Source organism: Rhinolophus ferrumequinum, chromosome 8 (assembly GCF_004115265.2).
Source record: "Rhinolophus ferrumequinum isolate MPI-CBG mRhiFer1 chromosome 8, mRhiFer1_v1.p, whole genome shotgun sequence".
Taxonomy (NCBI): domain Eukaryota; kingdom Metazoa; phylum Chordata; class Mammalia; order Chiroptera; family Rhinolophidae; genus Rhinolophus; species Rhinolophus ferrumequinum.
The window spans coordinates 38647650-38791828 of NC_046291.1; the positions used below are offsets into that span (position 1 = coordinate 38647650).

At 37.7% G+C, this 144179-nt stretch overlaps 2 protein-coding genes and 2 pseudogenes across 3 annotated transcripts; 3 read left to right on the plus strand and 1 right to left on the minus strand.

Moving 5' to 3' along the window:
• The first annotated feature begins 1061 nt into the window (after nt 1–1061).
• LOC117025537 (josephin-1-like) lies at nt 1062–4440 on the plus strand (annotated as a pseudogene).
• Nucleotides 4321–80682, plus strand: HIBCH (3-hydroxyisobutyryl-CoA hydrolase). The gene is made up of 14 exons (XM_033111793.1): nt 4321–4549; nt 10980–11022; nt 20336–20476; nt 22182–22266; nt 25613–25693; nt 29520–29572; nt 46596–46674; nt 53672–53817; nt 55864–55950; nt 60147–60205; nt 60904–60985; nt 73048–73167; nt 77208–77241; nt 80058–80682. Exons 1-14 carry the CDS (start codon nt 4524–4526, stop codon nt 80171–80173), a joined length of 1152 nt encoding a protein of 383 aa, XP_032967684.1. The 5' UTR covers nt 4321–4523; the 3' UTR covers nt 80174–80682.
• Nucleotides 80683–83677: 2995 nt separating this feature from the next.
• Nucleotides 83678–105851, minus strand: C8H2orf88 (chromosome 8 C2orf88 homolog). Of its 2 annotated transcripts, XM_033111795.1 has the most exons (3): nt 105654–105851; nt 91076–91151; nt 83678–85583 (listed from the first exon to the last, which is right to left on the minus strand). In XM_033111795.1, exon 3 carries the CDS (start codon nt 85409–85411, stop codon nt 85130–85132), a length of 282 nt encoding a protein of 93 aa, XP_032967686.1. In that variant the 5' UTR covers nt 85412–85583; nt 91076–91151; nt 105654–105851; the 3' UTR covers nt 83678–85129. The 2 variants fall into 2 exon arrangements, with proteins under 2 accessions (XP_032967686.1, XP_032967685.1); XM_033111794.1 differs by lacking the exon at nt 91076–91151.
• A 7171-nt stretch (nt 105852–113022) lies between these two features.
• LOC117026251 (proteasome subunit alpha type-1-like) lies at nt 113023–113823 on the plus strand (annotated as a pseudogene).
• Nucleotides 113824–144179: the final 30356 nt, after the last annotated feature.

The following is a 144179-nucleotide window of genomic DNA, read 5'->3' on the forward strand; positions in this document are numbered from 1 at the left end:
TTAATAGTGGGTCCTAGTGGATGAGTTAAATCTTGTTTTCATTTCAAAGTAAGCTGCTCTCTGAATAATTATACTTTCATTGATAACAGTAGCTTTTAGTTTAGTTGGTGAAGGCATATACTCTATCACCTTTTAATGAGACAATTCTTGTCTGTCATTGAGGAAGAGTTGGGGATCTACAACTTCTCCCCCAAACTGGAAATATCCCCGTCCTCGCGTGAAAGGATTAGGAATAAACTGTATGTTGGATTAGGAATAAATGATAGCAATGTCCTTCTGTTATCAAGTGCATTTCACCTGTTTGAGTACTCAAGGGAAAGAATACTAAATTTACATTTTTAATTTATTAAAGGTTAAAATTCCATAGGTGCCCATCTGTTAGCTCACTGTGCGTGGCCCAGGGGATGGGCCACAACCCCAGGTGGCAGAAAAGGTGAGCGTTCAGCTTTCCGAAGGAGTCATCCCTCTTGGCCCATCCCCTGAGGGGACCGAACCTCACCTAGGCTGATGGAGAGCATTGCCCCACGCCCAGCAAAGCCTGTGATCCTGCTGGCACTGGCGGGACCTGGCGAGCTGCATTCTCTCCACCACCTAAGCCTTGTCTCCTGAATCAGTGGTGTTGTGGTTGTAAAGAAATGGAAGAAGAGGAGTAATGTGATCGATTCCATTCTGTCCTCCTGCATTGAAGCCTGGTTGGCTTTAGCAGAGAGGAAAATACAGCAAGAAAATCATGGGGTTTTTTTGGGTGGGGGGAGGTGGGAGTGGAAAGGCAGGGCAGGAGAACAAGCTCTTAGATTTTATATGACTTTTTAAAATTCGGTACTTTGACAGTGGCAATGAAATACACTAATCCAAAAATTGTTTTTCTGTTGGGAAGAGAGAGGAAAAAGAGGAGGATTGTTTTTCCTTTTGATTCCAACATTTTCTCTTCATGACAAACCGTTAAGTCATGGACACTAAAAAAATAAGGTGTACCTCAGGAATCCTGAAAAGACTGAGAAGCTTACATTCTTCTTCAGGAGGGAAGGGTGAGGTGTTTTCAGCCCCCTCTGGAACCTAAAATGAAACACACAAGTTGTGAGCCATGGAAAGGAGACAAGGTCAAATCTGAATCACTGGAGCTGCCGCAGGCAGCACCCTCACAAATCTGCCATGAGAAACAGTGCTGGGCGCTTTGTGCCCTGTGTGCCCTCAATAATGTCTCCCAGGACAACAGTGCATTCAGCTGGGAAACGCTGCAGGAGATTTTCCAGAGGTTGTCTCCAAACAACATGATGACCCCCACAAGAAGAGAACGCTGGGAAATGGGAACTACGATGTGAACATCATTATGGCAGCACTTCAAACCAAAGGCTATGGAACTGTTTGGTGGGCCGAGCGCAGGGATGTCAGTGCCATTGCTCTCAGTAATGTCATGGCTTCGTCATGAATCTACCCTCCAGTCTGTGCTGAGGGCCACTGAAGTTGCCTCTCAAAAGGCAGCACAAGGATCTGTGTTCAAGAGACAGGCGGTGCCTACTCCAACCTTGATCCAAATGGAAGATGCCTGCCCAAGTAGATTGGAGGCGAGAGTGAGCTCAGGAAATTCCTAAAACATCATTTGTGAGAAAGAACTGTGAGCAACCCCCTACATTCTCCATGATGTGCTGTGGCCGATACAGTATGTCTATCCTTGCCACTTCCCCAAACATCTCATTGGGTTTCCCCCCTCAGATTTGACAGTGCAATAGGCCAGATGTGTGGACTGTTACAAGAACCAATCAGCGTTGCTTGTTCCTGGGAAAGGAAGGTAGGAGCTCTGTGCTTAGAGCAAGGGATGGAAGACCTTTGTTTTATTTAAGAGAGGAGGAAAGAAGATGGGTCCTAGTGTACGCCCCCCTTTCCCATGAAAACGTGACAGAGGCTCTGCTACAGTTCACTGCTGCTCTGACTCACCTGGGGATGCTGCCTCCATTTCCTCTTTCTGGCAACTAGTGGGTCTGAAGATACAGTGCATGCAAAGCCCAGGTGACTGACTCAAAGGGCGCAGAGCAAAAGGGCCTCTTAGGAAACCATCTCCAAAAATGCCAGCAGCAGTACAGCATGTCCTCTCCAACCCTTAATGCCACCCTTACACCATTTTTAAGGTTGGTTTATGGCCATTCTTGGAGTTTTATAATGCAAAGTTCTCCGATATTCCACAGTAGTTGAATCCTGCAACGTTCTATCTAGCGTAACAGGGTGCGCTCGATACCTGCATGGCCAAAGCCAGTCTGGGGAAGGTCTGGTGACCCGTGTGCCTCATTCCAGCATTGTCCTTATCGCTTCATTACATTGATTTAAGAGGCTCCGGGGCATAAGATACGCAAAAGGGCAGTTTTCCCAGTTGACCCACTCTGGCAAAATCAGCAAAAAATGTCTGCCTTCAACATCAAATTCCATTGATTTAAGACAGAGTTGGGTGAGGAAAGTGTTGTGAAGATATGCTTCTCAGAGATTAAGAACAGCTACAATCAGAAGTCATAGGCTCGGGATCACTATAGTGACAGGAAGCAGAGCCCTCAAGGTGGATGGTTTATGTGCGTTGTTATAGGACCTGGGTTTGTCACCTTTCTGTAGTTTCCTTTACAAATCAACTGAGAATTGACCTGTCTCCTACCTCTTTAAATAGTTGTGGGACACTTTTCTCCTGTAATTTTGGTAAACTAGAGAAGGAGGGGCAATAACATACTACATGTGGAGTCATCAAAGTGGTTGTGGTGGCCTCAAGACATGTGGGCAGGAAGGGATGGCCTGTGTAGCCCTTACAGATCAATAGTCTTGGCAGATCTGAGAGCTGCCCACTGGCCAGACTTCTCTCCAGCAGCAAAGCCAGCCTGGGGCTTGCACATCAAACCTGAGGAAGCTTAACAGAACAAAGCTGAGGCTTTCTCCTCCCCAATGATTGGACTGCATGTTTACCCCAGTGCTTTTTCTGCCCATGTATCTTCAATCCGACAAGGCCGTTTTTTGTTTTGTTCTTTTTTTTTAGGCGGAGGCCACCAAGCGGCTACTGCATTACACCTTCTGAGCAACTGGTTGCAGTTTCTTCTGCACCATTTTCTACACCAGACTTGCTTGAAGCACAGGGAGCTCTTTACCCCTGCACATTGACATTCCAACCACCACCAGTCAGAAGTTGCAGCCAACCTTGCTGTGGGGACAGAGTCCCAGAGAGCAGTTTCCAGGCTCTCGGCCTCACGTGGAAAGGTGCTGGCTCGGGTAGTAGATGGCCATCAGCTGTTACCAGTTAGCCATTAGCCACTGATACAACTGCCGTGGCTGAGCTAGCAAGCACGGATTGCAGTTAGCAAGGGGTTGGTTGGTTGGCAGAGACGCAGATGGCAGATTATGGCTAGCAAGTGCGGTTAGCACGGGGGATTGCAGTTAGCAAGTGAGGTTGGCAAGCAGAGAAGCAGACGGCAGGTTGCGGACCGTGTGGCTCCTGATTCCTGTGTCTCTAACCCAGCCGCCAGCGAGAATATAGTGGTATGACTCCCCTATCTATGGCTCCATAGGTGTTCCTTTTCGGCCTCACCATATCCTGCGTTCTTATGTGGGGAGCAGGACCAGAGACTCCACGTGACACTCTGCACGACACTTGCTGATTGTCACAAGCAGGAACTTGGGTCCATTGGTACTGTCAGTGATGGTAAGCCATTTCTGTGAAGAGGAGGAAACTCCTCTCTGCCAATCTGTTTGGGCCTGTGCAAATGGCACTTCAGTGGGACTCCATGCACTTGGGAGTCCATGAGCCAATGGGATATGTAAAGACACTTAAACATTTCAGGGGTAGTTTCTCCCTTCATATCCAATTCTGGTGCTTAAGAACAGGAACCCATGCTGATGCCCAAGGGCAAAAAGCCCCATTTCCTTTAAGGAAGGGGGCAGGCCGGACCTAGGCTTTTTTTTTTTTTCTCCTTTAATTCCACCCCCCTTTTTTTGTTGGTTTTGTGCTGGGTTTGTTTACAAAACATATATTCTGTTTAGGCAAACATTAAAAAAGGAGAACTTCGTACATAAAAAATAATAATTTAAAAAAAGGTTAAAGTTCCAGAAGAATTTTCCATGACAACTCCTGCTAATCAAATTAAGCAGGCCAAGCTTAGGCCACTTAGGCTTTTCCCCACAGGGCCTCTAGAAAACAACGTGCTTCCTCCCAACCAGCCAACGTCTGCTCTGTGCCGACAACCTCAGCCCACCTCTGGCCCCGCCTCCCCGGCCCCGCCTCCCCGACCCCGCCTCCCGGCCCCGCCTCCCGGCCCCGCCTCCGTCTCAGGCCCCGCCCATCCCCCTTCTCCCGTCAACCCTTTCTGTCAAGCAGTTCTCGCCCCGCCCCTCTGCGACGCGTTGCGTCAAGTCCTGTCGTGGGCCGCTCTGGCCGCCTGGAGGACTTGTCATCTGTGTCCGGCGGCGCTCTGAGGCGGTGGGCGGGACTGACGCGAGGAGTGAAGAGCCATCTGGGAGCAGCGCCCCGGCTGCTTTGGCTTGCAAGTGTTTTCGCGATGAGGTTGTGGGAACTCATGGCGAGGTGAGTGAGTGAACGAGCGGGCGGCCTAGCGCAGGCTCATCTGCTGTGCTCGCTCGCAGAGGTGAAAAAGGATCAGGGGTGGGGGCTTCCTGGCCTGGAAGTTTCGAATCTCCTTGCAGGAGGTGCAAACCTCAGATTTGACACCCGTCAGGCCTGGAGCACCCCCAGCCCTCCTGCGTGACTCACCCTTACTCCTTCTAGCACCTTCTTTGAAGCATCCTCTTCGTGTTCTGCCGCTCTGGGTCTTGGTCAGCCTTGACCCCGCACGCCCTTCCTTTTGACCCCAGTTTCTTTCCTAACAGTTGAGTATAGTTTGGGGGACACACAGGGTTTCAACTTGGAGGAATTTCGTGGCATATTTCGTGCTCATGCTTTGCCAGTAGTTGCACCTGTGCTCGTGGTGTGACTTTAGTGTTCAGCTCTGTTGGATGGGATGGTCCCAGTCTTAATACAGCTGTTTGGAAATTCCAGGCTAGTTGCGGACACATAACGTGGCTTGGTGGAGTATGTCTGCAACATTGTGTTTAACTTTTGAAAGTGCTACTGAATGCATCTTGGGCTCAGCTGAGGAAATCTGGGAGCAATCATTTTAGGAAGTTAGGCTACATCAGTCTTGAAGCCTACTGCTTGTCCCCACACATCACCAGGTAGCAGCTGTGACCACATGAAGGGAGAACCATCTTATTTCCTCCACGACTTAAATTCCTGGGTTCTTCAGTCTTTGAGGTTGCCTGGTGGGGAAGAAAGGAGAGGGTTTCTTTCATTTAAGAATAGTTACTACTTTAGGGGAGGGTGTCTAGTTGCTTAACATTGTATCCACAGACCTGGTTCTCAATAAATATTTGAACAGAAATGGAAGAATTGCTTTCCTTTAAAAAAAAAAAAATACCTTGAAATTAGTTGTCCCTTTCCCTGTAACCAGCTCACAGAGACTTGGTAAATACTAAGAAAATCAGTACATGTAATCATTGCTGCAGATTTTTTGAAATTATGAGCAAATTCCAAATTATTTGAGAAACAAATTGGGAAACACTTTTATTAACAAAGTTAACTAACTAGGGAACGAATGTCATTCCCAGAGTTCAGATTGACTTTTTTCCACCCCCACGTTTCAAGGTGCAGACTAGGTCAGTCCTGGAGTAGTTTGGGGGCTTTGATCAGAGATGCCTTTTCCAGGGCCAGCCCTGGAGTGGGTATTACCCTAGGAAAACACAGCCCTGAGGCCAAGGTTATCCAGTCTACAACGTCCTAACCCACAGATGTATTAATAAATAGTATGCCACAGAGAGTGTTTCTGAAAGGAAATAAAACCTCTACTGTGCTTAACATTGTTGGGCAATCCCTCTTGAACTCCAGCCTCCTTGGCTTCCCTGGCCTTTCCTTGATTTCCTGTTACCACCCTCCACCACGCATCTTGCCCTAGTGCCATTTCAGCCCTTGGAAATTTCCTTTGTTCCCAAATAAAGCACCGCTCCAAAGATAACTCTCAAATTTGTATTTCTAACCTTGATGTATCCTGAGCTAGTGCTGGTCAGAACCATCTGAGTGTCTCATTTGCTCCTCAACTATAAATGTGCACATAAGTGCAACCTTCACTCAGCATCTGCACGTGCAACTTCATGACCCTGTCATTCTTCTAGATACCTACAGTTATCTGAGTTCTCCCACACTCCCCATCTTTCTCTTCCTGTTGATTCAAATATGAGCAATCTCCTCAAATGTATCATTTTGTTCATATCACTTGTTCATTTTGCAGAAAGTTGATTGGTGGACTTAACTCTTCCCATTTTGAATCTGCACATGACTGCCGGATTAATCCTGCTAAAGTTTCCTTCGTTACCTGCCATTCCTCTGTTCAGAAGCTCTCAGAGATGTTTCTGAAATTAAGTAAAATAAAAGTTCCCATCCTGGGTTTCAAAGATTTGGCCCCAATTTACTTCATGAGTTCAACAATACATAATGTTTTGTTCTTGTTTCTGGGATATTATCCTGTAGCCAACCTGGACTACTTGATGTTCTTAATTGTCTGAAAGGAAAACAGGTAATGAAACATATTAAAACAAAAGTAAGACTTAGTTACCAACTCTGATAAGTGTCTTAAAGGAAAAGTAGTTATGAGAGAGCCAGGTTTAGAAAGGAAGATGGGACCTTTTTTAAAGGGGTTGATCTTTAAGTTGTTAATAGTACTCGTACCCTTCTCTCTCTGCTCTGTACTGTTTCACTACATTGTTTTGGTTCTTACTTCTTAAGCTGCCTCTTTTCTCTCTATTTTACTTCTACGTAGTTGTTTCTGAAGGCTCAGTATTTGATTCTCTGTTATGTTTGTTTTTCCTGTGCTAGTAGTCACAAACCAAAATGCAGAGAGAGGCTAAGAAGGAAGCAGCGAGTGATGCTGGTGGGATGGCAGCAGTGCTCTGTCTAAAGGAGGTGGCCTGGCAATTCTAGGCATTGTTGCTGTTATAAAGTGTAGATCCAGGGTTTCCATGGCTACCAAATTTTCTGGCAAAGCTGGAAAACTGCACTTTAGGTGAAATCTCTTGGTTTTTAAATGTTTGTAGTTTTAAAATATTGCTGACCAAACCGAACACATTTGTAGACGCAGGCCGACTTCAGGCCACTAGTTTTTCACTGCAGGTTATTTCTCAGTTATTCTTCATAGAGAGCTGGCTGCCTCAGTAATTGTGCAAGTGCCTTCCTAGAATGTCTTTAGTCCTAACTTTTCTTTCAAGTTCGTCTTTTTTCTCCAGTTGATGCTGAATATGTCTATTTATTGTCAGTAAAATCTCAAGAAATTAAAAATGAAATTCATATTTTATCCTATAAACCAGCTAGTTTCCTTCTCAACCTTTTCAGTACCTGTATTCTCATAGCTATCCTGGCTTGAAATCTGGGAGGTTTTTTTTGGCATAATTGTTTTCTTTATCCATTGAGTTTTTACTTCATAGTAACTTTTAATAAAATCATTCCTTTCTGTTTCCATAGCTGCTATTCTTAATTAATTCATGACTGAATTACGTGGCCTTGTACTTGATTTTCTGCTCTATTCACATCCTACCTTGCCTGTTTCTGCTGCAATAAGTTCATTAAGTGCTGTTTTCATTATATCATCATCTTAAACAGTTCCATGAAAAGTTGTTTAATTATGTGAGCCCATGTGTGTTCTGTTGGATAATTTTAAAAATCCCCTATGCCAATGTTCTTATCCTTTTGAGACAGTTGTTTTTTTAATAATAGCATGTATCAGAATCACCTAGAGGGTTTGTTAAACACAGATTTCTGGGCCTCCCCCCCATAGTTTCTGATTCAGTAAGTCTCAGATGGGGTCAAGAATTTGCATTTCTAGCTGCTCGCTCCCAGGGGATGCTGATGTGCTGGTCAAGGAACCAGACTCTGAGAACTGCCCCAAGCGGCCAGTTTGACCATAACCTGAAGGAAATAAGCCTGATAAAGTGAATTAGTAAACTAGCAGTAGCAGAGATGTGCATGCCCTTTTCCCCTGCACCAGGTGACAGTTTTGGAGCCGATAGGAAGGAAAAAAAGACTGTAAGTCCAGAATTACTTGGGGATTCTGAATATTCAAATACGTTTTTGAGGTACAAAAGTTAATATCAGATTTTAAATAACAGCTGAGTATGAATCAGAACAAATAGAAGCAATGTGATTATATAGAATCTGGCAAGGAACTTAGTTGTTCTTAGGTGTGTTTTCTGTTTTGTTTTGTAGTGGTTGGTACAGAGATTTTTGTGACTTATAAATGCTATGCTCAGTGCTTTGCACCTGCCTTTAGTAGGTTTTTGTTAACTTTCTTTGAGTGAAATAAAATCCTGTCTCACAAATAAATCTGGGACTTGAACCTAGGCCTGTGTTGCTTAGTGTACTCGCTATGTTGCAGGCGGTACTTAAACTGTTACATAAAACTTGCCTGCCAGTCTGGCAGCATTGTCTTTAACCTTGAACTGGCACTTGGGTACGGGCCTCATTAAGGAATTCAGGTTATTCTTATCTAAAGAAATTAGTGCTTACATTTTTTGATACTTAGAAAAACTTCTATAGAGATAAAATTGAAAAATTTAGAAATGGTGCTGCAGGGTGCTGTAGTTCGGATTTTAAAAGTCTACATGACAACTCTGTTTAGAAAACATCCCTAAATAAGCCAGGATCTGTCGCTTCAGTCTAATTTTTATAAAATATTGATTGTAAGGATAACTTGTCTACACACTGGAATCATTTGAGGGAGGGTCACACAGAATACCTATGCTTGTGTCCCACCTCCAGAGATTGATGTAATTAGTCTTGGATGTGACCTGGGCCTTGGATTGTTTACAAGAGTCTCCAGGTGATTGTAATGTGCAGACAAGTTGCGGAACCGCTGGGCTAGAATAAGAATATTTTACTTGTGGCAAGGCACATTCAAAATACTCTAGTCCAGGAAGGTGAAGTGTGACTGATTTAAACAGATAGTGATTTTCCCGCCCCCTTTTTTGTAGTGTTGATCCATATGGGAAAGGAAAGTGAGGTAAATTCTGAAAAGTAAGTTGGATTACAAATATTTTTATAATTTCGGTCATCTAAGATGTGATTAAAAGTGGTAACAATGATCGTACTGCTTTTTTTTTTTTAAATGCCTCAGCTAAACTAATGCCCCTCAGACAATCTCAAAGTATCCTCGAAAACTTAATCAGCATATTCGCAGTTCCATCAGGTAGGATATGTATCTACACGTGTACAGTCCTTATCAAGCTGCTGCCGCTGCTGATTTGTCCTGTCTCCATACACCTTACATTTCACTTCTTGTTTAGCGTGCATCCCAGTGTCTTCTAACTACAGTATTTTTATATGCAGCTCTCTCACTCTACGAGTTCATCAAAGGCAAGAGTGATATGTTTTGGGGAACTTCTTAAAAAGGCCCAAAGCATACAGATACACAATTTAATGAGTTTTCACAGTCTGAACATACCCATTTCACTGGCACATGGATCAAAAAACAAGAGAGGACCAGCATCCCAGAAGTCCTCCTCATGCCCTAGGTTACTTTTACTTTCTTACTTAATTTTTAAGTTCTTAAATGTTCTATTCTGAAGTCTGTCGCTCAGTGAACTCTTACATACTTGTACAGTCCAGTAACCATCATCTGGGTAGAGACAATATCCAACACTCACGGTTGCCTTGGCCCCCACTCTCCACCATTCTGACTTCTGTAATTACTGAGCACTTTTGTCAAACTGTGTCATAAGCTTTGTATTCTTAGCCTAACAAACACTTTTAAAATAAATTTCGAAGTATTGTACTTACTGTTTTGTAGTCTGCTTTCTTTTTGTTAACTTCTGTCATGACTATTTTCCATATGATATGTATTATTTAAATGTTTCTAAATATTTTTATTGACTGTGTGATGTTTCTGTATAGATGGCAGTTTTAAATACATTCCTATGTTGTTAAATATTTACTTTGTTTCCAGTTTTTCCCTTATATAAGTAATTATTGTGAACATCTTTATAAACAAACCTTGACCATTTCTCTGAGATTTCCTTAATACAAATGGTTGTGGAATTACTAGGTCTAAGGTTATGATCCTTTTAAAGGTTGTGGATCTGTATTTCCAGATTGCCTCCTGGAAGGGCAATGCCAATTTATATATCTTACAACATTTGGAAATGCCTATTGCATCCTTACCAAATTAAAAAAAAAATTAATAGAGTTTACTTTTTAGAGCAGTTTTAGGTTTACAGGAAAACTGAGCAGAAAATTTTGACAAATGTATAATGATGTGTCTCTGCCATTACAGTTACCCAGACTAGTTTCATTGCCCTAAACATCCCATGTGTTCCATCTATTTTTCCCTCTCTCTGACAACCACTGGTTTTTTCACAGTCTCTATAGTTTTTCACTTTTCAAGAATGTCACATAGTTGAATCATACAGCATATAGCCTTTTGAGATTGGCTTCTTTGCTTAGTCGTGTTCATTTAAATTTCCTCTGTCTTTTTGTGAACTGATAGCTGATTTCTTTTTATTGCCAAGTAGTATTCCATTATATAGATATAACACAGCTTGTTTATCCATTCTTCTATTGAAGGACGACCTCTTGTTTATATCTGTGCCTTGGTTATATGAATAAAGCTCCCATAAACATTCATGTGCAGGTTTTATTGTGGATGTTAGTTTTCAACTCATTTGGGTAAGTATCAAGGAGTGCAATTGCTGAATCATGTCATGAAGTGTGTTTAGTTTTGTAAGACACTGCCAAACTGTCTTACAAAGTGGCCATACCATTTGTTTTTACCAGCAATGAATGAGAATGAAACCTTTTTAAAACCTTTTTTGTTCCAATACATCATAGAGGAGGCTAAAGCAAAAGGGAGTGTAGTATTTATACATTGAAACATGACTACTGACATTACTGTGTTCATTGAATTCTACATTTGTTTCAGGTTTAATTCATTCAAAAGGACTAATGTCATACTACAACATTTGGTAAGTTTGGACTTTGTTTTTCTGGCATTATTAAAGATGTGCAACTTAAAATGTCATTGTTAGGGAAATAGAGTAATACTGGCAAATGTTGTTGACCTTGGTACACCATGGTTCCTAATTTTATAGTGTCAAGACTTGAAAAATATAACTTGTAGGAGGTGACATAAGGTTATGCGTAAGAGTTTGGATCTTCATATTGGAATGCCTGGGTTTAAGTAATGGGTCTACTACTTGGCAAATTACTTGGTTCTGTCGCCTCCTTTTAGACATACAAGTATATAAAATGTGGAGATGGTGTCCACCTTAGAGTGCTTATGAGTAATAAGTAATCTAGCATAATTTTTGGCATATAATAATAATTTTATACACGTTAGCTACTATTGTACTAATAGTTCCAGTTCAGAGCTTAGATGTCCTAGTTTATCAGATAGCAAGGAAGAAATAATTTTTATTCATTTTTTAGCTCTCTGCTATAGACTGAATGTTTGTGTCACCCCCAAATTCATGTTCAAATCTATCCCGAAGTGATGGTCGTTGGAGGAGGGGCCTTTGGGAGGTGGTTAGGGCAGGAGGGTGGAGCCCTCCTGAGCGGTATCAGTGCCCTTATGAAACAGACGGGAGAGCGCTTCCTCACCTTCTCCGCCTGGTGAAGGAGGACACAGTGTGAGGACAGCCATCTATGAACCGGGAAAGGGGACCTCACCAGACACCCAATCTACAGGAGCCTTTATTTTAGATTTTCCAACCTCTAGAACTCTGAGAAGTAAATGTTTTGTTGTGTAAACTACCCAGTCTGTGGTATTTTTGTTATAGCAGCCCTTATGTATCCTCATACAGCCCGACAAGTATCTTGCATATAAAAATGACAAGTTGCTCTGATATTGTACTTAACTGCATTCCAGGTGCTATTCTAAGGACTTGATATGTATTAGCTCAGTTGATTCTCTTTATAGTCCTATGGAGGAGTTTCTACAAATCTGTTATCTGCAGTTTTGAAACTTCAAAACCAAAAGTTTGTAGTTAGTTTTTAGTAAATGCTTTTGGTGGCAAAACATGACTTGAATGTACTTGAAGCTTTTCTTGTCTTTATCCTAACTAGTTGCAAATATTCGTGGTTTGGTGGGGACGTGTTAAAGCATTTGGCTGACCCAGACTCCACAAATGAAGATTGGCCTATCCCTCCTTACCCGTATTAGTGTTAGTCAGCTGATATACGTGGGAGTGGAGGAGTTTCCTGGAAAAAGAACTCAGAACAATGTCAGTGATTCATATTTAGACATGCACACAGGTGGAATGGACATGACAGAATCCGTGTCCCTGGGGCATAGGCCGCAGTGAGAGAAGAAGGTAACCAGACTTCGCAGGGTCTGTAAGCTGAATGGTTCTAGGCCACGAGGTTGGCTTTTCCACGTGCGTCAGAGACAGAGAGGCTGCACCCCACGCAGTCCTGTGACTCTTCTAAGAGAGCCCGTAGAGAGAGGGAGAAGCCTTTTTATTTCATGCCGGCTGGGAAAATGCCACTGACAGCCGCGCTATATATAGGCAGTTATGAGAAGTGAATAGGGCAGGGAGACATTTGTTGGAGAGATTTATTGGGGAAAAAAAATTTTTTTAAACAAGTTGAGTTAGGGGTGCCATGTGGTTGACTCCTGTGATAAGAAAATCCTGTGTAGCAGGCATTTACTTAGAATACGTCATGGGCCTCTGGAGCGTACAGAGAGAGATGAGACGGAGGCTTTTGTTTTGTAGGCCTCCACTGCCTTCCTCCACTGGAGCGTGGGACTCAGCCAGAGCCCTGCGCTGCCAGCTTTGAAGCCCTTCCTTACTTCCCTGCAGATTTAACCTTTCGTTCTGTATGGAAAATGAGGGAAAAGGATTTAGCTATGTCTGCAGTTTCCCTCTCCCAGCCAGCACCACGCAGGGAGCTTTTGCCACTGTTTCCTGGGAGAGCCTGATTAGATTTCAGGAGGAAAAGGCAGCCAGGGTGGGAGCTTTCCGTGACTGAGACTCCCAGGAGCTTCATACTGTCACATTTGCCCAAACTTCTTCTCTAGCGAGTCATCACAAATTTAGTTAATCTTCCTGAAGGCTTCCGCCTGGGTATGTGAATACTCTGGTCCTTGTCTCCCTGAAGGCACCTGTCTCTCTGCAGATTTTATGAGAGCTGTTTGCCCTGTGACAGTTTTCTGATTGAGTTCACCAAAAGTCATTAATTTACCGTCTTTTCAGCCTTTTTTCTTTTTCTTTCTTCCTTTCTTTCTTTCTTTCCTTTTTTTGTATAAAGTCAGAAGGAGCATCTTTTCAGCTTTCAACATCTCTGAGCTGAGACTAAATAATAGAGTTTTAAATAGAGCCTCTAGTATTAGGTGATAATTTATGTAAAGTTGTTCAGTGAAAACAGTCATGAAACTTTTTTGGTTTTGGCTGACAAATCTGACGTGGTTCAAGTAAAAAAGAAATGTGTGGAGAGAGATCAAAGTTTATTAACACAGACATACCTCGTTTTATTGAGCTTCGCTTTACTGTGCTTCACAGATATTACATTTTTTACAAAGTTAAGGTTTATAGCAATCCTGCGTTGAGCAAGTCCATCAGCGCCATTTTTTCCCAGCAGCATTTGTTCACTTCGTGTCTCTGTGTCATGTTTGGGTAATTCTCGCACTATTTCCAACTTTTTGTTATTATATTTGTTAATGGTGATCTGTGATCAGTGGTCTTTGATGTTACCATTGTAATTGTTTGGGGGCACCACGAAGTGCACCAAGGTAAGGTGGAGAACTTGATAAATGTTGTGTGTTCTGACTGCTCCACCAACTGGCCGTTCCTATTCTCTTCCCCTTTTCCTCGGCCTCCTTATTCCCTGAGGCACAACAATATTGAAATTAGGCAGGTTAATGACCCTACAGTGGCCTCTAAATGTTCAAAGGGAAGGAAGAGTCGCACATCTCTCACTTTGAATTAAAAGCTAAAAGTGATTAAGCTCAGTGAGGAAGGCCTGGTGAAAGTCGAGACAGGCCAAAAGCTAGGCCTCTTGTGCCAAACAGCCCAAGGGCTGAATGTGAAGGAAAAGTTCTTAAAAGCAATTCAAAGTGCTACTCCAGTGATAAGAAAGTTACACAGCCTTATCACTGATATGGAAAAAGTTTTAATGGTCTGGATAGAAGATCAAACAGCCACAATATCCCCTTAACCCAAAGCCTAAGCAATGCAAGGCTCTAATTGTCTTCAATTCTGTGAAGGCCTAGAAAGGTGAAGAAGCTGCAGAAGAAAAGTTTGAAGCTAGCAGAAGTTGGTTCGTGAGGTTTAAGGAAAGAAGCCATCTCCATAACATAAAAGTGCAAGGTGAAGCAGCAAGTTATCTGGAAGATCTAGCTAAGATAATTAATGAAGTTGGTTACACTAAAACAAGAGATTTTCAATGTGGATGAAATAGCCTTATACTGTATTGGAAGATATTATCTAAGAGTTTCATAGCTAGAGGGGAGAAGTCAATGTCTGGCTTCAAAGCCTCAGAGGACAGGCTGACTCTCTTGTTACGGACTAATGTAGCTGGTGACTTTATGTTGAAGCCAGTACTATTTACCATTCCAAAAATCCTAGGGCCCTAGGAATTATGCTAAATCTACTCTGCCTGTGTTCTATAAATGGAACAACAGAGCCTGGATGACAGCACATCTGTTTACAACACGGTTTACTGAATATTTTAAGCCCACTGTTGAGACCTACTTCTCAGAAGAAAGGATTCCTTCTAAAATATTACTGCTCATTGACAATGCACCTGGTCACCCAAGAGCTCTGATAGAGATTAATGTTGTTTTCCTGCCTGCTAACACAACATCCATTCTGCATTTCATAGATCAAGGAGTAATTTCAATTTTGAAGTCTTATTGTTTAAGAAATACATTTCATAAAGCTATAGTTGCCATAGATAGTGATTCATCGGATGGATCTGGGCAAAGTACATTGAAAACCTTTTGGAAAAGATTCACCATTCTAGATGCCATTAACATTTGTGATTCATGGGAATAGGTCAAATATCAACATTAGCAGGAGTTTGGAAGAAGTTGATTCCAACCCACGTGACTTTGAGTGGTTCAAGACTTCAGTGGAGGAAGTAATTGCAGATGTGGTGGAAATAGCAAGAGAACTAGAAGTGGAGCCTGAAAATGTGACTGAATTGCTGTAACCTGATAAAATTTTAATGGGTGAAGTTTGCTTCTTATGGATGAGCAAAGAAAGTGGCTTCTTGAGATGGAATCTACTTCGGATGGGGATGCTGCGAAGATTCTTGAAATGACAACAAAGGATTTAGGGTATTATATAAACTTAATTGGTAAAGTGGCAGCAGGGTTTGAGAGGATTGACTCCAATTTTGAAAGAAGTACTGTAGATAAAATGCTGTCAAACAGCATCACATGCTACAGAGAGATCATTCATGAAAGGAAGAGTCATTCGATGTGGCAAACTTCATTGTTGTCCTATTTTAAGAAATCACCACAGCCACCCTAACCTTCAGCAGCCACCACCCTGATCAGTGGCCCATCAACACTGAGGCAAGACCCTCTACCAGCAAAAGGATAACTACTTGCTGAAGGCTGAGTTGATGGGTAGCATTTTTTAGCAATAAAGTCTTTTCAAATAAAGTATAAACTTTTTTTAGACATAATGCTATTGCACACTTAATGGACTACAATACAGTGTAAATATATGTAACTTTTATGTGCACTGGGAAATCAAGCAATTTGTCTGACTCGCTTTACTGTGATATTCCCTTTATTGTGGTGGTCTGGAACCGAACCTGCAGTATCTCCAAGGTGTGTGCGTGTACTTGTCTGTAACATGTTTGTATAACACGAAAACTTTTTTCTGTATCATTTTAAAATTTTAAATGATGTAGGTATCTGAAACATTTAGCTTTTTTAGTCTATCATCTGTCTTCCTATATGAGTTAGGGTTTAATCAGGGAAGTAGAACCACTATGAGTATTGAAGGGGAGCAGAATATGCCACCCAAAATGTGCCACGAGTATTGTTTTGAGCTGAAGGCAATCAAGACCTGTTTGATTCAGGAAAATCTTTTTACCTCCCCCTAACTAGCTAAAAGAAATTAGAAAGGGGGTCTATACCAGGAAGAGAGCTATTACCACAGATAACTGTTCCCATTAGAGAGACTTATCTGTGTGACAAGGCTTGCATTTGTTTACCAAACATTGCTCTTCTCACCTTCCGGTGAATTTCTTTCCTCCCCTTTGGAGTCCTAGAGCTCTATCCCTTTCTTTAGCTCAGGATGGTATATATAAGCTTCAATTGCCTGACTGCCTTTGGGTCTCATATCTTTGTGTGGCCACTGTACATACAAAATTAAATTTGTTTTTCTCCTGTTAATCTGATTAATCTTTTTAATACAAGGGATCTCACCCAAGAACCTAGAAGAGTAGAGGGAAAATTATTTTTCTTTAACAGTATTGTGGAATAAAAGATATATTGTGAGAATAAGATCTTCCACAGTACTGACAAAAGCTGGGTCTAGAGGAGTTGGAGGATCAGGAAAGTTACTCATCGTCCATCCTAGTCACCTACGGGCACTATTGGAAGCAACTCTGGGAAGCCCAGCAGCTGCTGGAGTAGGACTGTGAAGAACCGGGGATGGTGAAGTCTGCAGAAGGCTGTGTCTGCTGGTGGGCTGGCAAGAAGAAGAACTGGATCCAGGGCAGGAGAGCGGAACAACAAGCTGGAACTCGTCAGCACTTTCAGAGTAATGGCTGCGGTTCTACTTCTCTTTCCAAAGTTCAAAATTTCTCTTTTGACCAACTAACTCATAACCATTCAGAGAAGGGAGTTCCAGGAAATACAGTTGCAGCGTTCCCAGGTATTTACAGTACGAAATAACCACAGCTCACACTCTGGCCCTGGCTGGCTCTTTGCTGTACTTTTTTCTTGGCACACTACTTATTTGTAGGCTTCATTTTGGCTGTAATTTGTGGCACTACCTAGGCTGGCACTGCACCTATGGGACATGGGGAGCTTCAGATTTGGTCCTATAGACTTGGAAAGGATTTGAGTGATACTGCGATAGATAATACCATTTCTGCGTCTTTCAAATGTTTCCTGTATTTATGTAACTGAGAAAGTCATAACTGATACTACCCGTGTGTAGAGATGTCCATTGCTTGAGCTAGAATTGATCTGTTAAGTTCTATGAAATGAGAAATTTTCATAATATTTTAGCTGTCCATTTTAACAGGGACCAGAAACATTATCCAGAACTAATGAGAAAATTTAACCTAATTTTCTTAGCAATGTTAATCCTTTCCCTAAGTCATTTAAAGGTTATATTTTGCTACACTTACTTTAAACCTAATCAATATTCCAAAACTATATTTCTGAAAAATTGTATAATGACCAAGGTTGGTGGATTGTGTAATTTTAAAAACAACATTAAAATTATTTTAAAATTCTGTGAAAGATCACTGTAAAAACTTTAGAAATAACACATAGTACAATGGAGAAAATTAAAATAACCAATGATCCTACCCAAGTCTAATCACTTAATATTTTGGTATATTTCCTCCTGATTTTTATCTTTTGTATATTAGCTGTTTTTGACCCTTCTTTTTCAATTAGCATCATAGTATGAAACTTTATGTATACCATTAAATATTCAAATACGTTCACCAATAACTGTACATATGAGTATCATAAATTAAATCATGAGCATCGTAAATCAAGTGTTGTGTGTTTTTGATATTATAAATAATTGTGGCAAACATCCTTTTTTTCCTTTTCTTTGAGACACTCTTGAGTAAACCAAATATTCATTATGCTTAAGGTAGAAAATTTGAAAAGTATATATAAAAAGGTGATCCCAAATCATTGTTTATAATTAGATGTACATATAGCTATTTTTTCCTGTGTGTATATTTTAACACACAGTATACTGTAATGTAAATATTTCACTAGATTTCTGCTTATTTCTTGAGTATAAATTTCTAAAGTAGAATTATTTCTTCAATGTAAGAACATTTAAAAGACTCTTCATACATATTGCCAAGTTGCTTTCTATTTACACTTTCCTCTGTAAATGCCTTCATTTTTAAAGTTTGTTCATTATGTGGCTGCAGTTATATTTGTTGATATAAATTTTAGTTCCCTGTATCCTGGATTATATCTGTATTTAGATCTATTCTCCTTTAGCTGGTCAGTAAACTTGGTTCATGTATATATTCAACATTACAGAAAATGAAACAACAATTGGAAGCCTGGGTTCTTTTGTGATTTTTGTGTATAGTTTTCTTTTGCCACACATTTTTCTTTAGTATCAATAAATTAAGGAAATGAAAAATATCCTTTTCTGTCATGTATCTCAGTATCTTTTAAACCTAATATAGCACCTTAAAACAATTATTTAAAATATTGTTTTGAATAGGTAGTAAAAACATATGGTACAAAATTCAAAAAATTCAAAGGGCCATACAGTAAAAAGTCTTCCCTTTCCTGTCTCTCAGATGCTCAGTTCTCTTTCCTGGAAGCAACCATTTTAGTAACGTCTTGTGTATCCATCTAGAGACACACTCTTTATATAAATTTGTATACATCTACACGGTGGGTGGGTAGCATAGTAAACACACTCTCTGCACTTGAGATTGTTCCATAACAGTGTATTCTTTTAAAAAGGCGTCATAGCACGCATTTGTATGAGTGGCTATAATTTAACTAGTAGTCTTCCACTGATTATGTCCAGTCTCGCCATTACAAAGGACGCTGCAGTGACTGTCCTTCTGTGAGTTTCATTTTGACTGTATGTGAGTACATATGTAGGGTGAGTTTTGGGAACAAGAATTACTGTGTCAGCATGTGTTGTCAGATTTTTCCTAGGCTCTGTGGTAGCTTATGTTCCCACAGTATGTCTGTTTCCTCACACTTTAGACATGACAGGATATCAAACTTTTTGATATTTGTCAATTTGGTTAAAAAACTGTATCATAGTTATAGTGTTAAGTTTTAATTTGAATTGAAAAGATGCAACCTTTTCTGTTGTTTAACAGCCCTCTTCCTGTAACCTTTTTAAGTGAATATAAATTAAAATTTTTATCTGATAATGAATTTTAATAAAAATTAACTCCAACATTAAATATGCAACATGATTTTATAAAGGAGGATTTAAACATTTTGTAAAGATGTTGTTTAATGCTGTCAAAATAGGGACTTCTGGGTTTTATCAGCTTTTAGTTAATAAATGCGCATTCTCCAGGTAAAATTTTCTAGTTTAAGCCGACTTTCAATTTTGTATTGCACATTGTTCCCAGGTGCAGTTTAAGCATTGTCCTTAAAGGAATGTACTAAGCATGGTGGTGCCATGTGCCTTGTTAGCTGTGTATAGCAGAGACCTGAGAAATTGCTATGTAGTTTAAAACATGTTCCCTCCAGGTTTATGTTAGTACTGTATATTACATGAGCAGTGAGATCTGATGATTAAAATATGGCGTGGAGGCCATAAGAATATAGGCAAGTTGTTCACAACTGTATGACACGTAAGTCTGTTTTTTTTGTTTTTGTTTTAACTTCTTTTTTTTAAATTAAAGTTTATTGGGGTGACAATCATTAGTAAAGTTACATAGATTTCAGGTGTACAGTTCTGTAACACATTATCTATACTCACCTTGTGTGTTCACCACCCAGAGTCAGTTCTCTTTCCATCACCATATACTAGGAGGTCTGTCATTTTATAAGCTAGCCTCAAACTACTTATTCTTCCTACTTTCCCATCCCTCATTTCTTCAACCAGTTTTTATTCTGCTCATGTTTAATATCTTAATATTTTCAAATATTCATTGTTCTGTTCTAGCATGTATCACTCTGTAGGATTCTCACCCCCCTTTTTATTGGCATACATGAAGGCACAGCTCAAATACCACCTTTTTTTTATTTCTCAAGTTGTCAGTAGCTTCTATAGTGAATTATTTGCCCTCTCTATTCATCTTTGCTTTCTAAGCACCTTACATATTGCTTGGTATACAGTAATGCATTAAAAGATTTAAGAGTGTTTTATAATCAAGTAATTCTAGGGCTGCATTCTATTTTAAATCAGTTGACTTAGTTCACTTACAAATAAAAATTAAAAGTTTAAAGGTATGTATAGTTTGTTTTGGAATTGTTCATCTATGCAATCTAAATAGCTTTGTCAGTTGTATTTAGTTACTATTTAGTCACCATTAAAATTGCGTGACAGATTTGTATTTGATGTATATGTTTTGATGTTGGCTTGTGACAAAAACTTAATGAAGTTTATCCTAAAGTTTTATTTGTTTACACAGAGAATGTCCAACCACACGGATGCAGCAGGAGAAGTACTGTTGGAAAGGAAAGGTTGTGCAGGAGTGATAACACTAAACAGACCAAAGTTCCTAAATGCACTGAATCTTAGTATGGTTCGGCAGATTTATCCACAGCTAAAGGTTTGTAATTTTCTTAAAGCAATTATGTGGATTCTTTTAAAACTGTATCCAATAGTTCATTTCTGGCATTCCCTCCCATTGTCCTTGGGATCTCTTGGATCAGCGCTTGAGCCCCATTGATTCTTCAGTCTTCAGTGGTTTCCTTGTGAGGTTATCCTGAAGCACCACTAGTGACGCAGTCCATTGCCTCACAAGACAGCCCCTTCCATTTTTACATGGCTGAGTTCACCTTGTGCTCTGCCGTTCTCTCTCTGACCTTTTAACCAGTATTACTGGTTCTGCCTCTTGGGGTATGAGCGTACAAATCTAATCTGCTTCCACATGACAGCTTTTTGGTTTGAAGACAACTATTTTTTAACTGCTTGGCCAGCCTTTTCATAAGCTCTTCTATTCTAAGTAAAGTGCAATGGAAAAGCATAACTTAAAGTCAGATCACTTGTGTTTGAAACTTGGATTTCTATTTATTAACTGTGTAGATTGGGAATGTTAATCTCTTTGTGTCTCACTTTCCTCAGCTGTGAAATGGGGATAATATTTCATAGGATTGTTGTGAAGATGAAACAGTGTACCTAATGTGGCGGTCAGCCACATAGGTGTTAATCAAATATTAGTTTTTCCCTGGTCAAGTGTTCCTCACTTCTTCAGTGGATGAGTTTGTTTTCCATTGTACTTTGTTTGGAGCACCTTATAATATGTCCTTAAATGTGATACAGAAAAATAAGCCAAATGTTCCAGATTAGAGTTGGACCACAGTGAAAGAAAGTAGAAACTTCCATGTGAGAATGCCATATTTCTATTAATGTAGCTCAGTGTTGCATTAACCCTTTGGAGAACCATGTCTGTCCAGCTTCTGTGTTTCCCCTAAAATAAGACCTAGCCTAACCGTCAGCTGTAATGCGTCTTTTGGAGCAAAAATTAATATAAGACCCGGTCTTATTTTACTATAAGATCAGGTATAATATAATGTAATGTAATATAATATAATATAATATAACATAAGACCGGGTCTTATATTTAGTTTTGCTCCAAAAGACGCATTAGAGCTGATGGTCCAGCTAGGTCTTATTTTCAGGGAAACACGGCACATCTCTTCCTTGTGCATTTATATTTTTATTCTCAAGTATAGAATTTATAGAGCCTCTGTTAATTTTTCTGTCTCTCATTTTTTATTTGATCCATTGTTCTAGTATTTTGAATTTACATTCCCTCTTGATTCTTTCACCCTACTTATTAGCTCTCCTTATCAACCCCAAATCAACTCCAGATTTGATCTATGTAAGTGTTTTTACTCTGTTACTTACAAATTTGTCAGTAGGACAGAATGTCACTACAGTAGAAAGGTTATTGCTTTGTTTATCAACAATCTTTGGATTGATTTGTTCACCAAGTTTATAAGCTTATGTAACATGTAGTATTATTAAGCCCATATTTTTTGACCTTGGTCTAAAAGTTGTCATGGCAGAGATTTCAGATGCCAGGATGAAATTTGAATTACAAAATATGTTCATCTAACAACTTTGTTGAAATAGCTTCTAATTTATGTCAGAAAAAATGAAGTTGGGATCCATTCTTCTAGATATGCTTTATAAAGCTTATGCTTATACTAGATCTATACACGTACTCGTATATGTATGTACATATGTGCATTTGGATATATCTCTAATGAGTTTGTATTGATAATATACTTATACCATCTTCTTTTTAGAAGTGGGAACAAGATCCTGAAACTTTCCTGATCATTATAAAGGGAGTTGGTGGAAAGGCTTTTTGTGCTGGGGGTGATATCAGAGGTAAAAACTTATTTCGCTCTCACCTATATGCTTTTTTTCTATTACTGATAAAGTGTTAGCAAATTTTCATAGTACTTCATAATTTGCTATATTTTTTAGATTTCTGTTTGTTTTAAAGTTAATACATTCTTTTGTAGTTAATTTAGGAAAAGGAAAAATGTAAAGACTTACCTGTTGCAGTTAATATTACAAAAATGAGAAGGATAGCAATTTTTTTTTTTAAAACACACATGTGCCCTTCAGATATCTTGTCTTTCTCCCTGAATCATTCCAAACAAAATGTCCAGTTGGTATGTGAGTCCACTTTCTACTTTCTATTTTAGAATAGCTGATATTAAGAAGTTCCGTTTGTCACATAATCTGACAATCTGGCCATGTTGAGTGATTTGCCATTCTCCAAATATGACATGTTCTCCCATATTTCTATGAGTTTGCCTATGCTTTTCCATTGTTCATAATCCCAAAGTTGGGTGTACTTAATAGCATTCATCCTATTACATTGTCAATATGTTTTCATGTGTGTTTATAAATAACAAGATTAATTCTCATCTTTCTAGTGGTTTAGGTCAGTCTATCTTGCACATTTAACTATTACAGACAAAAGAGAAGAAATGTTTGTTTTCAAGATCAAAGTCATGTACTTACTGTTAATCACTTTTGGTTGTCAGTATTTTATATATACTGAGAACTTATTATGTTTTGTATTTTGTTTCTTAAGGAATTGGTAGGGTCCAGGGATGGGTTTTCCTTCTTTTCATTTTGTATATATTTTATTGTATATATTTTTTCATATGTATTTTTTTCATATGTATATTTTTTATTGTTTTAAGACAATGTTTGGGTTGATTTATTTACTAAATTTACAAGATTATGTATACCGTTATATTTAGAAAAGGAAGAAACAAGCTTGATTCAGGACATAATTTCAAATACCTATTTAATTTAAAGTAACTAAGTCTTAAAATTGCAGTTTACATTTTTCAATAGCTTAGACTGATTGGTTAACTAAATTGTTTTTGAATTTATTATTTTGCCCACAACATGAATATTTTAAAACTTGTTTTTCAACCTGGAATTAACCTTTCCTATGAGTTGGGCCTATGACCTTGTCAATTTACAGATGAATAAAGCCTTATGTATTGATTTTAGCTTTTGACTGTGAGCTGTTTTTGCATAGATGCCTAACTTTATATTCATGTTTGGAAATACAGTTACAAATTCTAGAATTATTCCAGTTTACATGTATAAAGTGATGGTTTTCAATTACAGAAAATTTAGTTTCTTTAAAGATCATAGTCCAAGACGATAAGTTGGCACTCCAAAATTTTTTTTAAATGATATTATGAGTGTTATTTAATTTTACTTTATATGGAACTAATTGATTAGAGTAAGACCAGAAGGAAATCTAAGAAGATTTTTGAGATGAAAGAGCTTTATTCAACAGGCAATACAATTTATAGTCTTTTCCTTTTAGAATTGGTAAGCAGTGATAAGGACTTAATAAAAGACAATAGATGAGGGTTTGAGGGGACATGTAGCAGTTAAAGCCGCAGAATGACAAAACTAGATATTAAATCTTTCTTTTAAAAACCAGGAAAAGAAGTCAACCTTTGGAACATTTTAAAGGAAGACATATCAGAGTGCTAGAGTTAGTCTAAATATCTATAAATAGTCAACAATTTTTATGTAACTCCCATAAAAGAAGAAACATTATATAATATACATTTAATTTGTATATTTTAGTAGATAATTCTCCTAAGACAGGAAAAGGCATAGGAGCTTGCAGTATGTGGAAGAGAAAGGTCTGATAGTAGTCTTGACATTGACTGGAGTAAGAATATAGTATATTGTGAACTTTGGATAATACGAAATTGCAGTAGAAATGAAACTGTTTGATAGTATTTATCATTCAGATATTTACTGAGCACCTGTTTATTAAGCCAGGCAGTAGTATGCTGTACCCACATCCTTGAGAAGTTACATTTCCATTTATAACCTCTCTAGCTTCACCTTTTACCCTTTTCCTTCAGTCTTTTACAACTACTTATTTATTTTATTCTTTCTTGCCTATGTGTCTCTGTAGTTACTCCTTTATCTACTCAAAAACTTTCCCCCTTTCACTTTTTAGGAAATCCCTATCTATTGTTCAAACTTGGCTCAGACTTATGTCTTCTTAGAGGACTTCTTTTAGTTACTGCTCCAATTCCCACAGCACCCCAGTCTTACAGTGAGCATAGTACAAGGACTGTATTTTAGTAGTCTTTTTCATTAGTCCAAACTTCAGGGCAGCCATCATGTATTTGCTGTCTTGTTATCTACAGCACCTAAAATAGTACATGATACCTACGTAGTAGATGCTCAGGTAATGTTCCTTAGTGAAATGAATGTGGCAGAAATATTAACTTGGTGGAATATATATATTTCTGTATGCGTATGTATAATATGAGGTCAGACAATTAAGTTCACGAAATCATCCTAGAAAAAGTGGTCCATACCTCATTGCTGAATATCACTTTAGTCACCTACGAAGTGCTCTCCTTGGGAAGCTATGCACTGATGTCAGCACCTAATGCACCCTTCAAAGCAATTTTGGAACTCTTTTTCTGGAATGGCCATCAAAGCTGTCATCGTATTACCCTAGATGTCCTGAATATCATCAAAATGTGTTCCTTTCAGTATTTCCTTTATCTTCGGGTAAAGAAAGAAGTCATTGGGGGCCAGATTAGGTGGGTAGGGAGAGTGTTCCAATACAATTATTTGTTTGCTGGCTAAAAACTCCCTCACAGATAGTGCTGTGTGAACTGGTGCATTGTCGTGATGCAAGAGCCATGAATTGTTGGCTTCAAGTTCAGGTCATCTTAAGTTTTTCACGCAGCCTTTTCAGCACTTCCAAATAGTAAACTTGGTTAACTGTTTGTCCAGTTGGTACAAATTCATAATGAATAATCCCTCTGATATCAAAAAAGATTAGCAACATCATTGCAATGAGTTTGCAAACTTAATTGACCGACCTTGTACACTTTGTGGTAAGATATATTGCTAAAGGAAGTGTTTATCCAGCAAATGTTTATTCAGGTGCTGCAGAAATGTATAACTTCTAATTTAAATGTAACACTTTGTAAGAAGTTCTTAAGAATTTTTGCCTTGAAGTTTTGACATTGGACTGTGGATCTGTGTATGATGCCTGTGGCATGGGCAGCTTCAACTAACAAACCATTCTAGAGTTTCCCCTCGTACTTACTGTCATAACATTTTAAATTTATTTTATTTGACTATGTTGATGGGAAAACACTTTTCTTAAAAAATAATTTGTAATCCTTCCTTCTTTTTTCTTTTTTTTGGGTAGCGGTTTCAGAAGCTGCAAAGGCAAACCAGAAGTTGTCTCAAGAGTTCTTCAGAGAAGAATATATGCTAAATAATGCCATTGGTATGTGTGCTCTGCTGAGAGTTTTGAAAATGGAATCAAGAAAAGCAGCACAGTACGAATGTATTAAAAATGGAATCAATAGAGTCTCAGTTAATTTTTGGATATACTGTATGCCAGGCATAAATAAATTTGACTAAACTGTTGTAACTGTTCATTCCCAAACAGTTCACACGTTTTTTTTTAAAGATTTTTTTTATTGGGGAAGGGGACAGGACTTCATTGGGGTACAGTGTGTACTTCCAGGACTTTTCTTTTTCCAAGTCAAGTTGTTGTCCTTTCAATCTTAGTTGTGGAGGGTGCTGTTCAGCCTCAAGTTGTTGTCCTTTCAGTCTTAGTTGTGGAGGGCGCAGCTCAGCTCCAGGTCCAGTGCCGTTTCTAGTTGCAGGGGGCGCAGCCCACCATCCCTTGCCGGAGTCGAACTGGCAACCTTGTGGTTGAGAGGATGCGCTCCAACCAACTGAGCCATCCGGGAGCTCAGCGGCAGCTCAGCTCAAGGTGCCATGTTCAATCTTAGTTTCAGGGGGCACTGCCCACCATCCCTTGTGGGACTGCAGGAATCGAACTGGCAACCTTGTGGTTGAGAGCCCGTGCTCCAACCAACTGAGCCATCCGGGACGCAGCTCAGCTCAAGGTGCTGTGTTCAATCTTAGTTGCACGGGGCCGAGCCCACCATCCCTTGCGGGATTCGAGGAGTTGAACCGGCATCCTTGTGGTTGAGAGCTCACTGACCCATGTGGGAATCAAATCGGGAGCCTTCAGAGTTAGGAGCACTGAGCTCCAACCGCCTGAGCCACCGGGCCCGGCCCCCAGTTCACACTTTTTATATTAGTAGGCTATACTTAACTACTATTTGTCATGCAATCAGTGTGAAAACGTGGATTCTGATTGTATGGATGGCTTTCTTGGAAAACAAGAAACTTGGGTCCCAGTTTTCTCTGTAAAATGAAGTATCATTTTGTAATTCTTCAGGAATTACAGTTGAAGTAGTACTTTTATCAAGCATGTGTTTCAAATGTTAAATTACAGAGAATACTGTAATAAATACTTGGGTATTCACCAGCCCAGAATGAACAGACATCAGAATTTTACTTTTGTGTGATGTTTTAAAATTTATAGAAGAGAAATATACTACAAGTTTTAAAATAACAGTTCAGCCTATTTTGTTGCTTTCCTCAGTGCCATTTCTCTCTCCAGAAACAACCAGTCATTAATTTGCCGTGTATCCCGCTAGACCATACTCTATATTTTTACTACATATTTATGAGCAAAAATAGTATTATTTTGTGCTTTTGAAATTTGCATAAATATTTTACTGTATATATTATTCTTTAAGTTGTTTTTAATAACATGGACTGTAACTGGTCTATAGTATTCAATATTATGAATATATCTCACATTATTCCACATTAATAGGTATTTTAGGTTATTTCAAATTTTTATTAATACAGATTGTTGCACTTTTACACAGAGGGTGCCAAAAACATGTATACACATTTTAAGAAAGGAAAAAACTGTATTACTATATACCAATAACAAAAGATGATGACAAGTCACATTCGACTTCTGCAATTACAAGAGGTGCTCAAAGTGGTTACCATCAGTGTCCAGACACTTCTGATTACGGCAAACTACTGCTTCAGCCATGTCGACCAAAGTGTTAACATCTCTTAAAATGTGTATATGTTTTTTTGGCACCCCTGGTAAATGTCCCCTTAATGCCCATGTGCAAGTTTCTCTAGAAATTTAGTGGTCGTGGTTGTCATCCAATGCTTGAGCATCTACTTTCTCTGACTTTCGTCTCCAGGGCAGGAACTTAATTGAGTTCTTGGATCAGTAAATAGAGTTTTTCTAGTCATGTTTTACAAATTGAATAGCTCTTCCTAGCATGAGGCTTTGAACACATATCTCATCGCATAAGGTATGTGGCCCAGAATTTATTCCCAACTGAAAACATATACACACTCATAATCTTTGACTGTAGCTTCCACTCACTCACTGACTTCTGAGTTTCTTATTTGTTTCTGGCACCTGGGGATTTCCCATGTTTGGCTTTGAACTTGGATTGCATTTAAATTTTATTTTTTTCTAGAATTTCTATGTCTTTGAAGTAGGAGTGGGGGAAAGAGGCTGTTTTCCACTCCAGCTCCGTGAGCCAAATTGAACGGACAGCTCTCACCTCTTTAAGTCTAAAATTCTACACATCAAATTTACTTAGAATGTTTCTTCTCTAAAAATTTATACCAGCACTGCCATTAGGACTTTGTACAATGAAGAAAATATTCTTTATCGGTGCTGTCCCTGTATGATAGCCACAACCACATGTGGCTAATGAGTACTTGAGATGAGGCTAGTGTGATCAAGAAATTGAATTTTAAATTTTATTTAATTGTAATTAAGTTTAATCTAAATAGCTACATTTGGATAGAGGGTACTATGTTAGACAGTGTAGTTCTTTATTAAATGAATGGATAAGAAAAACACTTCTCAGTAGTTTGAAGAGAGAGTTTGGTAAAATGTTAATCTACAGAGAGAAAGCCTTCAAGGTGTAACTTCTACACATTGTAATGATGTATTTTGGTCAATAAGGAATTTGACAGATTCTGGTTTTATGTCCTGCATTAATTAGTTTCTAATATTTTATATTTGAGATATATGTATCTATAGCTGAAATGGCGTGTGTCTGTGTGTATGTGTGTCCGTCTCCATTTCAATCAATAGGGAAATTTCTTTCCATAGTTTCTAGGGAATTATAGTTCATAATTGAGGGCTATGGAGGTCTTTATGAATGTGAAATTAGATTTGGGCTTTGGCGGCTCATTTGGCAAATGGGGAATATTTACCGAATTGTTCACTAGATTAAAACTATTGTTTGATATTAGTCTTTGGTAAGGAGATCATATTGGCAATAAGCTGTAACAGAAACTCAGTGATTTACATTTTTATTTTGCAGGCAACTCCCCCTCTCAGAGGAAAAACAAAAAAGGGAAAGGAACAGAGTAAAAGTATACAGAATTTTTGAGTGGGAAGGGACTTCTGAGGCCATATATTAAGTCTTGTCATGTAATAGATGAGCAAATTTAATCTGAGTGTCATATATATGATACACATATGTGACATGCATATGTGTGTGTGTGTATATATGTAAATATGTATATTTATGCCCAATGCTAGTATATATATTGAATTGCCTGTGTGTGTGTGTGTGTAGCAGGTGCCAAAAAAATGTATACACATTTTAAGAAAGGAAAATGTATTAAAATTGTAATACTCAATATATAACAATAACAAAAGAATATAAGTCATATGTATACACTTTTTTGGCACCCCCGGTATGTGTGTGTGTGGGTGTGTGTATAAAATGCCTGTATATATATTGAATATAATTGAATTGCCAGTTAATGACAAAGCTGAGACTACAATCTGGGTCTTTTAATTTCCAGTCCATGCTTTTTCCTTTATGCTGCACTGCTCTTTGTATCCAGATATTACTTTAGATGTATAAAAAACAAATTATGTTCTTTAAAACACAAGTATATACATGTCAGTTGCTTGTAAGGCAATTGTTAATTTTATTCGTCAACAGGTGAATTATATAAGGCTTTCATTTGTTTCAAATTGAAGAGTTGTTAAATGATAATGAACAGGTGATCAGGATTGTTTATGGATTAACATTTTTTAAAAAACATCTTTACAAGCCATACATTTAGTCTACCGTGATATTTCTTGTAAGAATTTCCTTGGGAAAATAGAGTTAATGTAACATGTTTTTGGAAAAAAATAAATGTATTTTAAACATTGCACCTAATTACAGTTCTATTTCTTTTAGATTCTTGCCAGAAACCATATGTTGCACTTATTCATGGAATTACAATGGGTGGGGTAAGTAGACTGTTTTACTCTCATCATTAATATATGAGTTGTAGTAAAAATAAGTTAATAATTGTTAAGCAGAAGTGAGGTGATGAGTATAATACAGTAGAACTCATTGAAACAAAATCATATTTGGATTTTGGAGCCTTGCAGGTTTGGGATATAATACTTATAGCACTTTCAGACTATCTCCACCCAAAAGAATATGTTTTTAATTATGTTATATGCTATTTCAGTTTCTTGAATTAGCAAGCTTTTCTAACCAATAGAATTAATTGAATCTTTTTCCTTTAATGTAGAACCCTTATTCTACTTAGAAGTAAACTGATTGCTTCTAACAGCTTCAGAAGAGAAACTGAAGTGTAGAGTTTTTTTGTAGACTCTGAATAGTGGGGATATGTTTGCTAAAATCATATCTATTGCACAAAATCTCACCTTAGTGATGTAAGTGAGTATTTTGTAAAGTTCTCTGATACTGCCTTTCTATCAGTTGACAAATATTTGAGTCTGTACTATTACAAAAGAGTCTTAAATGTCACTGGCCTTGAACAGCTTGATATGGAGATGGAGAAAACGTGAAATAATTACTGACAAGTGGTAAATTGTATGGCACTGATTATAACAAAGACAAACCTTTAAAGAAATGAGAGGTCAGAGTCTTCATGGCAAGAAAAGGTAGGATTTAGGTAGATAGTAGAAGGTCAAAGGGTAGAATTTTAAAAATTTCACCTGTTCCAGTGCTTCAGAGATTTAATCAGTGGGAATACAAGAAGTCGTCCTCTTTTTCTCATGGAATCACACTAGATGAAGCCTGTTGGTCACTGGGAATTGCTTAGATCTTGCACAGCATTTTGGGAAGGGATGTCACTAGCAGCGATGGTTAGACGGCAGGATCAATGGTAGACTGTACCTCCTTGCTTGTTGACAGGTACTGAGCATGAGTTGACTGTGTTCTCTTTATCAAGTAAGTATTAACATGGGGAAAATAAGAGCTCCCTGAAAAAATACGGCAGAACAAGGGGAAGGAAAATAATTTGAAGCTTTGAAGGAAGAGCTGCTCTGTGAATGTGAAAGGAACCAGGAAATAAAACAAAAACCATGGGGCATACTTAATAACATGTAAAAAACATGTGGCCCCAATAAAATAGGAAAAGCAGCCCATAAGGTAACAAGCTCAAATGAAAGGTTAACAGGTTGAAACGGGAAACCAGGTGACATAGGGAAGGATGACTGGAAACTAAAATGTGATAACAGAACTGACATTCCTCTTTGAAAGCAATAGATTAGAAGGAGTTAAATTTAATATTACAAATAATGAAGTTGTATCTGTGAAGACAAACTTGACAAGCTCTCACCAAAAAGGACACAGATAAAAATGATGACAGTGAACAGTTTGCGGTAATGAAATGGGAAAGATACTGAGAACCTAACAAAGGAATGGTAAATACTCCAAGGAAAAGAAATCAAACACTTGGAACAGAAATGCTGGTCAGATATAATTAAAGATGACTTCTTTCATTAAAACAAAAAACTCTCAAGCCTGAGGTATGTATAATTAAAGAACATACAGCATGCCAGATAAAATCAGTGAAAAGAGATCATCACCTAGATAAAAGCTCAGTTAACTATTTTTTTTAATTATAAGCTTTAAATTAAAAAACAAAACAACAACAACAAAAAAAACCAAGCAAACAAAAACTAATTGCAAGTGTTCAGGCCAAGGAGTGACGGTGAAAGGATGGTTAGTGAATAAAGCTATGTACAAAGGAACAGAAATCATTCTGGTTTCAGATTTTGTTATATTAAGTGCCAGAAGTCAGTGGATTGAGGAAGTTGTGAAATAAAGTAATTCAGATCCAAGAGTTTTCTACCTAATCAAGCTGCCATTTAGTGTAAGTGTAAAAGAAAAATATTCTCAGAAATCAAAAGGCGTGGAAAATATATTGCTGACATAACATTGTTGAAAATATTTCATAAAACATTTGGTCAAGTTGACCAAATGTAATAACACAGACTAGTTATGATATGACAGTATTGGTGAACTGCCCTGTGGTACTGTCAGTGGGCAGAACTGTCTTTTTGTAGGAGCCTGAGAAGAATTAATACTCTAGCATACCACATCTGAATGAGTTGGCTATGCATTTTGGCCTCCGTAACATGTATAGGTTGGTACAGTGTTTGTTTACATTCCTATATATGTTACAGCTAAGAATACTCCATTCGTTTCTAAAGAGAAGACTGCAGTAAAACAGATAAGATAATGTGATCTTAAATAGAGGGAGTAAGAGTGATGCTGCCTCTTCCTATTGTTCTCTGTTTTCTGCATTTGCTTTAAGTAGTATGAATGACTACTTATCAAAATGAAAATGAAAATATACTTTATAACAGCCTTTCTTAACCAGAATACCACCAGAGTATTAAACCTTGGTACCCTAAGGCAATGTTTTCAAGGTGTCATCCTTGCAGCAGTATTGGCTGCACTTGGCAATTTGTTAGAAATACACATTCTTGGGCCCTACCGCAGAGTCAGACTGTAGTGGTGGAGCCCAGCGGTCTCTTAACAAGCCTTCCTAGTGATTTTGAGTCATGTTAGTGTGAGAACCTGTGACCCACGGCATCCGTTGTATGTAAAGAATTAACTTCTCTCCTATTTCTGTCCTGTGCTTCGAGAGTGGTACCAAGTGTGTATTACCATCCTTGGGAAAATGGAGAAAATAGTCAATTCATTTGCATTGATGCGTGGTTCAGATGAGGAACTCTTCAATGAGAAAGGTTTTTTACATATTGTCAGCCCCCCTAATAAAACCTATGAGGTGTGATCAAACAATACGGTGAATGTTTAAATATAAAAAAATATATTACACTAAAAGACACATTGCTGTTAATCCCCTTCAGAATACTTACCCTTGGTTCAAACACACTTATCCCATCATTCTTGCCACTTTCTAAAGCAGTTCTGGAAGTCCTCTTTTGTGTCTTTAGTTGTGCTGTCGTGGCTGCCTCAATGTCCAGAATCATTTTGACTTTGTGGAAGAGCCTGGAGTCACACGGTGCCAGAGCCAGTGAATAAGGTGGATGAGGACACACTGTAATGTTTTTATTTGATAGAAATTGCCATATACCAGAAGCGATGTGTGACGCGGAACATTGTCATGATGAAGGATGATTTACGGCAGACTTTAAAACACACCTCCTCTCAACCGTAGCTCACACCTTACTGACTGCACCGAACAAGTTGAAACTTGTCACACACTGTTACTAAGGTTCAAGGCACCACTTCTCATATTGAAAATCCCTGCCTTTCCCTTGGATGGCACTCGGCAACAGCATTTACTGTATTTTGTGATCACAACGGAAAGGCTCTGTGTCACACATCGCTTCTGCTATGGCAATTTCTGTCAAATAAAAACATTACGGTGTGCCCTCATCCACCTTATTCACCGGATCTGGCACCGTGCCTACTTCTGGCTCTTCCGTAAAGTCAAAATGACTATGAAAGGTAAATGTTTCGAATCGAGTCAGACATTGAGGCAGCCACAACAGCGCAACTAAAGATACTCAAAAAAGAGGATTTTCAGAACTGCTTCAGAGAGTGGCAAGAATGGTGGGATAAGTGTGTTTGAAGCGAAGGGAAGTATTTTGAGGGGGACTAATGACAACTGTAATAAATTTTTTTGTTTAAACATTCACCGTATTGTTTGATCACACCTCGTATGTGTCTTTTCTCCCATCAGATCTGCCCACTACATGCTCCATGTGCACTCTATATCTAATTCATCCTTAAAGACTGGAGTTCTACCCTATTTTTGACAGTCTTAAATACCACTATGATTAAATGTGATTTATGTTTCTACTGACAATGCATTCAATCTGTACTTCAAATTTGGCATTTATACTTTATTCTTAGTTACTATGAAATATGCCCAAGTATATTCTATGGTCTATAAAGGCAAGTACTATCATGCCTTTTTTTTTTAACCTTCCCATAACTAGCAATTCACAGTACATATTTAATAAATTATTAAAACAGTTTTACTCTAAACAATAATAAACGTTTAGTGTAGCCTTGAAAGAGAAATATATTGGAAGAGAACGGGCTCTTTATTTTTATAGTGAGATTTTGTAAACTTTGCTTAATCTGAGATTCTTAGTGAGGGCCAGCTTTAATAGATCAGAGGCTCTCAACCTTTGCTGTATTTTAGAATCACTTGGGAGTCTTTTAAAAATTCTAGTGCCCAGGCTTTCCTCATCTCCACAAACCATTAAATCAGATATTGGAGTGGGAACCAGGCATTTTTAAAGCTCCCTGGTGATCCCAATGTGAAGTTAAGGTTATGAAGTGCTACTGATCCACTAGCGATTCTTAGCCATGTGTGTGTTTCAGTGTTACCTGTGGATCTTTTTCCGAGTTCTCCTAAGACAGTGGTTCTCACAGGTTAGCTTCTGTAAGAACCATTTCGCAGGCTTGTTCAAACAGATGCCTCCTCCTACTCCAATTTCCAGTTTAGTCAGTTTGAAGTGTGGCCTGAGAAGTAGCATTTCTAACACGTTCCCAGATGCTGCTGATGGTACTGGTGGCACCTCACTTTAGAAACCACTACCATAAGGTGTTGAGCACGGAGTTTGTTATCCTAAAAGCCTTTATTTTCAGAATTTTTTGTAGAATGTTAGTATTATGCATAATTATGTAATTATTTTAAATATTTTCATATTTAATATTTTAATATGTAATATATGTTAATGTTTTAATAATTGTTTTTTAATCCTAATATGAGAATAAGATAGGGCAAAGGCGGCTTAAGGTAAACAAATATTAATTGTGTCTGTCTTCATCATGATTCTGATCAGTAAATTGTTTCTTATAACAATTAAGAATTTTGTTAAGAAAACTTGAACAGTCCAAAAGATGGCACCATAGAGCTTGAATTTTTTTTCTTTTCTTTTTACTGTAGAAAATGTTGTTTTCCAGCAAGAACAATGACAGTTTTACTGTCTCTTGTTATCCACCCTGAAGAGCAGCATAACACTTTGTAAAGGGGATGGCTAATTCTGTTTCAGATTTCAGAAATTAGAACATTTCCTCAATGTTTAGGTATGCAATAAAATAAAAATGAATGTTTCTGAGTGCTTCTCCAATAAGTTAATTAAAATTTTGTAAGATTATATCATTCCAGTGTTTCTTAAAGAGACAAACTTTTTTTTTTTATAAATAGCAATTTGAAAGAATAGTTCATTCTGTTTCCTAGGAAGACAAATTTTAAATTTCCTTTACCCTTTACTTTAGATATCAGAAGTCCTATTTTCTCAAGTTAATAGCTAATAGAAAGGCAAATTTGCGTTAAAAATTAAAATTAATTTTAGGTATGTATTGAACAGAAAAATCCTTAAATTTTTATTCTGTACATGTAGTACCACCCACATTTCCCTCTCAACTGAATTGGATTTAAAGAACTTTTAAGTTTTTCTTTAAAGAATTCCCTTCTTCCTTTCTCCCTCCCTCACTCTCTCCCTCCCTTTCTTTTCTCTCCCTCCAGTGCATTTTACAATAGAAACAAAGTTAACTCCCCACAACCCAACTCAAAATATGGGTGCAGTATGGTATCATTTTTGTGTTTTTCAAAGTGTCCTTAAGATTCTGCTAATGAAAGGGTTTTGTGATTAATATAATGGAAAATTAAAAGTTTTAAGGGATATTTTAAAGGGGTATGTTCTAACGATTAGAGAAGTGCGATTTGGAATGGAAACAGTGAGCATATGCAATACCCGAATGACTTTGTTGAGACACAGACCAGCCGCATGGAAAATTGATTAGTGCTCAGTTAAATGGGAGGTACTGAAGCAGATTAAGATTAGTCGCTGATTAATTGAGACATGTACTTTTCTTATGAAAATAATTAAAGTCCTCAAAGATTGAATTATATTAATGTATTGCAAAGATCTATAAGACATAAGAAGTACATCATTGCTCAGTTTTTAAAGGTATGTTTGCTGTTGTTAGTGACAATTGAATAGATGACATTTTTAAAAAACCATTTTTTATTATGATAAAATGCTGGGGTTTTCGTAACATTTAGTTACTTATTAGAACCTGAGAGCTAATGAAAGAACAGATAAAATAATTTTATTAATTAAGATTTTTATAGACCCTTTTGAGTTCAGCTCATTTTGCTATGGATGATATGGTAGTTCTATTTTAATTTCTTGCGAAACCTCCATATTGTTTTCCAGTTTGCAGTCCTCCCAACAGTGTACAAGGGTTTCCTTTTCTCCCCATCCTTGCTAACATTTGTTATCTCTTGTCTTCTTGATAATAGACATCCTTACAGGTGTGAGATGATATCTCATTGTGGTATTGATTTGCGTTTCCCTGATAATTACTGATGTTGAATGTCTTTTCATGTATCTCTTGACCATTTTATATGTCCCCTTTGGAAAAATGTCTATTCAGGTCCTTTGTCCACTTTTTAATCGGATTGTTTGTTTGTTTTGTTATTGAGTTGTATGAGTACCTTGTATATTTTGGAAATGAATCCCTTATCAGATATATGGTTTGCAAATATTTTCTCCCATTCCAGATGTTGCCTTTTCATTTTGTTAATGGTTTCCTTTTCTGTGTAGAGGCTTTTAGTTGTATGTAATTCACTTGTTTGTTTTTGCTTTTCTTGGCTTTGTGTTTGTTGTCACATCCAGGAAATCATTGCCAACACCAACACATTTACCCCCTGTTTTCTAGTAGGGTTTTTATGGTTTCAGGGTGTACATTCAAGTTTTTAATCCATTTTGAATTGATTTTTGTATATGGAAAATAGGGATCTGGTTTTATTTTTTTTCCATGTGGTTATCCAGTTTTCCCAATACCATTTATTGAAGAGACTGTGTTTTCCCATTGAATATTCTTGGCTTCTTTGTTGAAAATTAATAGATCATATATGTGTGGCTTTATTTCTGGGCTGTGCATTCTGTTCCATTGATCTGTGTGTCTGTTTTCATGCCAGTGCTGTAGTGTTTTAATACTATAGCTTTGTAATATAGTTTGAAATCAGAAAGTCTGATGCCTCCAGCTTTGTTCATTTTCAAGATTGCTTTGGCTGTTTGGAGACTTCTGTAGTTCCATACAAATTTTAAGGTTGTTTGTTCTATTTCTGTGAAAAATGTCATTGGAATTTTGATAGGTATAGTATGGACATTTTAACAATATTCTTCCAGTCCATGAGCACAGGATATCTTCTATGTGTGTCTTCATCAGTTCTTTCATTAATGTCTTATTTTTTTTCAGTGTATAGCTCTTTCACCTCCTTCGTTAAATTTATTCCTAGGTATTTTATTCTTTTTGATGCAGTTGTAAAGAAAAATGTTTTCTTAATTTCTCTCTCTGAAAGTTCATATTAGTGTATGGAAGTGCAGCTGATTTTTTTGTACTAATTTTGTATCCTGCAACTTTACTGAATTTATTTGTTCTAACAGTCTAGTCTTTAAGGTTTTCTATATATAATATCATGTCATCTTTAAACAGAGACAGTTTACTTCTTCCCTTCAGATTTGGTTACTTTTTTTCTTTTTTCTTGTCTAATTGCCCTGGCTAGGTCTTCTAGTACTATGTTACATAAAAGTGGCAGGAGTCAGCATTCTTGTCTTGTTCCTGATCTAGTATGATGTTAGCTGTAGGCTTGTCATACGAGCCTTTATATGTTGAAGTACATTCAATCTACAGTCATATGCCACTTAACAACAGGGATACTTTCTGAGAAATACATTGTTAGGCAATTTCATCATTGTGCAAACATCATATTGTGCACTTCCACAAACCTACGTGGTGCAGCCTATTGCGCCTACGCTACACAGTCCTGTATAGCATGTTACTGTACAAAACAACACATGATTAAATCAGTCACAAGAGAAAATGATGGCAATATAAAGAGATGCAGTAAACACATGATGTATAAGTCTCCTGGTGGAACACAGCATAGTATTTTACATCAAACTATTTTTTTTAATATAAGTAGGAAGGGAACATTCTAAAATAATGATAAAAAGTGTAGTTTAGTAATATATAAACCAGTAACATAGTCATTTAATATCTTTTTCAAGTGTTATGTACTGTACATAATTGTATGTGCTATACTTTTATACAACTGGCAATGAAGTAGGTTTATTTGCACCATCCCCACAAACATGAGTGGTGTGTAGTGCTACGATATAGGTGACAGGAGTTTTTCGGCTCCATTATAATCTTATGGGACCACTGTGGTATATGCATTGAGTGAAACGTTATGTGACACATGACTATACCTAATTTATTTAGAGTTTTTATCATGAAAGGATATTGAATTTTATCAAATGCTTTTGTTGCATCTCTTAGATCATCATATGATTTTTATCCTTCATTTTGTTAATATGGTGTATCACATTGATTTGCATATGATGAAACATCCTTGCTTCAGGAATAAATTCCACTTGATCATGGTGTATGATTCTTTTAATGTATTGGTGAATTCAATTTGCTAATATTTTGAGGATTTTTGCATCTGTGTTCAGGAATATTGGCCTGTAATTTCCTTTTCTTGTAGTGTTCTTGTCTATCGATAGACATTCTTGTTGTTATCCACAAGATTTCAGATACATGAATATAAGTCATGTATGAGTTAAGCTCTGTGATTCTTATTTGTTCTTTGCGGGTTTAAAGTGGAAGCAGCCAGTTGCAAGTGTGATGAAACTAGACTTGAAATGGATGTGCAAAGATAAAGGGTGACCAGTCAAGAAACTAAAGAAAGGTCCTGCAGTGCGATTGCCCTGGGAAGTGAAAATAAAACAACTATATTGACAGGTAAACTTGTCTGACAGAGAAAGCAGCAAATATACTGAGGGTGTCGATGTAAAAATAAAAAGACCTTCCAAAGGGAGAGGCAACAAGCATTTATTTGAGATTAAAAAAAAAAAAAAAAGAATAGCTATTTGGGAAGAATTGATTCAGGTAGAATATTTCTACCTCAGTTATTTGTTTCTGTTTAATATAATTTTCATCTAAAAATAACATGAATTATATGCATCCAAAGCAGGATAAAAAATATCCGTGGCCTATCTCTGCATATTATACTCACATAATGAATATTTTATTACCATTAATATGCAGTATTTGCCTGTTAATATGATAAGCATAATAAAAAGCCTTTGTTTTTACTATGGAGCCTGCTGATCAGACTGCTGAGATCCCAGAGATACATTATGAAACTTATTTTATCGTTATGATATTAACTTCTATAACAAAGTGAAATAATGTATGGTGAAAAATCTATTTGAATTTTTAGCAAAAATATATACCTATTTCAAAGCACCATTTACAATCCTAAATGATGGTGAGGAAAGACTCTCACATACTGTCTGACACCTGGATGCCATGTTCGTTCAAGGCAGTTTACTCGTTCTCTCGGATTAGAATTTAAATCCCCGACTCTTTGTGTAAGCATTAGTCACATCACCCCGTTGTGTGCCTTTCTGAGTTTGTTGTTTTCTTAACTGTGGTTGTTGGCTCCATTGCCTTTGGAACATTTAATTTTAATTTTTTTAAAACTTTTTATTGTGAAATAATTTCAAACTTACTGAAAAGATGCAAGAGTAGTACAAAGAACTCCTATATATTCTCATCCACATCCCCCCCCATTACCATTTTCCACGTTTGTTTTTTTCTCTCTTTATCTCCCCCACAGATACCTATGAATAATTTTTTCTGAACCATTTGAGAGGAAGTTGAAGACATAATAAGCCTTTATTGCTAAATTTTTAAGTGTGTGTTGCCTAAGAATAAGGACACCAAAATCAGGAAATTTCATTCTGATGCACTACTATTATCTGTCATTTCTTTTTCAAGCACCAAATTAAATTCTTCCACACATGTTCTTGTTTGTGGGTTGGAGGATTTAATGTTGCCATTAATATAAATTATATGGAGTGGTTGACTGTATCTTACGTTACCTTTAGATATCCTTATAATTATCAATTTGAAAAAGTTAATGTTGCTTTCTGTCTAGAATAGTAATATTATCTGAAAATATAAAAGTGAATGAGTATTTCTAGCTACTGATTAACATATTTCCATTTTGAAGGATTTATTGTGCTTTTTAAGTAATTAGATCTTTCAAAGCCTTAAATAAAGCTATGCCAGCTTTCCCCCTCTATTGAATAGCCTGAAAACTCATCTACCTATGTCTTTTAATTTCTAAAAACAGTCTTAGATTGCCCAACTTTTGCCTTTAGGAGGTGCCAAAATTTAAGTAAGTACATTGTCATGCTTGTTACGGCGTCTGAGTTTGACTACATTTATATATTTGTTCTATTTTTTTTTCAGTAATTGTGTATGCTTGTCCATGTTAGCTTTTTATAGTAGATTATGAATATGGATCAGATTCATTTTACTGTATCTGCATAGTATCAGCCTTGTACTGCAATGATGATTGGTTAATAATAATAAAAGTAAAAAGCGAAGAATGTCAGAGTGCTCGGGACACCATAAATATAAGTCACAGAAAGGTTAAATGTAAAAGAATAGAAAAGATACCATATCAACACTAAAAGAAAGCTGATACAGCTATTTAAATATTAAATAAGATACATTTATGGCAAAAATTTTTTCTTGAAATAGGATATTCTCTAATTATAAAATGATTAACTACAACAAGTCTAAATTTGTATGTCCTATGAATCTGTTTCCATTGGTTTTAGTCATGTGGTCTTTTATGTGTCTGATTATTTCTGAGTGCTGTTTATTTATAATTGAGTTATTTCTACTTGAATATTATTTGAGCTCTAGGATGACATTATCTTCCTTTGAGGAAGATGTACTTTTGTTTCCATAGGTGTCTAGACTAAGGGCACTGTTAATCCCAGATAATCTCAGTCAAATTTTGGGAAGATTTGAAGCTGAGCTTCATTCCAAGTGAGGACTGGTCTGAATCCAGGTCACCCTCAGTCCTTGGGCACCCTAGGGCATTTGGGGCCCAACGTGGCTAGCCCAAAATTCTAAGGAGCAGGTAGGGTTTGGTTTAATCTGTTGAAAACTCTGTTTAGCACTTCATTGTTTTAACATCACCAAGGTGAGATTTTAGTCCAAAAAGTTATCAACTGTAGAAAGATATTTTATAAATACTTGTCTAAAACTCTAATCTGAAGCTGAACTGAAATTACTTAATGAGTTTCATAGCATACAATATGACACTAGCACTAAAACTGAGCAAGTATGGGAACAAATCTCTGTCTGTTTGAAATAATTCTACGGATGTGATATTTTCAAACATTTAAAAATGTTTGATCTTGCAAAAAAGTAGAAAGTTCTAAAATGGGCAATAGAGAAAACCATTTTAGGAGAAAATTTGAACATACTTTTTTCAATAACAAATGAAACAGACATACTTAGTATGTACATGTCTACACATACATTTTACGTGTATGGACGTGATGTGGACATTGTCTAATAAACTTGATCCAATTAACATGTACTCAGTAACAGCAGATTTCATGTTCATTCACTCATGGAATGGTTACCAAAATTGGCCATAGAATTAGTCTTAACATATTTCAAAGGATTAATCTTACTATGTCCTCTGGCCCCAGTGGAATTTCAGCTAGCAATCAATAATAGAAAGATAAGTAAAATAACCTGAATGTTTGGAACACATGCTTATGTTATGCCTTGAGGGTAGGAAGGATTATTTAGATAGTACACTAAATGTACTATAGACAAAAATAAATTGGACTGCATTAAAATTAAGAACTTCTGTCCAAGAAGACATCATTAAGACATCATTAAGAGAATGGAAAGGCAAGCAACAGACTGATGAAAGTTATTTGAAATACATATATCTAACAAAGGAATCATATTCAGAATATATAAAGAATTTCTACAATAAGAACAATTAATGGAAAAAGAAGCAATACATTAGATATTTCACAAAGAGGATATCCAGATAACCAATAAACATGAAAAAGCACTCAGCTGCATTAATCATCAAGGAAATGCAAATTGAAACCACAATAAAATACTAATACATTAGAATGGCTAAAATGTGAAAGACAATTTCAAGTATTGGTGAGGATGTGGAATACCAAACTCATATATTACTGGTGGAGTAGTACTGCTGCTTTGAAAAATTGTTTGATAGTATCTTTTAAAAGTGATTGAATTAATACTCTTTGACCCAGCAGTTTTACTTCCTGGTATATACCCAACCAAAATGTATGTACTTATGAGACAAAAAATATACATAAGAATGGTCTTTGAATGAATGGTCATTGAATTAGTATCTATAATAGCCCCAAACTGGAAAAACTTAACTAGTCATTTACAGTAGAAAGGATTAATAAATTGTTGTTTATTCATATAAAAGAATGCTATACAATGAAAAAAGTTACTGCTATTCACTGCTATGTGAATGAATCTCATAAACATAATGGTGACTGAAAGAAGTCAGATAAATAATATATACTCTATGATTCTATTTATATCAAGATCAAAACCAGAAAAACTTAATCTTATTTTGTTAGCAGTCAGATAGTAGTTAATGGTAGGGTGGAGGGAGTAGTCGGACTGACAAGGTGCATAAAGGTATTTCTTAATAATTTTCACCTGGGTTTTGGTTACATGGATATGTTCATTTTGGTATAATTCACTGGACTTGTATACTTATTGTTACTATTTGTGTACTTTTGAATGTATATTATATGTCAATTAAGAACATTTTAAATACAAAAAAGCCAGTGTGACTGACCAGAGTGAAAGTGAGTTAATTGGGAAATGGTAGACCGTAAGATCAGGGCGATAGAAAGGGACCAACCAGATCGTGTATCAGCTGTAATGAGGAGTTTTGGTAATACCTTAATGTGATGAGAAGTCACTGGAGAATTTTGGGCAGGAGCAGGACATGAACTGTCTACGTTAATAAGGTTGCATGGCTGCTGTGTAGAGGATGGATTGTTGCAAGAACAGAACCCAAAGAGAGTAACCCAGGCAAGAGATGATAGTGGCTTTAACTAGGGTTGTGATGGTGGAAATGGTGAAAAGAGGCCCAGTCCAGGATATAATTTGAAATTAGAGCTGTCAAGACAGATTCATAGATTAGATTGTGAGATCGGAAAGAAAGAGATGCTGCTGCGATTTTTGGCCTGCGCAGCTGGGTCAATGGTGGTGCTATTTACTGAAATGGAAAAGACTGAGGGAGGGGCATGCGTAAGGAGAAATCAAGAGATTTCCTGGTGATGTGTGAAGTTTGAGATATATATTAGACATTCAAGTGGAGATGCTGAATTATAGACAGCTAGGTATAAAGGCTAGAGAAATCAGAGATGTGGAAATAACTTGAGTTATTAGTGTTGTGGATAATCCTGAAACTCTTGGGGCTCTTGGAAGAGATCATCTAGGGAATGAATGTAGAAAGAACAGAGTGCAGATGAAGTGGGCAGGTATTGGGGCAGATCAACATTTTGATTTCAGGGAGAAAAGAAAAAGCAACGAATGAGATGGAAGGAAAACCAAGAGAGTATGGTGTCTCAAAGCCAAGTGGAGTGTTTCCTGAAGTGGGAGTGAGCAACCCCGTCAAATGCTATGGACATATCCAATTAAATGGAAAATGAAATTTGACTACTGGTTTTCATGGGATGCAGAGAAAGTATTTGAGGAGAGTTAGGAATTGGAACACTGTCTTCCATTTGGGGAATGAATCTCTATAACCATTAGTTAGTACAACAAAACTTGAAGACTTTGAAGTCTTTGTAGTATAGCAAAGGAGTACCAGCTAAGCCTACTGGTTAAATAGAATGTAACAGTAAATTTCAGAAGTTTCAAGGGGAACTTCTTATGAGTAACCATAAAGGATTCTTTTATATTAGATACAAAAATTAGATACAAATCTGCCCTTTCAACATGGACCAGCTTTTATATTCTTGGTCAGGTGGCTTGAATTTTCCCAGCCTTCATCTTAATTGAAAGCCTTTTTAAACTGGCTCTTAATGGTACTTGTGTCAGTGATCTCATATTCTGAAAGCTTTTCATTGGTAACTTCTTACTAATAATATCTTGTCTTTGATTTCATTCATTTTATCAGCCGTGATTGAAACAAAATGTATAGAATTGTAACAGCTATCTATGATCTCAGCGGGATAGTAGACTGGAATGGGGGGTATCACTTTGTGAGGGGTGTAAATGTCTAACTAGTACATTGTTTTGTACACCTGAAACTAATAAAAATAAATAAATGAAATAAAAATAGACACTCCTAAAAAAAAAGAAGAAACAAAATGTAATACAAAATAAAAGTGCAACACAAAAATAAATATAAAATAACTGAATCCATGAATACAGGATCTATGTTTTCTACATGAAAGAATGTGGGGCTTATAAATTTCTTTCTCCATTGAGTTCATGAGGTAGAGAGGGTCCTTTGTAGAGAAGATGAGCTGTTAGGTGGCTCTTTTGCAAAGGAGTGAGGGTTCCAGAAGGTAACATGGGAATGGAGTTAGTCACGGAGAGCAGTGTTAGGAATGAAAAACCTAGTCACGGAGAGCAGTGTTAGGAATGAAAAACACAGAGCGATACTGAGATGAACATATACTGCAGGTCAAAGGACTAAAGTGGCTTCTGTTGTATGATGCTGCAACATGACAGGATATAGGTCTGGCTGTAATTGAAAATGTGAAGAGACTTTTTTAATTGAAAAGAACAGAGACTCACTCAAACAGATGCAGAAAAGAGAATGGGGCAGTTATTAAACAAATGCAGTGGTCAAATGGAAATCCAGAGATGAAAACCTCAGCATAGCCTGTCTTCCTTAAAATTGGACTGCAAGTGTGGACTTAAGGCAAATTTAAGCAGTCTGTTTCTTTTTGTCTCCAGCTATCTCTGCTGCTTTTTGTGTGTTTGCTGTGTTCTCTGTTATACAGGCTGTATGTAGCCTTCTCTCTTTTTTGGTTGTTACCTCATATAATTGCAGCTTTCACTTAGCTGTCATATCTTCTTCAGCTCAAATTTCAAATGACCTTGAAGTTTCTTTGGCTGTCATCAACTCACAGCTGCCTACTGTGTCTTCGTTTTCTGCCTGAGGAGTGAGAATATTGTTTCATGCACTTTTCTTCCCCCTTTGCTCCCTGGTCCTGAGAATTCTGGTGAGCCTCGAGTGCCACTGTGTCTCTGGGGAGAGAGAGGAACTAGGCTTTAACATATAAATATTTATTACTTGTGGATGTAGTCATGTGCTGCTTTTGGAATTCAGAGTTAATTAAAAGAGGTAGGGGGCAATAACCAAAGGAGTGTGGCTGAGGCAGGTCAGTCAGAGAGGCGTGGAGATCTTTCCTGCTGTGCAGCCCAGACAGAGGCAGCTCTTCTGAGCCCTAGGACTCAAAAGAACGTAGTCTGAAAACTGCAAATCCAGTCCAACTCTCTCTTGTAGTTCTTAGCAAGACATTCCTGAACACCAGTAGCTTTCAATGGCAATCTGATCAGCTAAAAGTGGAGAGTGAAGTGTGAGGCAAGGGCTCTTAAAATAATACAAAAAGACTATTAATAAAACTAGTAATGTTTTATTTGTATTAAAATTTGTAAGATTTCATATAATCTTGAAGTATATGTAATCTAATTTGGGTTAATAGAACCTGTAGTATGATGATATTTGCCTTTACAGAGAGTATCAAACATTGTGGATTTAACTTATAAATGTTGACACCAAAGAATCTAGGTAGTGACTAAATGAATTTTATTCATTTCCGTGGTCTTTTAAAATTTAAGCTTGGCATACAGTACATAAAATTTTAAGAAATTGCATGTACTTTCGAGTATTTTCTTAAAAAGGTTTAAAAATGTCAAGAACTTTTAAATGGCTGAACTGAATGTGAAAACACGAAAGGCTCGAGGAAATTTAATGAAAAATTGGAATTATCAGATAGAAATGAGACTCTTTCCATTTAGCTCACACTAATAGAACTTTTAATAAATGCCTGACATTGTTTCAGATATTTTACATGTTTTAACTCATTTAACTTTGTGATGTCAAAAGTAGAGTACACTGATGAGAATGGATTAAGAAAGAGAACTAAAACAATCTGATAGAAGCTCTGAATAATGTGAAAAGAACATAACATAGGAAATGTGTGTTCCAATGTGACTTGGATACTTTGTAATCACATGTATACCTCGCATTTATTTTCTGCAAATATGTCTGTTTATTCACATATGTTTATTCAAAGATGACTGCCCTTTTCAGTACCCGCGAACAAGTCAGAAATCCTTTCAGCCTATCTTTTTATTTTCTAAAATTTGTGTTTAGTAACCAATTTTTAAGAGTTATACGATTAGCCTTATTAATGTTGTATCTAAGAAAAATGATGTTGCTAATTTTATTTGATGAAATATATGAATAAATTAAATGTGTTAATATTCTGTTTAAAGCTATTAAAATTTGCTAGAATACCGTGTTTCCCCGAAAATTAAGACCTATCCAGACAATCAGCTCTAATATGTCTTTTGGAGCAAAAAGTAATATGAGACCCGGTCTTATATTATAGTCTAATGCATTTTATAGGTCTAATGCATCTTATATTATATAAGACCAAGTCTTATAGTAAAATAAAATCAGGTCTTATATTACTTTTTGCTCCAAAAGACGCATTAGAGCTGATTGTTCGGCTAGGTCTTACTTTCAGGGAAACACGGTAGCTTCTTGGTTGTGCTTTTTAATGATTGGTTCTGGGAAGAGTCAGTATTCTATAATGCTGTATCTGTTTTGAAATGAGAGGAACTGGGGAAGAGGACATGAAACATAACTTGAAATACTAGATGAAAAACATCTTAGCTAAAACAAATCTATTCCAGATATCAGGGTTACCCATATATCTTTTGCCCATCTGAAATTGTGTGGTTTAGGTTTTCTCTCCAATCTATCTCCTGAAAGAAACTTTTGTGGAATATAATTTACTTGGTTTATAATGTTTGTGAGTGTGTGAATTTGTTCTTTATTACACTATGTTAAAACACTTTTTTGCCTCATTTCCCTAGGGAGTTGGTCTCTCAGTTCATGGGCATTTTCGAGTGGCCACAGAAAAGTCTCTTTTTGCAATGCCGGAAACTGCAATAGGTAAAAAAAAATAAAAATTTTTCATAATTACTTTTAGAAGCATCTTCTTTTGATACATGTCAGATTACACTATTGTTGAAGGAACTGATGGAATCTTGTGTGAGATATAACAATGAAAGAATTTTAAAAAATTAGAATATGAAGATACCTAAAAATTTGTATCAGCTCAGTAAGTATATCTGAAAACATAACAGCAAGAATATTTAACTAGAAACACTAATACACTGTAGTTAATTTTAGATAAAAGGCTTATTAGGGGGAAATAGTCTTACATTCAGATGTATGATCCATTTGGAATTATTTTTGCTTATGCTGTGAGGTATGGATCAAAGGTACAAATCTAGGTTTATTATATTGCATATGGAGATATAATTGTTCCCACGCCATTTTTTGAAAAAGCTATTGTTTCTCCACTGATTACCTTTGCACCTTCATCTGTATATATTGATCTTGGTGCCAACACCACACTGGTGTTGTTGCTTAATAGTAAGTCTTGAAATCAGGTAGTGATAATCCTCCAATTTTGTTTGGTATAGCCAAAAAAACTTGGGGAAAAAAGATGCTTTGTATTTCTACATGAATTTTAGAGTGTTTGTCAATTGAAACAAAAAAGCCTGGTAGGATTTTGATTTGGATTGTCTAGCATCAATCAATTTAGGGAGAATTGACATCTTACAATAGAGTTTTCAGATCTGTGAGCCGACTGTGTCTCTCCATTTATTTAGGTCTTGTTAATTTCTTTAAGCTAAGTTTTATAGTTTTCAGTGTATAGGTCTTACACATCCTTTTTCAGATTTATCCTTAAGTATTTCATATTGTTTGATGCTATTGTAAATGATATTTTTAAAAAATTCAATTCTGATAGTTACCAATATGGATTTCCTAAATTGTCATTTGCAAATAACGTCAATTTTATTTTTTCCTTTCCACTCTGTATTTTCTTTTTCTAGCCTTATTACATTGGGTTTCTACATTGGTCTCTAAAACAAAGTTGAATAGAAGTGTTGAGAGTGGACATTCTTACCTTGTTCTTGATCCTAGGGGAAAATTTTCAGTTCTTCACCAATTAAGTATGATGTTAGATGTAGGCTTTTCACAGGTGCCCTTTATCAGGATGAGGAAATTTCCTTCTGTTTCTAGATTGTTGAGGGTTTTATTAGGAATGGATTTTGAGTTTTGTCATTTTTTTCCCTTCATCTAATGAGATGGCCGCTGGTTTTTCTTTTATAGCTTGTTAATGGTGAATTACTTTGATTGGTTTTCCAACATTAAATTGACCCCGCATTGCTAGGATAAATCTCACTCTGGTATGATGTGTTATACTTTTTATATGTTGTTGGGTTTGATATACTAAAGTTTTATTTGGAATTTTTGCATCTGTTTTCATGAAGGATAATCATCTGTGGTTTTCTTACAATGTCCTTGCTTCGTTTTGGTATCAGGGTAATGCTGGCTTCATTTTCTGAAAGAGTTTGTGTAAACTTGGTATCATTTTTGTCTGTGTTTGGTAGAATTCACCAGTGAAGCCATCTAGGCTTGGAGTTGTCTTTGTGGGAAGGTTTTTAAGTACAAATTCAAAGTCTTTAATAGATGTAGGTCTAGTCAAGTTGTCTATTTCTTCTTGCACGAGCTTTGGTAGTTTGGGTCTTTTAAGGAATTTGTCCAATTTATTAGCATAAAGTTGTTCATAATATTCCCTTATCTTTTTAGTATCTGTAATGATATCTGGCCCTTTTATTTTTTATATTAATACAAATTAAAAATTGTCTTCTCTCTTTTTTCTGCTCAGTCTAATTTAGAAGCTTACAATTTTATTGATTTTAAAAACATCAGCTTTTTTGGTTTTTCTATTTTATTTCTGCTCCAGTCTTTATTACTTCCTTTCTTTTGCTTACTTTATGTTTTATCACTTCTTTTTCTAGTCTCCTAAGGTGAAAGCTGAGGTGAGTAATTTCAGATCTGGGTATAGAATTCTATTCTAATTTTTAAATTTCAGGATTTTAAAGATGTTTCTACATGGTCTTCTTGTTTATGTTGTTTCCTATGAGAAATCTGCTCTCATCCTTATCTTTGTTTCTCTCTAAGTGTCTTTTTATATTCTCTGGCTGCTGTTAAGATTTTCTACTGATCATATATTTTGGGCTATGTGATTATGGTGTGCCTTAGTGTAGTTTTCATGTTTCTAATGCTTGTGTTTATTAAGCTACTTAGGTTTATAGTTTTTGTTAACTTTGGAAAATTTGACCTTGTTTCTTCAAATATTTTTCTATCCTTTTTTTTCCAGAAACTCTATTTAAACTTAGGCTCACTCATGCATTTTTCATTAAATTTTTTTTTTTCTTTTAGTTTCTATTCTTTAAGTTCACTGATCTTTTCTTTTGCAAAGTCTGATCTGTCCTTAATTTCATTCAGATATTTTTCAGTTTATACATTCATCTTAGTTTTCATCTATGCAAGTATCATTGAGGTCTTTTTTAAAAAAAAATGTATGCATCTTCTGTGTTTCTACTTAACTTTCTGAACATACAGGATATATTTATTGTAAGTGTTAAGTCTTTGTTTGCTAATTCTTATGTTTATGTCAGTTCTGGGTCACTTTTGATTTTTTTATCAAGTCATTATGGCTAGTTTTTTCATACTTTTTTTAGATGCTTGGTAATTTTTGATTGGATTGTAGACATTGTAAACTTTACCTTGTTGGGTACTGGATATTTTTGTATTCTTATAAAATATTCTTGAGCTTCTGGGTTGAAGTTAAGTCACTTTGAAACAGTTTGACCCTTTCAAGTCTTCTAAGACGTTTTTAAAATGCAGAATTAGAGGAGTGCTCGGGCTAGTGCTAATTATTTCCCACTATTGAAGCAAAGACCCCTCTTTGTATTCTACTCAGTATCTGTGAATCATGAGGTTTTTGGTCTGACTGGTGGGAACAGGCACTATTCCCAGCTTTGTGGATTCCCAGTACTGTTCTTTGTAATCTTTTTTTATGGTTCTTGTCCTAGACTCAGATAGTTTCCTCATACATATGTATTGCTCAGTACCAAGCCGAATACTTAACAGGAGACCCTCTGCAGATCTCCAGAGTTTTCTTTCTGTGCAGCTGTCTCATCTCTAGTGTTCTGTTCTGGAAGTTATAGCTGCCTCAGTCTCCTTAAACTCTTAACATCATCTCCTCAAATCAAGGACTATGCTGGGCCTGGAAATTATCTCAGGGCATTAAGCTAGAGTTCTTGTAGGGTTCACCTCACTTGTTTTCAGATTTTCAGAGATCACTTTCCTTTATTGCCTGATGGTCCAGTGTATTGAAAACCATTATTTCATATACTGCATTTGGTTTTATATTTGTTTCAGGTAGAAGGGTAAATCTGGTCCCTGTTATTCCATCTTGTCCAAAGAGTTAGTCTTGAATGGGTTCTTTAGATTAGGTAATTAAAGGGATTCTCCAAAGAAATGCCCTTTACGATGAGATTTGAATGACGAGGAGCCAGCAGAATGCTGTGGCAGTAAGAAAATTTAGTACAGACTCTAAAGTAAGAATGAACTTCATCTGTGCAAGGAACCAAGTAGAGGCAACTGTCTGAATCAAGGGCAGGAGTGATACACGGTGTTCAAAGAGGTGCATGGACTCTTGAAGAGGTACACGGGGACCTCTTGTGATGAGTTTGGATTTAAACCTAAACATCAAGGGAAACTGGGGGAGTTCAAAGCAGGGAGTGGCATCATCTGGTTTACATTTTAATACCATTATTCTGGCTGCTGTGAGGATAATGGTAAGGGTGCAGAGTAGTAGGGGGGAGACTTGTCAAGAGGTTATTATAGTCATGTGTTGCTTAACAACAGGGATACATTCTAAGAAATGCGTCGTTAGGTGATTTCATCATTGTGTAAACATCATGGACTGCACTTAAACTACGTGTTATAGCCCACTACACACATAGGCTGAGTGGTATAGCCTATTGCTTTCAGGCTACAAGCCAGTACATCATGTTACTGGACTGAATACTGTAGGCAGTTGTAATACAGTGGTACTTGTGTACCTAAACATATTTAAACATAGAAATGGTACAGTAAAAATATGGTATAAAAGATAAAGTTTCTGTGTGCCTGCGCACATGTGCGTTTGGGGAGGGGGTGGAAGAGGGCTGTAGAGGGAGGTGGTGTCAGGAGGGGGGAAGGGAGAAAGGGAAGGAAGAAAAGGGGAGAGAAAGGGAGAGCTGAGATTGAAAGAGATCCAGAGAGATTAAAGCTTGAGAGGAGAAATAATAAGTGGGAGGGAGGGGGAAGGACACCAAGAGGAAAAAGAGATAAAGAGAAACAAAGCGAAGGGGAGTGGGTGAGTGTGTGTGTGTGTAGGGGTGGGAAGGGGCGAGCGGGTGGGTTGAGGGCCCCCCTGGGTTCCCTTCCTCCCCAGCTCCCCTGGTTCCCTCGACAGCTCTTGGCCCCAGACAAGGGCAGGGGCAGGGCAGATGGACAGTACGCTGAGCCTCCTTGTATTTAAACTACGCAGAGCTAGCAGTAAATCCAGCATCTTATGTAGCTGGGTCCAGCCTTTTCTTGGAACATTTCAGACTTCTTGCTTATAGTCCATTCTAATCTGATGGGATCGTCGTCATATATGTGGCTGTTCACGGAAACTCAGGCGGTGCATGACTGTGCGCTAATCTAGAGCTGTGCTGTCTAGTACAGTAGCCACTAACCACATACAGCTATTTAAAATAAATTCAAATAAATGTGGTTCCTTAGTCGCACCAGCCACATTTCAAGTGTTTAATAGCCACTTATGGCGAGCAGACAGCATAGATTATAGAAGATTTTCATCATCACAGAAAATTATTTTGGATAGCAGAGGCCTAGAGAGGGAGGATTTTGGCTTGGAGTAGTGTGGAGGTATAGAGTTGGAATAGAGAAGATAGATTTGGAAAATATTTTGGAGTTGACTGGCTTGCTGATGTGACGAATCAGGAATAACTCCAAGGTGTTTATCTTTTGCTGCTGAATGGATGAGGCCAATTAGGGAAGGAGCGGTGTAGTTGGAGGGATGGGAATCAAGAGTTGTGTTTTTGCCGTGTCGTATCTGAGATCCTTATTGTCCACGTGGTTATATCTACAAAGCAGATGTGAGAGTTTGGTATTGAAGGGAAATGGCATAACCACATATACAGATTTGGGAGTGTGTTGGTCTGCTAGGGCTGCCACAACAAAATACCAGCATTTATGTCTCACACTTCTGGAGGCTGGAAGTGCAAGGCCAAGGTACTGGCAGGTTTGGTTTCACCTGAGGCCTCTCCTTCGCTTAGAGACAGGTGGTTTCTTGCTGTGTCCTCGTATGCCCTTTCTTCTGTGCGTGTGCCCCTGGTGTCTCTTCTTTTTATAAGGACACTGTCATACTGGATTAGGCCCCCACCCTTATAACCTCATTTCACTTTAGTTACCACTTTAAAGGCTCTGGCTCCAAATTGTCACATTGGGGGTTAGGGCTTCCACTTAAGAATTTGGGGTGGGGACACAGGTCAGTCCGTAACAGGGACGAATCTGCATATAGATGTTATCTAAATTCATAAGAGCAAAGAAAATGCGTGTGTAGGGTGGAGGGGATTGTCTGAGATCTAGCCTAGGCACTGAGTAGCATGTATAGTCAAGCAAAGGAAGGTGAGCCAGCAACCGGGACTGGAAGAAGCCACTTGGGGCCAAAAGAATGTGGTGCCCTGGAACAGATGAAAGTGTTCCAGGATTGAAGGCATTTTCATCGGGCCAAGTGCTGCTGAGGCTCTGGGGCAGGTAGGAATGCAGAAGGTGGGGGACCGAAGGGAGAAGACCAGAGTGGTGGGGTTCAGCGAGTGAGTAGTAAGAGACATAATTGAGAAAGTGGCGCAGGGCCTTGAAGACTTTGATAAAAGTGTTGGTTTTAATCTAAGAGAAACAGTTATGGACGAGTTTTCAGCAGTAGAATGTAAGACTGATCAAGATATGTGTTGCTAGAAAGATCACCCTGGCTTTTGTGTGGAGAACCATTTGGAGAAGAAATCAACAGGCGGACATAGTCTCTGACGGGGGGTTAAGAGAGTTGTACAGAGAAGAAGGTGTGGAGGCTGAAAGGTTGTATCCTTTATTGGGGTACGTGATACTGGAAGGAGATGATGGGAGTTGGAAAAGGTCATGAATTCAACCTCAGACCTATTTTGTTTGAGGTGCTAAGAGATGTTTCTGTTTACATTAGCACACTGCTAATTCTTTCAAGCCTAGTAACTTTTGTGTTTTTATCTCAACTTCATTAAATGAAGCCATCTTAGAATAGATATATGGATTATCAAACTAGAGAGTCACAATTGTTTAAGGAGCTCTTAAACACCAAAAAGTAGTGTACTGGCAGGTATTTGCATATATGCTATTTTCAGTTGTTACAACTGGAGAGAATAAAGGAATTCAAAAAATACTAATGGTTAGGAAAAAAGTAAAATGCAAGTGGTTTTATTAAGTATAAACTTGTTCATTTGATAGGACTAGTGGTTATTGCATCATTTTAAATATCTTAACTATTAGGTAATTGACTATTTGGAAAATAAATGGTAATAATGAAATTTCACATTAATGTAATAGCCTTAAATTATGCATATCTTTTCCTATGATTATGATATGGAAATAATGTTTTTTCAATTTTTTTTACCAGTTTTGGAGATTCTTTGAAAGTAATTTGTGGTGAGAAAATTTAGGTAGTATATATTGAGTACTTCTTATATACATAACATTGTGCCATCAAATACTTTATTGACTTCTGTAGAAATGAGACATGAAAATTTTGAAAAATACCCAAATTTAGTGAGCACATTTTATAGCAAGTCTTTTATGATATTGATTGCATTGCATAGTACTTAGTGTAATACATTTTCATATGGATTTAAACTCCAGAGAGAAATGACAATCTGATCTAAAGTAAAGAAAGTTATAGTCATCTCTTTGAGGTGAATCATTCTTACATTTTTTTGTTATTTAATTACAGGACTATTCCCTGATGTGGGTGGAGGTTATTTCTTGCCAAGACTTCAAGGGAAACTTGGTTACTTCCTTGCATTTACAGGATTCAGGCTGAAAGGAAGAGATGTGTACACAGCAGGAATTGCTACACACTTTGTAGATTCCGAAAAGGTAATTACTTGGATGATTTCATTTTGTATTGTTGGAATACCTCATATTATTCATGAGGCAGTATGAGTGGTTAAGATCACAGGCTTTGGTAGATATGGGTCTGACTCCTGGATCTATTGCTTAAAACTCTGTAACCTTAGGGAAAGTTCTTAAGCTCTCCAATCTTTAGTTTCCCCATAAACAAAATGAAGATAATCATATCAATTCAAGGCTGTTTTGCCTGGCACCTTCAGTGAATGTTTTTTAATGAATAATTACATTCTGTTAAAAAAAAAAAAACTACTTTAAGAAAGTCCAATATATAAAATTCTAAATTTATATATGAAAAGATAGGCGTTTACTTTATGAAAACATTTTGAAACTTTCTCTTGGTTTTGTTTCCCTGGTGCATTTAAAAGTTACATTTGTAAAATATGGTTTTAAAAACTTTCCTAAAGGATATCTGTTTCAAGTGACAATGTTTCTTTGTCTTTTTTAAAACCAGGGTTGCAGTGTTCTTAGCACAGGATAGGAACGTGACAAAGAGTATGGGAACAGACAGCCTGGCTTTAAATCCCAGTGTGCGTTGGGTCTTTTTCATCTCCAAAATGGGGACGGCAGTTTTACTACAGTAGTTGAAACTACTTGAGTTAAATATAACAGAAAACCCAGTTGAATGTGATTCTGCCTCAGAATTCCCAGCAAGAGATTTTGGGATTTATTCTGCTTCAGCTGGCTTAGCTCACTCTGATTGCACTGGTTTGTAGCACCCCTGAACCACGTGGGTGGATGGGTGGGTGGAATATACCCACTAGCTTAGCCTAGCTAATGTGGTCCACCCTGAACTGTGGGGTTAAGTCAGCTTCCCAGGAAACACATGGGTCTCTAAATGAATACCTGATCTTGAGGGAGGGTTGTTTTGGACAGGGGAAGGAAAGTTATAAAAATGTATGAAGTATACAAAGTTGAAGGTTGTCCCCTGTACACCGTTTGAGGGTTTTCCATCACATTGTTTGAAGTTTCAGATCTTTCCCCATGTTATGGCATACTCAGTCACATTGAGTAGGTGGCTGTCTCATCCTTCCCTTGAGCTGTCCCAGGAAACAAACATGGGCACTCCATTATATACTCTGGGTGGGGGACACTCTTGATTATAGTGGTATTTAGCTAAGGATGCTGGGAGAGGAAGCTGATCCACACCCTTCTCCCTTTTTTGCTAGCTTGCCAGTCATAATATCTGCAGTGTGTAGATCACCGTTCACAGGGCCTATAGTGGGTGACAAGAGTGAGTAGTACACATTGGGGATGGGGCGAGACAGAGGGGGGTACAAAAGATAAATAATCAGTTCATCTGACAGAGTAAAGTATAAGTGTGGAAACAGAATACAGAGCAAATACTCAGTGGATTGAAAGGAAGAAGAGCTTACTTATAAGAAAGTTTTCTCACAAAATTGCAGTTTAGTGAGCATTGTCAGGAAAAGGCATTCTGGAGAGAGGAGACATTTAATAAGAAAGCCCAATGAGCAGAAAAGCATTAGCTATGTTTTGTAAACAGTAGGAGACATTTAATAAGAAAGCCCAATGAGCAGAAAAGCATTAGCTATGTTTTGTAAACAGTAACAAGTACTATTTGGCTGAGCATAGGATGGATATGTGAGGAGTATAAACGGAGAGTTAGTGTCTCTGTTATAGAGCTCTGCGTTATAGTAGCCATTAGTCACATGTAGCAATTTTGGTTAAAATTATTTAAAATAAAATTTGTTATTCAGATCTTTGGTTGTCGTACCATGTTTCAAGTGTTCAATAGCCAGAGGGAAACAGAGATGGATGTCTCTAATTCTCTTTAGTTTCTCCCACCTTTATCCAACCCTTGCAAGGCAACATTTGCTATGTGGGGATGTGTGTGCACAACTTCAGTGAAAATTTCCTTCACTGATTCAACTGAAGAGAGAGCATCATAATTTTAAGATAAGGATTTTAAAAGAGAATAGAAGATTTCTAAAAAATCGTTTTTGTGTTTCTGTGTGGTCTCAAATCTGTTTTCCATTTTTTTTTTTTAACCTTTAGTTGAGCATGCTAGAAGCAGATTTGTTAGCCCTGAAGTCTCCTTCAAAAGAAAATATTGCAGATGTCTTAGACACTTACCACACGAAGGTAATCTTCTCAGTATTCTAACCTCAGATTTTAATTCATGGGGAAGGGGGAGTGATAGAAAAATTGGCAGTTGGTGAACATTATAGTTGGTAGGTGTAAATAAATGTATTGGATTTTATTCACTTCAGGGCTCCATGGGAGAATCTGTGCTTCACAATTGTTAGGATGGTCATTTGGTAAGATGACGTCTTTACTGTGCAACTGCACTGCTTGTCTTCTCCTTGCTGCTGAATTTCGGTGCATAGCCTGTGATTGGCCCTTGAAGCGGATTTTTACAAGGCATCGTGACGTTTCTATAATGGAAGTTCACTGTTGACACTGTTTGTGAAGATGTTAAACTGAAACTCTGATATGTAACTAAATATAGTGAAGTCCATTGCAGCATTTACTTTTAACTCCTTAGTTATGTTGTCTAACTTAAATTTCTCATAAGAGCAAGAATCCATGAAAATGCTATATGACTTCCAGTTAAACATGACGGATTGAATACATGCTCCCTCCTAAGACACCACTAAAACTGCAGCAAGGAACAAAAATGGCACGAATCCACAAAGAGACAGAACAGAAGAGGAGACAGCACAGGCATGAGATGTCAGTATTTGGGACCTTGAAAGCAGAAGGATGGAAGGCAGCTACTGTAGACCTGAGGACACCGAAACCTTTCCCTTTGGGGAAGCCAATAAGCAGCAGTTGTTACTGTAGACCCCATTGTAAGGTACCAGGTCCCTCTGAAAATGGGCGTGTGGACTAGTGCAGGAAAACGGGAGGATCTCTGCAAATTTTTATAAGGAGCAGTTAGGCCTCCAAAAGTCCTCCTGTAGGAGCAGCTATCCGCTCATAACCTGGCAGGAGACTAGAGACTTACTTCTTAAAAAGACCAAGTCGTACAGGCCTAGCTGATGAGGGCAGGGGTAGGCAGAGCGTACTAAATGGGAAGAGGCAGAACGTACTAAATGGGCAGGCCTCTAGCCTCTTTCCCTAGTTGGCTTCCAGAACCGTTACATACTATCTGTCTTAGTCACTTTGGGCAGCTATAACAAAAACACCATATACTGGGTGACTTAAACAGCAGAAACTTATTTCTCACAGTTCCAGAGGCTGGGAAGTTCAAGATCAAGGTGCCAACCAATTAGGCTCCCAGTAAGGATCGTCTTCCTGGTTTGCAGATGGAAGCCACCTTTCTGTATCCTCACACAGCAGAGAGGGAGAAAGTGAGCTTTCTCAGATCTCTTCTTAGAAGGGCCCTGTCCCATCATGAGGGTCTACCTCCTGACCTTCTTACCTCCCGAAGTCCCCACCTCCAAATACCATCACTCTGGGGATTAGGGCTTCAGCATGAATTTGGGGGGATCACAAACATTCCGTTCATACCATCATCCCACTTCCAGGCAATACATTAGGAGGAACAGAACCTGTAGACACTGACATTAGAGGGCTCTCTAATGAAACATGCAGATCCTTGCCTGGCCATCTTCTGCTGCATCAGACAATTGACAGTTCTATAACTGCAATTGACATTACATACAAAGCTTCCTAATTTTACTGCTTCCCACAGAAGAACAGGGATTGCCAGGCATTAAAAAAAAAAAAAAAAAAAAAAAAAAAAGACCGATTGGCCAAAGCGAACAAAAAAGATAGTTGAAGGAAGCAGACAATTCAGGGAGAAGAAGGAAACTTCAAAAAGAAACAAACCTATAGTTATTATCTTCAGATAAGAGGAAAATATTTCATCTATGAAATAGCAAATGTTATGAAGATAAGTAGTCAAAGAATAAAAAGAGATTTAAAGTATGATAACAACCCAAACAGATTAGATTAAAATTGATGGTTGCGGAAAACTCTTAAGAGGACAAAAAGGATACTAAGATGATAAATGGAGAGAAAAGAAAATGACAGGCATTATTCCAAGAGGTCCAATATATAATTATTAGGAATTTATAATAAAGAAGATAGAGAGGATGAAATTCTTAGAGAAATGGTGTAAAAAATTACCCAGAACTGAAGGACAGATTGGTGGGGCCCCTGAATACTCAATGAGACAAATATGAATATAGAGCATGTGAGAATTTCGTCAGATTTGGTCAAAGTATTTGACAGTCTATCGTGTTGTCAAGTTGAGTAAATGTGGAATGCGTTATAGTGTGTGTGTGTGGCGGGCTGGGGGGCGGGATGTTGAAGGGCCTTATACCAAAGAGTTCTGTTAAATGTATACAAGTATTAGTCTGTAGGTAAAGTCGTCTTAGCCTTGTCTTACTTGGTATTTTTCTCAGTGATTGGATGAGAATGATGACAGCATTTTGATCAAATTGATTTCAAACTAAGAAAATAAATGAGGTAAAAGAATATGGATGAAAAAAAAATCCCCTTTGAGTTTAGAGTGATCTGTTTAATAGCAACAGTGTGAAATTTAATAGGTGGAGAAAACACAGCCTGTGTTTTCCTTTCTCTCATAGTAGTGCCACATACACAACACTTCTGAGACCAGCTGTGTGGGCGTTCCACCCATCAAGGAATGCTCTGTGACACCAGCAGGGTGTCCTCTAATTCATTTCCGTGCTAACACTATTTACCTGGAGTTGGCGTCCGACCCCACAACTTGAGGGCCCAGTCCCACACGACTGACTACACACTTCAGCCATCAGTCACAAGTCCCAGATTGTCACCTGTACTTCTGACTGACTAGCTATAAATCTGGGTTCCCACGACCCCCTCCTTGGTTTCAGTAATTTACAAGAATGGCTCACAAATCTCAGGGAAGCACTTAACATTTATGGGTTTATTGTAACAGGTATAATAAACGATATAAATGAAGAACGAGGTCCAGGAGGGTCTCAAGTGCAGGAGCTTCTGCCCCCATGAAGTAGGGGTGCACCATGCTCCCCGAACGTGGATGTGTTCACCAACCTGAAAGCTCTCCAAGCCCATCCTTTTTGGGGTTTTTACGGAGGCTCCATTACATAGGCACGATTGATTAAGTTACTGGCCATTGGTGATTGAACTCTCATCATCAGCCCCTTTCCCTTCACTAGGTGAAGAGACGGAGGTAGGGAGTTGCCGTGGAGATGGCGGGGGAGGGGGCTGAAAGTTCCAACTCCGTAATCACTTGGTGGTTCCCCTGGCAGCCTGTCCCCATCCTGTGGGGCTTTCCAAAAGTCACCTCATTAACATAAACAACCTGTGTGATTGAAAGGGACTTGTTATGAATAAAACAAGATGCCCACTTCACCTTTGTTTCAGGAACTGAGGACAAAAGTCCAAATATAACAAAAGGTACTCTGCTTGGGATATTCCAAGGGTTTTGGCAGCTGTGAGCCAGGAACGGAAGACCAAAAGTGTATTTCCTATTTTTAAATCATAGTATCACAATACAGATAAGTAAAAATCTTGGGTTTCCGTCCAAAATACCAAATTCATAAATACAGAAGGGGAGAAATGTGGCTAGAATGGCACCAGTTAAAGTTTTAACTGCTTGGTGTAAATCAGCAGCCTAATAGGACTGCCCCCAAACTAACCCAGAGGTAGTCTTATTAGTAAAAGCATTGTGTCCAAAACAAACAAGGCTGTGTGGGGCCCTGTTGTACTTTGTATGATTCAGCCACACCTGCAGCTAAAGTACCTGTTCTGCACTTTGAGAATGACCTTGATAAACTGGAACCGTGCATGAGAAAGACCTGGATTGTGAGGGGCACAAAACCACACTGTGGGAGAGAAGATGAAGGTGGAAGAGGGTAGAGCTAGAAACATGAGAGGGCTTACTTTTGGTCCAGAATTAAAAGAAAAAATTCTAATTATAGTTGTTCAAGCACTCGTGAGTTTCTTCCTGAGGAACCGTTTCTCACCCTGGAGGTCAATGCTGCAGGAATATTGAGGGTGTGGTAGGAATTTCTGTATCACATGGGAATGTGGGCAGGATGATTTCTCAAGTCCCTTGCAGTTCTTAAAGTTACTGACACACTTTAAGAATAATGTATCATAAGGACATTTTTGCCTTTGACACCTTTAAGAGCTAGTCTGGAATAATACATGCTGTCTGAATTTTGAACACACTGTGGTAGTTATTTATGAGACTTGGATGTCATTGGACTGAAAGTAATAATCTGTCCCAAAGTGTATCATTAAGTATGATAAAATTATTAAAGATTTTTAAAAGATTTGAGTTTCTTCAAGTTAATTTAAGTATTTTTCTTTTCAAACAGTCCAAGATTGATCAAAACAAGCCTTTTATACTTGAGGAACACTTGGACAAAATAAACAGGTATTTAAAGAGAGGTCTCAATTAAATCTGTTCCTTTGGAAAGACTGTATTAAATTGAATTTGCTAACGTTGTAATTACGTTGTGTTTGATAATACACTGAATTCTGAGATCAGTTAGCATAGTGCTTTTATGTTCACTTACCTTTGAAAATAGCTTCTTGCCCATTCTTTAAGGGGGAAATAAGTCTATTATATTTAAGTAATCTGTCATTTTACTAAAAAATATTTTTTGTTGTTTTAAATGGGGAAGAGAGGCTAGAAAATAAGAATTGAATTAATTTATCTTTGTAAAGTCATCTCTGATGGTCTGATCAAGCCAATCAGCAAATGGTTCTATGCAGTGATTTGAGAGATTGACAAACTGGCTTAAGGAAGACAAGAAGAAAACTATTGGAAAATAAGACAACTATCCCTGCGTTTTTAGAAGCATCAGTTTTTCACAGTTAAGATACCATTTATTTATATATAATAGATGCAACAAAGCAAAAGAGAAAATTTAGGCTTTATTTTGCGTCAGTGACAGTGCACTGCAGACACTGTCACAGAGAAGCAGTGTTTTATTTCACTATCCTGTAAAACAGGTTGGAAACTTTTTCATTAGTGAGATGGGGTTTGGGGGAAGCCTGTGTTTAGGTTCATTGCTGTCTCAGAAAGAAGAGATCACACATTGGTGAAATCATGTGTTTCCTTTCTTACAGCTGGTTCTCTGCCAACTCTGTGGAACAGATTATTGAAATTTTACAGCAGGATGGTTCCTCTTTTGCCCTGGAGCAATTGAAGGTAATATATGGGTCACTTCTGCCCTGAGCATTCTTTTCAGGGTGCTAGATCTCTGTGGTGGTGACACAGCCCACTGATTTTTTGTTTGTTTGTTTTTCTGAACTCAGTTGAGCTTCAGAATGCAGTTCCGCAAAACCAATATCTAAACTCAAGTGCCTCATCTACCTGCTGGGTGTTGAAGGAAACGCTAAGCTGTTTTAGGTCCTTTGACTGTAACAGAGAAGGACTTCAGTAAGCATGCTTCATCTCCAGTCATCTTCTGTGTCCTGTGGTAGAAGCATTTAGAGACATTTTTATTCAAAGGGTTGGGTCACTGGAGAATAGTCACATTGTAATATATTGCAATTGTACCATTAATCTGTAAGTTCTGTTTAATATACAACAGATCAATACATGGTCTTTCTAAGCAGTAGGTTTAATAAAAAAGGGATCTTTTTTAAACTAACAAGAGGCTCCATCTACAGCCATAGCTGAGTTGTAAGCCATGTTTCTCAGTGTTAGATATGCTTTGATCTTTCTACAATATGACTCAACTGGTAACAGCAAAAGAAAAGTAATTTTTGTATAAATGAGTGAACATTGGGTACAGATATTCTTAGAACTGTCATATGATTATAAAACTGAGTTTTCAGATTTCTAGACAAAGGAAAGAAAATAAAGTTTCCTTGTACATAAAAGAAAAGATGTTTTAGCTTGTCTTTATCTGTGTGGATATAATTATAGCATTTCAATTGTCATGAAACTTGACAAAAAAATTTAAGTTAGGTCTTACCTGTGAAGATGAAAACATTTCCCCACTCTTACTGTATAAGGGGAAATCCCAAGGTAATTTGTCTCTTGGCATCTTGGTATTGAACTTGTGTTAACTTTCAAGGATAGGCATAAATTAGAGTAGGTAGGACAGCTGTATATTTTTCTAATTCACAAAAGTTAATTAATATTACTATTAACAACTTTTAGGAATGTTTGCATAAATGCAAATAATTATTTTATATTTCAAGGATTCTGACTTTAAGTTGGTTCTCTTGTTTCCAGAATAATATAGAAACTAGTATTCCTGTTTTTAATTTTTATTTTTTTTCCAGCAGTAGGGCACAATTGAGTACGCATTTAGCAATTTCATTTGAAAATAGTTATGCAACACATTACCACATAGGCTATATGATGTCACTTTAAAGCAGTACAGATTACAACTAACATTGCATATTTTAAAACCTATGCATTATTTTAAAACCACTGGCCTACTCCAAAACAGAACAGGACTCAGATAGTCTTTCAGTTTTCCTTCCATTCCTCTGGCAATTTGATTATTCTGCATTCAGAAAAGGGTAGTTGGTAAGCCACCAATCCCAGCTAGGATCACTATAAACACTCATTGAAAGGACAGATTTTCATTTTTATTCAGTTGATCTATAACTCTGGTGAATGAATGTGGCTCCAAAATATTAGTATCTGCTGGGAGTAATATGATGTGGGAATCAAAAATTCTCACGGAGGCTTTCCTGACAGAGCTTCGATATAGGGCTCCTTTTAGTGATGTCATTCAGAAACAAACACCAAAAAACCATGAGGGAGAATATAGTTTTCAGTACTTTGGTGAAAGGTTTGCAGATCAAATGTCAAAAAATGTTAAAGAAGATTCTAATACTTGTTTCAGTGATTCTCTAGGATTGCGCCTAACAGCTGGGGATTCTTCAAGGATTCCTGTCTTCTTTGTGCAGGTCCCAAGGATTTAGTCTTCGTTTATGTTCCAAGTTGCAACCATCTACTCTGTCTTAGGGGTTCTCTCTCCAAGATTGTCTGTGGGGAAGGACATAGTCTTTTCAACATATTTGCTAATCAGTAAATAAAAACATAGGGTTCTTTATCCTTTCTTTAGATTTTCAAAATTTTGCTGTTAATCACTATAGGATATCATGGGGTTAAAAAATAAATGAGGAAATCGTAAATTCTTTATAACCAATGCCATTTTCATAGTATTTTAGTTTATGGCTTCTCATGTTTTTCTTAGATTTTCTTCCACGTTTCCAATATGCCTTTTTTATTTTAATGCTTAAGGTTGGAATTCATCAAATCTCCTTGTAATCCTTCTTTTGATGTAGGCTGTTCATGGTGCCAAACAACCCATGTAAGCTAATGGGGTATTTAAATGCCCGGTGGTAGCTTAACTTTAGGGAAATGGTAGCTTCCCTAAGGAAGCTTAAGCTTTGGTAGCTTAACCAAAGACACCAGGTGTGGTGCTCTCATGTTTTTGTGTGTGTTTTTAATTGTGATAAAATACCTATCACATGAAATTTATCACCTTAACCATTTTTAAGTGTACAGTTCAGAATTAAGTGTATTCACACTGTTGTGCAGCCAATCTCCAGAACGTTTTCATCTTGAAAAATTGAAACTTTATACCCATTAAACAACAACTCTCCATTTCCCCCTCTCCCGTGGCTGGCAACCGCCACTCTGTTGCTATGAATTGGACTGCTCTGGATATCTTGCATAAGTGGAATCCTGTTATGACTGGTTTATTTCACTTAGCATACTGTTTCAAGGTTCATTCATGTTGTAGCATGTACCAGAATTTCATTCTTTTTTAAGGCTAATATTCCATTGTATGGGTAGACCAATTTTGTTTATCCATTCATAGATGGGCATTTTGGTTGCTTCTACCTTTTGGCTCTTGTGAATAATGCTGCTATGAACATGGGTGTACAAATACCTTGTCAAGACCCTGCTTTTAATTCTTCTGTATATATACCCAGAAGTGAAATTGCTGCATCATATGTTAATACTATTTTTTAATTTTTTGAATAACTTCCATACTGTTTTTCGTAGCAGCCACACCATTTTTACATTCTCACCAACAACAGCACAAAGGTTCCAATGTTTCCACTTCCTCACCAATACTCGTTATTTTCTGGGTTTTTCCTAGTCGCCATCCTAATGGCTGTGAGGTAATAACTCTCTGTGTCTTTGGTTTGCATTTTCCTAATGATTAGTGATATTGAACATCTTTTCATATACTTGTTGGCCATTTGTATCTTCTTTGGAGAAATGTCTATTCAAATCCTTGGCTCATTTTTTAAATTGGATTTTGTTTTTTTGTTATTGAGTTGTAGGAAGTCCTTTCCTGTTTCAATCTCCCTTTTCTGGTAATGAGCCTAACAGGTTTGCCAAAGTAAAGAAGGTTCTTCAGGGCCAGTGAGAGAAGTATTTCTTTTGCAGAATTACAACTGAGATCAATAATCAAAGGAATATGAATAGAGGAGATTGAGACTACTCCCTGCCCTCCATTGACTAGAGTAAATAAAGGCTGCTCTAAATTGAATGCCCAAAGTAATTCAATGGGGAAAGTTAGTCTTTTCAGCAAATGGTTCTGGAACAATTCGATATGCATCAATATGCAAGAAAAAAGAAAAAGTACTTGAAACTAATCTTGCATCTGCACGGTAGGAAAAAATTCTCCTCTACCTTTTTAGGGTCTCTGGCTGGGCCTGAGAATTAAACTGACATAAGACAGATTAACAGGAGAAAAACATACAATTTTATTAAAATTTTACATGTACTTGGGAGCCTGCACAAGAGAATGAAGACCTGAAGAAGTGATCACAGCAGGAAGCTTTTACATCTTTTCGACAAACAATAAATTTGTGAATATAATTGACAAGACAGAAGGGTTTGGGCCAGGGGTAGTAAATGGTGAAGAAATAACTGGGAAGATAAGGGTTAATTTAACAGGGTATTTTTGTACAGATTTCTTGGCCCCAAATTCCCTGTCTCCGGTGATAAGAATGTCTTCCTTTCTCCTGCTGTAGGGAGGGTACCTTTCAGATGGCAGTTTTATCTCCTGCTTTTAGGAAGAAAGGGTCAGAGTGGCCTTACTTTTTTTTTTTTTTTTCTTTTTTCCAGTGATGTAGTCCAAAAACTTTGGAGCGATTTTCTCTCTTTTCACATTCACATGCAATCCATCAGAAAAGTCAACCGAATCTACCTTCATAATACATTCACAATATTTAAAAATTATGATTACCATGAATGGTAGATCAATTTAAAAAAACAGAATATTATAAAGAGAAAATGAAAAGCCAAATAATTAACCACCTAAATTTTTAATTCATACAATACCAAATATACAAACTCCATATTAAGCTCATTTGTTATTAAATATCCAAATTCATAAGTGGTCAACTTTTTTCTTTTTTTAAAAATGTATGTGGTTTTTTTTTTCTCCCCCCTTTTCTGCTATTGATCCATGGAACAACATGGATGAATCTCGGAAGCGTAATGAATCTGAGAAGCAAGGGAAAGAAGGCAAGGCACGCATAAAGGACTACTTACTGTATGATTTTATTTTTGAAAAGCCAAAACTGTAGGAACAGAAAACAGATCAGTTGCCCAGGGGTAGAGTTGAGGGAAGGAGAATTCTGCTCTGTATCTTGATTGTGGGGGTAGTTGCACAACTGTATACAGTTATCAAAACTTGTAGAATTATGCACTTAAAAAGTGAATTTTATCATATGTAAATTACACCTTAGTAAAGTTAATCATTAAAAAAATAAATGGCATATCAAATTATTTGAAAAACCAGTCTGACTCATAGAAGTGTGCATAATATTGGCTGCAGGGGCCCATCACACTACACTGCCATTGCTATTAATAACAGTGATTTGATGACAGTGTTGATGGATACATTGTGCCTTTGTGGAAAGAGTACAATAAACCTCAAGGGAAAGTGCATCAGTTTATGGAGACAGGAAGCGACACCGGTTTTCCAGTCCACTGATGGATGAACTTTAAGCATTATAATGAGCATTTAGGATATCGTGAAATAACCCTACTTGGCAGCTTTAGATACTATCTTTGCATTTTATTTAAATTGTTAATGCTTTTAAGAAATTACCGGAAAAGTCTTAAGATTGCAAAAAGCAATCTTAGACTGGCTCTAAGCCTTTTACTGTAGATAAGAAAAAAGAAATACTAGGGCCCATTTCTTTAAAGTGCTATGTGTTCTTTATATTATATATAATATGACCTTTCAGAATGGTGAAAATATTTTTAAAAATATTTCTGTGAAACTGCAGTTTTCAGTGAAATAGACTGACTTTTTCTAGTTTACATATTTTGTACTTCTGTTGGTTTATTGTCAATCTGAACACTTCTGGAAAAGATTTGCAGGTATAAGTCCATGCTATATAAGGTGATTATTTAGAAAAATATCCACAATTTATGGCAAAAAAGAACTCTTAACTAAGATTGATTTAAACTAGTTAAAAAATCAGACCTATTTAACAGACAGGATAATAAAAGTGGCTTATGCTTCTTGGTTTTAAAATAACAGATGCGACTTATTATTGTTTATTAAATTATACCTTCTACTTAATTTCATTTAACCCCAAGGACAAATGCTGAGAGATATTTCCCATTTAAGCTTTAAAACAACACAAAACAGCTCTAGATCTTTAGTGGCACTGTTGTAAAACACCATAAAAATGGCAGTGTTATTTCGTAATGATCTGTGCATCCCATTTGCTTGTCCCTATTCCATCGTGTGTCTTTTTCTCTCTATGGCTTCTGTCTTTTTGCTTTATTGAGTGCTGTCTTTGGCAGACCCAGACTCTCCTGAGAGTCTCGCTCACTCCTATATTTCCATACACCTATCACAGAGCATTTCACATGGTAGGTGTGATAAAGGAATGAACAGGTAAGGTGCTTTGCCTCCACTGACGTAAAAAATGAGAATCCAGAACCTGTTCTCAGCAGTCACAATTCAGTGGAATAAACACATTAACATTTATAATAGTATGGTAAATGATGGTAAAATAGAGACTTGTACAAATTATTGTGGGTGACGGAGAAATCTGAAAGTGATTCCAGAAAGTGATGGAGGGAATCTGGAAGGTTTCACAGAGGAGACATCTGAGCAGAGATTAAAAGGTGGGAATGAGTTGCTACGTGCCAAAGGGTATTCACGAAGGAACAAAATAAATACTCACACAACAGATGTTTGGAGAATGCAGAGCCAGGAACAAGGAGGAAAGTATCAGAAATGTGGCCAAAAAGATGAGTGGAGCCATGTCGTGAGAGGCACTAAAGAGTTTGAATTTATTGAGTTTTTTTCTGATTGTGTATTTGAAGTACAGGAAAACAAATCAGGAATGTGTAGCTCAAAAATTTTCACAACGTAAATATACCCAACACCCAGAATAAATTACCAGGCACTCCAGATGTCCCGCTCAGGACCCCTCCTAGTCACTACCTCTCCCCAATGGTAACCATTACTCTGACTTATAACACTATAGATTGAGTTTTATATAAATGAAATCTATAGTTTTATGTCTGTCTGCTTTTGCTCAACATTACGTTTGCAAGGTTCACCAGTAGCCATAGTTTGTTCATTTTCATTGCTATATATATTCCATTGAGTGGTATATCACATTCATTAATTTCTTCTGTTGATAGACTTTGAGTTTATTTGCAGGTGTTTACTGTTACAGACCGCGCTGCTATAAACATTTTTGTCATTGTCTTTTGGATATGCATTTCTATATACACCCAGGAGTAGTACTGCAGAGTCATCACATGTGTTGTTAAAAGATAAGCCGAGGCATATTAAAAATTTTAATAGTTTATTTATGCAAAAATTGATTCAAATCAGACAGCACTGATAGGTGTATGGAAATATAGGAATGAGCAAGATTCTCAGGAGAGTCTGGGTCTGCCAAAGACAGCACTCAATAAAGCAAAAATCAGACAGCACTAAACTGGAAGGGGTTAGAAAAGCTCCACCATGAGAAGCTAGAGAAAGGCTTTCAGAGAGAAGGGTTCGAAGCAAAGCAAGAAATTATTCGATCGGTTATAGCTTAAACAGTTGGATTATTTGGCGAAGTCTAGTTGGCTGTTCATGACGGATTGTCCTTAGGTTTTGACTTCTTAACCTTGAGGCATTACAGGCTTAGGTTTTGGTTTGCTTGTAGGCTACTATAAAGCATTAAGTTCACCACAGTCTAATGGCCTTCTTGTTTAATTTAACGATATGTATATTCACCTTAGTAGTTATTGTCCAATATGTAGTTATTTCCAATATGTTTGTACCAGTTTACATTCTCATACTAAGTTGCTCCACGTTCAAACCAACACTTGTTATTGTTTGTCTTTTTTGTTTTACTCATTCTGGTATATATAAAATAGCATTGCATCGTGATTTTAACCTGTATTTCCATGATGACTGTGACGGTAAGCACCAGTTCATATATTTGTCGGCCATGTGGGTATTCTTTCTTATGAAGTACATATTAAATCTTTTTTACTATTACTGTTAATTTGTAGGAATTATTTATATATTCTGGATATAAGTCCTTTATATGTAGTACATCATATATAGTACAACATATGTATTACATATAATGTTCCTCCTATCTGTTACATGCCTTTTCTCTCTCTCAATGGTGTCATTTAATGAATGGAAATTTTAATTTTAATGTAATTCAGCTTATCCCTTTTTCTTTTATAATTCATTCTTTCATGTCTAGTTTAAGAAATTTTTGGCTACCCCTGCCAAGCTCTCAAAGAATAAAACATATCACATACTAAGACTTCAGGTTTCTCAACAGCACTGAAAGCTAAAAGGCAATGGGTCATTGTCTTCTGTGTCAAGGGTTCCCAAGACCACGTGGGTTTGGTGATCCAGTAGAAGGATTTACAGGACTCAGCATATAGTCCTCATGGCTAGGATTTAATACAGTGGAAGAACACAGAGCAAAAACAGCAAATGGAAAAAGCAAATGGGGTGAAGTCTGGAGGAAACCAGGTGCAAGTTCTGAAGCATTTTTTTTCCCAGTGGAGTCACAAAGGACTTGCTTAATTTCTCCAACAGCTAGTTGAGACTACACATGCAAAGTCTTTCATTGTTGATTGGTCGCGTAGGCACTCGGCCTCACACATAACAAAATTCCAGACTCCCAAAAGAAAAGCAGTACTGAATCTCCCAGTCCATAAATGTAAGATGCTGCTCTATGTAGATCTTCATTCATTTCTCTCAATAATGTTTTCTGATCTTTGTAGAGGACTTGCATTTTCACATCTTTCATTGGATTTATTCCTAGGTATTTGATGAGTTTTGATGCAATTATAAATGTAATTTAAAAATTTTATTTTCTATTTGTTGAGCTATATAAGTATAATTGAAATTAAATTTCATATATTGCCCTTGTTTGCTAAACTCACTTATTCTAATAGTTTTTAGATTACTTTGGATTTTCTACATATGTAATGATGTAATCTTTCCTTCTTTCTTCATTTCTTCCCTTCCTTTTCCTTTCTTCTTTCTTTCTGTCCCTTCCCCCTCCCTTCTTCATGCCTTGTTTCCTCCCCTAATTGCACCCTACACCCAGCTTCCTATACTACCTGGCACCTCCAAGCAAAAGGTTTAACAGAAGTGATGACTGCAGCCATCTTTGTCTTATCTCCAGTCTCAGGGGGAAAGCTTTTAAAAACATTAAAAATGTTGATTGTTGTAGGTTTTCTGTGGATATTCTTTATTAACAATAAGGAAGTTTCTTCTATTCCTAATCAGCTAGGAGGTTTTATGTAATTATTTTGAATGAGTGTTGGATTTTATCATAAGCCATTTTGCTGCATCTATTGAGATGATCGTATGATTTTTCTTTTACCTTTATGGGTACATTACTTTTTGATAATCAAAAGTTTTTAATTTATAGAGGTCTAAGTTAACTTATTTTTCTATTTCTATTTCTATTAATTTTTTCACATATGGTTATCTAATAGTTCCAACACAATTTGTTAAAAAGACTTTCTTCTTTCACATTGGATTGCATTGGTGCCTTTTGTCAAAATGAAATGATCATATAGATCGGGAACTATTCTAGGGACAATGACTAACTTTTGAATATTGAACTAATTTTGCACTCCTGAAATAAGCCTTATTTGGTCATGATGTATTATCCTTTTTATATATTGCTCGATTTCACTTACTAATACTTGTTTAGGATTTTTACATCATGTTTAGGAGATAAATTGGTCTGTAATTTTTCTTGTAATTTCCATGTCAGGTTTTGGTAATTAGGTTATGCTAGACTCATAAAATTGGGAAGTATCCCCCTTTTTTCTATTTTTTGGAAGAGTTTGTATAAATTTTTTTATCAGTGAAGCCAGCTGGACCTGAATTTCTTTGTTAGAAGGCTTTTAATTATTGATTAAATTTCCATATAGGACTATTCAGATGTATTTCCTTCTTGAGTTAGTGTTGGCAGTATATATTTTTCAAACCATATGTTACTTTCATTTAAATTGTTGAATTTATTGGGAAATTGATCATGATATCTTTTAAGTTCTGAAGTACCAATAGTGATTGCTTTTTAATTAGTGCTACTACTTCCTCTTTTTCTTTCCCTAACCCACCGTCCCATATACTTAGGTTTTCTTCTTTATATTTTTCAGGTTCTTGACTGGTCAGAATACTTGTTGTGGAAAACAGAGTCCACACCAGGAACTCTGAGCAGAAGGGAGTTATTAAGGGGAATCATAGATACCTAATAATATTAAGGGGAATAATAGATAGTTCACAAAACCTTTGGGATGCCTAAACAGAAAATGTTTGTTTAATTTTACCCATCAGAAAGGTGGAACTTACATCGAAGGGAACTATCAAAATGTGAAGAAAGTGTCCTAAAAATTGGGGACAGCCATAAATGAAAGATTTAATTAGAAACTCTTTACATTAACCAACTGTAATATAGAACATGAGTTTGTTATTTTGGGTATTTGATATCCGTTGATTTAACTAATGTAAAAGAAAAAACTCAGAAGATCGTTTTCTAAGATTACATAGTGAATCGGAGAAAGAGTTGGAGCTTAACTGTCTGTATAATCCTTCTGTCAGCCCTGTGGCCTCTTGGTAGAATTCTTCTATTTGTATCCATAGGCTTGTAGAATATTGTTTTTCTCTTGGTAATGTAGGTAATATTACTGAGTGCTCCAGTAGATTCCTGAGGGGAGAGGCAGAGGCAGTACCCTGAGTTTTCCTTTCGTTTGAAATGCTTTTCGAGTGCAAGGATCATGTCCTGTTTGTTATTGTCTCCCTGGAAGTGTCTAACACATGCTCAGTAACAGATGTTCAGTAATATTGAATTGAGAAGAGAATGTGAATCATTGGATAAAAATAAAGGAAAAACAAGTTTTGGCTTTTTGAGATAACAGGAGACAACTAATCTTTAAAGCATCAGATAAATTGGTTAGAAAACTGACCAGTGTTCTACCAAGAAGTAGAAATGCATTCACTAGGTTGTGTGAGTGTAGGATTATACCCACACACATTTCTTGCATAGCTAAAGTTCTAGGTCCTAATCATTTATCAATGTGTTCCCTTATTAATGAACAAAGCTATATTATGCGATCTCCTTAACACTCTTCTGGCATTCCCTCTTTGATTCCTCTAACACGTCTCACTTCCTTGCCAAGAGAAATATCCCCTCTCTATCTCGTTCTAAGCTTTCCTGCGTCCTCTAGGAACGATTTGCATCAGCCATCTACCTTTTTCATTATCTTCAGTTCTACCTTCTTGGGTTAGTGACACATTTTTTTCTGCCGTTATTTTCAAAGCTTTCCTGCCCTTACAAAAAGACTTCCCTTAACTCTTTTTTTTTCCTCAAGCTGCTGTCCTTTTGTCTTCCCTTTTGCCATCAAAATTACTACACAATCAAGTTTTTATTCATTTCTTCTCTTCATCACCTTGACGCAGTGTCCACTTTTCCATCTTTGTTCTTTTTCACATTTCTTCAGCCTCTGACATCTTTGACTACTTTTATAGCCTCATGTAATAGAAGGAAGTGGGTTTTGGAGTTGACAGGCTTGGGTTTGGATTCCTGCTCTGTGTGACCTTGGACAAATTCATATCAGAGTCAGGTTTCCTTATTTGTAAAATGCACATGTGAATGTACTTACCTGTTTTGCTTTGTTTCTGACACACTGCACTGTATTGATCATACCATTTAGGAGGGAACAGTAGTATTATCTCTATTTAACAAATGAGGGAGTTAAAGGTAATCATGTAGGAAGAGCTGGGATTCCCCCCAGCACTGTCTGACTCTAGAGTCCAAACCCTCACGCTGTATGCTCAATGGCCAGCAAACTTAGAGTTGTTCGAAATTACAATATCCTTGGGGTGTTGGTACGCTAGTTTCTTATGTCTGTCTTATGAAAATATTTTTAATTCATACACCTGACCCTTGAACAACATGGGTTTGAACTACACAGGTCCACTGATATGCAGATTTTTGTCAATAAACATTGTAAATGTATTTTCTCTTAGGATTTTCTTAACATTCTCTTTTCTCTAGCTTACTTTATTGTACATGTAGTGGCGAGGTCTTGCAGCAGCTGTTGTGGTCCCAGTCATACACATTTATTGGTCTAGGAAAAGCATCTTTAAATTCACAAGGAAGTGACATAGCATTGTAGCCAAGCAGTTAGGCTTAGAATTCTTATTTTATTAAACATTTAAATACGATAGAAGAGTACTTCACAGTACCTTGAATAGGTTTCTCTCCTTACCTCCATGGTAAGTGCATTTATTTATAGGTGAAGACTATAGTTAAGACACTTGTATAGAGTCACAGAGTGGGAAGGACATGCTACGGTATTTGTACTGTACCTTCTTTATGTTACAAACTGAAATGCTCTCTGATATATTAGTGGTTTCTAAGCTGTGCATTAAGTTTATTTAAGCATAATCACTGTTTGAGCACTTGGTTGAGATCATAATTTATATCAGGCAAGCTACAAAACGTAGATTTATTTTATTATTTAAGTTATAGGTACAGATTTTATTCCACTGGTGAAATGATCTGTTTTCTTATTGTGAGGGGCTGGAAAACCTGTATTTGATGCTTTGGCAGAGTTAGGTTAAGGCGTAATCTCACTTTTATGAGACTGTCATATCAAAGTACTGTGAAGAAGCAAATTTAATACGATTTATATCAAAACTCACCTAGTTTATTACAGACAATAAAGGAACTATTGATCTAAAATTAGTAAAATTTTTTCTCTAATAGGCAATTAATAAAATGTCTCCAACATCCCTAAAGATCACACTAAGGCAACTCATGGAGGGGTCTTCAAAAACCTTGCAAGAAGTATTAACTATGGAATATCGGCTGAGTCAAGCTTGTATGGTAAGAATTTTTTTTTAAGTTTATCATTGTCTAGTTATGAACATAACATAAGCTCACTGCAGAACTGAAATACAGAAAACGGTAAGAACATTAAAAGTACCTGTAAATGTACTCTCTGAAAACACAGCAGGCTGGTTAGCTTAAGGTATGTGGCAGTATCACTCCCAGATTGTTACTAAGCCTTTATTGAAATAGCAGTTACACTTGCAGGTAAGTGGAAGGCCGCTCACCTCATGTGGAATTCAAAATAGAAATTAACCATTTTTCAAGTGTGGTCTCTGACCTTGGGCAAGAAGTATAAACTCTCTATATCTGAATTCCATCATTGGTAAAATGAGGGGTGGGGGTGAGAGAAACTGAGACTAAAATGTATAAAATGCACAAAGGGAAGTTATTCGTCTGTTACATGTTTTAACTAATAGATTAGCATTGAAAGTACCATTGTAAAAACACTTAAAATAGATAGTAATCACAGAGAATATTATTGGTTTCATGAAACACAGGAGAGTTATAGTGATTTCTTCTTTGAGATGATAAACTCTTAAAAAGCAGAATCGTCCCTTTTATGTTATATGTAGAGGGCCTTCAGATTAATAAGTTTATGGCCTAAAGGAAATATTTTAATAACTAGAAAGAAATCCCTAATGGACTTTCATGTCTTGAAATAGTTACTAAGATATTCAGAGTAGTTCTTTTTACCATAAATAAAGTTCCATTAGTCATATCTTAAAGTCACTTCTGGAAGGATAGAAATGGCCGCCAAGGTCTATTGTAGGTACTATGATAGACACTTTATGTGCATTCTCTGCTTTAAATATTCTACCATCAATAGAAGGGTGGGTACTGTTACTGTCTCCATGTTACAGATGCGGAAACGCATAGAGGAGTAACCTGCCCAAGGTGGTACAGAGCCTTGGCGTGTGAAACCAGGTGGTTTTACTCCGAGGCCTGCACGCTCCGCCACTACTGGCCTACCTCACACAGTCCATGTTTTTCACTGTACACGCAGGGCACTACCTGGTTTGATTGAGTCCCTTCTTCCTTCATTCTCCCAGCAAATACGTTAGCTGTGTGCCAGGCACTGTGCTAAGTGATTCACTGTTGAAAGAATGACATTGTCCTTGTTCTTATGGGATTTATAGTCTACTGAGACTATAAAGAACAAGTAAACAAAATAAATAAAAGAATTACAAATTGTGGTAAGTGCTCTAAAAGAAATGTACGGGGTTGGTGATAAGAGAATGATGCAGAGACGGGAGGGAGGGAGTCGTCAGACAAAGGGAAACCTCCTTTAAAAAAGTAGGGCAGCTACAGGTGAGACTAATAGAATATTGTATGTTAGCTATATTTTAATAAAAATCTTTGGGGAAAAACAAAATCTAAAAAAAGCTAGTAGGGCAGGGAAGACATCTTTGAGGTGTCACTCATCTGTGACCTAAAGGGTGAGAAATGAGTAGCTGGGAAGCCTGTTGGGTTTCATCAGGGGGTGATTTGGTTTAAGGTAAGGAATGCTGCTGAGTGGAGATGGGGTTCGGGGGGGGGGTGTGGGGTTCAAGCGCGGATGTAGAGACCAGGTGTGAGTTTATTGCAGTCGTCAGGGGCAGCATAACGTGGCTTAGAGTAGGGCGGTGCAAGGGAGAGAAGTAAATGGACTTGAGACACATGGCGGAGATGGAAATGATAGGCCTTGATGATGGACGTGAGGGAAAGAATGCATTTAGGAGTTGGAGCTTGGAGGTGTGGGTTAGAGATTTAAATCTGAAAGACTTTAGCACCAATTATTAAAAAGCCTTAGAGATTATTTGCTTAACAAATAAGAGGGCTCACCGTGTGCCAGCACCAGGAATACATAGGTGAACAAAACAGACGAAATCTTTCCCCTCGTGGAACTTACTTTGTCCTGAGGGGGGACATAAATTAAAAACAGGTAAATGTGTAAAATATGCTGATTGTAAGTACTAAGAAGAAAAAGTAAAGTGGAAAGGAGGCTATAGAGTATATATGGAAGAGAGGGGAGCATTGGACTTGTAGATGGGTGATCAGAAGGCCTCACTGAGAAGATGTCTTTTGAGTAAAATTCTGAAAGAAGTGAGGGGGTGAACTGTGCAGGTGTCTGGAGGAAGAACATCCAGGCAGACGACACCCCAAGTAAAGCCTCAGATGTGGGCGCCTGCCTGCCTGTTCTGGAAACCTCAGGGAGGCCTTGTGGATGGAGTGGCGTGGGGGGGCAGTCGGTGAGAGAGAGAGAGATGAAGTCAGAGCTCACAGGGTAGGGAACATGTGGCCTCGAGGGACTTTAGGAGACTTTGGCTTTTGTTCTGAGTTAAGTGGGAAGCACTTTTTTGAGTAGAGCAGTCACATGATCTTAATTTTTAACAGAATCGATCACTCAGCTGCTAATGTGTTGAGTATTGAATGAATGGGTAAGATCATATAGAAGGAAATGAGAGACCCCTGATCTGAGACCCAAGGAGCGCCAACATTTCAAAGTGAGATAGAGGAGAAAGAGAAGTGGAAGAGAAATAGGACAGAGGTAGGGGGACCAGGGAGTGCGGTGTCATGAAAGCAAGGGGACCGTTTCAAGGAGGAGGGAGCCTGCGGAGCCTCCAGGAGATGAGGATAAAGGCCTCCTTTGCGTTTGGCAGCACTGACGTTCTGGGTGACTTGGCCAGGCCATTTCAGAGGATTGTCGGGGCAGAAGTTACAGTGTGGCCAGCTGGAGAAGAAATGAGTAAATGGGATATAAAGAAGTGGAGACTGTATACGAGTCTTTCTTCTTCTAACAGAAATAAAGTATAATAGAAGCTGGGACTGTGGAATCAAGTGAGGTTTCTTTTTTATTCTGTAAGGTGGGAGATTCTAGAACAGGTTTGTACATGATTGAGAATGATCCAATAGAGAAAAAAAGATTATGTTGATGATATTAATAATAGTTAACATTTACTGAGCACTTACTATATGTCAGCACCGCTGGGATATGGATCAAGATAATCCTGTGATGAATGTGTTGATACTGCCATTTCAGGAAACTGGGAGTTGGAGAAATGACTATACCAAGGTCACACAGTTGCTGTGTAGTAGAGCCAGGAGGTGAACCCTGACCTTTGAACTGCATGCACTCAGCCACTAAGTTATACTGCCTACCTGGATGATGCCAGGAAAGGACAGAGATGGATAACCTTCTCAGGCAAAGTCCTGGAGAAGGCCAGAGGGAATGTGTGTGAGAATGCAGGGGAGGACTGGCCTTTTTTGTTTTCTTAATTTTAGTTTCAGGGGTACAAAACAATGGAATAGCCTTTGAAAGGCGGGCGGTCCCTTCCTCAAGAGTCAGGACAGAAGAGTCACGGTGCAGGTGGCTGTAGCTGGGCTGCAAGTGTTTTACTGGTGGGAAGAAGAGAGTGCTCATGTCTCAGGGCTTCTCTCTCCTTTTTTTAAAAAAAAAATGAAGTAGAAGGTAAAGTCATTGCCGAGAATATACTAGGGGTAGAGGTTGAGACAGAAGACAGTTTAAATCATTATCTTGAGGAGTTGGGAAGAGAACATGGTCGTTGGGCAGTTTTTCATACATTTGAGATCTGTGATCATGAACTTGAAGTGAAACAAGTCACACTTGTATGATTTTTCTGCAGCAAAGATTTAACTGCTCAAATGCAGGCAGAGGTAACTGGTAGGGTTCCACTAGTGCTGCGATTTTGCAAAGACAGAATAAATGGAGGAAAGGTTTTGAGGGAGATGAGGACATTTTCAGGGAAAAGTGACCATATTAATGGACTGGGGAAACTGGGCTGCATGAAGATCAAAGTGAAGCCAGACCAAATGGTGAGAAGCCATAGGATCAGTGGAGCTCAGTAAAATGCGGGGTTTGCCGCAGTGGAGATACTTGAGCAAATAAAGATAGGAGAGTGGGTTTTCAGAGTTGGTCCAGTGTCTGGTGTCATGGCTGAGCTTGTGGCCATGGGAGTGGGAGGTGAAAGTGCACCCACTTTAGAGAGAGGTCCCCAGGAATGAGGATGCCCCATTTCATCTCAATTTTCTTTCAGGGAGGACACGACTTTCATGAAGGAGTTAGGGCAGGTAAGTGAGACTTGATTTTTTGCTGGCTATTATGGAATTAGGTTTTGTGAGCATACGCTGTTAAATATGATAGTTGTTTAATTAGTGAAAATTAGACTTCTATAAAATTGGCAAGATTAAAAAAAAAAACGAAATATTACCAATTGGCATATAAGGGAAGATAAGTCTTTGAAACCAATATTGTTTAAAAAATTCAAATGTTCCCTAAGTTATAAGTAAGAGTCATAATCCTGCTCCTCCTTTCACGTGGAGTGCCTCTGCTACGTGCAGCATGAGCTTGTGAACTCGCTCTGCTGCTGACCCTTGAAAGGTACATTTATTCCCTTGCAAGAAGCCCTCCCGTCCCCTACCCTTCCTGTCTCCTTTGTTCTGGCCTGGCGTAATCCCAGCAGCGTCAGACCCTCATCCACCCCCTGGCCTGTACCTGAGCAGGTAAACACTGACCTTGAGAAAAACCATGACCTTATTAGTAATGCCTGCTAATGTTTTTATTAATTTTTATTTTTGCTTGTCTTCAAAGGTAGTATACTTAGAAAAAACTAGTGAAGTAAATTTGCAGTAATTTCTTTTATGTATATGCCCATATCCCTATAAAAGCTGTTATTTCTGTTGTATGAGTTCTTTCCCTCTGCATGTATTTTGCATATCTAATTTTCTTATATTTTTTATTGATCAGACTCTAGGTATACTTAATCTGGATAAAGGTTATGTTCTCTGAGCTTTAAACTTCGATAAACACTGGTCACTGCTGTAGAATTCTCTTAATTTATGGCATGACATAATATCAGAAATCAGCAGTGGGTTCAAATCCTTTCAGAGGACACATGAAGTTGAGTCAGAGGAGAGAACAATGTTTTACAGAAACCAAGTAAAATATGCATTTTTCCCATTAATTCCCGGCATGTGGATGAGAGCCCAGACTTACGGTTTTAGGAGGACCTGTGTGGTACTTCGGTTATGTTGCTCAAGTATTCATTATATGTTTACAGCAGCCCTTCTTAAACTTAAAAAAAAAGGTTTTATTTTTAGATAAACTGTCAGTTATTTTAAGGAAAGAGTTGAAACCAAGCGGCATCAAGTTCTGATTTATAACGCAGGTGCTTATCAAGCTACTTTTTAATGAAGAGAAAGTATGTTGCCTCATCTTTCCGCATAACCTTTTTATTCAGAAAGCATTCTGTTCTGGGGAAAACTGGTGTTCTTGCGTAACCAAAATGTTGCTACAATTTCCTAATTATAAACTATATTAGCAAACTAGATAAAATAAACAAAGCAAATTAGGCAAATGGTTGCCAAAAATTCTTACTATTAACATCTAGAACAGACTTCTTTCTAGTTATAGAAGAAAATAAAAATGGATTATTTTAGCAGCCCTAGAGAGCTACCAAATGGAACTTGAGTGGGTGCCTCATGAGACCTTCTGAAAAACCTGAGCTGTCTGCATGGCAAGAAGTTGTCATTATCTATGCTAGGTAAAAATTTGTGTTAGTTTGAAATAAAATAGCACCAGATTTTATTACTATTCCCTTCCCTTTTGCCCTTCAGTGGACGGTCAAGGAGGTAGATACGGTAGCACTGGCCAGAGGGCTTAAAAGGGAAGAGATTCTTGTAGAAAGAATGTTCCAGGGTTGTTTTAATTTTGTCCAGGGAATGTAAAACTTTCAAAGTTGGCAGAGCCTCAGTGTTCAGTATATTACAACATGATTTGATGATACCAGAATCCCAAAGTTAGGCAGCCAGACTTAAAAACCTCCAGTATCCACATTTAATTATGCATAAAGCCCCCTGCCCGCTCCCCCACCCCCTGAGGCTGCCTGCTCCCTGTTCCCCAGATCACTTCTTTAATTATTTAGCCTTTTAATGCTAAATGCGGTCTTTTAGGTTCACTGTACAGTTTGTATGTTTAAATATTTTCATTCTTCACCAAAATTACACACATTTTAAGCATGCTTGAAATTCCCTACCATACTAAATACAGCCCCCTTCCCTTTAAAAAAAAAAAATTGAGATAATTGTAGATTCCTGTGCAGTTGTCAGAAATAATACAGATAGGTCCTGTGTACCCTCCCCCATTTTCCCACATGGCAGCGTTTGTATAAATAGTGTACTGTCACAGCCAGGAAATGGCCATGACCCTCACGTGTTAAAGGAGAGCTTGCAGATTGCCTCATACTCACAGTCCTGTGGGGATACCACACCAAATGATGACTACACTGAAATAAGAGAAAATGGGTTTCTCATGATAACCTGAAGGCGGTCTGGTATTTTAATTCAGAGCTGTGTTATCTACAGGGCTCAGCAAAATGGCAGTATCCACATTTAATTATGTATAAAGTTCCTTTTCCTCTACCCTAAGTGATTTTCCTCTCATATCACTGTGGAGACGCTTAGAAGGCAGATCTGGGCCCTCCACCTTCTCCTGCCTTCCCTTTAAACCACACCAACTTTAGTTTTAGCTGTTTGATAGCAGGGAGATTTCATTTACAGTTTTGTTTGAAGAAGAAAAGAGTGCTAACTGAGCGGTAAGCCACTGGAGTAGTTCAGTAGGTGGGATTCAAGCGAGAGGCATCAGGCTTTGCAGGTTATAAAATAACCACATGGCCATCATCAGTGCATTGCTATCCATCCCAATTCTGTGTGGGCTGAATTTATAAGAAAAATGAAACACATACACAAATTCAAACTTTGCAGAAAAAGAATAAACATGCTATAGAAAAATATGCCTCGTAAAAGATAGTTTCTGTCAATTCAGTTAATTAAAATCTTGTAATACCAGAAAGAAATGAACTAACATTTCTTATGTCTTCACTTGACAGTTTTAATAGATAAAGACCAGAGTCCAAAGTGGAAACCAGCTGAGCTAAAAGAAGTTACTGATGAAGATTTGAATAATTACTTTAAATCTCTGGGAAGCAATGATTTGAAATTTTGAAGTGACTGGATGTTGAAGGTATTATTTTGGAGCAGGGGTCGGCAAACTACGTATGGCACATGGCCCACATCTGGTCTGCTGCCTGTTTTTCATATATCCCACCAGCAGAGAATGTTTTCTGCATTTTTAAATGGTTGGAGAAAGAAATCAAAGACTAGTATTTCATGACATGTGAAAATTACATGAAATTCAAGTATCAGTGTCTATAAATGAAGCTTTATTGGGACACAGCTGTACTCATCTATTTCTGTATTACTTATGGCTGTTTTGAGTAGTTGTAACAGAGACTGTAAGGCCTGCAAAGCCTGAAATATTTACTATGTGGTCCTTCCAGAAAAAGTTTGCCAACCCCTGTTTGAGAAGATGGGAAATTTGAAGGCCTTTAGAGATTCTTGAGTTAGTATATCTAATTAAAATGGGAACTTTATGTTTTGGCTTTGGGTAGTGGTTTATATGTTGATTAAATACAATTATGTATAGATTATAAAAAATAAAAACCCTGAAAATTTTTTTGATATTGTGTTCATGCTTCATAGAATATTCTCCGTATATAAATCTATTTTAAAATAATTATGAGTTACTATAACAGAAGTGTTTGTTTTCTAACATTAATTTCAGGCGAAGAGAAAAGGTTTTTATGAAAAGGCCTTGGCCTTTCTTAAAGTTAACCCTAGTCCCTTCCTGTGGTGAAAGTAAAAGCACTATTTCTTATTGTTTGCAATATTTGCTAATCTGGCAGAATGAAGAATTAGGAAACTCCAATCTCTAACAGTCACTCTGCTTTCTGCAATTTATATCAAACTTTTGTGTGATAACAGTTATTTGTCTTTACACAGTTCAAATCAGGAGGACAAAAGGACTTTTCGTTTAAAGTAGAAATACCTTCAATAATTGGTACTGTTGACAACATAAGGGTTTTTTTTTCACATTATAGTCATCTGTTTATTTTAATTGAATGGTTTGTGTCTAAAATAAGGTTTTTTTAAGGTAGGCAAGAAACTGCAAGGTGTTCCAGACTTGGGACGTTAACGTCTAGATAAGAATAATTTTTAAGTTAAAGGTCAGTTTCTCATTTTTTAACTTGTAGAGTTTTTCCTTCCCTCAGAAACTAAGAGAACATAAGGTTTATAAGACAAAAAGTGGCAGCACTGGAAACAACAGCAAAGATTATATCCTGTACCTTCTCATGGATGAGGAATTGTAGTCCAGAAGGAATTGCTTTAGGTTTTGTTCTTAATATATTAAACATGAAGGACTTTTCTTCCCAAAAATTTAGGAACAGATTGGGAATAAAGATGCCATGATAATGGACATGTTTACATTTATATTCTTAAAGTTCCTATATTGGAACTGAATGATTCAAGAAATTACTCGCATAAATGAATTTTTATTCACTTTATATTTGTTAGAAATGTAGAAAATGTTAAGTCCTTCATGTTAAAAGATTTGACAGTACACACTGTTGAAAAGCATTTGCTTACTTCAATTAAATAAGAACTCATAGCTAGTTGCAACTAGACTTTTACTGTACAGTTATAAAAAAAAGTATTTTCACAAAAATATTTGGGAAAAATATACCCTTTCATAGCTAAGTCTTACAGGGAAGAGAATTTGTTAACAAACCTTGAACTTTGCAAAGTAAGATACAGGGAGTGCGTCTGAGCTTGTGCTCAGTGCTCCAAGCAAGGTATGCCCCATGTGGCTACACAAATACAGGGTGAGGGCATTATGATTAAGCAAACAATATGTTTGTTAGAAGTGTTTTTAAATTACTGTTCCTTGACATTATTTATAATGTGTCTCTAAGTTTTGATTTCTAAAACCATATAATACAAAAGTATACTTCCCTCCATTTCATAAAGTGTCAATGATTCTGAGTAGGATACGAGTATCACGTTTTGCTCCTTCAGTGTGTCTATTTTTAATACTAATAAGGCAGTTTGACACAAATTATGCATTTGGGATTAACATCATTTTTATCCCCTTCAAAATTGTGCTTTAAGTGCTAATAACAACCATAGGTAGTTTGCAGAGAACTAACTGGTAAGGCAACTGAAAGTGGAGAGAGAGCTCCTAGCACAGGCCTACAACTGAAAGGTATTGTGCACAAGCGACCCTGAGCCGGGGTGGGGAGCAGTGGTTAAGCACACGGTGAGGTGACGTGAGGCTTCGTAAGTGAGGACTTGGCCCTTGGCCAGGTTCCTCTAATAAACTGCTTCTACCGTTGTCACCTGCAGGTTCTCTGTCCTGCTGGCGGCTCCTCGGCCCCTCTCCTGGTTGTTGCTGAGGGGACAGACGCAGTGGTTGGGTGTCAGTGTGGTACAGAAAGGAACTTGCTCCTGCGTCCGTTCCCTAAGTTGGAAACTTGTTTTTGCAGTGCGTCTTCTGATGCGGTTTGCACTCATGCTGTTTCTTGGCTATTTTCCTCACGGTCTTTTCCCTCACGATTTGGCCGTTATGCATATTTCATCTGTGTTTGTGATGTATGTTGGAACAAATGTTTCCCTTTCCAGTAGCTAATAATTCTTTGTCTTCTGTTTTATGTCTCCTCCCTCAACCAGTCCTTCTACTCTTTTATTATTCATACAGGACCTTTAAAATGAAGTCAATTCAATATTTAAGTATGAAGGTATGAAAGAAGCTGAATTATCCTGCCAAAAATGTCCTTCTCTACCTTGTCATCAAGGCCAAACTACATCTGGGTAACTACCACATGGAGTACAGATTCTTTATCCAGCTCTTTCTCCCACCTGCCCCCAACTTGGTTTATCCGCTGACACTGTGCCAGCCTTGTAGCTCTTGCCCATTTCCAGACAGGTCTCTGTATGTCGCAGGTACATACTCTGTTAAAATGACTCAGGAGCGAGGGGTTGGTGTTCAGCGACCCAGCTGGACTGCCTTAGTGTCAGGGTGGCAACAGAATTTAGACGTGTAGCTACATACGGTTCTGGCGGGCATCCCTGTTACACCCCTGGGAAACGGGCCCAGGGCACAGGAGGAACCTGAGGTTAAAACATTCAGCTATAATCAACACCCCGGAGTTTATGTCCATATGTGTGCTGAAAATTTTAGTATGATATACTGCTTTTATATGGCTTTGTGTTCTCACAATGTGCATTATCTTATATACCTAATTATATCTTTCAGCAAATGACCTTGTAGCAAATGTCCTGATGTGAGATATAAAATGAATGAAAAATGGCAACATCTAGGCTTTTGTCTGAGTCACTATAAATACTCAAAAACCTAAATTTTTCTTCATGAGCTGGAAATATGTTTTGCAGTTTTAGGAAACTTTCTGTTCTCAGCCTTAGGACTTATGACATATATTTCCTTGTATAAATGGGTGTGGGTTTTCTATTTTCTGAGTTAAGATGGCAAGTACAATAGGACAGTACAAATCCTGGGACTAGGCAAAATGCAAGTTGAATGACCGGGTATCCAAAGACAACAGAAAGATGGCACATCACTCACTTCAAAGACGTTTCTTGGCCCTTGTAAGTTGGAGAATTCACTATTTGATTGTGGGTTTCAAAGTATAATTGTTAAAATCAGATATAGCATTTCTGCCAGCTGAAAAGGCCAAATACATATTTATCTCATTAAAGTGGTCCCAAGCCTTTCTCTGCCTTCCTTTAGATTTTAATGACAACGGTCTGTGTATCTTAAAAGGATCTAACGCAAATGGGCTTAAATAACTCCCTTTCCAGTTAAACTCAATATGTAGCAAATCTTCATGAAAAGATAATTCGAGAGACTCAGTCCCGATTTTCCTACAAGTTATGTCTTAGTATCTTCTTCCCTCTCTCCCCATTTTTTTGGTCACCATTGATCTGAAACAGTACTAATTCTTTAAAACAAAGCATCCAAAAAAAAGGTAGCCTAATTTATAAAAATAGTATAGCATATGGCTGTAAATGCCCTCTGGGCACTGTTACCTTAAAAAAAATACGTACGTACTGTTTTTGGAGGAGTGTTTGATCTTTTGTAATACAACAGTGAATTTTCATTCATAATCTGGCCCCACAGTAATTTGGTGACTCCCCACTAGTCAATAAAAAAATGGGTAAGAGTCCCATATACCAACCCTCTGCCTCTGTGAGACAGTAAAGCTTAATGCGCTTTCAGTGCTGTGACCAGGTTCTGCTTCCTTCCTTGCCAATTGGGGCTTCTGTTCATAAAAGGTACCCAAACTTGTTTTCTTGTATAGTGATATCACTGGGCTTAATTCAGTGCAAAAACAGTAATGCCATGATTCTGTAAATTATCTTGTGAAATTTACACAAAATCTGAGTCATCCAGTAATAGCTGTGGTCAGTTAGGGCCCTGAGGTTCAAGGTGATACTTACGTTTGAGGATGAAAACCATAACTATCTTACTAAGGACGGTTCAAGGTGGACCTCTTCTACTTGGGTTGCTTTCTAATGTTTGATCATTTGTTTTAAACAGGGATCCTTGACATACATGGTTTTGACAAACAAGACCCACTCACTGTTAATCTGCTTGAGTGCCATTCATTGCCAAGGCATTTCAAGAAAAAGACCTTTTTATATCTTGGGGGAGGTGGGGGGTTGGTATAAATTAAATAGTTATATTAAAGGAAGGTCTTTAAGCCATTTGGAAACTTAGGGCACTTTTTCATTTTTATTTCTTTGGTGATGCTATACTGTCTCAAGAAAGTGGTGTGACATACAGCTGATTAGGGTGGTGCCACAGGACCTGTGTTTAACCCTTTAAAGGACTAAAATCCAAGACCAAGCAGATAGAAATTGCTGTTACCATAGAACTGCTTAAAACACATTTCATTTTAGGTATTCCTACACTCTTGGTATTATCATAGACTTATTTTTACATTCAGATGGAGTCGTTTGTATTTAATCACACCACTTTTTGCTTTTGCTTCCTGTATTTAAATTAGCACCAGCTAGAGCCACAGGTGAAGAAAGTGCCATCATTCTACCCCTCACTCTCAATGAATGGGATGTCACAGTACTTGACGTTGTTGTCTGCCCACTGCTGCAAAGCGTCACTCAAGATTTCCTGCGACAGGCGGTGTGCAAATTCGCAGACGACAGTTTCGGACCCCGAGGATTCCTTCGCCTCCTCTTTGCTAACTGAAGAAGGCGTCCTCGGAGGAAATCTCTCTCCTGACATGAAGCTTTCTGCACTTGCATGCCGGTTGTCATTCTCAATTGTAGTAGGAAATGGGAACGTTTGCTTTGATTTCATGCAGCCCATGTTAGGAAGAGCTTCGACTGAGCGCAGCACAGCAGTGAGTGGCAAAGACTACTTCATCATCTTTGGAAAACGCCAAACGTCTGTCCCTGTGGTACCTGACCCGTGCTTTTCCACTCCGGGCCGCTTCAGAACTCAATGCCCCCTGTCACCACTCTTCACATGAAGTGTTTATCTGTCAAGAGAAGAGAAGTTTCATTTTGAAGGTATAGAACACAAAATACTGTATGATTAGGTGGCATGCAGAAACAGTCCTTTTTACCACGTTGATCACGTGGAGTAAATGTGAGGTGACTATAGCTTTATCTTATCAATAGAAAAAAAAGATAATCACTCAATAGAAACGGCAACTTACAAAATAGGAAAACATTTTTTTAAGGCCTTGAAAGTTTTATAAAACTGAAAACATGGTTAAACTTTTGCAAGCTTAGATTTATTTATGTTCACCAGGGGTCAGCAAATTCTATAGTCTTTGGGCCAAATTCTAGCTGCCTGTTTTATAAATAGTTTGTTAGAAGATAGCCTTGCTTATTTGTTTACGTACCATCTATGGCTGCTTTCAGGTTACAACTGGCAGAATTGAGCAGTTGTGACAGACCATGGCTTGAAAGCCTCAAATATTTACCATCTGGCCCTTTACAGAAAACTTTTGCCAACCTCTGACCTGTACTGTTAAGGGAAATAAGCGTATCTGAATTTGCTCCTGCTTCAAACCTCAGGAACCTACACATCTTGGGCTGTTCTTACAGTCAGGGTGTGTCCCCCGGTCAGATGCTTACAACTCAGAGTGGGACAGAGTGATGGCCTAAAACTAGTGCCCACAGCTCTAGGCAATGCACGTTAGATGTGGCAGAGCCACCTGTTTTTATTCTGAATTAGATATTCCCTATGAAAAGTTCAGGCTAATTTAAAATAAGGTTAAGGCTTCTCAGCCTAAATATCTCATTCTTTTGTTTGATATGTGGATGAAAAGGGGTGCTGTAATAAATCATGAGTTCCTAACTGGCCAGCTAAGGTGGGTGGTCACGCCCAGGTGTAGATCTTCTTTACTGACAGGTGTTTAGCCAGCCTTGCCCATTGTGCTTGTGCGTCTGGGGTAGCGCACCTTTGAAAGGCCAGAAGTAATGTCCTTCAAAGGTGTGACCACCCTTAAGAGAGCACATAGTCTTGTAGTCCAGTCACCGCCTTGCTTCCTTCCACCCTTGTGTAATCTTCTGTACATTCCCTCCTTAATTTCAGATGCACAAAAGAAACTGCAAACTGTTTTCCTCTGGAATATTGTAGATCTTGCTCCCCAGTAATTGTAAATTTTAGGTCAGATCAAGAATTTAACAAAAGTTCTTTACAGGTTTGGACGTTTCTTATGTCAGCATTTACCTGGCATCGTACAGCAGGATTCCGAAGCCCACCCAGGACCACCCTGCAGACCTGGACCAGGTGCCAGGTACCAGCAGGGGCCTGCTGTGCCTCATCAGCTCCCTGCTTTGCATCCGGTGAACATGGGTGAGTTTCTCTTGGAATTCCAGGGCTCCTTGCTTTAAGTAGCAGACCAGGACTTTATTTGAGCTGTTCTTAGAAAATCCTCACAGAGGATTAAGGATTGAGATAATCCAGGGAAAGGAAAATAGGTTTCTAATTTCAGTTTTTAATTGGATTGCTTATTAAGAGTCTGAACAAAACCTTTGTTGGTTAAAGGAGAGATTGAACTCTCCTTAGCTCTGAAAGAGAAAGCCACTTGCTTCCCAACCCAAACAGCCAGTTTGCCGGGTGATGATAGTTGTGGTAGATCCGCGAACCCACATTGGCACCGTGAGGCATCCAGTGTGGCAACGCAGCCGATTCCTGAGAAGCCTGCAGGGGCCTGGGGAGACGGGCAGGGCACCTGAAATTGGGTTCACCTGGAGAGGGGGCCCTGGGAAGCGTCACTGTTCTGGTGATACCTGGTAAGCGCTCTCTGGCCCTTGCTTGGGTCTTCTTAGGTGACTTAAGGATTTCTGGGGGGGTTGCATGAGGAGCATTTCCACTACGGCGTGAAGCAGTCCTACAGGGGTATACACTTCACTGGGCTTGTGTGGAGACGTGCACACGCACACATAAAGTAGGTTTCCTAGCAGTCTGTTCAGACTCTGTAGATGTCATAATTAACGGGAAATTGTGCCTCTGAGGCCACTGACAAGCCCCAGGGTAGTAGCCTCCCATTAATACTAAGGTGGCCGAGATGAGGATCCTTTGATATTTCTAAATTAATATTTTTGTGTACAGTTAGAAAAAGCCAGCTATAAAATTAGGCAGAATGAATGGGAAAAAAAAACTATTAGAGACTGTCTCAGAACTTAAAAAGGCCTTCTCCCCTAAGCTAAAGTGAAACCATGTAAAAGAATTACCAAAAAAGGTATTTAGATAAATGGATCCACCTATGATGTCATTTAGGTTTCAACCCAATTCTTTGAGGTATTAAAAGTGGTTGTCCTTATTTTGAAAGTGGGGAGGGAGGTCATTTGGAGCTTGATGTGTCAAGGACATAAATTGTAAAAGGCCTCCAAAACAAAATTTGGGTCCAACTGTTGTCTGTGTATGTCTGTCTACATATGTTATAAATGTGAGATAGTTTTCTACCTCTGGATGGTATTGTTACAATTAATTTCAAGGCAAGCATTTGTAAGGATTGGGTGTTCTAAAGTTCTCAGAGGTACAGAAACTAATTCAAATACTTTTTAAGTTCATGTGACCTAAGATTAATCCTAAGTAAATAAAAACTAATTTAATTTTGTTGCTTTATTTTGCCTGGGTTTTACAAAATCAGTCCATACTCATAATTGGCTTTGATGTCTATGAAATGTATCTATCGGTTATAAAATGTCTTCATAAATCTGCCAAGCTAAAGAATGCTGATTGCTTACTTCTTAGTTTTCATTAGAAATTGAGGTTTTAAGGATTAATATCTCAATATTTGTACGAGTAACTGCAGTGCTTCAGAAGTGCCCCTGGAACACTGTGAACTGTTATCCTCTGGAGCATTTTAGATATTACTTCCTGGCAATTGTCATCTTTGGCTCAAACAAAATCATAAAAATTATCCACAAGTTTGGACATTTCTCTCTCAAGATAAGTAGGCTGCAGTGTTTGTGATGTGCCTTCTAAGCTTCCCAACTAGGTGTTAAGATAGAACTTAAGGGTAAACTAACTAGAACAATACAAAGCACCTTGACTGGAGGAGCCTTTGGCCGTAAGAAAGCTAGGCAAAGTCTCCATGAATGAAGTTAGGGTCCCCGGTTATGTATCTTAGTGTTGTAGCCAAAGACACAGCTCTAAAAATTCATAAAATAAAACTCAGTTGACTTATTTCTGAAACCACTGAGCTTAGGAAGGTGAAAACTAGCGTGCATTTAATTCATTTTTTACTAGTTTGTAGGTAAATAAGTCCAGGAAAGGTGACATTTGCCCAAGTCTTACTGCTACGATACATTTTTTAGATTTCTATAAATTCTATCCAATTTCTCCTATAATACTGCATTTGTTCCCCACTTCTACCACTAATAAGGATGATATGGGGATTTGAATTATCCCATTCTGTATGCCCTCCTCCACGCTCCAGAAATTATGGAAAAAGGTGAGTGTGATGTTTATCTGGTTTACTAGACTGAACTCCTGGAAGACAAGAACGCTCCTGGTTGTGCATCTCCAACGTGTAACGACTTACGAGCTGTCTGTTTTGTACTATGAGGGATGATCGTGGGACTTGAACACAGACAACCTGAAAATGATGATGTAGAAAACTGAGTGAGTGAGTGTCAGATAGATAAAAGGCCATGAATGGAATCTTTTCTAGGATCTTTGATTTTGCAAAAGGTTTATCATAACAAAGTAGTGCCAGATTTGCTCTCACTAAAAACAACTTTAAGCCTGGACAAAATAAACGTGGGTAGTGTTGTTGTAAGAAACGTCCAAACCTGTGGAGAATTTTTATAAGCATTGATTTGAGCCACACTGAACCTATGCCAGGGAGCAAGATCGAAAATGCTCTGGAGCATAACAGTTTTGCAGTGTCTCTTATGCATTTGAAATTAAGGATGGAAAATAAGATTATCTGAGGGTGGGAGAAAGCAAGACGGGGATTGGATGACGTCTTGCATGCTTCAGAAGGCAGGGACATTTCAAAGGTACTTGTTAACCTAGACGCACAGAAACAGTGGACAGGGCTTGCTTAAGGCAAAGATCAACCTTTTACTAAAGAAGTTACGTGCCTGGGGCATGACTACCCACCATGACTGCCCAATAGGAATTTATGACCAGCTTACCCTGTGAGGTTACTTTCCATAGAACTCTTTTTTTCATCCACAGCAGGTATTTCCAGGCATTGCACAACAGACAGCCCAGGACTGATCCCCAAGAGAAGGGAGCCACATGACGCTAAATGCCACAATTGACAGTCCTGCGTTTCTGCCTGGGGGGCATCTGCCAGTGTTATCATGGGGAAGGTGAGCCCAAGCAGAGTGGCAGTTCTCAGCTGAAGAGGCAGAGGGAGGGTTACTGACGCAGAAGGAATTTATAAAACAGAGTTCATGAGAAAAGGGAGCTGTGGGGAGGGTGGCAGTCCCATGGAGCGTACTTTTCTGGGGGCTGAGGTGTGTACGTGCGGGAAAAAGATGCAAGGAAGACGCCCTGTGCTGCACTTAGAAGCGAATGGTGACACCAGTGTTAGGGCTGGGGAGTCCTTGCAGTTCCAAACATCCCAAGTGGAGAGGCCTCACCGAACACTTCAGGCATTTGGCTACTACTCTAGAAACGTGACATCTTAGGTGTCAGGAGTGCACTGGCAGGGGGTGGCCAACTTTTCTTAAAGGGCCACATAGTATATAATTTAGGTTTGTGAGCTGTATGATCTGTGTCACTCAGCTCCGCAGAAGCAGCCAGAGACAATATGTAAACAAATGAGCAGTCGCTATGTTCTAATAAAACTTCATTTACAAAAACACGCAGCCAGCCCATGGGCCATACCAGACTAAGTTCAAATAGTCCCATTCTAACAAAGAATAAAATTCAGTACCATTTGTATTCTTCACAATGTCCATCACACAATAAAAATTTACTAGCCATGCAAAGAAGCAGGAAAATGTCTTGTATGATCAAGGAAAAAAAAACTATCAGTTATTAGAAACAAACCCCAAAATGATCTAGCATTTGGTAATTCACAGAACTTTAAAGCAAGTATTTAAATATATTCAAAGACATAAAGGATTATATAACGTGTGAACAATCTCTTAGAGAAAAAGAAATTGTAAAACAAATCTCAGTATAAACTCATACTAAAACGAAAAACTTATTGTATGGGTTATTAGACATTACAGAAGAAAGGATTAGTGAACCTGAACATAAACCCATTGATATATGTACTCTGAAAAACGGGGTGAAAAAGATTTTTAAAAATAACAGACAAACCACTAAAAAGGTAAGTATATCATAAAAACGAGGAATTAGACACATTTAACCCAGAAGAAGGCAGAAAAGGAGGAATATGGGGAAGAGGGAAGAAAATGGGACAATTAGAAAACAAACAGCAAAGTGGCCTTAAGACTTAAGCCCATATCAAAAATTATTTGAAAGGAAATGGACTAAAAATTTCAATTAAAAGGAAGACTAGTTAAAACTATATAAAATCCAACTCACACAAATAGCCAACTGATCTTTGACAAAGGAGCAAAGATAATTTTTTCAACATGTGCTACAGCAATGGGCCCTCCACCTGTAAAATATTCAGCATTATAGATCATTAGGGAATTGCATCTAAAACAACAGTGAGATACCGTGTTTCCCCGAAAATAAGACCTATCCGGACAATCAGCTCTAATGTGTCTTTTGGAGCAAAAACTAATGTAAGACCCGGTCTTATTTTACTATAAGTAAAAAGACGGGGTCTTATTTTATATAGTAAGTATATATTATATACTTATATAGTAAAATAAGACCCGGTCTTATGTAATATAAGTAATAATATGTAATATTATGTAATATATGTAATATATGTAATATATGTAATAATTTTTGCTCCAAAAGACCCATTAGATCTGATTGTCCGGCTAGGTCTTATTTTCAGGGAAACACGGTAACACTACAAATTATTAGAAAGATGAAAATACAAAACACAACTCTAATGAGGATGTGGAATAACAGAACTCATTCATTGCTATTGAGAATGCAAAATGGTACAGACACTTTTGAAGTCTACTTTGGCAGTTTCTTACGTAAGTTACCATGCGATCCAGTAATCGTGCTGCTTGGTATCACCGCAAAATGACTTGAAAAATTATATTCACACAAAAACCTACACATGAGTGTTTACAGCCATTTTATTACATAAATTGCTAAAACTTAGAAGCAACCAGAATGTCTTTCAGTGGGTGAATGGGGATACAGTGGTACATCCAGACAATGGAGTATTATTCAGTGCTAAAAAGAAATGCGCTATCAAGCCATGAAAAGAAAAGGAGGGACCTTAAATGAATATAAGTAAGTTTAAAAAGCCAAATATATGATATTCTGGAAAAGGTAAACTTTGGAAACTGTAAAAAGCCCAGTGGTTGTCAGGGATTAGAGAGGAGAACAGCTGAAGGTGACACACAGTGGATTTTCAGGGCAGTAAACTACCCTGTATGATATTATAATGGTGGATACATGTCATTATACATCTGTCCAAACCCACAGAATATACACCACCAAGAGTGAACCCTAATGTAAACTATGGACTTTGATCATATGTCAGTGTAGGTTCATTGACTGGAACAACAGAACACTGCAGCAGAATGTTGATGGTGGGTGAGGCTGCAGGGTAGAGGTAGGTGGACCGCTGATAAATGTACTTCCTGCTTAATTTTGCTGTGAACCTAAAACTGCTCTCAAAAATAAAGTCTAGTTAAAAAAAAAATCCAACTTTATGCTACCTATAAGTGTACTTTAAATACAGATATACAGTTTGCAAGGAAGAGGGCTGGAACGGATACACCGTGCAAACAGGAAGCATTAAAAGGCTGCTGTGGGTGTATGCGTATCAGACAAGGCATACTTCAGGACTAGGAATATTACCAGAAATAAAGAGGGGCATTTTGTGTGTCAGTGAGGAAGACGTGACCGTTAGAAATGAGTATGTAACTAATGACAGTTGCAAAATACATGAAGGAAAAACTGACAGAACTAAAAGGAGAAATATAAACATTATTCTCTCAGTAACTGATACAACATCCAAAGGAAAATATAAGGAATTCAAGTTTTGAACATCACTGTGCTTCAATGTGAGATAATTCACTATAGAAGACCATCCCCAACCACTGCAGGATACGTATGCTTGTCAGCGCATACAGAACATTCACCAAGGGAGACTATATGATGCTCTCAACAGATTTCAAAGGCTTGAAAATCTTGAGTATGTTTTCTAACCACCACAGAATTAAATTAGAAATAAATGATAAAATATCCAGAAATGTCCCTAATATTTAGAAAGTAAATATCACATTTCTAAATAACCCATGGGGCAAAGAAGAAATCACAAGGAAATGTTTTCAACTAAATAACAGAAACCACTTTAAAAATTTAGAAATAACATTATTCACTTTAGAGGTGTATTTATAGATTTAAACGTTTGTGACAAAAAAGAAGAAAGGTTTAATTCAGTGATCTAAGCTTTCACTTTAAGAAGCTACAAAAAGTAAATTAAACCCAAAGTAAGAAGGAAAGAAAGAATACAGGTAAGAGTAGAAATCAATGAGGCAAAGAGAAGGGGCAAACAAAGAAAACCAATGGAACAAATGCTGGTTCTTTAAATAGATCTAATAAAATACTTAAGTCTCCATCTAATCTGATTTGATTCAGAAAAAGGAGAGGACATATTACAAAGATGTGTTAAAAAGGAACATTACTATAGATCCTATGTATGTTAAAAGACTAACAAAGGAATATTATGAACAACTTTATACTAATACCATGTTACCAAAACTGGCACAAGATATAGCCCTATGTATGTAAATTAAAAATTAAAAACGGGGGGCGGACGGGTGGCTCCGTTGGTTAGAGCGTGAGCTGTGGGCAATAGGGCTGCCGGTTCGATTCCCACATGGGCCAGCGAGCTGCGCCCTCCACAACTAGAATGAAGTCAATGAGCTGTCACTGAGCTCCTGGATGGCTCAGTTGGTTGGAGCCCGGGCTCTCGACCCCAAGGTTGTCGGTTCGACTCCCGCAAGGGATGGTGGGCTGCGCCCCCTGCAACTAATAACGGCAACTGGACCTGGAGCTGAGCTGTGCCCTCCACAGCTAAGATTGAAAGGACAACAACTTGACTTGGATGGAGCTGATGAGTCCTGGGAAAAACACTACTGTTCCCCACTCCCCCGCAATAAAAATTCCTGGAAATACACACTGTTCCCCAATAAAGTCCTGTTCCCCTTCCCCAATAAAATCTTTTTTAAAAAATTAAAAACGTATTATATTACCAAAATCACAATGCAGTACTCTTCATTATACACGCACTAGGATTGCTAAAATTGAAAAGCCCAACCGTGCCTCCCGTTGGTGAGGATGGTATTGCACATACTGCTGGTGGCAGTAGAAAAATGATGCAACCACTTTAAAAAAGTTTTTGGCAGTTTCTTACAAAGATAACGATGCACTTACCCTATGAACCAGCCATTTTATTTCTAAGTACTTAAGACAAATGGAAACATGTCTGCAAAAAACTTACATACCAATATCCATAGCAGCTTTATTCACAAAAGCTGGAAATAGCCAAAATGTCCATCCGTAGGCAAACTGATAAGCAAATCGGGGATATCCAGAAAATGGCATACTACTTGACAATAAGAATAAACTGTTGATATGTGCAACAACATGGGTGAATCCCAGAAACATGTTGAGCCAGATACAAAAGACTGATCATATTTGTATGAATTTCAAGAATGGTCAATACTAACCCACAAATGGAAATCCTAACAGTGGTTGTCTTTTGGGTGGGAAGTGCTAAGGACTGACCATGAAAGAACTTTCTGCGCAATGTTTTACTTCAATATAATACAGTTTTTGAGAACATTCTGGGAGACGTAAGTCCAGGGAATGATATATTTAAACCTAAAACAAAGGCTGCCTACTTGAATTTGTCACACCAAATTTTGAAATCCATCTAAACTTCCAGCTCATAAAGTGACAGGGCAGCATCCAAGTACAGACCAGACCATGTGCTGTAAGCATCCTGCTACAGGTATGCTGGTTCCCTTGTTCTTATGCTGGCCTGACATCGGCCCAGACTCGGTGGTCATATTCTTCTGGACCTAGAGAAGAGCCAGAAGCCTCCTCCTACCCATTCCAGCCAGTTCAAGGACTTTAACTATTGCTCATTTCCTTTGGGAGCCTATGTATAGAGTGCTTTTATTTGAAATGACAATAGAAGATAAATTAATTTGGAAATTAGATGTGAGAGTCCTATGCCCTTAGCAGTATCGTTCCTTAACAGTATTGTACTAAGGAGGCTGGGGTGGGGAGAGGGATCTCTAGCCTTACCCCAAGCACTAGAGTAGCAATACTCCGTCCCCCACGCAGTGTTTAGTTTGAGAACATCTCTCGATTTGTCGGTAGGACTTCAAGGTACCTAGACAGTAAAATACTTGCGCTGTCAACATTGAGCTAGTTTAGCCATGGTCCTCGTATCAAGGACAAGAGACTACTGTTCTAGCACTTCAGTTTACTAATTCATATTACATTTACCACCTCCTTCCTTTCAACAAACAGATGAAACAGGCAGACAGGCCTGTTTCCACTTGCAGAGGCAACTGACCCAGAGACGTCTCACGGCAAGTAAGCAATGCAACGCCTACTCCTAATTCCAGGCTCCTCTTGGAACAACGGTTTCTCCAACAATACTTTATCCAATCACAGCTTATATTCCTAAGTGCTAAACATCCTCTCCTCCTTGAATTGATAAACTTCCCCCCACTCCTACTTGTGAGGTTAATTCTTACCAATAAAGACCAATGCAGCTCGCCCCCCCTCCCGTCCTTGGGGAGGTGTCCACCCGCAGGGAGGGATGTTAATGCCGGCGCTTCCCGGGCTCCCAAACATCACTATCCTGGGACTAGCTGTCAGCTCCGGCCTTCAGGCCCGACGGTGGGTAAAATGACACTGGTACAGTCATGTCATTAGGTAATCAACTGAGCCGGGACTATGGAATTGCTCACCATGTGCTCAGAGAAGATGCAGTTGCCTCGACAGAACGGGACTAGGAAACGGCCTCACATTTCTGTTAGTCAGATTTTAGTACTGTGCTTTCTACCCCACAAAAGCTTCTTGAGATTTATCACGAACACGGCAGTGTGATCCTTAAAGGGAAATGTATGCTGCTACTCTTGGTAGAGCAGCTATTCAAACAGCTGACAGACATGTTAAAAGGTGGTAACAATCCCACCCTGAACACCACTGAAGAATAAGCTTTGTATAATTTCAGTCTCCCCTAATAAGATAGTTGATTCATAATGAAGAAATAAAGTTTCAACAGTACTAGCCAAATGTAAGTCCATCGTTCAGCAGATTAGGACAGCACAATTAGCTGGATGAATTGGTTCTTCGACTGTTACTCATCTGTCAGGTTGGGAAGTTGCTATGGCTATCCCTGGAAGGAATAATCTGTTAAAGCTGGACATTAATCAAGAAAAATATCTTGGCTCACTTGCCATTTTAACTGGCTGAATACAGAAATATAAAATACTTAAAAATAGTTTTCTAAAAATACTGAAAATTAATTTCTTTTATACTTTATAATCTTAAGATACATAAAAAGCTGTCAGTGAGAACATTCCTTAACCATCCAGCCAGTTTTTATCGAGTCTCGACTACGTGTCCAGGACCAACATAAGTGCTTTCAAATCTTACTGAACAAAATAAAATCAAAGGGAGATAGAGTGGGAACGAGATGACAACTTAATTCAGGCCGTAAGTAGCATAGATGCCCAGAGAGGGTCCTTAATTTGGTTTCTCCTTGCCCTAGTAGGTGAAGTGGCCATTTTGTTCGTGCCACTGCCAGCCAAATATAAAAAAGTACAAAGACACTTTTCCTCCCACTCCTTCCCTCAAATCCCAACACACAGACACACATACGTACACAGAACAGTCTCTACTTAAAGAAGAGAAAGTCCCTTCTTGTTGTTTCCCTCATCTGTCAGGCCATAACCGCAGCCCTTCCCTCCGAAGTGGGCCTAGACCTACAGGTCTCCTTTCTAGGCCTTCAGCAGCACATGCAATTTGCTGCAGCTCCTTCTGTCCAGTTCATTTGGGAGCTGTGGTCCTCCATCCGGGATGCAGTGTCCTCAGACTGAGCCTGATGAGTAGCCAGGAAAGGTGGCACAAAGAAAGCCATACCTTGAATATGAGTTGGCCGAAACACACAAAGCTCTAGCAAAAAAAAGGGGGGGGACTAAAATTTTCTCTGTAAATAAGTCTACCTTAAATACTAGAATAACAGATATGGTTATTAATGTTGTCTTAGTTTGTATCATATTCTAAGCCTTTAAATAGGTTTCTGTTGTTTTATATCTCAAGTTCTAGCTTAAAATTGACCCCAGCCCTGAATTAATGCAATCTCTATATAATACAAACCATCTTGCAGTCTTTAAAAAGTCTTATGCATACACACACACACACACACACTCTTTAAAATTTCATTGTAGATACAGTTAATCAACATGCCAATTCATTAGAAAATATAACAGTTCATTTGAAAAAACAGAGTTCTTACTAGCATGCTTGTCGTTATTTGATCTGTAATAATGGATACTAAGTGTTTTCTTTCTTCCGGGGGGTTCCATGAAAATTGGACATTAAACACAGGTCTCTGTACTGGCAATACTGAGAATCAGTGAGACTATAAATTCCTAACAGGATCAAGTGACACCTGTTAAACTGGCAAATAGAAAGGAACTCAATTTAAATGTAATCCTCTCACCAAAAAGTAAAAGCTAGAAAACAGTAAATATGTTTTTGGTTAGTCGAAGGTCACGTAAGGGCACGACTGTACAGTCTCTGGAAACTGAGTGCAGAGTTTCATGGTCAGGCACACGCCGTGTGCAGCTGCTCACCAACAGGGCAGTCTCGGGGTGGCTCTCCATGAGATCACACATGGAGCCAAATTTTCTCAATGGAGAGGCAGAGAAAATAACATTGGTAAGTGAAGGACAATGTCTGAGATTCTGACAAACCTGAGTAGAGCTGTGCGGTATAACTTTATCTGTAAACGGAATTTGCCTCAGACGTTCATCATAAAAATTAAGTGAGCTTCCATATGTAAAGCATCTAAAACTGCTTTGCAACACTCGAGATGTCTGCAAGTGTTCTTTCTTTTACTTCTCCTGATTGCCCCCTAAACCTCCTAACATCAAATTATTATTTCAAGTGCATTCATTATAATATTATAATTAAGGAAAGAGAATTACGGTCTAAGAAGTCTGATGGCCACTTAGGATTCTGAAGTTAGAATCGAGTTAGACTGTGTTTCCCTGAAAATAAGACCTAGCCGGACCATCAGCTCTAATGCATCTTTTGGAGCAAAAAGTAATATAAGAACTGGTCTTATATATTATACATATTACATATTATATATTTTATATTATATTATAATTATATAAGACCGGGTCTTATAGTAAAATAAGACCGGCTCTTATATTAATTTTTGCTCCAAAAGATGCATTAGAGCTGATTGTCCGGCTAGGTCTTATTTTCGGGGAAGCACGGTAGGTCTGTGCTGGGTGTCAGTGCTTCGTCTCCTTCACCAGGTCCTCCAGGTGATGGGAAACAAGCATGCATTTCCCTCAGCCCTTCTGGGCTTTACTCCGCGTACATGCCTGCCTTGACTTGACCTCTGTGACGACCACTGAACTTCGGTCTGCAGCAACTCCTCCATCAATGTATTACATGTATATAGTATAAATCCCTGCAGGAAAATAAAGAGTAGCTTCTGACCAACTAAATTTGGGGAAAAAAAACAAAAAAACCAAAAAAACACTAGTTGAAGAAAACCTGATCTAGATCACCACTAAGACTGTAAAACACTTTATATTCTATACTCATTTCTTACTCATGTCATGTCCTCGCTAAATGATACAACTGGTCTCTGACATATGAATTAAGCTCTGTAAGATTCTGAAGCCAGTTCCTTAAGCAACTGTTGTTAAATGTGGGGCGGGGGGGGTGGGGTGGGCGAGAGGGGCAGAGAACTGGGTAACAATGTCAGAATATTGTCTTTAGTTTGTGACAACTGGACTATTCTTTAGATCCTGCAGCTGAAACTAGGAATCTGAGCTGGAATCAGAACATGAATCCAAAACTAAAGCAAAAATGAATGCTCAGTCCTGACCCATCGCAACCTGAAAATCATGACCCAGTCACTCTGTGCTAAGCCGATTATTTATTCCATAGACTCCTACCTCATCAAATGATTTCTCTTCTAAAAGCCTTTCTTATCATTTCCCCCTTTCTCTCTAGCATTACTTCACACAGATTTCGTCTCTTTAAAAATTTACCTATTCTTAAGTGTCCATCTCAAGTACACTTCCTGTGTAAAGGCCTTCTCACTATCTGATATTACTCTATCACTCCCTAGGGTTTCCAGAACATATTTATGTCCACCGCTGCACTTTCCCTGTCTGCCTTGAATACAAGTCTGCGCCCCTAACAGACAGACTTGAAGGCAGGAATATGGCCAAACCACTTCAATTCTTTCTGAAAGAAGATGGGTAATAAGTAATTGTTACTCATCTTTGTGTCTCACTTCTGTATGCCTAGCATAGGAAGGGCCTCAGTAAATGCTAATTGATTTAAATAATTTGTTTAACTATTTGAAAGGAAATTCCTCCACTCTTACAAAGAGAGCAAGAGTGTGGCTAGCCATAAGTTACAAATATAAACCGAGTGTCTGGAGCTTTCAGAGTAAGTTATCTATCTCTGTTTCTATCGAGCATATCTCATTTCCACTTATTCCTTTCCTCTTTCCCTATTGTGTTATAATTATTTCATACAATGGATAGGAATTATTTTTTCTCACATGAAAAAATACACTGATGTATACTGTATACTTAAGCAGGTTAAACATCCTGCCTGGGGAAGCTTGTGGCCTTGATGACATTGTATGAGAGGTCAACTGCATTGCCTTTTCTGGATCCCACATCTTTTAATTCTGGTTTCAGGGAAACTGCTGCTGTATCACACTGCCTCCCTTTCAGATTTCATGACATATGCTAATTCAAATAAACTGCCTAATTATCAACAATTTATTTTACAAACCTGTTCTTCAAAATAATTGTTTTAAAGGGGGTAGGGTGCAATGACCACTCTCAAACACAGTGTAAGTTGGTTCAACAGTAGCACAATATATATTAAAAGCCCTTACCCAAATCATTCCACTTTCAGAAATCTATCCAAAAGATATGGTCAGAGTTGCAGACAAAGATTTATATATAGAAATTTTCATGAAAACCTTATAATAAAAAAAAAAAGGAAAATAACCTAAATGTCCAACAGTAAGATTTATCACAGGTCTATATGCTGGAATATTATGGAACTGTTAAATAACGATGGTAGATAGCCTAGGATATAGCCTTGGATAATCCCTGGCTCGTGGAAGTCCCATCGCTTGTTTAATCCCCTCTCTCCTTACGGGAAGGACGAATGTCTCACTTCTAACAATAGACAGCAACAGTGATGGGATGTCACTTTGAAGATTAGGTTTCAAAGGGACTATGACTTCTGTCTCTCCTCCTCTCGCTCTGACAGAAACCACTTGCTGTGCTGCTCACAGCACCATGGAGGAGCCCATGAGGCACAGACCAAGGAAAATCTCTACCACACTGTGCAAGGAACCAGAATGTCCCCAGTTAAGTCTTCAGATAAGATCACAGCCCCAGCTGACAACCTGATTATGCACTCAGCTCAGCCGTACCTAGATTCCTGATCCACAAAAACTGGGAAATTAATATATGTTTGTCATTTTAATCCACTAAATTTTAGGGTAGTTCATAACACAAAAATGAATAACTTCTAAAAAGAATATTTAGTCACATTCCAATTTTTAAAAGATATATGCCATAAAAAGAATACAGGAAAACATCCACAGAGAATCTCTTTGGATGGTCAGATTAGAGATAATTTAAATCTCTATGCTTTTCTCTGTTTCCTAAATTTTTTCAAATGCACATATTGTTTTTCTCATCAGAAATATGTCACTATTAAAAAGCCAAACTGATAATGTAATGCAATCATAGCTGCCTTAAACCTAGATTTAATGCTAATATGAGACTCAACCACTTTGTGAAGAGAACAGGCCTGGACCCGTATCAAAATTTAGGCAATAGCTTTCAATTAGCAAGTAAAACTAATCAATGATAGTACATCTAATTTAAAAAAAAAAGCAGCACGCTTTTTTTAAGAGTCAGACGAGAGGGTTAAACTAATGCAGGGTTCTGTCAGAACCAGGAACCAATTTGTAAGGGGACATGCTAGATGCCCTCCAAGGCACTGGCTCCAAAATGTCAAGGTTTACAAATAAATTAAAATATTAATGAGCAACTCCTGTATCTCTCATGTACTCAATATTTATCATCTATGATTTACCTAAATATCCTTGCATCTTACATTTTAGTCCATATCCACTTTGGGGGCAGTGCCGTGTGGTGTGCTTTTTATTAATCCTAAAGCTTTATGTATAAGAAGAAAGGAAAAGATGTTTTCGATTTTACGACTTGGTAAACAAGATTATTTTTTTGTCAAGCCATTTCTCATTTTTCTGAGTGCAGACTGGTAGTTCATCCAAGACCCTGACCAAGGTTCTTACAAGAAATGACGTCTTGATATTATAAAACACCAAGCTTAAAAGACCCCTTTTACTAACAATTGTAACCCCAACAAATTAAAAAATAAAATAAAGAAAAAAAAAAAAGACTCCACTAAACAAAACGACTTTACACTCAAAATCAGTGCACAAAATCTTTTTCTCACAGGGTTTTCTTTGAACTTCACTGGGCCTATGGAGAGAAATATTATGAACAGCAAACTTGTGTCATTCAGAGCTCAGAAAAGCCGGAAAAACCAACAGATTCTATATGAAGAATTCTCCGAATGACTTTTGACTAGATAAGGGCCGAGGCATTTAATTACCAATGTGACCAGAGGCCTTATTCAAGCCTAGACTTTAATTAGTAGTTTCTAATTCAAGGTTGGTCCAAAATACTGAAATCTTAGTCATTTTAATTAATCAAATGATCTTAACTGACATTTTTCTGAGTCACTAAACTTTATTTACCTCCAGTGTCATTAAGAAATTTGAAGGGGACCAGAGTTTGCCACCCCAAAATATGCCATGCTGGCATAAGCGTTGTTTTAAGCTGAAGGCTGTTAGCCCTCTGCCCTCCCGCTTTCTGTCCAAAATCAGGGCACAAATTTCCCTTTGGAAAGGTGTCTCCCTCTCCTGTACCAGGATGGGAACTACTCCGGAGACAACTAACCACCCGAGACAAACCTTACTAAACAACCGTATTAGTCACACATGTCCTAGTCACCTTTCCATAAGGTACCCTGACCCCAGGAGCCCCAAACCCCTTTTCCTAGCCTCTTCCACACTTGATCACCGTTTGTTAGGATGGCATATACGTCCCCAATTCTAACTATCTCCTTGAATAACATTTCTTTGTGAACTCCCATGCACAGATAGGTAATTAAATGTTTTTTTTCCTCCTGTTAATTAAGCATCAATTTGATTTGCGGGCCCAGCCAATGAATCCGAAATGGTAGAGGAAGAGTTTTTTCCTTCCCTATAAACTCAAGATTAGTCTTTACATTACATAGTGAAACCACTTCAAATATTTTAGAACAAGTAAGAGGCCTAAATAATAAATAAAGAGTGTTAAGTGCTATACACTGAATTAAATTCCAGGCAATAGTAGATGTAATTTTGATTCCTTAAAAGAACTGATGTCCAGTCTTATTTATAAATGCTGTCTCCCCAAAGGAGATTCAATATTCTTCCATGGCAGTAGTCATTTCTCCTTTCGTTATTCTGCACAGAACGGTTCTCTACAACGAGGCACTTAATGAATGCTAATTAAGTTTGGCTACTTATCAGATATCCATGTTCTTCACAGTGTGTTAGATGCTGGGAATAAAACAGTGAACAACACACAGTTCTACCCCTTTTAGGGCCCTTACAAGCAAAGACCACAAACTTGCAGTAGTTTGGGCCAGTGCCTCGTTGGCCCATGCAAGGTTTCAATTGTTCTGTATCAGACTAGCTCCAAGCTGGGCATTCGCTGCCAGTTCACAGGACTCTGTCCCTCCCTGGCCTCTGGCACGTGTCCGGCGTTACAAATTTATGTTACCTTCAGCCCCTTGTGAAACATTTAATTTTACACTGTTAATTTATAAGGAATAAATAAATTCTTAAAGTACAGGCTCTTCCCATATCAGATACTGACTGGGGTTATTTATTACTCCTCAAACTTCCAACATTATAATGCCGTGATTGGTTGTATTTCTCCACCAGTAACTTGCTGTTCATAGTACACCTTACTGTGGAAAACAGATGCCAGTGAAAGATTCCCAAATGCAAGGGCAGATGGTATATTAATTGGAGAACAAAAACAGAACTGCTCAGCAACTATTTTGCTTTCTTAAAAGCAAATGATCTTTAAACTGAAAAGACAAAAGAAGCCTCATTAAGAGAGAACCAAGGTACAAGCAGAAGAGGTCGCTTGATATTCCAGGAAGAACCCACAGATGTGAACAAAGAAATATTCTGACAACCTTTGGAAAAACGAGAAGGAGGGTAGTCTTAAGAGACTAGAGACTCAAACACCGTTTTCCCCTCTCCATTTTTTTTTTTTAATTTCAAAACTGAAGGACAGAATTCCTAGGCATTACAGACCAGTTAGTTTAATACCAATCTCTTGCGAAATTCAAGATTTAATCAGTAAAAATGGAACATTTGGGGGAGAAAAATTGGGGATTTCTAGGAACTATCAGTGTACTAAGAATCAGTCATTTTTAAAGTAACACTATTTACTTTTGTGATAGATCAGAGAATACTCAAGATCTTTTAGTAAGGCGTTTGATACAAATTTTTTTCATGATGTCCTTATGAAGAAGACTGATCTATGCGCTAAAATTGTTTGATAAATAAGGACAGTGCTGAGCTCAGCTGATTAATTAATTTTTCTCAGATTCAATATGGACTGAGGGCTAACTAGATTCCCAGCCAGTACCGGACTTGCACTTTCTGTACACTTACAGTACAAGCTGTAGTACTGAAGGGCAGATGCTACTAACCTCATTTTATTAACATGGAAAAGGAGTTTCTCAAGGTCACAAAGCTAATAGGTGTCAGGGCCAGGCTCCAAAAGTCCAGGACCATTTATTTCTACTGTGCCACAGGCTCTCAGAAGTGCCAGCATAGCAAAAGGACCTGTCCCATATACAATCAATGACTTGACTGTCTGGTCAACAAATTCACCAAATGTGCAGGTGACACAAAACCAGAAAGTAGAATTAACATGATGAATGCCATAATCAAGATGAAAACATACCAAACAAACTGGAAATTGAGAGGCTTAAAGTAATATAAGACAAGAGAAAAAAATGTTCGTACTCAAGAAATTTTTAATTGCATAAATAAGGATGATGATTTCGTTTGAAGATAGGAACTCGTTGCATTCTGCACTATTCAGATGAGACTAAATTATTGAATTCAATTTGGGGCTAAGGCTCTTCAGTACAGAGATCTTACGCAAGGAAGGAAACCTAGAAGTGATTACTATTTAGTGAAGATAACTAACATTTACTGACTTCTAGGTCATATACTGAGTGCTTTATGAAGATACTCTTATTTCATCCTCACAATAACCCTATGGGTAGACAGAGTGTATTACTCCCATTTTAAAGATGAGGAGGCTCAGGGATCTGAAAGGTGTCAAATAAAGGCAACAAAGCCTTGCTTTGTACCACTTTAGACTTTTCAATGCTTAACTCTTTCTTGGTCATGGACTCTTTTCAGATGGATGAAATCTCTGCTGAAAAAATCTGCATATAATTTCACAGGTTGGGGGGCTACTGGCAAAAGGAGGACTAATGAGAAACAGGGTCAAGGAAGCAGTTGTCGGTTGGGTGTACACAAGGTTTTACTAACAGTAACAGACAGGAGGGATACCTCGCAAGGCGGTGAGCTTCCTGTCGCTGAAGTTTCCATCAAAAAGGAGTGCCATAGAGGAGATATTAAAATGGACTGGAGGTTGCTCTCTGATTTAAAATTACCCTTTTGCTTTAAGATTGTGGATCTAAATAAGTGATTTTTGTTTGATGGCAAAACAAGGAAGTTAAAAACTGAAGTTACTTTTTTCCAGACCGTTCTGCTGAATATGTCAAGCAGAATACCGAAACAATGTTATTTCCCACCTATATATGATAGCTCTATCAGGTACTTGAAACAACCACACCCAAAAGTTATACTCAAGTGTTTATCTTGATGTGGTTTGTACTTTGTCATAATAGAGGTCGATTCCTTATTCCTCTGAATCCATAACTAAACACTTCCCTAAGATAAATACCCTATACACAAGCTCCTAAAAAGATGGAGTCTCTGATGAGACCATTTACTGGTTTGTAATTTTATGTTAACTCACTTCCATGAAGGATGGGGAGGGGGCACACCAGACACGGAAGAGAAACAACTCCAATGGCTCTGCTTTGCGTCTCAGATCCCTGCGCTAATGGCTGGAGGATTTTACCCATATACTCCGATTTATTTCCATTTGCATCATAATTCACTTCAAGATGCAGCCTCCCACAGCCTCATAAGAGCACAAGAACGAACACTTTGCTCATCATATGCCATTCAGAGCATACTCCTGACAGCCTGGCATACACATTAAATGTTCACAAGCAAATCTTTACCTGATGATCTTCATTCACTGCTCAGGTAGGAAAGGAGGAAGGAGGGGGGAACTGCCACGCAGAATGCCTTTCCCTGGGGGCTCAGAACCAGGTGGAAGGGGCTGGGCTCACCCTCCTTAGTGAGGGGACGGAGGCGGGAGGCTCCAGCTGAGGCAGCTGGCCGACAAGGGTGAAGTGAAGCCGCTTCTAACTCACAGGTGTCTGCCATTGCAAACCCGCCGGGCAAAGCCGCCCCACAGAGGCCGACACACACACAGCGGTCGCGCCCTCCCAGATGTTCACTTACCCGACACATCGCCGGTTCAGCCGCGGGCCAGGAGGCGTCCGGCGCTCGGCGGGCTCCTTGCCCAGGGCGGTCCCCGGAGCTGCCGGCGCCGGCGCTGCTGCCGGGGGCCGGGTGGCGACAGGGCGAGGGGCAGCCGGGGCCGGGTCAGGAGCGAAGTGCAGCCCAGCGCAAGGGCAGCGGCGCCACCTCCTCGCCAGCGAATGGCTCAATCAAGTGGCAGCAGCTGGAGGACCGGGCGTCCTTGGGCCGCGCTCCGGGCCCCTCCCTCCGCCGTCGCCGCCGCCGCCGCGCCCGCCGCGCGTATCTCGCGGGTTCGCGCCCCACACCCGACCCACTGGGTCCCGCAGGTGGCAGCCGAGGGGCGGTCCACTCCGGGTGCGCGCGGGTACCGGGCGGTGGGGGGGGGCACGCAGTCTGGTCCGTGGGCGCCGGGTGGGAGGGGGCGCGGAGCTGGGCGGTGGGACCGAGCTGGAGACCAGCACCCTCACGCCCACCCCCAGACACTCTCCAGGATGCTGCCGCCTCCCAACAGGAATGAGACGCCGCCCCAAAGTTCCAAGAAGGCAAAAGGGAGCTGGTCACTTCCCTGCCCCGGCCCCCGACCCCTCCTCTGAGTCACCTGGGCTGCTCCTCTCCTGGGCGCTGCCCAGGTAAGAGGAGGGCGGTCTCCCAGGCCGCGGCCCGGCCAGCCTGCCGGCTCGGAGCAGGTGCTCGCCGCCTCCCGCGCGGCGCCCGCCCGCGGGCGGGGGAACTCGCAGCAGCCTCGCCGCGGCCTTCCCGGCTAAGGGTTCTAGCAGGAGCTCGGGTCCAGGATTAGCAGCCGAACCTGCTTTGACCTCAAACCCCACATTCAGCAGGGCTGGGCCAGGGACGCTGTCCTAAGTAGTTTGCACCGTGAGCAAGCACAGCAAAAGTGCTTGAAGAACTTAAACATTTAAAAGGACACATCCATTTTGTATTTCTCTATCCAAAAATCCTCAAGAACATTTTTCAGGCTTGTTTCTCCTTAAAACAAAACACCTCTAAAGGCCCTTTTTACCTCATTGAGGTCACTACCCCAAAACATGGCCATTATTCAGTCGTGCTTCCCTGCATTTCCCATGGGACTCCTGCATCTGCCCAGCACGATTCCTAGCAATAGTGAAAGCTCCGAAAGAACTGCAGAAGAACCATTATTTCAGCTATGTTCGACGATGGGTTAGTCGTGCAGAATTCATGCTCGAGAAACCTTAGTCGTAGCTAACTTCACCTGACTCCTTCACATCAGATGAGGACAGTGAGGCCCAGCGTCCAGCCGCAAAACTCAATGTGAACAAGAAAGACTCGAGCCTGCAAAGCGCGCCATCTGTAGACCAACATGAGACTTAGCTCAATAAAGAAAATACCGAAATTGCAGAGATGTTGAGAAGCATTGAGTTATATCAAATCTAGCTCAGAATCTTGTAGATTTTAAATGAATTAAGGATTCTTATTTTTCACTATGATTTACTAAAGTAACTGTTATATACAAACACAGTGGCCCAGAAATGCAATTTTTCTTCATGATAATATGTTTCATGGAATTGGAGTGCATACATTCTGAGAATCACAGAATGTGAAGACACTTACCTTAATTGATTTGTCTGATAACTATCAATTTTTAATGTATATACATTGGTTGTACTAAGTTAAAATTATTTTGTTCTACCTATTTCAGGCATATCATGCTAAATAATTATGATCAAATGCACGGCTCCACCTTTCGGCCTACTTCTTCCCTTATGTCATTTGCTCCTCCCTCTCCCTTCCCCAGCTTTAAGGCTTAACCAACTGTCATGCAGGGTCTCAGGTCCTGCTCCCCACACAAGAATGCAGGATATGGTGAGGCCAAAAAGGAACAGCCACGGAGCCATGGATAGGGGGTTCATACCACTATATTCTCGCTGGCGGCTGGGTTGGAGACACAGGAAGCAGGAGCCACATGATCCATGATCTGCCATCCGCTTCTCTGCCAACCAACCAGCTAACCCCCTAGTGCAGTCACGGCCGTTACATCAGTGGCTAATGGCTAACCGGTAACAGCGATGGCTGTCTGATTACAGCTGATGACCATCTACTACCCGAGCCAGCACCTTTCCATGTGAGGTCGAGAGCCTTGGTCTCTGTCCCCACACTTGCATTCACATACATTCTTGTCTTTTACTCAAAGATACACCGGATCACCTCTATAAAGTGTTAGTTCCCCTCCACTCCTTCAGTTTAAAGAATTTAGAAGTTGATGGGGGAGCGAGGCCCACACATAAAGCCAAGCAGCTCTGCTGGGCCCCTTTCCTCCCGCCTCTGCTCCCACTAGACGCTGGCAAGGCCCTCCCCACCATCATTCTGGGTCTGGTCAAGATGGAGAAAAACCCTGGCGCAGCTCTGTCCTCTCTCCACAGGGCCTCCTGGGGCCTGGCTCACCCTCAGAATGCCGGGTCTGAAGCTTTCCTCGCGGGCCAGCTGGCCAGGGAAAGGCCAGGCTTCCCTACGGCTCCTAGGCCACTGATACTACTTGACCCACTCGGCCCTACATCTGCTCTGGCCACAGGAGAAGCTGATCCTGTAAGCACCTTCGAGAGGAGATTTGCTTCCAGACTTCAGAAGTTGAGAGGTGACCCGGGCCTTGACCCCTTTTCAGGACTGCTGGCCATGCTTCTGGTCAAGACGGTGCCATCATAAGACCAGAGGAAAGATGTCTTAAGGAAACATGGCAGCCTCTGCCGCTAGGGCTCAGAAAGCATGGCTTTCCTCACAGCCGCCCTAGGACCCAGCAGTTCTGCTCTCCTATCATCCTTTCACTCTGGCTTGAACAAGATGGAAGGAAGTGAGAACCCACAGGTCTTCACACTGGTGGTGGTAGAGATCTACTATTGGATTTCGAAAGCGTGCTGAATATAGTTTTTTAACTTGAATATGGTTGAGTGAGAGGGTCTGGGCAATAACAAGTGTTTGGTGGGTTTTCATCTTGCCAAAAGGGCATGGAAAATAAAATAAAAGTAATAATGATAAAGTACTAGAATTTGAACAAAGCAATCTGACCCTGGAGCCTACCCTGTTGACAGGAAAGAGGTGTAGAGCTGGACTGAGGAATGCATGCCAAATAGTAAACTTGCAATTACTAGAATTAAATTAAGTCACCCCATATTCTTTTCCCCTATAAAGAAATCCCATTTTCAACCCCAGCCCCCTAAAACTTCCACTTCTACTCCATACAGGTCAGAGAGGTAGGTAGCAGTCCCCCTCCACTGGTTTCTTTACTTAAACACTGAGCACCTCTAACTTCTATTTCTGCTCAGGCTCAGCAGTCAGAACTTATACCTCTGGGAAAAGCAGAGTGGGCATGCCAGTGAGGCAGAAGGAACCTTCTCTCTAGGAGGGATCTGGGCACTGGGACTCACCTGCCACTGCGGCTCTTAAGAACATGCCAAAGAGTCAAATGTCTTCATTTGTTTTTTGATAATGAATTGATGAGGGCGGGGTAAGGAGATGGAACAGTTTGTGAGTGTTCATATGGAGCCCAGAGCATGCATATATGTTAGAGTTATGAAAGTCACAGGAAAAGATTTATAAAGAATAGACTGAGGAGACAAAAAAAAAATCATTACGATATACCATTATGGGGTATGAACCCTGATAGAACAGCACCCAGGTATGACGTATGAGAAAGCTCATTTTGACATTTTGACTTCCATAATGATAAAGCTGTTAAGATAAATAATAATTTTATGTATATAAAAATGGAAATTCTATAATACTTCCTCATATATCATGATAGTCCACTAGTCTAGGGGAGAAAAAAAAGCTTTTAGTGGTTACTGGAAAACATGGCTATTTTCCACATATATTTTTCACTGATCCAGGTTTTATGTGCTATTTTTTTTTATATGTTTAGGCTAAAATGGTGTCTCCAAAACAGTGAACTTATCTTGTATGTGTTAAGATTTTATTTAGATTTGGCTGAGAGACCCAGATATCTCCTCTGAGTTGGTGACAGACACATTTTCATGTCAGATTCTAGACGAGGGTTTTAAGATGCAAAGCCTTAACAATTCAGGAGCAGAAATGGTGTATTGATTTTTTTTTAACACTTTCTGTAGCCCAAAACATGTAAATATGTTTCCTGATGAAGAACAAGTTGTAGGTATGAAAATGGTGTCATCCTATGCTCATGAAATATTTCCTGCGCCCTTTGTACTACTCCCAGTTGTTCCTATGCCATAGCTGGTTTCAAAATCTTGTTGAAATCCTTAATCACACTGCTGTGAGAGAGCTCTGTGTGTTTAACATTTCCCCAGAATCAAAGAGTGAATCATGAGATTACCTTCCCGGCCAAACAGGAGAGTTTCCCGTTTTGATATTTTAATATATATCATTATATCTTCAAAAGTTCTTATTCCCAAAATAAATTTTCAAAGCTGTACTTTAGGTTATTCTGATTTTACTTATTATAATATGTCACTGAAATGAGACGTGATTAACATCATCTTCCTCATATGGAAATTAAATCACCCCTCAAACCTTCTTTTTCCTGAGGAAAAAAATGTGCTTTTTAAATTTTTCTCAGAATTCCTTTTACTCATATTTGTCAGGCTTCTCTACATGCATTCTGGTTCTCCAAATGTAATTAAATGCCTGGCAACACAAACGAGGGAAAAGCTCCAAATAAGAGTTTAACACTCCCCTTGGTGTCAGCTCCTGTAGGAGTACCTTCTACTCTAGTTTTCAGTTTCTTCTTTTTTGGGGGGTACCTGGGAATCTGTTTATTTCTTGTGAGGCCACTATATATTTAAATTTGTTATTTGAATTTAGCATGTCTAGGTGTTTAGAGAGTGATGAGTAGTGTATTAATTCAGTTCTCATTTTGCTAGAAATGTTAAGTCCCCATTTGTTCTTATGCATACTCGTACTTGAATCTGGCTTCTATTCTCACTATTCTAAGATACTTACTTGCTCTTGTCAAAGTCACCAGTGCTTCCTGTACTGTCAAATTCAATGGACATATCTTAGTCCACATCTTAATTTTGAGTGCATTCATAAATGCTGACCAGTTCCTCCTTCCTGGAACACTTTTAGCTTACATGATGCTTGTTTTCTTTTTATGTCTCTAGCTGCTCCTACTCTTCTGTTTAATTCCCAGATATTATTGTCCCCAAGGGCCTGCTGTAGGTTCTCATTTCTTCTTTCTCTACAATATTTCTTCAGGTAAGCTTATCCATTTACATTGCTTTAATATCATCTTTATGCCTGTAACTCCCAAATTTACATGTTGTCCTGCCTTTTGGATGTCTAACAGGCACCTCAAACTTAACATGTCAGAAACACAACTCCTGATGCTCATTCTCCAAATATGTTCCTCCTTTGGTCTTCTCCAATTCAATAAATGGTAACTAGTAGCTAAAGTCTGAAACTTAAGTGTCATTTTCAGTTCTCCAATTTTTATTTTCCATCCTCTCATTATATGTAGTTCACTAGCTGTTACCTGGACTACGTCTTCAATTTCATGTTAGACAATGAGTTTCCTCTCCCACTAGGTCCTAGCCACACTTGTCTCTTCTCCACCTCAGAGCCTTCATGTTTCCTCTATCTTTCCTGGTTTTCATTTGGCTGGCTTCTTTACATCTTTCATGTCTCAGTTCAAATGTCACCTCTTTGGAGAAGACTTTCTTGACTATCTTAAAGTAGCCTTTTCTCTTAACCAGCTACTCTTTTAGACACGACACTGTTTATTTCCTTCATAGCCTTTATCACTACTTGAAATTATCTTATTTGTTTTTATTTTACCTGGCTTCTCTAGAATGAGCACTCCATGAAAAGAGTAACCTTAGATAGTGTTTACACATTATCTATCACTTCCTAGAATAATAAATAGTACCTTGTACGCAGTAGGCACTAAAAATACTTCTTGAACAAATAAATAACAAGATACTTCCACTTCCAGTTATAGCAGACTACTTTGTATTACACCAACTCTCCCAATGAGAACTCTAGACTTTGGATAGAAAATAAAAAAAATAAATCAGACAGAAACTATCCAAGAACTATCAAGGCAGAGCCAAGACTCAAGGAGCCAAGATCCTGATTAGAATGGACATGATGAGAAGTGAACCTGATATTTTGTGCGGAATATCCACTTGGGGCCTTTGCCCATTTGTAAGCAATAGCCAAGAGGCACAGAAGATAACTGCTTTCAGTTATCTTACAGAGTTTGGGAGAAAAAAATTAGGATCCATCCAAGTGCAAGGGCCCAAACAAACACTCCTGGCTTTCCATTGGAAGTACATTCTAGGAATAACCAGAATAAATCAGGAATAAACTAGAAATAAATCAATTCTCACAAAGACTAAGCTCAGTCTTAGATTAGCTCAATCCACTATGTTTTTGCAGCCTAGCAGGCTGCAAAAGCATCATCCAGAGTCTCAAATTTATTCCTATAATTTTCAATTCACAATGTCTGTCATTCAGTTAAAAATTACCACACACACTTTGAAGACAAAAGACCAAAGACTAAGAGAAAAATCGAAAAATAAATCTACAGTAGTTTCAGCACAAATTATAAAATAGCTATGATTATTTAACATATCCAAAAATAAAAGTCCACATAGAATCTATTTTTTTAATCAAATGGAAATTTGAGAACTAAAAAAATACAGTAACTAAAATTAAGAACTCAGAGATATTGAATGCAGACTAGACACAACTATTGAGAGGAATAGTGAAGATGAAAATTGGACAATAGAAAGTATTCAGACTGTATCACAAAACTTTAAAAATATGAAAAATAATGAAAAAATATAAGATACTTATGGGACAAGATGAAAATGTTTATCATAGATGAGATTAGAGTTCCAGAAGGAGAGGAGACAGAGAATAGGGCATACATTATATTTGAATAGATAACGGAGAAGTTTCCAAAACTGATGAAAAACATCAAGCTACAGATTCCAGATATTCCACAAACACCAAGCAGGATAACTTCCAATAAAACAACATCTAAGCACATCATAGTAAAACTCCTGAAATAAGAAACAAATAGAAAATCTTAGAGCAACAGAGGAAAAAGAGACATATCATCTTCCAAGAACAATGGCATTGACAGCTGCCTTTCGACAGAACTGATGAAAGCTAAAAGACAATAGAATGACAGCATCAAAGTACCAAAATAAAATCTCCCAACATATTAATATTGTTTCATGACCCTGTGTAGGCAAAGATTTCTTAAACACAACTCAAAAAGCATATCCATAAAGAAAAGATTGATAAGTAATATTAAAAGAACGAACGTTTGTTTCATTAAATTGTACCATTAAGAATGAAAATGCAAGGTGGTGGCAGCCAGGCCCCCACTAGAATCATGTTTCACAGATGGTATGACAATGATGTCACTGTTTGGAGCCCTCAGGGCAAGATTCATCAAATTGAATATGCAATGGAAGCTGTCAAACAATTTTCAGCCACGGTTGGTCTGAAATCAAAACCCCATGCAGTGTTGGTCACACTGAGGAGAGCACAGTCAGGGCATACAGCTCATCAGAAAAAAAATTCTCCATGCTGATAACCATATTGGTATTTCAATTGTGGGACTTACTGCTGATGCTAGACTGTTAGGTAATTCTACGCACCAGGAGGGTTTGGATTCCAGATTTGTATTTGACAGACCTCTGCCTCTGTCTCGTCTTGTATGTCTAATTGGAAGCAAGACCCACTTATCAATGCAAAGATATGGCTGGAGACCATATGGTGTTGTACTACTTATTGCTGGGTATGATGATATAGGCCCTTGTATTTTCCAAGCCTTTCATCTGATAACTATTTGGAATGCAAAGCTATGTCCATTGGAGCCTGTTCTCAATCACCTTGTACTTACTTGGAAAGACACATGTCTGAGTTTATGAAGTGCAAGTTGAATGAACTGGTTAAGCATGGTCTGTGTGCTTTACAAGAGACACTTCTTGCAGAAGAGGACCTAACTACAAAAATTATTTCCACTGGAATTGTTGGTAAAAACTTGAAGTTTACGATTTATGATGATGACGATGATGATGTGTCTCCATTCCTGGAATGTCTTGAAGAAAGGCGACAGAAAAAGGTTGCTTAATCTGCTCAGCCTGCTGATGAACCTGTAGAAAAGGCTGATGAACCAATGGAGCATTAAGTGCGAAACCAGTGTGTATGTGTATTATCAACTATGCAAGAATGCAGGAACATGTATTGATGATAATAATCTATACTTGGAACCAAAAGATGCGATGGTGGAATGGTATGTTTTAGGAATCAATGCAGATGTGAGTTTTTTTCCAAGCAACTTCAATGCAACCATATAATGGGATGCATTTTTCTTTTAGAGGGTCTATATAATTATTTTCTAGAAAGTATACTTATCTGTACTAATGTTTTTATATGAAGAACATAGTGTCTTTGTGGTTTTAAAGACAATAGATAAATAAAATTGTTTCACATACTGATAAAAAAAAGAATGAAAATGCATACCTTATTACAGGAAAAGATATTTGCAATAAAGATATCTTATACAGGATTCATATATAAAATAAAAAGAACTGTAAGAAAATGACAGATAACCCAATTTTAAAAAGTGGGCTAAAAACTTCAAAGAGTACTTTACAAAAGAGGATACCTAACAGTTAATAAATGTATGAAAAGGTGCTCAATTTTATTAGTCACTACAGAAGTGCAAATTAAGACCACAATAAGATACTCCTACTAAATACCCATCAGAATCACTAAAACACCAAGTGTTGGCTAGGATAATGACCAGCTGGAACTCTCACATACTGCAAATGGGAGGAAAAATTGGAAAACGCTTGGCGTTATCACCTAAAGCTAAATATATGCACCAAGAGACAAGACTATTCATAGCATCATTATTTATGCTAGCTCCAAAACTGGAAATACTCATCAGAACCAGAACGACATCTAGCAATTATAGTGCACTCAGTGAATGTAAATAAGCTTTATTATTATTCTTTTTAGCCTGTGAAAGTATTTCCATATTTGGTAGATTCTAAAAATCTGCACAACTGAGAACCAATAACATCAACTCGGAAATATCTAATCAAATATAATAACTGAAAATGTCTAAATAAAATAATTCTTACCTCAAGGTTTGTTAAAAAACTTATGCTAAATTTAATCACTGACCGTTTTTTTAACATTAGGCATAAATTAGATTCAACTTTATTTTTAAGAGGTATACTCTATTACACTGGAATAAAGCCTCCTCTTCCTATTGAATTGAAGAACTACGTTTTTAAAAGAAATATCTTGCAAGGAGACAAAGCAAGTTTTTAATTTATTATTGCAGTATGAATCACCAATTAACCTATTCTGTCTCACAGAAGAATGTTAAAAGTAATGCTACAAAAAAATTATGCATACACAATGCAAACTGGAATTTAATGTAATATTATTGGTTAAAATTCTTATTCTTTCTGAAAATGGGAAAACAAGAATCCATTCAGTTAGTGGCAAAGGACCTATAGTCATAATCTAACTCATTTATTTAGGAAATCTTTCTCCTATCCTCCCATTACATTTTATACATGTGTCCATAACAATCAATAGCTAATTGTAATGAATGCTTTGTATTTATATATCCTCACTCAAATAGTAGAAATAATGCTTTTTCATTTAAGTATCCCCAATTTCTAGTTGAGTGCCTGGCACTTACTAGGAACTCAAGATATGTCAAATAGATGAAAACTGAAGGAAGTTGTAAATACTACATTAGGGAGAACTGTGAATTCCAGGCCAACATCTCAGATTTGTAAATCATAGGGCAGGACTCAATTCTGCAAGACTTGATATATCCTGGATGACCTAATAAAAATCATATGTATAAAAACGTAAAGTCAAAAACACACCAGTTGGATGATGTTTACCTTAAGATGAACAAGTAATCTGTTTCAACCCTGAAACAGGCTTACTCATATGTTTATTATAATGCATTCTTCTGCTTACTTTTTAACAATATTTGCCTGTATGTGAACTTTTCTTTCTAGTGGAATAAAAAATTAATTTATTCTCAAATATATAGACAAATATATAACTACTCAAAATTATAAATTTACCATCATTATTTTCCAGGCAAGAAATATCTTCATTAAAATGTCTCCTAAAAAATTGCTCCTATGTGTCTAACATCTCAAGTGAGACACCTCTACAGGAATCCTCTGATATGTCTACCAGAACTCAAGTTTTTATTATTAATGAACTTCAAACAAGGCTCTTAAATAATCAGCTTAGTTCTTTTCCTGACATTTTGTTAAGTAAACATGGGGATGTTATCATTCCAATTTTACTGATGGAGAAAACAAAAGGTATACGAATATCCCAGGGGTGCCAAAACAATGTATACTAGTGGACACTTTGGTCAACGTTGCTCAAGCAGTAGTTGGCCGTAATCAGAAGTGTTTGGACGCTGATGGTAACCACTTTGAGCACCTCTTGTAATTGCGTAAGTCAAACATGACTTGTATTCATATTTTTTTTTATTAGTTTCAGGTTTACAAAACAATGTAATAGTTAGACATTTATACCCCTCACAAAGTGACAACCCCCTCCCCCAATCTACTACTCCTCTGACATTGTATATATACAATTCCACTGACTTTATTCCCTATGTTGTACTCCACATCCTGTGACTATATATTAAATGTATTCATCTTTGTTATGGGTATATATTGAGTATTACAATTTTAATACAGTTTTCCTTTCTTAAAATGCATATACATTTTTTTGGCACCCTCTGTATAAAGCCTTACTGCCTTACCGCAGTAGTCATAAATGTCCAGCAGAGATTACAGTAGAACCGTAATCTTTTACAGTAGAACTTTTTCTCAGATGTTGCCTTTATGGCTCTATTAGCAATTCTGTTTTCTTTTCCAAAACTTCTTTTCATAGAGTTTTAATCACAAGTTTCTCTTCTATATATGTTCCATTTAGGGCTTATTTTCCTTCAAAGAATTTTCACCTCTTTTTTTCCCCAACTTATTTATTGCCTAGGGTGGCTGAGAAGAATATTCTGCTTAAATAGAAAGTTATAAAACTAACATATGCATAACCAATTAAAATTTTTATTGTATTAGAATAAAAAATTTACTCATGTTACTACTCAGATTTTCAAAGAAAATAACTTTTCTATTTCCTACAACCTATCCTAATTAATCTCCACTCCACTAGGTATCAGGAATAGAGAGGGCGAGGGTGGGATTTGGGGAAATAAACATGTGTGCTCAGTTAACCATCTTACTCCAGAGAATTCTCTGGATTTAAATCTCACGTCCTCTGCACCATGGTGGAGCGTCCTAGTTAGCAATGACTTTGAGGAAACTTGATTCATAGAGCTGTCAATACAAACCAGGTGAGATGTCTACCAAATAAAGACTTTGGTGTTAGAATAATTGATCTGAAACCATGTTCTTTTTTTCTGGCAGTGATTAGAGTAGAACCAATCATCTTGTAAAGTTACTCCTGGTTCCTGATAACAAACTTATATTATCTGATTATAGGCCTTCTCTTTTTGGTGGCTGAGAGAAAAAAAGGAAAATGTAACCTGTTTATCCAAAAGTAAGTCCAGAATACATTCCGGCTTTAGTCTACTACAAATATTTTCTAATGCAAATCCACTGCCCAGTCTTTGCTTCTGTGTAAGCATTTGTAATGGGGTTGGGGGCATCTATATTGAGCTGTTGCATTTTATCTCATAACTGATTCTTGCCCCATGATTCAAAAGCCAATGAAAGGTCAACAAAAATAAAAACGAATGATCTGTTTTTTAGTGAAACTAACAGATCTCTCCACAAGATGACGTGACAGTTAAAAAAAAAAAAAAGGAATGGTTATGCCTAGAATCACTTGCTACTTGTTTAGAATGTAGGCCTGAGAAACTCAGATATGTTGTTTATGGAAAATAAGTCTAGTATAATTTTAAATGGAATGTCTATTAAATAATAGGTGTGCCACATAGATAAAGTAAAGAAATACCTCTTAAAGACTGGTAAACACTACATTCTGTGTTCAGCCATATTGGACCGTTCCCATGGGGCTGATAAGTGTAAAAAAATGACTAGTTAATATGTCACCATAGGAAGTGTTACTGATCATTTCTGGAGGCAAGGATTGCTTGGTGTAAGGTCTTCAAGCACCAGCTAAAATTAGTGGAAGCCTCTTCCCCAGAGCAGCTAACATTTTGTTTCTCCTCCACAGCTGGCTCCCTGCTGCTACAGCAGCTGACAACATTGGCAGACAACTTTGGATATCTGGCTATTCCCTTAACAACTTTAGCTTAAATGTAAAAACAGGGCATGAGTCCTAATTTAAAATTATCCTTAACCATGTGGAGCAGCATCAGAAAATTACCTTTCCTATAAACAAAAGATGGTTTGAGAACTCTTTCTGAGTTGACCATTGACAACTGATTAAATTGTTTTCCCTTCTCATATTTGCCTTCAGTTTTCCACCATGATTTTTTTTTAAGAAAAAAAAAATAAATTATAAATCTAATAATCAGGAGAACTGAATTAAAGCCCTGGCTTTGTCCCTAAATAATTGGGAGGCTTTAAAAACTTTTAAGTCACTTAGAGACTACTTACTCATCTACATACATGAAGGATTTTCTAGTGAATCATCTAAAACCAACTAAAAGTCATTTTTGCATTCTTCATTTGTCAGTATTTTATTAACTTTGTTTGATTTAAGACTATAAGTGATTGACCAGCAGCTAAATTACTTCTAGTACGTTCTTATAAAATTAAGCAGCATAAAAAAAATAGTATGTCGTTCAAAAGTAATATCTTTTAATATTTTGATATATTTCCTTTCCATCTTTCATATGTTTTATAGTAAATGTCTATACTGATATTTTACATAGTGGTTTTCATACATGTACAGTTCCATAACATAATTCTTATTTTATATAACATTAAATAGGATTGAATTTTTGTATAATTATTGACTATAAATTTACAGGATTTAACTGAATGAAACCATTTAGGGAAACTATGGAATATGATATATTTCTTTCTGATTTAAAGCCAGTCTGACTAGACTCTAATGAAAATGGACAAGTAGCATCATTAAGAAAATTTTACTGTTACAGTAAAAATTAAGTTACTTATCCATGAGATTAATATACTTTACCTATCTTGAAATCTCTCAAACATTTATCATCCCGCATGCTAAAATCCTTATGTCGTTAGTACTTACTATTTATCTTTAATTTTCAAAGTCTATTCCTCTTTTTAAAAATACCAACCAAAGAAAGATAGCTAATTATATGAAATATTTTGCCTTAATGTCACTTTTCCTAGTCAGTGTAGGTCAAACCCAAAAGTCTAGTTATACTTTCATTAAATGAGAAATAAATATATCCTAAAATTCCAATTTGTTTCCCATTCTGTAAGTCAAACATGGGTTCATATTTTGTAAACATCATTGGAGAAAACAAATTTCAAAGTATACCCTTTCAGCACAGGATACGGTAAGCTATGCAATTTTAACACGAACTATAAATAAAAAGCCAAGAAACTAATAATTTGGGCTTGGCATTTTGAGGTGGAGGGATCTCCAAAGAGAAACATGGACTGATATTCCTATTGCCATGGCTTAGAAACAAAACAAACAAACAAAAACCTTCTTCTAGGACTTGTGCTATCAAGAGAAAAACTGGATAGGAGTAGAACGTGGGGATAACAGACCACTGTCCGAAGGCAGTTCAGAAATGACCATATCATCAACACACTTTGAGGCCTTTGAATATGTAGTTGTTTGCAAAGCACCTTAAGAAACAGAATTCAAAAAGATCAAAGTAACCTGAGATTGTAAGTCACATCAAAATTAGATCCATGATGGGCAGCTAGTTAGCTCAGTTGGTTAGAGCATGAGCTCTTAACAACAAGGTTGTGGTTTTGATCCCCCTATGGGCCACTGTGAGCTGTGCCCTCCACAACTAGATTGAAACAACTACTTGACTTGGAGCCGATAGGTCCTGGAAAAACACACTTAAAATGAATAAAATAAAATAAAAAATTAGATCCATGAAAAGATCCTCTGGTTCCTGATTGTCCTTCTTAAAAATATCATACTTATATCTTTGAAAATGAACCTCCACTGTCAGTGTAACTGCTTGGATCTAAAGAAATCTGTCATCTAAACCAAAATTTTAAAAGAAAGTGTTCAAGAAAGTTTTATTTGCAATGAAATTCTAAACTCTTACATTACTTCCAGTTTGTCATTGGCAAATTCTAGTTCATAATATCTTAATGTTTTCAGATAAAGACAGCCATTTGAAAAGTCGAAGAACGGAAATTTAGAAAGGGCCAACATGGCTCTTAAAATATGGATTACTGCAACTTGAACCTTTTTGCGTTTTTTTCTTCACTGGCTCCTTGATGTTTCCCTCTCCCACGTAAGCCAAAGAGTGGTTTTGTGAGTCACTGAATTCAGCCTCTTTTCTTAAAGTGAGCTCTCAGTCTGAGATATTTAATATTACTGGCAAGCTGTATTACTTTACCTCATGTTGGGTAGAAGAATGTGGTTACAAAGCAGCTATCAGCCAAAGACCTTACAGATCAGAGAACTTGGAACACCAAGCTTCACAAAACAAAGAAATGGGTCCCATTCCCAGCCAAATATGACAGAACTGCAACACTCTAGCAGCCCTACTTCACAAATCGAAATAGGGCATTGTCCGGAATTCAATGCAAAAAAAAAAGAAAGACAAAACCCAAAGCTCTTCAGAAATTGAGTCCAAACAGGTTAGCTCATGCCCAAAGAGTGAATATTTTATACTCACAGAAAACCATTGTGAGTAGCTATTTACATAGAAACTGAGAACACAGGAGCTCAGCACAATAGTTCTCATCAACCTAGAACACCCAGGAACCTCCGAGGAGGTCTTGCCCTTCAGCTCCACCACTGTCACCAGGCGTCTCGGGTATACACAAGTACTCGAGATAGGTCAGACTGTCTGGGACCCTTGGGCAGGTAGAGCACCAATAGAATTTGTACCAAGTTGAGTGGAGGCTATCACTGCTAGTCACAACTCTTATGCACAGGGAGGAAGGCAAGTGCTCAGTTCTTCTCTAGTTCCCTTACGCCCATCCTTCTCTGTTTTCTCAGCCCTGGTGAATCCCACTAGGATCCTTCATCTCAGCCCCGTTCACTACAGCCTTTGAAATCCTAATACCATTCTAATCAACCTCCTACCGTGTTTCTCCGAAAATAAGACCTAGCCGGACAATCAGCTTTAATGCGTCTTTTGGAGCAAAAGTTAATATAACACCCAGACCGGGTCTTATCTAACATAATATAATAATATAAGACTGGGTCTCATATTAATTTTTGCTCCAAAAGATGCATTAGAGCTGATTGTCCAACTAGGTCTTATTTTCGGGGAAACACGGTACATCTTTACCTTGCCATACAAGTCTCTCCACCTTCAGGCCTTAAGGGAAACCTGGCCCACCCCTGAGGACAGCCCTTCTCCTGCAGCCCTCCCTTCAAAATGGATATAAGATTCTCCTGCCCACTCCTGTCCTCAAACAGGATGAGCATTTTTCCTGCTTCTTGAGACTTCTTTCTGCTGTGTGATAAGTCTCTGTTGTAGCAGCGTAAGCATAGTTAAGAACATCAAGGTTAAACACTGTTAGATAATGCTAAAATTGTGTGTCAGGATTGAAAGAAGTCTTAAAGAAGTGGTTGCAAACTAATTTAATTGTTGCTTATACATGTTGCAAATATCTACTCCGCCTCAAAAAAGTACCATTATCTAGTCTCACAGAAAAATCTTTAGGGACTATGTAATTCTCATGGTATTTAACCAGTCCCACATCTTAGAAAAATGAAAACTTCCAGATTATTTTATAAATTAAAACTTTGATACTAAAACCTGATTATAAAAAAGATGATCAATTTTACTTATGACTATCAACTCAAAAGGACAATAATATATTAACAAACAGCATGTGTCATAATCAAGTGTTCCCCCCACTCATGCAAGAATGCAAGAATAGTACAATACAAAATTCATTAATATATTTTAGTATATTAATAAATCCATGGGAAAATTGTTTTTATATACAAAGTCATTGAAAAGGAATTTGATAAAAACCAAATCTCTTGATTTTTTAAAAAAGCACTCAAAATAAGAATTGATGAAAACTTCCTTTATATGATTATACAAATTGTATCTCAGTCCTGAGGCTAGCATATTTCCTAAGAGAGAAACACTGGGGATGTGCCTCCTAAAGTGAGGAACTAGACCAAGATGCCCACAATCTCTACTACTACTTTACATTGTCTAATGGATTGCCTGGTAGCCCCAAAACCATAAAAAAATTAAAGGTATAAAAATTGGACAAAATAAAAATTATCTCTATATTTGCAAAGGGTATGACTGAACATCTGGAAAACCAAAAAGACAGAAAATGAAACTGACTATTAATAAACTAATTCAACAAGGTAGCAAGATATTAAATTATTAATATGCAAAAATTAATTAATTAGTATACATAATTCATACATATACAAACAACAGAAACAATGGGAGAAGTAGACTGCATTTTAATAACAATAAGACAAAATATTCAAGACTTAATACAAAATATCCAGAACCTAAAAGGAGAATCTTTGTTAATACTCACAAAGGTTATAAAAGTTAACTTGGGAGGAAATGGAGAAAAGGGGTCCTTGTGCACTGTTACTGGGAATGTAAACTGATGCAGCCACTGTGAAAAACAGTATGAAGATTTCTCAAAAAATTAAACATAGAACTACCGTATGACCCAGCAGTTCCACTCCTGGGTATTTATCTGAAGGAAATAAAAACACTAACTGGAAAAGACATCTGTACCCCGATGTTCACTGCAGCATTATTTACAATTTTGCTTTTGATATATATCCCTTATAATGGGAACATTGTAAGATGGCTTAACTTCACATTGGTTAGGTCAGTAGTTTACTTTTTGAAAAAGGATTTTTATTAAAAATATAGCTAGTATACAATATTATAATAGTCTCAAGGGTACACCATGGTTATTCAACATTTATATACCCAAAGAAATGATCACGTAAGTCCAGCAACCATCTGACATCGTACCACGCTATCACAATATTATTGACTATATTCCCTATGCTGTACATTACAACCCCTATGACTTGTTTTATACCTGGAAATTTGGACCTCTTATTTCCCGTCATCCTTTTCCCCACTTTAAGAAATTTTTCAGTATTATTTTATATTCATTTCAGGTGTACAACATAGTGGTGAGCCATTTATACAATTTAAGAAGGGATCCCCCTGACTAGTCTAATACCCACCTGGCACTATGCATAGTTATTACCATAGTATTGACTATATTTCCTATGCTGTACTTTACATCCCCATAACTATTTTGTATTTACTACCAATTTGTACTTCTTAATCTCTTCCCCTTTTGTACCCATATTCCCAACCTCCCTCCCATCTGGCAACCATCAAAATGATCTCTGCATCTATGAATTTGTTTCTGTTTTTTTTTTGTTGTTGTTGTTGTTGTTTATTTTGTTCTTTAGATTCCATATATAAGTGAAAATACATTGCATCTGTCTTTCTCTGTCTGACATATTCCACTCAGCATAATACTCTCCAGGTCCATCCATGACACCACAGATGGCAAGAACCCATTCCCTTTCATGGCTGAGAAATAGTCCATTGTGTATCACCTCCTCTTTATCCATTCATCCATCAATGGACACCCAGGCTGCTTCCATATTTTGACCATTGGAAACAGTGCTGTAATGAACACATGGATGTATACATCCCTTTGAAGTAGTGCTTTGGGTTTCTTCAAATACCCAGAAATAGGATTATGTGTCCTTTGTTTCTTGATGTAGCCTTTGTTTTAAAGTCTATTTTTTCTGGTGTAGATATTGCTACCCCAGCTTTTTTTGTTGTTTGTTTCCATTTTCATGAAATATCTTTTTCCCATTCCCATAATTTCCATCTGTGTGGGCTTTTTGATCTGAAGTGAGTCTCTTCTAGGCAGCATACATAAGGGTCTTGTTTTCTTATTCATTCAGCCATCCTAGCTTTTGACTGGTGCATTTAATCCATTTACATTGAAAGTAATTGTTGATAAATATGTAGTTATCGCCATTTTATTATTCATATTTTTAATCTCTTTCTTTTCATCTTAAAGAAGTCCCTCTAACATTCCTTATAATACTGGTTTGGTGGTGACGAACTCCTTTAGCTTTTTCTTATCTGTAAAGCTCTTTATCTGTCCTTTGATTTTAAATGATAGCCTTGCTGAGTACAGTAATCTTAGTTGTAGGTTCTTGCTTTTCATTTTTGAATATTTTGTGCCAATCCTTCTGGCCTGCAAAGTTTCTGTTGAGAAATCACCTGACAATCTTATGGGAGCTCCCTTAAAAGTAACTAGTTGCCTTTCTTTTACCACTTTTAGAATTCTCTCTTTGTCTTTAATCTTTGCCATTTTAATTATAATGTGTCTTTATATCCTAAGTTATAAAACTTCTGTCCAGCTAGACTTCAGATGGTGCTCCAGGTTGATTGTTCTATAATCTAGTTGTAATTTTAATGTGTTCACGGGAGGAAGCATGCACAACATTTATCTACTCTGCCATCATGGATCTGGTATTTCACTTATAATCTTTCTAACTATGACTCAAAATCTAGAAAGGCTAACCGTTAAAAGTAAATACAAACAAAAGAAGTTCTTCTGCGTGTAAGAAATATGTGTTAGCAAAATCAAAACAAATAGGAAAGATATTTGCAACGCATAGCAAAGACTGAGGGCTGACAGTCTCAGTATATATAAAAACTTCTAAAACTGGAGAAGAAAGAGACCAACCTTATAGAAAAGTAAGCAAAGGATATGACTGAATAGGCCACAGGAAAAAGAAAAAGAAAAATGCAACAAATAGCCACTAAACATATGAGACAATGCTAACTTCACTAGTAAAAATGCAATATTACACTGAGACGCAATTCAACTCTCAGACAGGCACAATCCAAAAGTTCTATGACACATTGTTGGAGAGGCTGTGGGAACATAGACACTTCAAATATTGCTGGTGGGAGGAGAAAATGAAATAACCTCAGGAAGGGGATTCTGGCAATATCTACCAAAAGTTCAGATGCATTTACTCTTGATGTAATAATCTCATATATACAGTGTATATAGACAGATATAGATATCTATATCTTCTTATCTATCTCTATCTGTATCTATATCTGTCTATCTATCTATCTATATGTATATGCACATGTCTATATCTGTGCTAATATAAAATGACAATTATGCAAGATTAACCTTGGCAGGATTGTTTTTAAAAGCAACACATTGGAACATAGTATCTAGCAGTAGGGGACAGATTAAATCAATCATGGTATATCTATACAGTAGAAAGCTATGCATATGCAAGAAAGAATAAGTACATTTCTACTAACTACTGATGTGGAAACACCTCCAGGATAAATTTTCATGTTCAAGAAAAGTAAAGAATAAAAGAGTGTGTATTTTAGTCTATCTTTTACATAAGAAAGGAGGGAAAATAACACATTAGTATTTGCAGAAACACTGGGAGTACAAAAAATAATAAAAATGGTAGTCTATAGCAGCTAGAGTCAAAAGGGTGGAAAGGCATGGAGAGGAATGAGACTGCTGTGTGTTCTTTTTATAAATATATTTTTATATTTGAATCAAAAAATTAAAATTGCTAAAAGTAGAATGTTTCTTAGAATTTAGTGCCACTTTTAGAGCACAGATATCTGTATAAACTTTAGCAAGATGATGTGGCTTTAGACGATTACATGAGGAAATTGCCATTCTTTTACTTCCAATTTGCCTATCTTTTATTAGGGTACTTTATTTTTTAGTGGAACTTGAGAATTCGAAACACTTGATGAAATCAAACTTTGATGAAATCCTTTATGGTTAGGTGCTGAGGATAAAATAAGAATATAAGTTCTTCCTGTCAAAGAGTTCAGACAAACAGGGGAGACCAAAAGTAAGCATGTGATTACACAGCATAAGAACAGCAAGAGCTACACAAAATAGGTATGTGATTAACTAGCTAATCCTAGAGCTTTCCTAGAAGAGATGAGAGCCAAGCTAGATTCTAAAGCCTGATTAAGAGCTAGTAGGTGATCCCGAGAGGAAGGGACATTTCAAGCACAAGTAATAGCAAGTGCCATAGGTATTTAGGAAGCTACAAATATTCAGTGTTGCTTTCCTTTTCCTACAGGATAAATTTCGAGTCCCTTAGCTTCAAAGCAACCCTTCACAACTTGCCTCTTGCCTATCTTTCCACTTACCTCTTTCCACTTATTTCAACTGTTATTTCCTCCCACTCTGGAAGCCTAGATATAGACAAATGTGGTAGGAACTAGAAGGACAGAAACTGTGGTCAGAAAAGTTTATTGGCATATAAGATTTTACATGTAGGGTGGCCCCCGGTCTAGAGAAGCTTCAAAGAGTGTTCATTGGAGTTGTTGATGTCTGAGCTCTGAAATAGGAGTACTGACTGAGCTGATCAAAGGGAGATGGCAAGAGTTTGGGGGACAGAGAAAAACTGTGACCCAGGTGCACTATTCTCAGTAAATACTGGAGAGCAAGGCTCATGTGAATATAACTTCATTTACTAAATAAGCACTGTCTTCCAAGCACTGTCCTCAGAAAAAAATCTCTTAAATACATAAATCATGTTACACCTTTGCTTAAAATCATTGCTTCTCATTGCATTTAAAATGAAATTAAAACTCCTTCATCTGAGCTTCACATTCAGGTCCTATAAATTCTGTCCCCAGTCTACCTCTCTAACCACGCACTATGACATATACTGTCTCACACAATGGCCTCTTTCATCTCTGGGTGCCCCTCTGTCTGCAATGCCCTCTCCATCCCTTGCTCTATTGCCTAAATCCTACTTATCCTGCTGTTCTCACTTTAAATATCACCTCCTCAGGCCTTTCCTCCTGACCAGCTCTTCACCATCTAAATTACACCTCCAATTAAACCTTTGTTCCAGCACTCTCTATTTTCTTTCATACTAGATTTTGTAACTCTGTATTATATATATATATACACATATATATATGTATATATGTATATATGTATATATATATATATGTTTCAACCTGGATCATGACAACGCTCCATTTCATACATTGCTTCTGGTATATGGCAATTTCTGTCAAATAAAAACATTACGGTGTGTCTTCATCCACCTTATCCAGGGGATCTGGCACCGTGCGACTTCTGGCTCTTCCCCAAAGTCAAAATGACCATGAAAGTAAATTGTTTTGAATCGATTCAAGAAATCAAGGCAGCCATCACAGCGCAACTAAAGACACTCACAAAAGAGGACTTCCAGAACTGCTTCAGAAAGTGGCAAGAACGATGGGATAAGTGTGTTCAAAGCGAGGGAGTATTTGGAGGGAGATTAATGGCAATGTGTCTTTTACTGTAATAAATTTTTTAAATTTAAATATTCACTGTATTTTTATCACACCTCGTGTGTGTGTGCGCATGTGCGTGCACATATATATATATACACTATATATAGTATATATATGTGTATATATATATTATATATATTTACTTGTTTAGAGACCTTCTTGCCTCATGATACCTGGCATATAGTAATTAGTAAAGATTTGTGAAAATAATAAATTTAATCTTCATAACCTTGCAAAATGATGTATTTTTATTTATTTATTTATTTATTTATTTATTTTTGTTTTGTTTTTGTTTTGCAGAATGATATTCTGATCCCCTTTTTCCAGATATGGAAATTGAGGCTCAGAAAGGTTAAGTGACCTATCCAACCTTCCAAATTAGAGTTCCAAATCCAAATCCCATGATCTTAAATACTATCTTGTCTCCCAAATGAAAAGAGGCTTCTTGTGAAAATGAAAAAAGATCTGGAAGTGGCATAGGCAGCTAAAGAGAGTGACAGCCTATCTCCTGGCTCTGGTTATGGTTACGGACAAAGAGCAGACTCTGTTCAAGGGGGTTGAAAATGAAGCACGGTCCTTGGGGTTTCAGCTAAAATAAAAGATGTGATGAAATATTCTATAAGCAGGTTGAGAGAAGTGGGTTTGCCAAGGAACAGGGCTTTCAGAAGATCCTAACTCAGTGGAAATAAGAGACTGGACAGCAGTACAAAATGAGCAAAGAAAGGGGGTGAGATTTCCAAGCAGCCATGGGGAGAAAAGAATGAATGGATGGCTGATGAAAGCAAACAAATACGTTGGGAAGTATTTGGGGACTCTGGGGACAAGCAGTTTGGACAGAATTAGGGGGGCTGAATTACTCAGGAGTATCAGGAAGTTCTCAAGCAGTATAAGGCTGTGGTATTTACTACATTCCTCTAAGTTTTCTGAGCACTCTTCTCCCTGGAGAGACTTCGACTCCACAAATATGGCCTGTTTGCTCCTCATCAAGTTGTGGTATAACCCCTACTTCCTCTGGAACCTCCGACTCCCACGCTATTCACTGAGCCATGTTCTGCTGCAAGGGCCACGGCAAGAAAATAAACCACGATCAGCAGTGGAATTTAAGCAGTGACTACCCAAAAGGGCCAGGAGTGGATTTTTCAGGAGGAGAGTTTCAAGTTTTGGAGGTATGTTTAGTACCACATCTTATCCTCCCAGAAGTGGGTGTAAACCTGGGTGTAGTCCCAGACTACTTAAGAACGTGGCAAGCCTAAAGGAGTGGATTTTAAAAATAACAAAGCTCCTGACTTCAGACATATTCTATTATAGTTAAAAATCTGTATACTTATATTCAGAGATGGATAGAAATGAATAATATTAGGCTTATTGTGCCAATTACGAAAAAGCAAAGTATTTAGTATTAAGAGTTGCTAAAAAAAAAAATCTATACCTTAAAACTGGAATCCAAATAGTCCCAAACAGATGTCCTATGACATGTGCAGAGATAGGCTGATGGCTTCTGAAAGGCAACCACAGGCATCTAGCTCCCTGCCACCCTTTGCCTAGAAACAGTTGCTAGGCAGTACTAGATGTGCTCACAAATGCACTTTTCACCCAATGATCAGTCTTATGATAACACACAGGCCACCTCCCAATCAAGTTTTCTGCTCCTGTTTCATTAGAGGCAAGAGACTCTGGTAAACATGACTGATGGGGGCTGACAGTCTCATGGACAATGAGTTGTGCTGGGCTATTTCCTGGACAAAAAAGCTGAAGATCTTTGCCTCCCTGGTGTAGGAGGATTTAGCAAAGTCTGAAAGCTACATCTTTCATCTAGTCTTCATTTCTTTGACGCAAGAGTGAATGTTGTCCAGGGACCGGAATAATGGATCTCAGACTCACTGTCTTTCGAGTTCTTTTTGTTGATTCACAGAAATCCAATACTACAATTCATTTAATTGAAACTCACTTTTAAAATATTTAGTAGACAGATTCTGAGCATTTGAAATATATAAAGAGCTCTTTTTCCTGCATCTGCCAAATTGTTCATTGGATGTATTGCCATCATCTGCATTCAACACCCTCCAAAACAAACGTATCTTTTCTTCAAAGCAGTTGTGCTCCCAATATTCCCATATTTGCTAAAAGCACCAGCACATTTCTGGTCCTTCAGACCTATAATCTGGAGCTGTAATTGCCTCCTCCCCTACACACTCGTGTTCCCACGTCTAATAACCAACTCATGCTTCTTATTCCTTTTGCTCTGGCTTCTCCTGAGCCATCCTGTTTACATTAATGTTTTCATTCTTGTATCTTCATTACTGTATTACTTTATTCTATTTGCCAGAAGCTAACTTTTTTTTTCTTTAGTCTGGAAGTAAGAGGATCCAGTTTTAGCCCCTCTTAGCTCCTCAGCTGCCTAAAAAAACCTTCTGCTCTAGTTACCCCTGGCCTTCCTCAAAAATATTGTCACCTAGTAGATACTCCTTGCTTTTCTCTGTCCCTCTCCAAATATTTATTCCTGCCTACAAGTCTGTTTTATCTGGAATGCCCCTAATGCTTTTCTCTCCAATCATTTGCAAATTTAGTTATTCCATACAAATATTCTAACTTCCCACTTCCTCCATGGAACTTTCCTCAATTATGCGAACTCACACTGATAGAATGCCCTCACTCATATCTTTCAAAAGTCATTCAATTGGCATCTTCATATGTTCTAGAATGCTAATCAATCCAGACTTTTAACTCATAAAGTTGATATTTGTACAGTGCTTATACTGTACCAAACACTAAATACTTTTACATCATTAAATTCAATTATTCACAACTTCATGAAGTAGATACTATTATAATCCCCATTTCCAAATGAGGAAGTTGGGGCACAGAGAAGCTATATAATCAGCCCAAGGTACACAGTAAGTGGCAGAGCGGGAATCCAATTCAGACACACTGGTTCCAGAATCCATGCTCTAAATCACTAATCCTCATTATAGATCCCTGCTATTAATAGTTTTAAAATTCCTACACATTTTCTAGATCAACCTCGTCACTGGACTGACGAGAAATCAAGGAGAAGAGAGAGGCGTAGCCTGCCCAAAGTTACACAAGCAGTGTTTCTCAATAAGCCGTATGCTGTGACTCACCTAGGGGTCTTTTAAAATGCAGACTATCGTTTAGTAGGTATAAGATGAAGACTACGATTCTACATTTTACACAAGTTCTTACATGAGAGTGATTTTACCAGTCCACGTACCACACGGAGTAGCAAGAACAAAGAAAAATGCTGGCTGAGACAGGGACTCAGTTCTGACTTATCCCCTTCAGTGTTATACCAAACATTATAATAGGTAAGGGAGGAGAACAGGTGATTGAGAGAATTTGCTTAGAAAAAATTTACCTCTTTTTGAACCACCTTCCTGCAGATCATGAGTGGCAAACAAAGTTTACAGTACTTTTTTCCACATGTATTTATGTTTTGTTGTAGTATAAAAGCTACATTTACATAGTGCTGAGATTTACCACTCCTTTTAAATCTGCACAAATATTGAGCTTTTCTAAGATTTATCATCCATAAATTCATTATTCATGTCTCTACATCCCATCAATTTATTGCTCTGGGTCGTGATGTGGGGATATGGGGTTAAAGGAAGTAAGAGCATGTGTGTGTGTGGAGGGGGGAGGGGGAAACAGGCTTTCCAAGCGCCCAGAAAGCTGGAGTCAGGACACCACTCATGGACATCTAAGCATTCATTCTGCTTTTCCGTCTGAATGAGCTTGCTGCTGAGTTAGGCTAAAGAGCCAGAGTCCCAAATGTCTTCATTTTTGTTTTCCCCCATAAAGGGCATATATTGCTCAAGTTCTTTCTGAATAGTAATGTATACCCCTGATATAAAAAAAACTTAATGCCACGATTAAGCTTCCCAGATCTGGAAAGGCTTACCTTGTGCGCTAGTGTTAACAGTTGTTTATCTCTCTTTTGGGGGTTCTGGAGGCCAAGGGAAGCTGCACTGGGATAGACCAAAATATGTGGCTAGCTGGCTTCCACTAAGTCTGCATGTGCTTGGCTAATACACAAATACATCAGAAACTTCAGGAAAGTGAGTGTGTATATTATCTGTGTAGCCATCTATTGTCTATGTCAACCTAGAGAGTTAAACAAAAAAAGAGCATGACAGTCCTTTTGATGTCATTTATTTATGTCTATCATTTAAGTAAAAAAAATAAAAATAAAAAATAACCCACCTACTTTCCCCCCTTTTTCCTACCACTCTTGCCCTCCCAAATCTGTGATTTTGGTGTGCCTAAATCCGTTTGCTTTCTCTTCCCTTACCTAAAGTCCTAATTCTGTAACTCACTCTACTGTGCCCTTAAACAGGAGATTTTATCATGGATTTTACGTTCTATTATCCACCGAATAACGTTGTTCTTGTTTTTGTTATTGTCTATTAGAGAAGGACATAAAATAGAACGTATTCCTTACATTTCCTTTAAATATATTTAGAATGCCAGATAAAATAGCTCTTTGAGATACCAAAAATAACCTTGTAGTTTTCTCTCAAATATGAGAATTAAGGCATTATTTAAGGATAACTTTTCTTTTTTTTGGGACACTGTAAAGATGCTTTCAGATCACCATAGTATTTTTAATACATATTTATACATGATTTTCTTTTAATAAAATGTGAGCTATATAATGATACTTTCCAGTATACAATGTACCCTCATTTTCAATACATTACTTACGGAGTACTTAATAAATCTGAATTATTAAAGACACTATTGTTTTAAAAAGTATTTTGAGGGTCTTCAAAAATATTTCGTCATGTATTTTTCATAGCTCTACATAAGTAATCTACTGCAAATCTATAGCTGAGACCTGCCATACTATTTCATTAATATGCTTCCTCCTTCCAAAATATAATTAAGGGGAGATTTCTTTCCCTCAGTATTACACTCATTCATTTATAGAACAGCATTTTGCCCCAAGAACTTTTATTTTAGTAGAAATTGCCTTTAAAGTGCCCTGTCAGCCACTGTGATCTTTCTGTGACAGGTTTCCCAACATAAAACCCAAATGAGTGATAGGAGAAGAGAAAGCTTTCTCAGATAATTCACTATTCCAGCCAGCATTGATTTCTGCATTGATTACAGAGTGGCTGATTTCAATCAAGTCCAAATTTGTATTTTGTAGAAAGCTGTTTTAAAAAGCACAAGAAAATCGACAACAGTTTCATTCAGGTGACACTGGAGATAGAAAACCCTCTGCATTATGTAGAGGCCATCATTTCAGCGACAGAGATGAGCTTCCTGCAGTGTCTTACCGCCATGAGCTACGGTATCTGCATCTGGCTACGGACCCACATACTTCAAAATTTAGGAGCGCATAGATTTGAAAGAATTAAGACATTTTCTGAAAACGTACTTGAATTAAATGCAGACGACCTGAGGTGGAGAAAGAATTTAAAAGCTAATGGTATTACCTTTTGATAACCCTAACGAAAGCACAAGACTGATTGTACTGTGTGTAGGACAACCAGACTTCACACTCAAATACCAAGCTTTGCTAGAGAAAAAAGATTTGGGAGGAGCAAACAAAGAAAAAAAAAAGCCACAGGTCAAGTTTTATAGGTAGGAAAAAAACTGCATAAAAGGAAAGTTAATATAGCTACTTAAAAATGAGAGTGCTAGGGAACAAGGATGATTTGACAATAAAATCAAGAAACAACGATTAAACTAATTTTTAAATATAGGCTCCAGGAGAATTGATGGCAAATGAGGAAAATTGAGATAAGACACAAATAGACTTTAAAAATGATATTAAAATGTACAATAATTAAAAGATTCAAATTCTTATACATAGATATTTCTTGGATATTCTATATTTTGTGTAAGATAAGAACAAAGCCTGAATATTACTATGTCAGTAAATTTTTCCATATGAATACAACATAATATGAAATAGTAATCAACACAATTAGTAATAAGCAGTTCTAAGAAACAAAAGCTACATCAAACTTTAAATTGCTGAACACTATTGTGGAGTCAAAGAAGAATGAGAATGGTATTTAGAATCATGTTACATGAAAAATTTACTTTATTCTAAATTGACTTTGCTATATATTCATTTATTAGAATTTTTTTGTGGATTCCATAGAGTTTATTTTAATGTACACAATCATGTCATATGTACATAACAATTTCACTTCTTTTCTAATTTTTATGCCTATTTTCCTTTCCTTGGCTTATTATACTTTCTAGGACCACTAGTTCAATGTTTGAATAGAAGTGGTGCAAGTGAAATATACACCCCTATTATTGTTTTAATATCTGTAGATCCATAGCTGAGGTTAGCAAATGTTTTCTATAAAGGGCCAGACAGTAAATATTTTAGGCTTCACAGGCCATACAGCATATCACAAATGCTTACACTGTGGAAACAGCAGGAAACTAGCCATAGACAATACAGAAACCAATGAGCATGGCTATGTTCCAAGAAAATGTTACGGCTGCAAAAAAAAATGTGAAATTCCTATTCAAATGTGAATTCACATGTCCCCAAAAAATGTCTCCTTTTGATCCCTTTTCAGCCATTTATTTTTTGAAAAATTTACTTTTATAAAGTATAGTATGATCTGAATCACTTCAATCACAAAAATAAAACCAAGTAAAGGCTACCCTAAAGTGGAACTAATTAAATAAGTAAATAAAAGAAATTAGTCCAACCAGTGTGAAAAGATAAGCTACAGCGGTCTTGTCAAGGTCTGGCTTCATCTTTAAAGAGACAAAGAAACGAAGTGAGCAGAAGCTTCTGACAAGGTTAAAATTGCTACATAAAACGAACAGCTTCCCGGGATCCAACTTCTTCACATTTAGTCCCCCTGCAACATGACTTGAAGATCAATCTTTACAAGAAGGGCACAAGACACTGCTCTTGTGTGTTCATTCTCACTTTGAATTCAAACGCAGCATTTTCAAGGGCCTGGAATAAGTGCAGCCACTTTTTTTTTAAATAAGAAATTCACCACTAGGTTGCAGTCTTAGCTCAATTGCTTCTATAAGAACATCTGTTCACAAGCAGTTAACCATTACTTCTCCGTGGTGACAAGAGTCAGTGGATACAAGCCATGCTCGGTTTATTAATCAGTTCAGGAGCCTACCTGGATTCTGCAGAAGATACATTGTTTTTCAAGAGCAATAAAACTCACAAATTGTCTGTCAAAAAGTTCTCACTCATCAGCAGGCAGCCTTTAAAAGTTTCCATTACAAAGCACATGATCATGTAGCCAAAAACTGAAATGAAATAAAACAAATAAAATAAATCACTCCTTTCATATTTTAAGCCTCTAGTTTTAATATAGGACCAATGGTTAAATAACAAGTACATAACCCTTTCTCTTTTTTTTCCATTGCCTTTTTGGGTCCAAAGGCCCCCATACAGGAAGCAGCTTTGCTATGCTGATTCCTTTAAAAGCCCGTATTTCTGTAATCATTATAGGCATTTCCCCTAGTTCTCCAAATGAGCTTCATGCAATTAATATTTATTCTTTAATCCCTAAAGGCACACTTTTAAAGGAATGTGACACCTTTTATTTTTAAAGGGAAAACCCAAAGATAAAAATAAGAAAACAAAACAATGGGATCTTATTTGTAATGCATTTGAATCCTTTTTCTAATGGCAGGACCAAACCTGCTGTTTCCCTTCTATGAATAACTCAAGTTTTATGGATGTTTTGGAAGGTGGGGGGCAAGGGGGAGAGCTATCACAAGCTTTTCTAGAGGAAATGCCTACATATTTAGTTTGCAATATATTTTTTTAAAATAATTTCCAATAACAATAAAGCACCCAATTATAATTTTAAAATAAGTCATGCATACCCCTATCAACTCCCCCAAATTCCTAAGAGATAAAGCAACTGGTAATAATCACAGAAAATAGACAACAGTCATTTAAAGCCTAATACATGTTAGACCTCATAGTCAGTATTTCATTTAATCCTGCCAAAAAAAACCCAGGAGAGTTATTTTATTGTACAGGCAGTCCTTCCTTGGCATAGCAGGGCGGGACTGTCAAAACGACTATGCAAGCTGAAACTGTGCACAAAGATCTTATTAATCAATGGGACAAATTTGTCCCATGACTTTAAAAAAGTTTTACCAAAACTTAAAAAATTCCTCTGGGACATCTTCCTCTTTTTCATTGTAACTCCTTTCCTCATTTGTGTTGATAAGGGAGCTGTCACTAATCCCAGAGGCTTTTCCCAGGACCATAAAGGACCAGCAGCTTCCTTCAGTCACCAGGCAGATAAGGAGATGTTCTCAGCCTGCGAAGAGCAACAAAGGTAGACCACGGGGGATCCCAGGCCTGTCTTGGCTCCATGCCTTCAGATCACATAAGCCACATAACTCTAATAGCTGGCCCTTTGGGAGGAGGGAAGAGGATAGATAAGAGACTCAATATTTTATGCAAGAGAACTTGAGCACTACCTAAAAGAACCATTTAAAATATTGGATAGAACTTTAAACTGGACTGGACATGGGCTCTTTTTCCCCCTCCGTATATTTTATTTTGTTTTTCTCAGTAGCTGATGGTGAGCATGGGAAGAAGACCAGATCCGCTACAAAGTGAAGAAGCTACAAGTTAACAGCACACCTGAACTATTGTTACAATTACAATATGTTAACATGTCTTGTGAATCTCCAAGAGTGACGATGTAGCACTTCCACACTCATTTCAACACAGAACTCTATTTTTTTTCCTTCAAGAATAATAAAAGTTAACCCTAATTACACACTATCTTCCAGGGACTATATTAGGTAACATACTTCCCAATAACACCAAAGAATAATATGAAAAGAGATTCTATATCACTTGCATTGTAGCAGAGGAAATTTGCAGTGAAACTAATGAATCTTAAATTGCAGGGGTACTCACGTGCATAGGCCCCTTCCAAGGCCCTGTATCTAATTTTGTATTTATAATTTTGCACTTTTTTTCTTTAAAAGGGTAACTATATTTCAGCACCAGTGTCCCTTGCCACCTACATAAACTGTAAGGTCCGTGATAGAGTTTACCTATTAAAGGAAAACAACAGGGAAACGTCTGTGCTAGCCATTTGCATCTTAGAGATTAGCAAACTAAACTAACTTATTCACTCACACCTTTAGTGCATCTCAAGAGCTGGGATTTGAGCTTTGGTTATTTGACCCCATACCCCACACCCTTAATCATTAGGCTTCACAGTCTCTCACCAACTTGAGGTGTTCTTTCCATAGTAAACTAATTTTGGAATTTGTTTATAGTAGGTCGGATATCTTGGGGGAAAAATTAATCTGCCTACATATATGCATACAAAGTTAAATAAGACAAATGAAAGTTCCAGAATAAAGCAAACCCAGTTCTGCCAGATGGGAAAATAAGTCCAGCCTGCTGGCTGCTGCCTCACACTCAATCTGGGCAGGCGGGAAGAGGGAGGGAAAAGTTTATGAAAACCAGAGCCATGTTCAGCAATGGAAGCAAACCCTGTGAGAGGTCCTTAAGAATCCGAAAGCAGCTTAAGTCCCCATGTAGAGAGAAAATGGTGGTAAGAGTGAAGGGCCAGAGGGCACAACTGGGATACGGATCGAGGTAGAGAATACTAATGGTGAGTTCTCCTCTCTTCCTGTGATGTATGTGTCTGTGGTGCGTGTGTAATTGTGTAGGTGCTGCAATCACAGCTGGCTGAACTGGGGCCAGAACTAGAATATACCTCTTCTATTTAATGTTGGGAGTCTGACCAACATTAAAGGCTTGTAGGTTTGTGTAGATATTACAACTCTGCAGAATAGGGCATCTGGTGTGCTTTAACACACACAAACACACACACACACACACCCCCCACACACAATCACACACACACACCATGCACACACACTACACACACACCACAATCAAATACACACACCACACACACACACCACATAATCACACACACACACAACACACATACATCACACAATCATACACACACACACACACACACACACACACACACTCCCTACAAGAAACATAAGCCAAGGCGTAAACTTTTGTTCAAGGTAAATGTAACTAACCAAGCCAATCCATTGTGCCAAAAAATAAAGATGAGCTTAACAGAAAAAATAATTAGATTGGTAAAGAATATGAGTCTTTTGAAATAAAGATAATAAATAAATTCAAACAGATTACAACAGCATTTAACAATATCAAAGACAGAGAAAATTCTAAAGGCTTTCAGAGGCAAAAATAAATAAAAATAATAAAAAAGGAAAATTTTAAAAATCACCTTTAAAAAATAAGAATCAGATAGGCATTAGACCTTTCAACAGCAAAACGGTTAGAAGAAAATATTGGAGTTATATTTTCAAAGTTTGGAAGGAAAATGCATTTAAACCTAGAATTTTATTTCAGTTTAACTGTAATTTAGATGTTAGAAGACATAAATATTACAGAAAGTTTATCATACATCCTCTTTGAAATAACTATTATAGGCCATATTCGAGGACAAAGAGAGATAATCCAGGAACATGCAGTGAAATATGTGTGAATGAGTAAAGAATTGTGTATGTTGTTATTGCTTAAATGGTAATTACTACAAATACACACACTTGATCAATATGAATCTGAAACTAAAATGCTAAATAATTACAAATAGGAGCTTGGGGTGTATAGATGTACATCAAAGCGTGTTAAGAACCAGTTAAGATTATTGGTTTGTTTGAGGAAAAGAATGAGATATTGATAAGCTTTATATAGTGCCCTGGTTCAGTAACTTAGGGGTAACCCGCAGAAGAATATAGAATGAGTAAATTTCAAAACAGCAGAAGCAAATTGATGGTAGGATAAAAGCATAGTGTCTTTTCCTAGCCTTTCTCAAAGAAGAGAGCCTGAATCAAGGTCTTGCATGCAGGCAGTTTACTTTACAAAACAATCCCATGGAACAGGAGTAGGGGGTTGGCAAAAGTGAAACTGAGAAGGAAGGAAAGCCAATTTAAGAATGCATTATCAAATTGATAACATGCCAGGCAACTGGGGCTCATCCACTATGGTCTTCTAGGGAGCCATGTAGAATGCATTTCAGAATTATCTGTCCAACGGATAGAAGAGAAGAATATTAATCATCCAGCTCCCATGTTTCACTGATCAAGAGTCACCCATGGTTGTTAATTTGTCTGCACTGTTTGGTTTGCCCATATGTCACAATGGTGAGAGGTTCTTGCAGGTGTCCCAGGCAGTGGTGGTACAGAAGCCCTGGAGTAAAAAGCAAGAGATCCATACTACAGCTGAGATGTGCTGTCAAGTTATACCTGTATGCATATGGTGGCTTCAACAATGGCTGGAGTAAAAAGATGAGCCAAAAAAATGGCAGCAGTAATTGTAATAACAGTCATTGTAAATGGGCTCAACTTATCAGGTTTAAGTAATGCAGTACTATGTTATTTAAGCTTTAAAGAATGTACACAAAAATATTAATATACTGTACCTCCCAAGACTTGAAAAACAATCTATATTCTTTGATTCTAATGAAATAAAATTAGAACTGAAAAACAATGTTCTTGGGGGACCTTCCTTTTCCTCCACCTCCTCCTCCTTCTTCTTTTTTCTTTCATTCTTCTTTTCTTTTTTCTTTCTTTTTTGGCTATAGCAAACTATGTTATCTGAATGAGTACTTCTGTTGAAAACAACTAAATACAATGGGTAAATAATTAAAAAAAAAAATCTTCTTAAAATTAAGGAAGAGCTGAGGAAATTATAAGGAATTACCAGGTGAAGCCTGAGGGGACAGAGGAATCCAGAGAGGTAAGCCAACACAGAGTCCTCTTTTGGCCTGAAATTGTTTGCCAATCCCAATAAATTTTGAACTCTCATTTTGGTAACTTTTTTTGAATGAGGAAGTAGAAAAAAAACAAAACAAAACAACAACAACAACAAAAGCGCCCAGGGTCACAAAAGATGAGGAATCTAATACTAAATACTTTGCACAATAAGCTGGGATCTCAAAGATTTACACTCTGAGACTACGGGTTAACTAGAAATAAACCAGCAATTATGTAGTATTAAAATATACATTTCCATCATTGAGGTGGACCCAAGGGCTTTAAGTCTTGAATTTGGATTAAGGTGGCTCAGTTATGGTAATATAATTAAAGTAATCTACCTAGATATCTGGCAGAAGCCAATTCAAAACCTCTCTGGAAAAAGGTAACTTTATCCTAGATCTCAGAATGTCCTTGTAACATTTTTTTTTAAGTACAATGGCTACAGGAAGTCAAAGATAACCAAGTTAATAAACAAAACACTACAAGCAAGAACTGGGAGAAACAGAAGACAAAAGAAAAACAATCTGCAAAGCTTCAGATATAAAGTATAAAAAAATATATATGCTGAAAAAAGAAAAGACAAAATTTTGGGTAAAAAGTCTGCATGAAAGAAGAGCCTATAAAAACTGATAGACAAATTTTTAAAAAAGCAAATAAAATCTCTAGGGTGGAAAAACACAATATCTCAAATTACGAACTCAGTGGATAGGTTAAATAATAGATTTCCTATAGCTTAAGAGAGAATTGGTATACTGGAAGATAAGTATGAAGAAAATATTCAGAATGCAGCCCTGGGAGATAAAAAGATATAATATATAGAAGAAAGGGTGATATGTTTAACATAGAGAATAAGAAGTTTTAACATAATTAATTGGAGTCTCAGAAGGAAAGACGAGAGAACAATACTTAAAGGACAATGGCTGAGAATTTTATAGAATTTATGAAAGACGCCATTCTATAAATTCAAGAAACCCACATAACCAATAGGCAAACTTATAGCCAATTTTTGATTTTTGTACAGTAACAATGGAAGCTAAAAAAAAAAAAGTAGAATGGTATCTTTGTTGTCCTTAAAAAAAAAAAAGTCAAACTGGATTCAGCAACAATATTTTTCAAGAATAAAGGCAAAATAAAGATAGTTTGTGACAAAAATGAAAGCATTTACCACAGTAAAAAAAGAAATTCTAACGTATTTATAGAAGAAATTGAAATTAAGAAAATGATAAATATATAGATAAACCTATATAAAAATGGGTTATATAAAACAATAACAATAATGATGTCTTTCAAGGTTTAAAAACTTATATATATTTCCTGTAATGGTGAACCTGGTATTATAATTCCAATCAATGCACCTGCTGAGCACAACTAGAAAAACTGGTACCAGAGAGCATATGAATAATTACAGGGCCAATATCCAGGAGAAGAAAGGAACACAGATAGGAAGGCTGGTATCTGGGACGTCTATTGATTCCTGAAGAATCAGCTGGTAGGCTGAAAGCTGAACTGAGCTTTTCAGACTGAAAGGGTTAGCAGGACAAAAACTAAAGTTCACAACCAATTCAACAGTAATGTGGAACTGGAAATCTCAAAATGCTACAGTCTAGAAATAAGGGTGAACTAAAATAGAACATTGAGCTTCAAATCACCTCATTAACTGGATTGAATTAAAATAATCGTTAGAGGCTTACGACAAGAGTAAATCCTCTCAGCGGGAAATACAGCATTATCCTGGTCCTCAAAATATTTCTACAATTTTTCATATTCAATTCCAGCACTCAATCTAAAAACACCAGGCATACTAGGAAACATGCTGAAAAAATATATATATGAGAAGCAACCAATAGATAATAGAAAGAGACACACAAGGATACAACACTTGAAATTAATAACTCAATGGATTGTTTTCCAAGACAGACTAGACACAGATCAAGAGAGAATTAATGAATTAGAATACAGATCACAAAAAACCATACAAATTGAAGGACAGAGAGAAGAAAGGATGGGAAATAGAGAAAACAGCAGAAAAGACAGAAACTACAGTAGACAGTGGATATACAAATAACTCGAGTTCCAATAGAGAGAAGATAAAAAAATGGGACAGGAGCAACATATGAAGAGATGATGGCTGAAATTTTTCAAAAGTGATAACAAGCCACAGATTCAAAAGAATGATGAACTGTAAGCAGAATAAACATAGAGGAAACACACTAAGGCATATAATTATAAAACTGCTAAAACAAAGAGATTGGGTAAAAACAGATTACCTACATACATACAAAACTCACAGCTCTTTTCTCAACAGAAAAAGGGTGGGGGTGGGGTGGGGGGGAATGAAGCCAGAAAACAATGGAATGACAGCTTTGAAGAGCTGGAAAAAGAATTCTAAAACCATTAAAAATTTCTCAAAAATGAAGTTTAAGTAAAGATATTTTCAGACAAATAAAGCTGAGAGAACTGGCCAACAAAAGACCCATTCTACATGCAGAAGGAAAATGATCCCAGGAGGAGGCTTGGAGATGCAGGAGAGAACCAAGAGGAAACAATAAAATAAATTATATGGGTAAATTAAATAAATTATAAATAAAATTGACTGCATAAAACACAATACCATTTGAACAGATATGACTGTGTATATACACGAACATATATGAGTATATGTACACACATGCATATATCTGTATGCATGTATATATATAATAAGTGTCTTTGGTGAGACTCTTGCCCTTTCTATTGGATTGCCCCTCTCTCAGTAACTGACATAAACAAATAAAGGTGAATATCATGACGAAAATTTCAAAGTATTTAGAACTAAATAAAAAGGCTTATTAACACACAAAGGGAGGAAGATAAACAATATATGGAACAAAAAAGTGAAAATAGCCAACAAATCTTTTTAGTTATGAAAGAACACTATGAACTACTACAAGTTAGTAAATTTGAAAATTTGATGAAATGAAAAAAAAAATTAGAAGAAGATAAAATTTCAAAATTGCCTAAGATGAAAAAATAACATGAATAGATCAATAGGTACTAAGGAAATCTAATCGATTAGTTTAAAAATACCTTTTAAAATTGGTTAAGTCTAGACTGTTTTATGGGAAAGGTCCACAAGAAACCCATAATCTCCAATTAGTGGGAAAAGTTATTCAATTTAATTTTATAATGCTAGTATAGTCTTCATACCAAATCTGATAAGGGGAAAAAAAGAAAATTATGGGCCAATTTCACATATAAACATAGACACAAAAATACTAAACAAAATATTAAGTAACTGAATCCAACATACTATAAATAGTAATAACAGCGGCAACAATGACAGCAACACATCTTGATCAATAGAGTTCATACCAGGAAGGTATAAAGGAGGGAAGGCATATGACCAACTCAATAGATGTAGAAAAAGATTTTGATGAAGTCCAACAATTATATGTGACAAAAAGGTCTTAAGAAAACTAGGAATGGAGAGACTTCCCTTACTTTGATAAAGTCATCTATCTAAAACTTACAGCAAGAATCATATTGATGAAAATGCTTTAGAAGCATTCGTGTCACATTCGGAACAATATAAAGATCCTACTTATGACTGACACACAACATTGCAGGCCCTGGTTAACAGAAGACAAGCGCCACAATAAATAAATGAAAAGAAATAAGAAGTGGATTATACCATTAGCATATAAAACTTTGCAGTGTTCCTCTGTCCAACAATTAGAAAATAAGATAATACAACAGTAACAAAAACATTAGTAAGTCCCCATCCATAAACCAACAATGAATACATGAGAAAAATGTATTCTTTCAAGTTTACAAAATTCTACTAAAGGATACAAACAAGGCCTAAATTAATGGGAGAATATATCATGTTTATGATTGGAATGATGCAGAAGTGAGAAGATCAGTTATTGTAAATGTTGGAACATGAAATCTAAAAACACAAGGTTAAGTGTAAAAAATAAACAGAGCTGAATTTATACAATTTATAAATAAACAAAACACTATCCTATGTATTATTTAAGATATGTGTGTGTGTGCATCCACACACACACTCACACACACACACACACATTCCTGGTATGAACTCTATTTCTTGATCACGATGTGTTTTTACATATAGCCACATATTCTATTTGAAGGACAAACATTAAAGACCCAGGGAGACTTATTCCTGCCTGTACAAGTGCCTTAAATGGTAACACAGGCTGATCCTGAAAGACTTAATCTCTCTAAATACCTAGCTTAGTTTACCTAGGGTTGAAAGAGATGACGCTGGCACCCTCACTCAGTTAGAATGATAATAAAACTCTTCCAAATGCATTTACAGTGTAATATTATACCTCTACTTGGGTTTATTAATGCAATATCACTTGATGGCTAATGGACACTGGGCACTCGGAGGCTCAGTCTTCTATTTGAGATGATGTACTACTCAGTAATTCGATTACCAGTAATGGGACTCAGCCATGAGAAGGAATCTGATTTCATTTCTGGGGTGGAAAGAAGCAAAGTAACAGACTCCAACACAGGTTGTGTTTGGTTTGGTTTGGTTTTCAAAGTAGGCATTTTGATGAGATATCCAGGTCACCTGGCAGCTCCCATTCATCCTTCAATTTGTAACCTGCTTGCTGTTACCAATCCTCTTGCTATGCCCACCCACCCACCCACCCCCACCCCACAGATCAGACCTTTTCCTGTGGTCTGGGCGGTTCTCTGCTCTTCTAGAGGCCTAAGTCACCTGCCCTTAACACAGAATTAGGATCACTGCTTTCCACTTCTTGACCAATTTTCTTTAGAAAGATTAGGGGCCATAAAGAAATTGTTCTGATCTTGCACCCTGTCTTTGAGCTCCTAAGTGCGCTTAGAGTTAGCACCTGGGGCACAGTGGCCGCCCTGAACCAGTGAGCCCTACATTCTTAATCTTCTTCTTAGGTAGACTCACACGTGTGTAACAGGCTAAAAATGGTATCCATAGCAGCGGAAAGTGCCAGCATCCATTAACAGTCATGAGACATGGCCAGAAGCATTTCATGCCCCAACTTTATTTTCCTGTACATTACTGATTATACCTTCCAGATCATTTTTGAGACCATGTGAATCTATGATAATAAATAGTGATGCTATTTAAGTACACAGTCATCCTACATAAGAGAAGGAAATAAATTGCTATTTTCCTTATTATGCTGTTACATTATCTACCACTGTATTTGTTTGCCTGA

Coding starts and splice junctions, on each gene's coding strand:
- C8H2orf88 (XM_033111794.1), bottom strand. CDS start 85,411: ATGGGCTGCATGAAATCAAAGCAAACGTTCCCATTTCCTACTACAATT.
- HIBCH (XM_033111793.1), top strand. CDS start 4,524: ATGAGGTTGTGGGAACTCATGGCGAG. Junction 25,694..29,519: donor TATGCTAAATAATGCCATTG/GTATGTGTGCTC, acceptor TATTTCTTTTAG/ATTCTTGCCAGAAACCATAT. Junction 46,675..53,671: donor AATGCCGGAAACTGCAATAG/GTAAAAAAAAAT, acceptor ATTTAATTACAG/GACTATTCCCTGATGTGGGT.